The sequence below is a fragment of the Ylistrum balloti genome, unplaced genomic scaffold (genome assembly GCF_031769215.1).
Source record: "Ylistrum balloti isolate Yb309-2 unplaced genomic scaffold, AGI_CSIRO_Ybal_v1 Utg369726, whole genome shotgun sequence".
NCBI lineage: Eukaryota > Metazoa > Mollusca > Bivalvia > Pectinida > Pectinidae > Ylistrum > Ylistrum balloti.
This window is the reverse complement of record NW_026781943.1, coordinates 901002-1045180: the sequence shown is the minus strand read 5'-3', so window position 1 is coordinate 1045180 and position 144179 is coordinate 901002. Positions and strand designations below refer to the sequence as shown.

Sequence of the window (144179 nt, the reverse complement as noted above, 5' to 3'; positions counted from 1 at the left end):
ATATCGGCTGATGAGACACTATATAGTTAAGCATTAAAGTTATGGTTAAAACAATAAAAGTTACGATTATAATGTCCTGTATTGATAATTACATGTAGACCTAGTCAAAATATACTGATATTTCCTACACAAGTGAGCGCCGGTACTTAAGCATTAAAAAGACTGTTTTGGCTAATAAAAACTGAATATCCGGCATTTCCATTAACCTTACAAATTTTTCACACGAAGTTAATAAAAGAAAGTTTGGTAAAATGGCTGTAGCTTCATTAAAAAGATCACTTCTAATTTCATTAAAAACTGGACAGTCACATAGAAAATGTATCTCGTCTTCGACTTGACCACTCTCACAATGTTTACACAGGCGGTCATCTAGAGGAATGTTTGTATATAGACCTGTCTCTATGGAAAGGGGGAGACAACCCAAACGAAGACGCGACAATGCACGACGATAATTTCTTGGAATAATAGACGTCACGTAACTATCGGGTATCATATCTTTCTTAAAACGTCGATACGTTCGCAGTTTGTTGCCATTTATTCCTTTATCTGTCCAGAGTTTTGTGAACCACACAGCTTCATCGTGGATACGAAGGCTTCGCCCGATGTTACACATTTTCCACCTATTACTATTAGCACTGTTTATGATATCTCTAATGTTAAGTTTTGATGCTAGGCGTTTAACTCTAGCTTCCCACGAGTTTCCTCTTCTTATAGACCATTTATGAATTTTGTGAAGAAGACGATCTGCGTCAACATTTTGTAAACGAATGTATTGACGAAAAACCTCCATCCTTTGTTTTGTTACTAATGAAGTCCATCCCATATCTCCTAACGAGCCAAAGTTTGACGCACGTTTACCGACACATAACAAGAGTTTCATGGCACGCGTTTGAATATTGTTCAATTTCCGATGCTCCGTATGTCCCCATACTGCAGTAGTCCATATAATAAGATAGGTTGTACAAGTGATTCAACAAGTTTTGTAAATACCTTATATTCCATACCTCCTACACTCAGGAATTTTGTAGTGAGGGCACCTAAGGCTCTACTTGCTGACTTGGATAATTCCTGGATTGCTACATTGAATGTGAGATGTTCGTCGAACCAGAGACCCAGATATTTATATCTGTCTGAGATAGTAAATGTGGTACCGTCGAGTGTAAAATTACATGTAGTGCGAGGCTGGTTAATAGGACGGGAATGGACCACGTTAGATTTTCCATAATTAACTTTTAAATCCCGCTTTGCACACCAATCACCGACGTGGTTAATTACACGTTGTAAATTCTCAGCAGACGGAGCTAACAACACAATATCATCAGCGTAAAATAACGACGCAATATTTGTATTATCCACATCAATTCCAAGATTCAGCTGTCGAAGCTCCTTGATCAAATCGTTCATGAATATAGAGAATAGTGTAGGGGACGCTAAACACCCCTGTTTTAAACCGACATCTACGTTGAACCATTCCGTACGATGATTTGCACACAACATCTGACGTCATCATATAACGAGCGTAGCGAGTTAAAAATTCTTCCTCGTAGACCTAGGCATTGAAGTTTATGCCAGAGTAGGCCTCGGTTGACGGAATCGAAAGCCTTCCTTAGATCAATAAAACAGGCATAAGTTGATTGTTTCGCTAGTTTTCTGTTGTTAATAATTGTATATAAGGAGTAAATGTGGTCCTGGCAACCTCTGTTTCTATGGAAACCGTTTTGTTCGTCCTCAATAAGACCGTGCTTTTCCAGCCATGACGTAAGGCGTTTATTAAGTACATCACAATAGACTTTGTACGGTACCGTCAACAATGTTATCCCTCGGTATGTTAGCGGTTCCCGTGGATTGGTAGAATTAGGTTTGGTTATAGGATTGATAATTCCTTCCCTCCAGCGTTTTGGGATACATCCTGACTGGAAACATTTGTCAATGAGCGTAAATAAAAGGTTTACACATACATTATTTTTCAGAATTTCCGCCGGAATATCATCTGATCCTGGCGCCTTATTTAATTTGGCCCGTTTAACAGCCTCCTCTACCTCTGAGTAAGCGATAGGACAGTTAAGTTCAGTTACATCGACATCCACACTGTTGTTCGTAGAAATACATGTATCTATAGGGACGTTTCCAGACAGAGTATCACGTGTTGATAAAGATGATGAAAATAAAGACCTGTAGTCATCTCTCCACTTATTTATGACGTTGTTTATATTAGTGTCCACATTACCGTCATCATCAATGATTTCCATTGGGATGTTTGGTTTACTTTCAGATTTTATTCCAATCTTGCCTATTTCGCGCCAAAAATCCTTAGGATTACTGTTACTTTGTAGTTTTTCTGCTAAGGAACGCTGTTTTTCCACTTGGTAGTTACGTTTGTAACGTCGGTGAGCTTTATCGATTTTTTTCCTTACAGAGCAATAATCCACCTTTAGTAAATGTTTGCGATGTCCGCCACCTTTAAAGGATAACCATTTCCGCTCCTTATCACGCACTTCCCTCCATAGTGAACTAAGAACGTCGTCCCAGTATGGTTTTCGGAATGATTTGGTATTAACTGTAGCCTGATTACCAGTAGTAAACATACCACACCGGTCCATTTCACAATATATAAATTGTTCAAATTCAGAGTAGATATCATTTATATCCTTATCTGAGTTTACTTTCTCTTCTATTTTAGAGAAAGTCTTGAGTACTGCTTCCATATGATCGTTACCCGAAAGACAGTTCTGTACATTATTCCGGTTAATATGACGTCTTTGTGGTACATGATATGGCGTAGGACTTGCCACGCTTTTTGTTACAGACACTAGTTTGACGGTGCATTGGAAGTATGAGTGATCCGGTATACTGTCCGGGGCGCTTCCTAAGGCGGCAATAACAGCCATAGTATGAACCTTAAAGTCTGAGAATATGTTCAACTGGTCATGCGGAACAAGTATATAATCCACAACGGACTTTCCTCTTGTAGATACACATGTGAAATGGTTGTTCTCTGACTTATATCGCCCATTCAACATACAAAAGTTTGAATCGACACAGAAGTCGATTAAGTGATCGCCAAAGATATATATAATGATACAGACTATAATTGCTGTCCCTTTGATCTCTGAACCTATTGTTTTAGAAATGTTGGCGTACAGGGAACACACCCCTTAGCCGTGCTATACGGTACGGGACAAAGCAGTGTGTATACTTACCAACATATTTGTTTGTCCGAGGAGATATAAATATCGGGGCCTCGGGTGTGGAAGATTACTTTACTATCATTATGAAGACTGTACTGTTCTTCGGTAGCTCGTATATTTAGAGGACTAGTCGCAAAACACTATTGATATCCAAAACGGCCCTTTTAAGGGCCTCCATATCGTAACCGGTGTCCTAATTATGCTCGAAAAATTACGCTTGCTTTTGATAAGGGAAAAAGGGAGGTTATGGCAATTGCTAAGTATTCACCTATGGGACTCTCCCGTTCTGAAGTTCGGGAGTAATTTCCTGACTAGGGAGGGATATTTAACTGTATCAAAATCTATAAGTTGGATTTATTCTTTCAAAAATGATTTGGACTATCGAAGTAGGTGATAGGGTTGGCAGTAGTCCGAATATTAATTGAGTGTCCTCGGCGACGTCCGTATTTCTTCGATCCTAGGTCGGGACATTTTTTCCCAAAAGAGTTATAAAAAGATTTAAAAAGTTAGAAAAAATAAACAAACCAAAATAAAAAAAAAAAGAAAAAGAAAATTAGAAGGAGTTGTGAAGGTAAGATATGAGAAACCTGTGAGAAAAATGTATTTAGAGAGAGAGTTGGGTCAAGTTGAGGTTTACTTAACATATCTATTGCCTGATGGTAGGTTAAATGAGGTGTCGAACGTTTTGAACGAAAGACTGCAGCGGCATATGTTTTTGCTTGGGTGTTTGTTTGGGCGGGTTGGATTGGTGATTTTTCTGTTGTCTGTTTGATACTGGTTTTTGTTTTTTTGTGGATTCGCGTGCGTGTATATGTATAATTTGTTGGGATTGAACGGTTTATTTGACTGGTGCGAGTTGAAGGGAAGCCCTCCGATGTGATTGGCTTTTAAGGCGCACTCTACTTGCTTGGTTGATTGTATTGCACAGAATTAGTATGAAGGGTATTGTTGAAGTTCCCCTACGATTTTTTAAAATTTATATGTAAGTAAGGTGTGATGTTCCCGTCCCGGGGTTTATGTGTTAGTACGACTACTTTCATATTGTAATGACGAGATCTAACGATTGTTTGATTGTGTTTTGGTGTGGGTTCTACGTGTAGTTTTTTTTTTTTTTTAATATTAATTTTCTTTTCTTTTTTTTTATGAAGAAGAGTAAAAATAGAAGTAAAAAGGTAAATAAAGGGGTTGAGAGGGTAAGGTGGGAGAAACCTTGTGTAATTACTCAATTAGTTGTAATTTGGTTAATATATATTTGTATTATCCGATGTGTGCTTTAAGGGGGTAACGGGTATGATTAAAGTGTAAGTTATATTTTGTGTTGTGTGGTTGTGGTGGTAATCTAATGTGGTGTCTACATAAGTTTGAAGTGATATTTTTGTGTTGGTATCTGTGGGGTGGTGAGATTATGGTCCAGTGTCCAGTGTTGAATACACCTCCCTGTAAAGTCAATTACGGAGGGCTGTGTATCCCTAGTTTCCCTACCTAACTAGGTTACCGTACCACCCGGTGGGCTCATGTAGATACGAATACGCCTACTATTTAGCCAGTCCTCCTTCTACCCCTCTCTACTCTATCTCTACATACTTTTACCCTTCTACTCTCCTTCCTATCTGTTCTCGTCTGCTGTACACTGTTATGTACGGTGATGAAGTAGACGTAAAACCACTCAAAATCAAATCAAAATCAAAGCCAGTTGTAGTAAATAGTGCTTGTACGATCTACCAGTGGTACCTATTAGTGTTTTAGTCTATACTGGACGTGGACTCATAATGTGCGTGTTTGAGTGGATAATAAAATTGTCCTTTTTTCCCCTTCTGCGCATTCACTTCGGGCATCAGTTTGAACATTACTAACGGCATAGTTGTTGTTGTATGTGTGAACTTTGGTGACTTTATATTTCTGATTTCCTTTGATGCGAGCGTGTGTTTGTGTGGTAGTTTTGTCGATGTTTTTGGTGTTATTTGTCGGGCCTTTAAGGAACGATTGGTGTCCTTCCAATGTGATGTTTATAGTTTTTTGTGTTGTTACCCGTTGTTGTGATAGTTTGGCGCATCGTTTGATGTCCCTGTTGTTTTGTTAGGTGGAAGTGTTATTATGAATCCATACTGTGGTGAGAGTGTTTTTGTTGAATGTCTGGTTGGCTTATTGTTGTGATATTCTGTTGTTATTGTAGTGAGGTATGGTTTAATTTGAGTTTAGGTTTTGGGTATAAATATGGGTGGCTACAGTTGTCTGATTATTATCTGTTCAGTATGAAGACTGTCATGTTTTTTGGGTGTTCCTTTGTGAAGAGGCTGGGTTTTTATGTGCAAAGAGATAGGTTTTTTCCAGAGTGGAACGTCGTTTTCAGGGGTTATGAAGGCCTAACTTTTGAGCGGCTGACCGAGACTCGACGAAAGGAGGTCTTAGCTGTTCAAGCGGATGTGGTAGTGATCCACATGGGGGCTAATGATATCGTCCCGGACCGGCATCCCCGAAAAATATTCGACGATCTGGTGAGATTGGTTGAGGACTTTAGAGCTACCGGGGCCCAAGTACACCTGTTATCGTTATTGGAGCGGAGAGATGTGTCCAACGTGGCGGGATTGACTATTGCCAAGTTCCGGAGGAACCGCTCTACACTAAATCGTTGGATGAAGAGGGAACTAGGTCATCATTACTTTGAGTTGAGGAAGTTTGTATACCCGTCAGATTATGCCGCCGATCGGATCCACCTTAGCGAAAAAGGGATGAGAAAATATTACTGGCAAATAGTACGTTTGGTGAGGCGCTACAAGTGAGGGGAGAAGTGGACAAGTCTTAACGGCCCTTTTTAGGGCCCCCAATTTTGAATAAAAATGTCTAGAGATGCTCGGAAAATGCGCAAAAAAATCTTTTTGTCTTTATTGGGTTGGAGTAGTGGTGTTTATGTATTCGTTGTTTGTTATTGTTTGTAGGGGGTGATATGTAGGGTTTGTGGTGATTGTTGTTGGTAAGTATTAGGGAATTGTTGGTATTTGTGGGGTGGTGAAATTATGGTCCTGTGTCAAGTGTTGAATACACCTTCCTGTAAAGTCAATTACAGAGGGCTGAGTAAGTAAGTAAACAGTGCTTGTAAGCTCTACCAGTGGTAACTATTTGTGTTTTGGTCTATACTGGACGTGGACTCATAATATCGTATATTCTGTTCTGTTCTCCCTTGTGTTGCTGTGTCTATATGGACTAAGACCACAATTAATTTCACTATATGTTTCACTGTAACATTAAAATTCATAACTAAGTCCCAAAGTAAGTCACAAAAGACATGTTCAATATGAATGATTTACACACTGACAGTTAGATTATCATCTCTATAACACATATACATCAAATTTATAGGCAAACATTCAATTCAAAGAGGCATAATATTTTTTCCCTAATATACATACATTTTTTAGGGACTTCATTCGTGGGTACTGAACCCGGAAGTATTTAATTGTGGTCTCTGTCCTATTATAGGACACAGTTTTAGATTTAAAAAATATTTTTTCATCAACTGTGAGCTATTTCAAACATTTCGGCGTAAACAGAATCAGCGTAGGTAAAATATCCACTTTGGTGGGAAGCTGATGGTGTTTCTTATTGGTTTAAATGTAAATCTACAATTCGACTTAAAAGGGTTGAAATAACAATCAAAACCCCATTCGTTTCTAATGAAATTCTGGTTTAGTAAAATGTGTGTCCTGCAAACAGAAAATAGAATGTCCCTTAGATTTTAAGTATGAGGAAAAGTCTTTGCTTTTACCTTTTTAGGCTAAACGTCTTCAGTACGCATAGCCTATTGCTACGACCTTTCAGACAAAATTTACCGATCCTGGCCTTCTCATTGGCTGAAATATCGAAAAGAGTTAGAGCCCTCTAGCGGCAATTTTCTGCGTAAATAATGCCGCGATCTTTCAAATCGCTATTTTAAACGCATCCAAAATTAGTTTATTTTTTTAATAACAATACAATTACTATATATTTAAAAAAAGAAGCACAGTGTGCTTGAACTATTGATATATTTTGAACAATATATTTTACGGAATTCTCGACATGACGTAAGCGTACAGAACAATGTGCGTGCGAGTTGATAAGAAGCTAGTCTGGGGGCTTGGTTTGAATTATCAACCAACCGCTCTTATAAACAAACAAAAGTTACAAACAGAACATCAATTTTGTTTTAATCCTTGTCGTTGAGGCAAGATCGTCTTAATACATAACATCACTTTACCTCAGTAGACGTCACCGAATTGGACTGTTCGTCCCACGCGCACACCCGCCGATATGACACTTTTTCAGGTTTTTCACACCCACCGCCATGATACTTTTTCAAGTTCTTGAAGATAAAAAGTTTACGCTTCGAAGGCAAGGTACATTTAGTGCTCGTGGTTTATTGATATATGTTTAATACTGTACTGATCATGATGTTGACTCTGTTATAACTTATATTTTTTGTCTTTTAGTTTTATTTGATGAAGGTTGATTGTGCCGATTTCTCAAGGGTTGTTAATGTGTATTAAAAAATTCAAAATATTCATGTTTATAATTATCAATTAACTAGAAAGAAATATTTCCATAACATATTTATTCATTTAGCGTGTCATGGTAACATTATCTAATGCATTGGAGATCAGAAATAGTAGTAGCTATAGTGAAAATATTGTAAATTTTGTATATATATATGGATGTCTGGTTTCATCTCAAAGAACTATGTCTTTATAGACATACCGGAAGTAAAATCTAACCATGATACTTCAAAGAAGATAGGCATGTAAATACATTTAATGTAATTACTTACACTTTAATCTATCTGAAATGCTGTGTACACCTTATCTACGTTCCTCAACTACAAATATAATTATAATAAGTAAGGACTATTACTTTGCAATGCATTCAAAATAAAGAAGTAGGTATAAATCCTTTCGATTTGTCTAAATCCTCATATTGATAGGATAGTAATTGCAACATCTTGGGTATTTCAAAGGTTCTATTTAGTCAACTTCATCATAGAGCTATTTATCATTTGGCTTGTTGGCGATAAATATATGGTTGTGTGCATTTTGTTTTTGTTTGTTTTTGTTTACGTATTTTGATTTGTTCACATTATTGTCGTCAAATTTGAAATATGAATTAAAAAAAGATATAAAATCGCTTAAAATTAAGAAAAATAGCCACTGGTTCTCTTATTTTAGTAATTTTTGCATTCAAAATTGTTGGAGTATTGGGAAAGTAATATAGCTGTGCGGTTATTTGTGAACATTTTTCAATATCTTATGTAACTGGATTGTGGACCTTTCTCTAAAATCTACGGAAAGTGTCTGGAAATCGTATATTTTGGATCCTTATATTTTCACTGTGAACAATGTCAGAGGAAGGTCATACCGACGGTCACCTTCCGGTGCACGTGCCTATATCATTCCTACAGGTAAGCGATGTAATTACACCTGAACAAGCTCAAACTTTTTCATCGCCAGTTTCCTGTAATTCTAATATTGCCGGATTCAAACGTCAACAGTGTGATTCTTCTCCAGACATGTCTATCGAATCAGTGTCAAAAAAACTTAATAGTGATCATGATTCCAGCCCCACAGTTCCCTCTGGTGTATCGTCACCCCCCGGCCAGACAAACGTTATTCTGAACACTTCTGACCCTGAGGTTTCCAATACCCTGGTTCAAGCTCTAGTTGAACCTGTTAGCAAACTAGCGGCGTCAATTATCACTCAAAGTTTGTCGTCAGAATTCCAGCCCATGGTTGATAAATTTGTATCTGAGTTGATGAGCACTGACCACGTAAACAGCGTCATTGAAAAGTGTGTGAACTCTAGGTCTCTAAATTAGATGATCACTTTTCTTCAATGGAGTCTAAAATCCAAATTCAACAAGCTGAAATTAAAACTCTCTACGAGAAAATTGATTCCCTTGAGAAATCAAAAAACGACCATGCTAACATATTAGATGAACACGAACAGTACTCGAGAAGGACATGTTTGAAATTCTTAAATGTCCCAGTTCCGCATGGTCAGGATGCTAGCTCCTTTGATCCTCTTGAAACTGTCCTACGCATTTGTGAAACCCACCTTCGTCTGAAAGTCCAACCTAGATCTATCGGTAGATGTCACATCCTCGGGCCTATTTCTGATGGGAAAGTCTCCGTGATTGTCCGGTTCCTGCGATATATTGACCGTGAAGAAGTTTTCGCTCGTAAGAAAAAACTTAAAAACAACAAGGACAAAATACTTATAGTCGAGTCCCTTACGAGGAAACGTCAACATATAATGAACGAACTCAACAAGTTGAGACATGCCAGTTTAATCCATTCGTTCTGGACACGTGATGGACGCATTTTTATGAAAAAGTCCGAGGCAGATCGTAAGATGGTGGTAAACTCAATTAATGATCTCACTGACGTTCTTCCTGATTATAGACATGAAACTTTCCAAAAGAACTAGAGCTGTGGTTTCTGAACGAATGTTGGACAGGTGTCAAAGCCTACATATATATTATCCATAAGCATGTTTATTTTTGACTATTACTTTATGATTATGGTATATTTGTTCAAAACTGTCATGGAAACATGAAAAAGATAATAGTCATATTATACACTCATAGTGAATTATCTAGTTATAGATTTTAACCCTGCGATTATTACAATATTGAAATTGTTTGACTGATATGGTAATGACCTCACGCTAGAAAGGATTATATTACTTTAGTGAGGTGATCTTTATCTCCTTATTGCCAACATTTTTCTGTTCAGTTGTTTTTTTTCTATGGATCATACACAATATTCCAACATATATAATATGATGACATGTGGTTTCAGTGTTTAATTACCTAGTAATTGTCAGGGTTTCATCGGTGTACGTGTGTCTCCTAACACGTGATATAACACGTGGGTTTGTTTATAATAGCTGTCACGCGTACGCATACGTAACCAGTTTTCGACCTCTTTGGTCGAGTCCATGTATCACCTCCGGAGTCTGATAATATCTGCTGATTATGTCTTTAATTAATTTGTTTATGAAGCAAAACTGGTATTAGTCTTACCCTTGGGAGCTGGTATCATTTAAAAAGTACTTAATATCATAATATTGTGGTGATGAATATAAAAATCTGAAGTACATCTATATGTATCTAACGAAATGGACTCGCCCAGCCTATGCCCGTGATTCACTTATGAACTTGTCATGTATGTGTTTTATAAGCCCATGCGCGGGTGCATTTTTGTGTGAATTCACTGTACCTGTAATGTCACGGAATTGGTATTTACTTCTTAATCAGTTGCATTTTGTACATCAATTTCAGGCAAGATAAATGCCTGTCTCTGTTTCTATCAGCAACTGATGAAATACTGAGCTTAGAATCCATGCTTATATACTTACTTAGATGTCTTATTGATGATAGGCTTTAGATTTTCTGAGGGAAAATCAGTTCTTTATACGTATATTTCAAATGGTTGTGAAATATACACGTACTATGTTGAGCCTATTCAAATTGTGTTAAAGTATTATTCATTTATCCACGGACTTAAAGTCCATGGTTTATCTATTTACATATTTAATTATCTTCGGATTCGTACGATGCAAATTAGAAGGTCCTAATAAAAGAAAGTTTCGTCTTTCTTTCTTTTTCCCCCCCAAACAACTAGTAGGTGTGTATGGAAGTATGTTGCTTGAACTGGTTATTTTGATTTATCGTTTATATGTTTTTATGTATGATGGTTTTTACCGGAAATAGTTTTTTTTTCTCTGAATTTCCTCTTTCCCCTTGCTCTTTAGTGTTATGTCAACGATGAATGTTTTTTGTTATAAACACAATTTTTTGTCTAGTTTCTCTCTTTCAGTCTATCGTTTTTTCACTCTACTCTTTCATGTTCGCCCTATTCTTTCTGTCTACCTTTCACATTTCTCTCTGCCAATCTTTTTATTCGTAGTCGACTGTATTCCGATTGATGCCCTCTACTTGTATGTTATTATTATCCATGACTGTATATTAGATAATGGGTAATTCCTTAGAGGATTATAGGGCGTCAATCGGAAGGTTCAATGGTAGTACCTACTCGTTTATGTCCTCATTTAAATTACTTTTGAACCCAGCATATTTCTTTTTATTTCTTTTAACATTACTTAAACATATGACCTATATACATTCAATATGGATTTCCCAACATGTTTATCATTGTCTAGATATATGTCTATCCGGTTTTCATAGTGCTGATTTTCCCTTTCTATTTATTATCTTAATTCTAAGTGGTTGAAACAAACCCTGGTCCTACCAATTATGGCGACTTTGACTTGAGTTTACTCCACTTAAATACTAGAAGCATTAGACATAAATATTCTTTTTTCGATTCTTTCATCAGTGATTTTGACATTTTGTGCTTTTCGGAGACATATCTAGACGATTCAGTCGTAATTGATTCTCTTACTATTTCTGGCTATTCCACTTTTATACGTAAAGATAGAAATGCTTTTGGTGGTGGTGTTCTTATATATTTTTCAGATTCCATAAAAGTTTGTCGTAAGCGTGAGTTTGAACCTGCAACTCTAGAATGCATCTGGGCGGAAGTCATGTGCCACAATAGACGCATTATGATTGGTTTATTTTATAGGCCACCAAACTCCACTAACTCTTTCTATCAAAATTTCGAGTGGTGCATTGAGTCTGTCTCTGATTATTGTTCTGATATAGTTATCCTTGGCGATTTTAATATTGATTTGTTACGCAGAAACAATAAGTTAGATACATTAGTAACCAACTATCATCTAGTAAATATTATTACCGAGCCCACTCGCGTAACCACTAACACAGCTACACTTTTAGATCCTATATTTATTTCTTCTGATATTAAATGTCTCGATAGTGGGACATTCAGTGTAGACAATACTGTAAGTGATCATAAAGCGACTTTTATAAATTTATCATTTTCTTAAAATTGTAAATCATCTTACGAAAGATTTGTGTGGAATTATAATAGAGCAGACTACGTTGGCCTTAATGGTTCATTATCAACAGTAGATTGGCATGATTTAATTACTAATGCACCTACTATCGATTGTGCTGTTTCCAACTTCACTAGCAAATTTTTAGATCTGGCTAGAATCTTTATACCAAATTCTACAGTTACTATCCGTCCCTCCGACAAACCCTGGTTCGATTCGGCTTCACGTAAATCCTGTCGTATAAGGGACAGACTCAAACAAAAGGCATTACGTTCTAAACGCCAAGATGACTGGTCTTTATACAGGGGTATGAGAAACAGAGTAAATAATATGAAAAGGAAGGCCAAGGCCGATTTCTTCTGTAATTTGGAATCACATGTCTCTACGGCAAAAGCTGAAAATCCTCGTGCTTTTTGGCAAATTCTTAACAGCTTTTTCTCTTCCTCTCCTCGCTCTATTCCTCCCCTAGAATATAATGTTAATGGTTTTACCAAAATGGCATTTAGTGACCAGGAAAAGGTAGAAATCCTCAATAATTACTTCACTTCTGTTTCCAGTACTGATGATTCTAATACAAATCTGCCAAACTTCGTCAGAAAATGTATTAATTCACTTTCTAGTTTCATGATCGAAGAAAAAGATGTTTATGATACTTTATCTATTCTTGATATAGGGAAAGCTGTTGGTCCTGACAGGATTAGTCACCGCATGTTAAAAGCTACAGCCAGAACTATTTCAAAACCCCTTACATTGTTATTTAATAGGTCTCTAAGGGATGCTGTTTTCCCCTCGGAATGGAAAAAAGCCCATGTTTTACCAGTTTTTAAAAAAGGAGATGCTCATGTTCCTTCAAATTATAGGCCTATTTCGTTGCTAAGTTGTTTGTCAAAAATTATGGGAAAATGTGTTTTTAAACAAATTTTTAACTTCGCTAGAGATAACAATATTTTTTACAAGTATCAGTCTGGTTTCCTTCCCGGCCACTCCACAGTCTATCAGTTAATAGAAATGTATCACAGTATTGTTAGATCACTGGATAGTAACGAATATTCTTGTGTTGTATTTTGCGATTTGTCCAAGGCATTTGACAAAGTCTGGCACAAGGGTCTCTTGTTTAAACTCCGTCAGTATGGAATAGATGGAGTGTTACTATCCTGGTTGGAAAATTACTTAACCAATAGATACCAGTCTGTTGTATATGGAAACAATACTTCTTCTTTTAAGCCGGTCAGGGCTGGGGTACCTCAGGGTTCTGTACTGGGTCCCTTGCTGTTTCTATTTTACATCAATGACCTAGCTGATCCCATGAATACTTTTGTGAGATTATTTGCTGATGATTCTTCTCTTCAAAAATCATCTGCCTCATTAGAGGAAATTGAAGTTGCCCTTAATCAGGATCTAGGTCGTCTTCAAACTTGGTCTGACCAATGGCTTATGAAATTCAATCCTGCTAAGACGGAGGCTGTTATCTTCTCTCCTAGAAATAACCCTGCCAAACCAAACTTGGTATGCAATGGCGAACCCATTGAATTCAAAGATTCGCATCGTCACTTGGGTGTAACCTTTAGCAGTAATTGCAAATGGAGTGACCATGTTAACCTCCTAATTAAAACTTCTTCTCTAAAAGTATGTGCCATGAAAACACTTAAGTACAAGGTAAATAAGTCTACTCTTAATACTATTTATATATCGTTTATTAGACCCATTCTTGAGTACGCCTCTTGTGTTTGGGATGGCTGTTCGGAACACTTGTCCGACTCATTAGAAAAAGTCCAGTTAGAGGCTGCACGGATCGTTACTGGTCTCACATCCGTAGCGTCCCGCGAGTCTTTATATCGTGAAACAGGTTGGATTTCTCTCAAACAAAGAAGAGAGGAATCAAAATTGACTATGTTTTACAAAATACACAATAAGATTGCCCCTTCTTACTTGGTTAATCTACTATCTCCTATCAGACGTGAGTTAAATATTGAATTAAGAAACCCTGAGAATTACCAAATACCCCACAATCGTCTAAATATTATGAAAAAATCTTTTGTGCCGTCGTCTATAAATTTGTGGAATAAAGTAGATAATTCTGTCAAAGCCTCTCCGTCTTTAAATACCTTCAGATCTAAACTTTCTCCCGTTAACTTTTCTGTTCCAGATTATCTATACTCTGGTAACCGTTTCCTTTCTGTTATACATTGTCGAATAAGGAACAACTGTAGTGGATTACGCTCAGATTTATTTAGAGTGGGAATTTGTCAATCTCCAAATTGCTCTTGTGGAGTTGTCGTTGAAGATGCAAGTCACTATTTTCTTTCGTGCCCTTTATTTTCTAATTGTAGACGTATATTGTTTGATACTTTATATGACCTAGACGTGATTTTTAACGTAGAAACCATATTATGGGGTGATATTAACTCTTATTCATATCAAACTAATTGCGAAATAGTAAAATCAGTTCAAACATATATCCAACAGTCCAAACGATTTGATGCTACCTGAATCTTTACTAATGCAGTCGTCCATGAATCTCTCTCTCTCCCTCTCTCTCCTCCCCCCCCCCCCTCTCTCTCTCTCCCTCTCCCCCCCCCCTCTCTCTCTCTCTTCCCCCCTCTCTCTCTCCCTCTCTCTCTCTCTCTCTCTCTCTCTCTCTCTCTCTCTCTCTCTCTCCCCCCCTCTCTCTCCCCCCTCTCTCTCCCTCTCTCTCTCATCAACTCCTGATTTTACAGCATTATGGATCCACAAACTGATTTAAACATGAAATCTATAATTCTGTATTTTTATGTTTATTGTACGAATATATGTCACGTGTTGTAATATATTATCTGTACTGTATTTGTGGAGAAGACTTTATAAGTTGTAAGAACTTGTCTCTTATCCATTTGTCTTTTGTCGACAATAAAATATGTTTAAATCATTTCTGATACTATGTGGCTATCCTACGAATTCGGTGCACTAATCTGTTGGTTTTTCCAGAGACGTATATAACACGTCTGTGGTTTTTCCTTATATTTTCTGGGTCTCCCAGTGTTTTGCAGTACTATTAGACTTTTCTGGATTCTCTGGGCGGGTGGGTTGGTTTCTCAGTGGAGTGTTGTGTCGCTTGGTTGAAAGTCGAATTGGAAGTGAGTGAGAGTGAGAGGAGAGGAGTTGGAGAATTACTCAACATAAACAACACTCCACCTTGGCAATTACATCAGCCAAAAGTCAGCTTAGAAATATTAAATAATACAAATAAAAAAGAAAATCCTATAGGGGCCAAAAATCCAAAGACAAACAGAGTTGGATTAGGTATATACTGTCCTAATGATGAAACAAGGATCGCGGTTCGTATCAATAATAATTGTTCAGTCTACAGCAGTGAATTAATTGCTATAGGCCTAGCCCTTAGAATTATTCACCAGAGCAAACCAATCAACGGAGCCGTTATCCTTACAGATAGCTTATCGTCAGTACAGTCTATACAAACTGGTAATAGCACTGGACCCACTGTCCTCAACTCAATCTATAATACCATTCATCTATTAGAAAATGAAAATATAACAATACATATAGAATATATACCGGCCCATGTAGACATACCGGGTAATGACAAAGCAGGTAAATTGGGTAAAGAATCCTTAACTCTCCCGGTAATACTACTTCCGGTAAACCTATCCAAAACGGAAGTGTTCTCGATCATTAATAAATCCATTAAAAGTAAATGGGAAAACCAATGGAAAAATCTGAATTCTAACAACCATCTTAGAATGATCACAGAAAATCCAAACACTAACTCGACATATTACGGAAAGAATTAAACAGAGGACAAGGTTATCACCAGATTATGGCTAGGGACAACTAGATTAAAAGGAGAAATCCATGATATAATCAAAACTATTTCTCCCTATTTTAACCATTGTAACACCAACGCAATTGAAGATTTATGTAATGTACTATGGGAATGTTCAGCATATTCCAACAAAAGGGATACATTCAAAAGTGCCTTAAATAAAATAAATATTCAAACATTTAGTCCTAGTCATTTGCTTAGAAAATCCGAAAACGAGAGGGCAATACATACTTTTTTAAAGTACTTGCAAAACATTAACAAAATCAACGAAATCTAAAAAGACACGAAATTCTAAAAGATTTACCTCCCCTTAACCATAAATAACATTCCAGTACAAGTGACTATATTCATAAACATCAGCATATAGATAGTCCTATACCCTGCAGGCGGGAATCACCTGTACAATAAAATAAGGATGGGTGTAGGGTCAGAAGTTGAATAGTTTTAGCATCTCCTCTGATATCTATGTTAAACTATTAGATAGAAAATATCAGTACTGGTTCCTCTCTCCTCACGGTAGTGTCCTACAGGGCAAATATGTGTTGGGGCGTTGTCCTACGTGTTTCGGAAATTTTACCAGCTAGGTAGGGCATAAGGGATAATCTGAACACGCTTAATGATAATCATAGACAGGCCAGGTTATCCAACACAGTTCAACAAATTTATCTTAGAGTACAAATTAAAACACAATAGCATAAGTATTTATACACATCACTAGTAAAGGAGTACTACAACGTCTTTGTTCCGACCTCAGGCGGGGAGCCAGCCACCCGACGTGGCTCCTATGGCACTTCCGGTTCCGGTAAAACTAAACACTCAACCCTCCTAGGACTAAAAGAATTAGCTCTCCCCCACACAAGCACAATTAAGAAATAGCAATAAAATACCTAAATAAATAGTTATACAATATACGAGTGCATGTCTAACGACTGTTAGAAACAATCTAAAAGCATTGGTTCTTCTCTCATTACGGTATTGCCCTACAGGGTAAATATGGGTTGGGGCGTTGTCCTACGTGTTTCTGAACCCTTGCCAACTAGGTAAGACTAATGGGTTAATCTGACCACGCTAGACGATAGGTATTTTCGGATTTTCTAACACAGTCAATAGATAGCATAAGTATATGATATTAACAGGTAAAATATACAGTTACAGGTACCCATCCCCTTACCCTGGCATCGGTTACCGGGGTAGCTAGGGCGGATAGATCGATGTCTGGCACGCTGTGACCGGCTCCGGTTCTCATCTTCTAACCACAGGGGGAGAGATACAAACATTTCTTGTCAGTAGGGGCATCGATAACCTGAGTTAGGGCAAGACGGGTTACCCTAAAATGCGGGGATAAGTGACCTAAAGTCACATAACCGGCGGAGTCTCTGGGAGCGGTCGAGTCATGTCGTAGGTAGGCAACTAGGCGGCGTGAAAGGGTTTCCATTGTGAGTATCGAACTTTTTTTTTTTGTTTGAGCTTAAAAAAAAAGACAAAAAGTTCGAACTCTAGCTTACCTAACTATTTATAACGGTAAGAATCACAACTAGCCAATCACCATCGAGCTTTCATATCTATCTCGGTACAGAAAAGAACAAAGAACCCGTATGATCTTACAAGAATGCAATTATTATTCATTTACTTATTCATCTAATTATTTACTAAAGTGGAAGTCAATAACTATCCAAAACACAGTGATTCGGCATAACATCAGAATTCAGGTAGGATCGAAATTTTCTACATGGTACATTCCCGAACCTCGCCCCTCTCAGAAAACACCCCCTATTTTTTCACTCGCCATAATTTTCAATCCTACCTCTGGTTATAACAACAACTCACTAGGTGGGATTGAAATTATTCTATACAATACATACTCGAACTTGGTCTCTCTCAGAAGACACCACCTAATTTTTCTCTTGCGTAAGTTTCAATCCTACTTCATGTATTTAACATCAAATATTAGGCCCTGGTTTTTAATCAACGAAACTAAGGGAATTGATCACTATATAGATAAATAAACCTAAGATAATTTGACTCAATGTTAACCACTTCAATATACTAACAGGCAAGGACCAAGAAAATATTAATTCAATAGAAATTATCAGTTATCTATCTTCGGGTTTATTAAAACTATATTAATATGCGTTTTTCGAACATCTATGAGAGCTTTTTGGGAAGGATGGGGTGGCCCTAAAAAGGGCCGTTTGTTTTGAGTTTTCACACTCTGTCTACTGATGGTATACTACAGCCTGGATACGACTGTCGTATATTTTCATCCCTCGCTGGTTCAGATGTACACCATCGGCGGTAAAGTGCTGCGGGTACTTCAGGCCGTTGAGACGAATGAAGTCTCCTCCCATGGTCTTGGCCATCCAGTTGTTGATGATAGCGCGGGTCCGCCGGTATACTGGTAAGGTTAACCCGGGTACCTTGCGCAATCCATGACGGGGCAACAACTACAATAATACTACTCGGGGTCCGGTGGTCTCCAGGGTTTCAACCAAAGTCATCAATGCGTCGACGATCATCCCGGGGTGACGAGTCGGAGAGATATCATTGGCGCCGAGATGAAGAACATACAAGTCGGCGTGGCGGGACTTCAGGTCGGCCATCATGGATGGGGACACGGACGTGACGCGTAGTCCCCCTTTTCCCACGAACTCAGACGTCCAAGGTTCAGAGTAACGACCCAGTATGTGGTGATCGGCCAGTCGGCGAATAAAAGTACTCCCAAAGGAAACGACTTTCATGATGTATGAATGATACTCAAAAACTGAGTCGGGCATATATACCGAACCTCAACAAAACGTATCTTAATTTGAGCACAAACAACAAGCCATATATGCCACAGAACAAATTGATTAAAGTACAATCTTTTTCTGATCATACCGACACCCAACCATATCTTAATTACTCCGACGCCGACCCTTTTCTTGGCCGCCCATCCAAGCGCGCCGCACCTAGACTATACAAACAATGGGATCTAATCTCCGTTAATTAACAACAAACCAACATAAAGAAAACAACTCACAAATAATTAGTTAAGTACACGTCATCAACCAAATTTAATAGACAACAAATTACTAATAGTAGCGATACAACACACAAATCGTTTACAGGAATTTGATCCCATTATATCCCGGTATACATAGCATATCTGGTCCAATAACAAAAGTTAACAAAGTCAATTATCAGTAAAGTCAAGTCAAAACTTTGTGGGAACACAATAAAATAAACAAAAACACAAAACAATTTCTAACGAGCCATATAGACCACCGGCGGCCGTAGTAGAAAAGGCTGTGATGGCCAATACACAAAATATTTCGATCCTACCCAAATAGCTAGCTCTAAGTAGTGTTCTCAAGGTCGTCAGCGAAAACACCCCCTATTTTTCGGCAACCAAAATAATTGTAACGTAGGCGTTGATTGGTCATAATTCAAAGACCAATATCAGCAATTTCAATCCTACCCTAGTAAGATTTGGTTCAACTTTTTACCTTCACAATTTTAAAGTGTTCCTTATTAATTTCTGCAGTTGGAACAGATTATATATGGGCATACAATAAATATTCAACATATGATTAATAAGATTAATATAAAATATGACCCACTCCACTTTCCCTTCCGGCCCCCCCCCCCTCCCCCCTTTTCCCCCCTCTATCCAGCATGTTAATATATACCGTCCAACCCTTACTAATAAATCACCATATAGCACATATATACTATAAAACGTCGGAATGAGATAACCAGTGAAATATTAAAGTGGTTTATTAAAAAAGAATGAAGACATTGGTGCAGATAGATCAGACTCAACAGGAGAAAGAGGCAGACAAGAAAGAAGAACAAAAATGCACCTGCATGCACACTGATAACTTTTTACTCACATACAGTCCGTCGGATGGGACTTAAAGCTGTGGTGTCCCGTGTGAAGGTTGGTCCACCGTAGCACGAAAAAGATCCCCCTGGACTATTCGAAAAAGAGAAGGCTTATGATTTTTCTACTGATCGGGTCCATTTGAATAAAGAGGGAATGAGCAAATACTACTATCAGCTCAGAGGACTAGTCGCCAAACACTATTGATATCCGAAACGGCCCTTTTTAGGGCCCCCATATCGTAACCGGTGTCCTAATTATACTCGAAAAATTACGCTTGCTTTTGAAAAGGGAAAAGGGAGGTTATGGCAATTGCTAAGTATTCACCTATGAGACGCTCCCGTTCTGAAGTTTGGGAGTAATTTCCTGTCTTGGGAGGGTATTTAACTGTATCAAAATCTATAAGTTGGATTTATTCTTTTAAAAATGATTTGGAGTATCGATGTAGGTGATAGGGTAGGTAGTGGTCCGAATATTAATTGAGTGTCCTCGGCGACGTCCGAGCGATTACCGTATTTCTTCGATCCTAGGTCGAGACATTTTTTCCCCAAAGAGTTATAAAAAAGAGTAAAAAAGTTAGACAAAAAAACCAAACAAACAAACAAACGAAAAAAAAAAAGAAAGCAAAAGGAAACAAGAAGGGGTTGTGAAGGTAAAATATGAGAAACCCGTGAGAAAAATGTATTGAGAGAGAGAGAGTTGGGACAAGTTGAGATTTACTTAATATATATTTTGCCTGATGGTAGGTTAAATGAAGTGTCGAACGTTTTGAACGATTAGACTGCAGCGACATGTTTTTGCTCGGGTGTTTGTTTGGGCGGGTTGGATTGATGATTTTTCTGTTGCCTGTTTGGTACTGAAGGGGGTGACTTTTAGAGATCGGTTTCCGTCTGAGATGTATGTTGGGGGGATATGTGTCACGGATTTGAAAAAAAAAAAAAAATACCGCCGTCGTGAGTTTTCCCTGTCTGTTGATGATTCTTGTTGCTTTGAGAATTATGTCGTTTAGGAATGTGTTTACGTTGATGTGAAATGGGATGTTATATATTACCCCCTGCTATTTTTTTTTGTGGATTCGCGTGCGTGTATATGTAAAATTTGTTGGGATTGAACGGTTTATTTGACTGGTGCGAGTTGAAGGGAAGCCCTCTGATGTATTTGGCTTTTAAGGCCCCCTCTACTTGAGTGATTGTATTGCACAGGATTAGTATGAATCCTGATGTAAGGAAATTGATCTGGGTGACTCCAGCGTATTGTTGAAGTTCCCCTACGACTTTTTTTATTTATATGTAAGGTGTAATGTTCCCGTCCCGGGGTTAAGGTGTGAGTACGACTACTTTCGTATTGTAATGATGAGATCTAACGATTGTTTGATTGTGTTTCGGTGCGGGTCCTACGTGTAGTTTTTGTTGTTTTTTTTATATTATTTTTCTTTTCTTTTTTTTTTAATGAAGAAGAGTGGAAAATAGGAGAAGTAAAAAGGTAAATAAAAGGGGTTGAGAGGGTAAGATGGGAGAAACCTTGTGTAATTATTTAATTTAGAGATAGAGAGGGAGTTGCGACTAGTTTTAATTTGGTTAATATATATTTGTATTATCCGATGTGTGCTTTAAGGGGGTAACGGGTATGACTAAATTGTAAGTTATATTTTGTGTTGTGTGGTTGTGGTGGTAATGTGATGTGGTGTTCACATAAGTTTGAAGTGCTGTTTTTGTGTTGGTTTGTGCGGGGTGTTGATATTATGGTCTAGTGTCCAGTGTTGAATACACCTCCCTGTAAAGTCAATTACAAGGACTGTGTATCCCTATTTTCCCTACCTAACATAGGTTACCGTAACACCCGGTGGGCTCAGGAAGATACGAATACTTCTACTGTTTAGCCAGTAATGGTAAACAGTGCTTGTACGATCTACAAGTGGTACCTATTTGTGTTTTAGTCTATACTGGACGTGGACTCACAATGTGTGTTTGAGTGGATAAAAAAAATTTCCCTTTTTTTCATCTTCTGCGCATTCTCTTCGGGCATCAGTTTGAACATTACTAACGGCATAGTTGTTGTTGTATGTGTGAACTTTGGTGACTTTATATTTCTGATTTCCTTTGATGCGAGCGTGTGTTTGTGTGGTAGTTTTGTCGATGTTTTTGGTGTGATTTGTCGGGCCTTTTAGGAACGATTGGTGTCCTTCCAATGTGATGTTTATAGTTTTGTGTGTTGTTACCTGTTGTTGTGATAGTTTGGCGCATCGTTTGATGTCCTTGTTGTTTCGTTAGGTGGAAGTGTTATTATGAATCCATACTGTGGTGAGAGTGTTTTTGTTGGATGTCTGGTTGGCTTATTGTTGTGATATTCTGTTGTTATTGTAGTGAGGTATGGTTTAATTTGAGTTTAGGTTTTGGGTATAAATATGGGTGACTACAGTTGTCTGATTATTATCTGTTCAGTATGAAGACTGTCATGTTTTTTGGATGTTGCTTTGTGAAGAGGCTGGGTTTTTATGCGCCAAGAAATGGGTTTTTGCCAGGGTGGAACGTCGTTTTCCGGGGTTATGAAGACCTAACTTTTGAGCAGCTGACCGAGACTCGACGAAAGGAGGTCTTAGCTGTTCAGGCGGATGTGGTAGTGATCCACATGGGGGCTAATGATATCGCCCCGGGCCGACATCCCCGAAAAATATTCGACAGTCTGGTGAGATTGGTTGAGGACTTTAGAGCTACCGGGGCCCAAGTACACCTTTTATCCTTATTGGAGCGGGGAGATGTGTCCAAGGTGGCGGGATTGACCATGGCCCAGTTCCGGAGCAACCGCTCCATACTAAATCGTTGGATGAAGAGGGAACTGGGTCATCATTACTTTGAGTTAAGGAAGTTTTCATACCCGAAAGATTATGCCGCTGATCGGGTCTACCTTAGCGAAAAAGGGATGAAAAATATTACTGGCAAATAGTACGTTTGGTGGCAGGCTACAAGTGAGGGGAGAAGTGGACAAGTCTTAACGGCCCTTTTTAGGGCCCCCAATTTTAAATAAAAAATGTCTATAGATGCTCGGAAAATGCGCAAAAAAATTCTTTTTGTCTTCATTGGGTTGGAGTAGTGGTGTTGTGTTTATGTATTTGTTGTTTGTTATTGTTTGTAAGGGGTGGTATGTAGGGTTTGTGGTGATTGTTGTTGGTAAGTATTAGAGGGTATTGTTGGTATGTATAGGGTGGTGAGATTATGGTCCTGTGTCCAGTAATGAATACACCTCTTTCAGTTACGCAGGGCTGTTTATCCCTAATTTCCCTACCTAACATAGGTTACCGAACACCCAGTAGGCCCAGGTAGATACGAATACGCCTACTGTTTATCCAGTTATAGTAAACAGTGCTTGTCCGATCTACCAGTGGTACCTATTTGTGTTTTAGTCTATACTGGACGTGGACTAATAGCGTATATTGTGTTTGGGAGTTATCTCCCTTGTGTTGCTGTGTCTATATGGACTAAGACCACAGTTTATTTCACTATATGTTTCATTGTAACATTAAAATTCATAACTAAGTCACAAAAGACATGTTCAATATGAATGATTTACACACTGACAGTCAGATTATTATCTCTATAACACATATTCATCAAATTTATAGGCAAACATCCAATTCAAAGAGGCATATTATTTTTTTCCCTAATATACATACATTTTTTAGGGACTTCATTCTTGGGTACTGAACCATGAAGTATTTAATTGTGGTCGTAGTCCTATTATAGGGCACTTTTTTTAAATAAAAAAAAATTTCATCAACTGTGAGCTATTTCAAACATTTTGGCGTAAACAGAATCAGCGTAGGTAAAGTAAAACAGGAGTTATGATGAATTGAAAAACCCCTCTCAGACTGAGTTTTAACTCAGGTTTACATACACTTTGCTGTACATATCACAGACACCAAGTGTCAGGAAAAATGAAACAGATTTTGCAATTATTAAGATATTTCAGTTCTGTAAATTGGTATATAAACTTGAATAATTCCTACATATACCTATATAAAAATGTTTTTCAATTTCAAATTACAACTTCATTTTTTTGTGCAATTTTATTTGTTTTAAATTACCAAATTTTAATATTAACTGAACATTTAATCTGCTTTAAAGCATTTTTCAGCTTTGATTTGGACATGAAATAATCAATAGATAACAGTGAAAACTTGCAGTAAACAATCACAGTCAATGACACCCATTGGACTAACTAACAGCCACATGTATACATACACAGACTATCCATGCCAAAGGCAGGGGATGTTCTCTTTGGCCTTTCTGTTTACTTATGGGACTCTCCCTGTTTCTGAAACACATTTGATGTAATATAATCAAACAGGCAATGATGTGTATATCACAATGACCAATCAAATGGTCAGCTTCAGTTTGATTATGCTAAGAGCATTTTCAATGTACATCTTGTACATCAAGAAAACGCTTTGTGTTGTGTATTAATGATAATCAGACATCGAAATTTGTAAATACAATGATAAAGACTCACGTTTATGGTGGTAAATTTTGTGAGGCGAGGCCAATATGGCGGCTTAACTTTCTTTTCCGCGCGATGCATTTTGGGTGTCATATACATTTGTATTACTTTCTTTTTTTTCTTTTTCGAAAATTTACCTCCCGTTTAACACTATTAAAAACTATTAAAATACTGAAATATGTAGTTGAAAATAAAAATGAAACTAAAATAAGAATGATTTAGAGTAGCATAAAATTTTGACGGAAACAGCCGGGGTGCTCAGTGCTGCTGGACCCTGAAAGAAGACGGCGGCTGAAAGAAGACGGCAGGTAATTTATGTAGGTAAGTATCACTATATATATATATGTAAGCTGAATTTTAAAGTCAATATTTATACTGAACTAGCAATTGCAATTTTTGCAACAATTCATTTGAAATGAGCCATCGCATGTATTGAATTTAGGCTCGACGGCAACGCGCAAGCTGGGCACTGCCGCCATGGCACTTTTTTTTTCAAAATATTTTCAAGACTTTTCCTTTGAAGCAGTATGCATTTGAAAAATGTTATGTAAGCATCTAGCACATTTTTATTGCTTCCGTAAAGTATTTCATTATTTTGAAATGGATTTATTTTTGAATGATCGTTTCATAATGGTCTCATCGCAATCACTTCTGTCAGTGGCCCAACAGATCGGAAATTAAAGAGAGAAAAACTTATCCGTAATATTGTACTGTACTACTTACGCTACCGTGAATAGATCTAACTATCTGTGTAATATATCGATTTTACTTTAAAATATCGGTCACTGTCCGTGCTATTGTAGATCTAGCTCTTTCAAATTTCTGATCGGAGATAATTTATAAGTACCCCAAGTCCAGGGTATGAAATCGTACGGGAACTCTACAGCTATGCCAATTGTAAGGTTTACATGTGAAGTTAATATATAAATCAGTTTTAGCTTAAATTTATTTTTTGTCTTTCTGGCATGATGTCTCGTTGATTCTGTTGAAGAGTGATGCATGTGATCGATTACAATATGAAGATTGGGAATAATGAAGATGTCAATTAACATCTGAATCCCGGAAAGTGTTTTAATGAAGATTAGGATAAACCTAGCAAAGTGTTAGGTCCCAGTGTGAACGTGTAAAGTGTAATTGGTACAATTCTTATTATGCCTGAACTTTTAATATATGTAATGTATTTGTTCATCTCAGAAATGTCAGTATTATGTCAACTGCGTCCACTTTCAGTTCAACACTTTTGATTCATCAATTTTACCCAGCCCTAGACTCAATATTTGTCATCAATTTTCGCTTGTTTTTTTTAGCGTTTTAGAGTTTTGTTTCCATGGTGAATGGAATGAAATGGGATAAATTGTCTAACCAATACCCCTCGAGAGCTAATTAAGACATTGCAGTATTATCACTTTGGGCCTTTTCACTTTGGGCCTTATTAAAAGTAAAATTGAAACTTTAATAAACTCAAGTGACCGTAAGTACAACAATAAGATGTCAATAATCAATGAAATTGATTAATTGAGAGGACATTTTCTTAGTACATTTAACCAGGCTCTCTAGTGGTTTGTTCAGAACTGTAGTTCTGGTTAAGTAACCATTAATTATGTCCTTTCAGCTACAATGACATACATTTTTAAAATACCTCTACTGTAGCTAAATGTGGCATTTGTAATAGACAGCCAAAGTTAATTTTGTGATAGACGTAGCCAAAGTTAATTTTAGGATCAGTTAGGACAGCTACTGTTTGTAACAGGCATGGGTTCAATTACATGATGATGTAATTAGTTAAATTACAATTACATTATGAAAATGCCATTACATGACGGTCCAATGTAATTAATTAAATTACACATTACTTTTCAAGTCAAAATGATTTTTGAAATACAAACGTCAAAATAAATTATCATACTGCACAGATTTATCACACAAATTTAACTTTATGATTCAATCTCTGTGTGACCATGGTCAAGATATTGTTATTTTGCTAGCTGTCCATCGCTTAATAATTTGACAGTCCTGAACGTCAAAATAATTAATTACAATATATTTAATATAGACTCCTATTGGGAAGTTCAAGACTATAAGCTTATACAGAAGTGTATATTTCTTGCACATAATCATAGCAATAATGAAATATAGTTATTTATTTCCCTTACTCTCTTTCTGCAGGTGGATGTCCTTGAAGAAATGAAATCGGGAATGGTAGAAGGTATCTCTATTGATTCTTCTAACTTGGAATTAACCATTGTGACCAACAATGGATTTGAGGACCTTATGGTGGAGAAAGCGTCCTTCTTTCCGGCCTCCAATTAGATGTTGAAGATGATTAATCACTTGAGGAGATGCTAACAACCATGTTGCCTTTTAAGGTCACAGTACTCTCTAAAGGCGGCAGTATATTTACCATCACAAAAGAAGAATCAGCAAATGGAGGAAACTAAAAAAATGTGGAAAAGATCATTGTATACTGCATTTGTAGTAAATTTGTATACAATCTTCAATTTACTTGAATAGAAAGATTCACAAGTTATACCAAGTTTGTGTAGAAAGGATCACTGTATACTGAGTTTGTTGTTTACAAATGTGTAGAAAAGATCGCTGTATACTGAGTTTATAGGTTACAATTGTCTAGAAAAATCACTGTATACTGAACATAATATGACTTCTGTTTAAAACCTTCATTTAAACTTAGGCATGTATTTTTTAGGTCATCTGGACCCGAAGGGTCCGATGACCTATAGTCATCATGCTTCGTCCGTCGTCGTCCGCCGTGCGCCGTCCGTAAACTTTTCATTCAAACGACTTCTTCTCAAATACTAGAAGGTCTAGGGGGCTAATACTTGGCACAGAGGATACTGGCATGGAGCTCTACCAAGTTTGTTCAAATGAATGACCTTGACCCACTTTAAAGGTCACAGGGGTCAAATATGTTTAAATCTTTAAACAACTTCTTCTCATTAACCAAAAGGCTCAGAGTGTAGATATTGGGCCTGTGACATGCTGGGATGAAGGACTACCAAGTTTGTTCAAATGAATGACCTTGAACCACTTTAAAGGTCACAGGGGTCAAATATGTTAAAATATTTAAATAACTTCTTCTCAAATACTAGAAGGCCTAGGGGGCTAATACTTGGCCCATAGCATGCTGGCATGGAGCCCTACAAAGTTTGTTCAAATGAATGACCTTGGCCCACTTTCAAGGTCACAGGGGTCAAATATGTTAAAATATACAAAGGACTTCATCTCAATAAGCAAAAGTCTATGAGTGCCGATATTGGGTCTGTAGCATGCTGGGAGGAAAGGCTACCAAGTTTATTTAAATGAATGACCTTGAACAACTTTCAAGGTCGCAGGGGTCAAATATGTCAAAATCTTTAAATAAGTTCTTCTCAAATACTAGAAGGCCTAGGGGGCTAATACTTGGCCCATAGCATGCTGGCATGGAGCCCTACAAAGTTTGTTCAAATGAATGACCTTGGCCCACTTTCAAGGTCACAGGGGTCAAATATGTTAAAATATACAAAGGACTTCATCTCAATAAGCAAAAGTCTATGAGTGCCGATATTGGGTCTGTAGCATGCTGGGAGGAAAGGCTACCAAGTTTATTCAAATGAATAACCTCAACCCACTTTCAAGGTCACAGGGGTCAAATATGTTAAAATCTTTAAACAACTTCTTCTCAATAACCAAAAGGCTCAGATTGCTGATATTGTGCCTGTGGCATGCTGGGATGAAGGGCTATCAAGTTTGTTTAAATGAATGACCTTGAACAACTTTCAAGGTCACAGGGATCAAATATGTCAAAATCTTTAAATAACTTCTTCTCAAATACTAGAAGGCCTAGGGGGCTAATACTTGGCCCATAGCATGCTGGCATGGAGCCCTACAAAGTTTGTTCAAATGAATGACCTTGGCCCACTTTCAAGGTCACAGGGGTCAAATATGTTAAAATATACAAAGGACTTCATCTCAATAAGCAAAAGTCTATGAGTGCCGATATTGGGTCTGTAGCATGCTGGGATGAAGGGCTATCAAGTTTATTTAAATGAATGACTTTGAACAACTTTCAAGGTCGCAGGGGTCAAATATGTCAAAATCTTTAAATAACTTCTTCTCAAATACTAGAAGGCCTAGGGGGCTAATACTTGGCCCATAGCATGCTGGCATGGAGCCCTACAAAGTTTGTTCAAATGAATGACCTTGGCCCACTTTCAAGGTCACAGGGGTCAAATATGTTAAAATATACAAAGGACTTCATCTCAATAAGCAAAAGTCTATGAGTGCCGATATTGGGTCTGTAGCATGCTGGGAGGAAAGGCTACCAAGTTTATTCAAATGAATGACCTCAACCCACTTTCAAGGTCACAGGGGTCAAATATGTTAAAATATACAAACGACTTCTTCTCAACAAGCAAAAGTCCATGAGTGCTGATATTGGGCCTGTAAGATGCTTGGAGGAGAGGCTACCAAGTTTGTTCAAATGAATGACCTCAACCCACTTTTTAGGTTTGGCTTGCTTTTTGTCAGATGACCGTTAAGGCCCATGGGCCTCTTGTTTTATTTATCTTAAAAGTCTACCTACAACAATTTTGTTAATGCAATCTTGTATATTGACTTGACAAGATTACATTGCTGATCAAAGCATGGAAAGAATACTATATCTAAAAACTTAATAAAACAAGATATAAGTATCTTTATCATGTTTTTATTAGTATTATTATCATTATTATTATCATTATTATTTTTCCATGATGTCTGTCCACATAGAATTTGTAAGTACTCTTGTGCATTCTTATACCACCAAAAGGGTGGGTAAATCGAATCAAGTTGTCTATCTGTCCATCCATCTGTTTGTCTGTCTGTAGACACATCTTGTCTGGACAACTCCAATGAAACTTTACAGTAATATTCGGGACAATGTGTAGATGTGCATGCACCATTTTCCCTCAAAATATTGATTGCCATGGCAACTGGTCAATATAGACAGGTTTTGCATGTCGGTCAACTTCTAAACCTGTGGACCAATTTCAACAAAACTTTGCAGGAATGTTAGGGAACATGTGCACATGCCGCTGTGTTTCAGAGGATGTTTCTGTGCAAAAGGTCACCATGGGGAGATAACTAAGGCTGTGGGTGTTGGGGGTATTAGTTATCATTTGGATTACAGTTTCATTTAAATATGTGAAGATATCTTTTCTTTTGAGTCTATCACCTAGACCCTGACAATTTGCACTCAGAATAGTTATATCGTTAGTTTGTTTTAACAATAGCTAATGGGTAGTTACCCTGCACCGAAGCACTCTTGTTCTCATCGATAATGGTAAAAGACACATTTACAACATGAACTTTCTTTCCCACATTAGTGCCATCCCTAGAAATTCTTAATTCTGATGTCTCCATCTGGTGCAAAGTTTTTGTTCATATCTAATATATTACACAACACATTTACCAAGTGTTTTTTCAGAGATTGTTGAACACCAAGACCATCTGGAATAATTTCAATTATGAACTTAGAATTTAATTCAGCCACAATCTTACTGATAGCATAATTTCTTGGAAGTGCTTTAAATTACATACTAAATTCATGGTATGCTTCATTACAAATATTGAAAGTATCCAAGATGTATATGAGGGTATTTATGTCCTCAACCTTTTGATTCAATTCTCGTGATCAAAAAGTTTCAAAACCTCTTCTTTGTTATTTCTCATAACTGTAACTGAAATAGGAGTAACCCCATTTTCTGTCAGAAAACTCAATGCTGTTCTACACTTATCTGTGTCTCATTTCCTATGTTTTGATTGATACCCAAGGCATACATTCTGTGAATGACTTGCACTTCAATGTTTTTTTCATTTCTTGAATTTCTGTTGCCAAACTAAACTTACAGAACATTTTTCATTGTTTTCTTTTTTCCTTTTCTTCTAACTGCCACTGACTGACTGCCTTTATTGTCTCAACCATTAACTGTGTCTCTTCCTTGTCAACCATTACATCCCAACTATATTTTGAAGACCCGAGTCCCTCCTTAAACTTCTTGAAATTTGTTCAACTGTTTATAGATCTGAAGCTTTCTTCCAAAACCGATCTGATGATAAAATCTCGTACAAAATTTCTCTGGCACACTTAACGAAAGTAAACAATAGCTGTGTTCCTCTAAAATTTGAACAAGCTTTCAATTCCAGTTGATCTCTCAGGTTGCTTCTTGATTTCATATTCTCTAAATCTCTGCCACTTTGAAACTATATTTAAGAGTACGAAGTCTTAATATAGCAATTGTCCCCTTCTGCATTCAACACACGGTAGTCCCAAGTTTTCCTGAAAATTTTGGTCAACATAAATCTGGATGAAATAGTGTATGTGGTCCTAGATCTTGTCACTTTGTGGACAATAGCAACATCTCTTAATATTTCAAAATCTTTTTCAACTAATGGAGTCCTTAGGCATAGGGAACTGTCAATCTTGGTACCAACAGTAAGGTGTTCTTTGATAAGGACACCTAGATCCTCCTGAGCCTGAGGGTTGTTTTCAGTTTCAATGAATGGTTCCAATTTATCTTCTATTAGTCAATCATATTTTTTGCTCCAACCTGTAACAGTATACAAAAATATTTGTATGATATAGAACTACAAAAATGTCTCTGCTACCTTATAATCAGCGGATCGCTATATATTGTGACTTGGGACAGAGCACAACGTGGTGGACAGATGGACATAGGTGCAACGCTTGATCCCCCTCCCTCCCCCTACCCCCTATTTAATGGCTAAGGCATCATAAAATCAAAATAAAACTAGCAAATTATAAATATGTACTTATATACTTATATTGTATATACAATTTAGAAGGAAGTTCCAAATTCATTCAAAGTTCTGTCTACAGATCTCGAAAAACACTGTTAAATATTTCATTGATATACACATCATATTTACCGAAAGTTATTCTCGGGGCTTTATATAGATATTGTTAATTCCGATTTAACTCTGATATAAGACAAGAGTTTCAACTGGAATTAATAAATTAATAATTTAATTTGACAGTTACCTATGAAATGGATTTTCACATAGCCATCGTTAGTTTCTGTGTCGTCTAATATCCGGACAGGAGTCCATGTAGACCTATCATCTGCCCCGAGACACTTTCCCCTTGTAGGTCCAATATCAACAGAATTCAGCTCCCTGAAATAATAATAAATTAATTTCAATTCGACACTACCCGGTATATAATGATATATAGGCATAGGCTGGTTAGGGAAGAGATTGGGGTTACGTCGGGGAGATGGGATTGGGATGTCGGTTGTGGTTGGATTTATTAGGCGTAATGTCCTACAATTTACACGCACAAATTTCCCCGACAACGGATTGCAAAACTAATAACTCCTGTATCACTTCAGTCTAAAATCAGAAACTATTATTTTAACGCTCACTTCAACTATAAGTTAACATTGATATCATACTCACTTATAAGAACCTACCGAGTCTACAGTAGCCCCAGCTTTACGATTTGTAATTCTCCGCCTTCGTGCTGTTGCCATTTTTCTTTTCTCCAGGCCTCAGGATAACAAGGGCAGGTAACTCTAATTCGCTGTGCAAAATAAAGTTGATATGTAATCGTAAAGTGGTTGTCCACTGTGAAATTCAGTATACGACAACGGCCATTATCAATGGCATGTATCTACTGTGAGATGACGTCGATAGGTGGTTCGACCACACAGCATGAACCACATTAATTTTTTTTGTGTCATGGTAACATCTAAGAATCGTGTTATATTTTCGCAGTGTTTACTTGTCGAATGATAACTTGTCTTATAACTTAACAAGAATTTTTCACCTTTCGATCATTTTTGCACGTATTATATTTCGTTGTCAAAAACAATACATTTTATTCAATGTTTTACAGTGAAATACCAGGGACGTATTATACAGATTATACGTCCCTGCAATACTATATCATACTTTACACACCGTTCATACATGTTAACTCTAACCACCAGTACGTGTACTCAGCCGTAAGTATATGGTACATTTTGGACGGTACATAATTGTCTGAAGGAACAGCAGTCTATCCGAGTCATTTGGGGAAAAAAATACATTCAATTTTATGTGTACTTACAAGATAAATAAATTTTTTGAGGCGACGTACTGGACCTTCATTTTTCGGCAAAAATCAGTTGGATTTTCAGATGTTTTGTTTTACTGCAAGCATACAAATTTAACAAGATCTTGTTCCAAAAAAAAAAGTCACTTTCTGGAAAGCGTAGGTGATACATAGTTGTCCAAAGAACAGCGGTCCGGATTGTTTGAAAAAGAAGATATGTCTGCTAAGCTATGGACATGGTTGACCCGGCTACAGAGACAAATTTTTTTACATGTACCATACTTATCTATACATACTGTGCCACTGTTACAGTACATGTATATCTGTTCTATATGTCCTTGTTAAAAGTAATAGATACTTGTATACAACATAATGAAGTTTTTCATTTTGTTTATTTGATTTTGTATTCTTTAAAATCACGAAATTCAATCGATTGAAGCTGACAAAATCAGGAGTCTATCCTGGCGTCTACTGCCAATTTTAATAGCACAAAATATCGATAATCAAACGATATTTAAAAATTATTCAGAGCATACCTGAGAAGTTGAAAACCTGTCTGGTCTCGTTCTCATAATCATGACTACATTATCTTTATATAAATTATATTATAGGTGATGGGAGAATGGACAGTCCAGGGCACAGTGCTCAGTGGAAAATGACACTAAGAAAATCATCAATGTCACATTGGGTAAAAGAGAAGCTGACAGAAAAAGTGGAAACATGGAGATACTTGGTTTCCAGAAGACCATGGAAGAGCTGTCAGACAATGGAATAAAGGTGGTGGAAGCTGTGACAGATGCTCGCACACAGATTGGTGCTTTCATGAGTAAGTATCTGTGGCATGTTTTGTCAATTTAGTTTGATTATAGATTGATTAATCAGAAATCGACTTAGGTCTTTATTTTCACAAACTTTTATCTTGAGGTGATATATTGCAGTTATGTTGTAAATATAGGCAGGAATTTGCAAAAAAAATAATAAATGAATAAATAAATAGAAAAGGAAAAAGAGAGATTATATCAGTTTCCAGGGGTTTAATATTTTCTTTCCTAAATTCATGTAGCTACTCACATTTTCTTGTTCTGATATGTAAATTTACAATATTAGTCATGGAAAAGTCGAAGACCAAGCATCCAAATACAGTATTGAATAACCCTGAATTTTTTTTGTTATTGATATAAAGTTGGTTAAGTTGTCAAAATTACATTATTTCACTTGAACACAAATTTACGAACCACAACAAACAGTTCAATTCATAGGAAGTTTTACAATGAATATGACTGCTTTTTCCCTGGTTTTGAGAGATGAACATTGTATGAAGTGGGATGCTATATTTTGACTTGATGATATTTGTTGCAGTAAAAATACATCATGCAGTGGTAGTCTCTCTTTTTTCCATGCAGAAAAGAATTTCCCAAAGGGCCTGTTTCCAGTAATGTTAATTCTCCATAGGAGCCTGCCCCCGTATAATTTCTTATCTAGATCAACTACTGTTTTTTTCTTTTCCGAAAAATTATTTTTCACCTTTCCGACACCCAGATTTCATAATTTCAGTGAAAATGTATTTTTATAAAGTTGTCAATTTCAGCATCAAAGACAGAAGTTCGTAAATAAAAGAATGTTATCTCGAAATTGTAATTCGCAACATAGTATAAATTTCTTTTGATAAATATTTCCAAAACATCGTGTTTATTCATAAAACATAAAAAAAATATATTCTCGGATGAAAATGCACTTGCAGAGACACAATTCTGAAGAAAAATGCCATAAATTTGCAATTTTCTCCCGTTATATAGTTTTGGATGCAAATTTCCATCAGAAAATCGGATAGAGCTTTACTTGTTTCATATGTGTACCAAAAATCAGCTAATTCCATGTGGTGGAACGTTCTCATATCGCCGCCTGAATGTGGTTGTAAATTGAAAGAAAAGGGGAAATGAGTAACAACCTTGTCTGAAACCCTATTATATAGCTTATTATATACAAACTTTTATATTGAATATCAGAGCCGATATTTTCATGACAGTTTTATGATGTGTAACGACTAAATAAATAGTATCGATATAAAGATTTACACTGAGGACACCCTGATACATGAATACTGCTCTATCTCAAGGTGTCCTCTTCTGAATTTTCTGAATTCACTCGACACTAGCTATTCTTGTCTCAATTTCCTTGTTTTATTGTCCCATTTCCAAAGCGTTGTGGCTCTGTCAGGGTTGGGACCCTGACTTGTCTCACTTTCTTTGTGCCTGCCGACCACGCCACATCAAATAGATAGATTATCCATATGAAATACTTTATTTTGTTCTAAGTAATCAATCAATTCTGCGCTTCTTGGAGGTATTGAATGTGATTTATTATATTGTCTTGTTATTTTGTGTAATTAGTTGTTCGTTATTTATCTCACATTTTCACATAATTGTACCGAACTACTAAGTATTAGCTGTTTACAGCAATCATCGGTGGCTTGCTATTTTGTTACTTTATCGACGCTTTATAAACCAATCGTTATTGTTTCAAGATGGAGGGTAAATGTGTTGGAGAAGAGTGTCAAGTATACTTCAAGAAACGTAGTGGCAATAAGAACAGAAGTGCACGCAATGTAAATAGTCCACAATATAAATGGCTCCTAGATACGCTGGTGCAACAAGGATTGATGTCAGCAAAGGAACAAGCATTTATTTGCCAGAAGTGCTACATGAAGTATCTTCGGAACAAAAATCAGCCTGAATCTGAACCCGAGCAGAACCAGGAAATAGAGGAAGAAGACGACTCCCCGTCCCATATCCTGCCGTTGCTGACCCTTCATGATCTTTTGAATTGATCATCTTCACACAAACAATGCTGTCTCTGTCTTGTTACCTTTCCAAAAAATGGAACAAAATCATCAGTCTTACCAAAAACGTGCAAGACATCACCTGATCTATTCACACAAACTGTGGTGTCCCACCTCATCCCGTGTCTGCTCCATTCACCTTATTGGTAACGACTTAGGTCCGTCTACAGAGGTTGTCCTTGATGGTAGAGGTTCCTTGGAATCTCAGTTACCATCAAAATCGTCCGAAATCATTAATGACCTCCTAGAGGTGTCGCACGTCCTTTCACAGAACCAGTCTGCGTTTACAATAAGCTTTTCTTCTCTTGATGACTCGGCATGCATGGCCTGGACAGGTTGGTTCAAAGATCAGTTCCTCGAAATCCACTCGCACTGTTCCCCATATCTTTCATCTGGTATATATACCAAGACTACACATGATGCTCTATTACTGTTCTGGGTAAAACTGAAAACCGACACTTCCTGGAGTCAGTGTTCTTCTCTTTTTGGAATTTCCAAGTCAAGTGTGTCCAAAACTTTCCACTCCATAGTACAGGCATTAGACACATCGATAGTCCCACAATTTCTAGGTCCGGATCACTTGACAAGAGAACAATTGCTCGGGCACAATACTGTCTTTTCAGAAAAGCATTTTTTGGAGATAAAGCCACTGCCATATTAGATGGCACCTATATTTATATCCAGAAAAGCTCCGACCACAAGCTCCAGAGAATGTCCTACTGTGGCCAGAAGAAGAGAAACTATGTCAAATTCATGAGCATCGCCTTACCAGATGGCTACATTCTGGACACCGTAGGACCATTCACTGGCAGCGAAAATGATGCTACAATTACAAAAAAAGTCATGGACAAGCTAGTTACTTGGCTACAAACAGACGACAACGTTGTCGTTGACCGAGGTTTTAGAGATGTCCTACCAGTTCTCGAAGCCTCTGGCCTCAATGCTAGCATGCCGTCATACCTGAAACCCGGTCAAAGTCAACATTCTGACGTCCAAGCAAATCTTGACAGAACTATCACCAAATCGAGGTGGATTGTGGAATCCTATCATGGTCGTCTGAAACACTGGACGTTCTTCCGAACGCAATTGGCGTCTAACAGCTTTATCAATATCATTGAGGCTTTGCTTTGAACCGTCACAGCCTGTCTGAATGGTATTAGAGGACCGATCTACCAGAGATCTCCAGAGAGAGATGCCAAAGATAGGCTAATGGCTGAACGTATGAAGGACCGTTTGACAACACCGAATGGTTTAGCTCAGAGAGTCAAGATAGATCCGGATCTATCTAGACGGGCAAGGTCCGAGTTTGTCAAGATGGATGCATCTTCCGTACTGTTTCCCCGTCTTGATCTTGATTACTTGAGAACCATTACGTGTGGAACGTATCAGATATCTCTGGCTCCTGGTTACATCGCCGAACATTTAAGTGATGACGGAGACTATGAGGTGTGGCTTTACCAGCACTCCCCAGACCTTCTCCGATGTCAAATACATTCTCGACACAAAAGCCAAACAAAATATAACGTTTGGATACGGTTCATCGTTTCACCCGATGTTGAGGCCCCGCTAAAGGACTACTACTGCCAGTGCCCAGTTGGAGAGAGAACGATGGGAATGTGTGCGCACATCTCCAGTATCTTGTACTACCTTGGGTATTACAGGACGCTGGAAAACCCTCGACTATTACAACCACAGGTAAAGAAATTCCGACAAAACTTGAAATAGTTTTCCATGCGACAACAGAGTGCATATGTCGAAAGTATGTTTGGGGCTCAATATTAAAGATCCCCGTTACCATGTGACTAACCAAACTTATAAATATAGGTATTATACAATCGCCTGTAGCTATGAACACTCCCGTAAATGTGAAAACCAACCAAAATCATAAGGAACACTTTTTGTTTGTTGTTCTGTCTATTTGTCAGCCAATTTCTTCAACCACGGGGACTTGTGAAGTAGCCATCTTGGATTTTTTTATGAAAAAGTGTTTCTCTCACTTTTTTTCATATCTGTGTACATATTCTCAACATACCGAGCAAATACTCTGGTTTTTTTGTTAATTATCTAAAGAAAGTCGAAAATCGGCAATTCAACCATAGGCTAATTCAACCCAACATTTGAAAATGTTCCACCACTTACATTTTCATGATTTTTCCTCTCATCAATAGCATATTACATACTATTTAATAGGATAAAAATTGGTTTGCATCCAACGCCCATAAAAGGGTGTATTCTCTTAAATACACAGTTTTTGTGTCTAAAATGTTATCATCGAAAATGGCATTTTTGAGATTGTTTCTTCCATAAAACAGCCAAATGGCGCAATGGAAACATGATTTTTTGTCACAATCATGCCATGAATGTATTCTTTACGGTGACTATCATTTGATTAGATTTTCAATAATATTTTACATAACATGCACTTTTTATCAACACTTAGACAGCTTCTGAAAGGTCCAACTTTGAGGAGCCATGAAAAACAAACCAAGTGACCTAAATCTTTATACTTTATAGATTTGTGACCACAACGGCATGGGCAATGCACCACCAACAGGAAATTTGAATCAGAGAAGGGGCCGTTTTGGAAACCGGCCCTTTAAAGCATTCCCATGACATCTGGCATGCTGCAAAGAATCTAAGAAAGAAGCTTACAGCTGTGAGTGTTGATTATGAGTTAAATAAGTTTTCATTTACCTGTTATTACATCTCCATATGAAAGATACAGGTGCCCTTTTGTAATAACTCTGTCTGTCAGTCAGTCTGTCAACAAAGTTTACAAGTCTATAACTTTGTTATTGATATACAGATTAATATGAAATTCGGTGAAGATGTCCAGTTGGATCTTTGACGATGACTGGCTCTCGATGGGGGTGGTTTTGAAATAAAACCAAAGTAGGAACTGAAGATCGTACAGTATTTGCATTTCTGTAATCCCAGCAAATATGAAGGTGGATGGAAGCAAGAGTCACATCGTAGTAAATTTAAAATGCATATTTTGTTTCCTTGCAATTGATTTAAAACCAAATGTCAAACATCAACCTTAGCTCTATGGACAGATGTCTTCTTGGTGATTATGGGGATAAATTGCTACAAGACGAGGCCATTGCTGACCAGTCAGTGTTGTAGTGATAGTGTTAGTTGTTAGACAAGAGGCCCAGAGGGCCTGTATCGCTAGCCTGGATCTTCATGACCAACAGTACTATATCTGCGCATATGTTCCACAGTAGATGCTTAAAGCAATATGACAAATTACTCCATATGGGTTATGTCCTTTAGTAGTCAACCCCTCACCTGTGCAATGTTGAATTGAGACTTTCTTATGATGTTTCCACTTAAATATAATGATGTTTCCACTTAAATATAATTGATAGCTTTCTTTCAAATCAAGGAAAGTAGATGGTCAAACAATATAGCAGAAGCTTACTTGCCCTTTAAATCATTGTTTACAAACACAGATACAACATATTTGAGAATAGAAGATAAATAATTGGCTTACATGTATTTTTTTCACTGTGTAATATTACTAATCCCAAGCCCTCCAGACCTCCAGTGGGCATGGCCCAATCTATTTTTTTGGGAACAGTGTGACGCCACTGTGAAAGGTCTTTATAATTTTGTCCAAATCATGCCAAGAAAACTCCCAGCCAAATATGTCCTATTCATTAAATCAGGAAGGTTCTATTTGTATATAAGCATTTACTGGCCAAATATGATGGCTTTTTGGTTAATCAGAAGAAGTTGTTTAACTATTTTAACAAATTTAACCCCAATTACCTTAAATATCAGTTTTAGGTCAAGATATTTTCCCACACACTATGTGGGCATCATTAAAGGAACCTTTTGTAGGACACAATAAGAGGAACATAGTAGCCTAATATAATGATTTTAGGCCTTCCGGTATTTGGGGAGAAGTTGATAAATTGAAAAGTTGATGGACGCCGGACAGAGAGACGACGGACGGACAGACGGATGATATGCTATGCCATAAGCTCCCTTGGCCCTTTGGGCCAGGTGAGCTAATAGTGTTTTCTCCCTCATTTGTCTTTAATGAAAATTTCATACAACCCAGTGTTCTTTTCAATGCATATTAAAATAAGTTACTATAACATACTACCTTAGTATATATACAGCAAATACATATTCATGGTAAATGAAGGAAATAAAAAGATATCAATTAATTTTGAAGTGAAAGGGAAACCAAGAAATGTTTGTTATTGATCATCTTTTATTTGTACATTTCTAGGAATGTCAGACAAAGGATTGCAGGTCATTGAAGCAATGGATTCAGGATGTTGTGAACCATTTTTGGCATGTGTGTCAAAATGCCAATGCATATTAAGAGTTCATGGTTGGTATTGTGCTTGTCTGTAACAACATACTATAATGCACAAGATAGGAATTCAAGAAATCATATATCACTTGAAATTTTATATTCCAATAATACAACAAGATTAATTTATTTGTAAATGTATCTTTCAACAAGTACTTTTCTTACTTCAGGGAATGTGGGCAGGTGTCTTACACCATGTTGTTGGTGAGCATTTGTGGGGTGTTCCATACACTGATGATGGAGTTGCTGAATGTTCACATGGCCGCTTGTCTGATGTTGAGGCTGAGGGAAAGTCTCTGGAAAAGGGCAGTACAGCTCACAACACACTGAGGAAGGTTGTGTTGTACAAGCCATTCCTCAACAAAATACATTACTGTCTGAACTTTTGGTAAGGAAACCAAGAGCAGGCAACCAGAATTGTGAATTTATATTGTTTTATGAATCCAGTGTGAATTTTCTAAGAAAAATTCTATGAGATGAGAAAGAGCAATACAGCATTACTGTATGTGAGTTAGATATACCTGGTAATAGTGCATTCCTCAGGAAAAAACACAAAGTTGAAATGTACCATCCCAGTATTTGGTATTGAGAAGGACTCTGATGTTTACATTCATATTCATTTTCGAACAGAAGCTAATACTACATAATATATGTCTTACAGAAGTACAGCAGAAGTGGAAAACTGTCACCAGCTCTTCCTGATGTATGCAGCAAAAAGGTTTTCTTACACTCCACCTGTCTACAAGACTAGCAACATCTTACACTCCACCTGTCTACAAGGCTAGCAACATCTTACACTCCACCTGTCTACAAGGCTAGCAACATCTTGGCAGCCTTAGATTATAATGCCCACATCAGCGGAGAAACAAAGAAAAATGCAGATGGCTCAGTCAGGTAATAATTGTGATATTGCCAGTTCTGGTCGTTTCTGTTATATACATATAATGGCATAATGGCTAAAGACACAATATTGTGAAGATTTTACCTGCATCTCGAATTTGATACTTTGTTCACTTGTTGCCATGAAAATCCATGTTTTAAGGTTTATATACAATATTGCATATATATTTCTATATATTCAAATTTTGTTTGTATATGAACTGATTGCATATCCAGTGTTTTAACCCCTCTGCCTCCACCACCTACTGCCAAATTAGTGAAAGAAAAAAAGTCACGAATGAAGTGATTTTTGTGTGTGAAATAGACAGTGTCACGAGTACGGTGCCACAGGTGTTTTAATTGTCACATGTATTTCATGTTTCATGTGTCACCTGCAGAGCTGGCGGACACTTAGGGATCACTTTGTCCATATGAAAGTTTACTGGACTTTTTTCTGTAATGCTTTGAGTTATCAAAATGAAATTTGACGTATGGCTTATTGTTGCAAGAGTACAGATTAAGTTTGATTCCCGGCTGTCTGTGACCCTTTTTGGCAGAGTTATGCCCCTTTCAACTTAGAAAATTCTCTGGGAATATTGTTTACCGGACTTTTTTGGCTTATGCTTTGAGTTATCGAAATGAAATTTGGTATATGGCTTCTTGTTGCAAGGGTACAGATTAAGTTTGATTTCTGGCTGTCTGTGACCCTTCTTGAAAGTGATATGTCCCTTTGAACTTGGAAAATTTCTCAGGAATATTGCTTTGCACAGTTTTCCCTTTATGCTTGAAGTTATAGAAATGAAATTTGGTATTACAACTTTATGGTTGATCGTTGCACATCCAGTTCAATTTCTGGGTGACCGTGACACTTTATGCAGGCGACACATACAGTTCCGAGGAACTCCTGTATGTGTAAAACCTATTATTTGTGTCTCAGGGACAGTATGTGTTTATGAAAAGTATAGAGTATGTCACTAGTAGGGTTTATGGTGTCACAAATTTGGTGTATGTGTCAATTATGGCATGTGTCACAAGTTTGGAGAGTGTCTATTATGTGGTGTATGTGTGTGAAAATTACATATTCATGTATTTAGTTATTGTCATCTGTACTCTGTCTTGAAATAGATTTGTCTGCAGATGCTGTTGAAATATTTATGCCAACAATTAATAAAACTATTTCAAAGTGTTATTATGAATTTCCTTTTTCTTTTTTATGTATGTTTTACAATTGTAACATTTGCTTGGCTCCATGATGTAGCCATTCAGCCAGCTAACAAAATGAGGGTATGGAATAAAGTTGTTTACAGTACATCTAGGTGCTAACAATAAAAATATGACACAAGTTTTGTGATTTTACTGGTTTATTTGGCTTGTACTGGAATGTTTCTGAAATCATCAAATCATCTAAATCAACGTTTTTTGTTCCAATGCAATTCCCATGCATTATAATCACCTTTCCTGATCCACACACAAATATTTTTGAGTATTTTAAACTCATTTTCATCATGACAAATACATGAGTGATAATACTCTAAAAATCATCATGATCACTTATCTATAGTGACAACAATTTAAAAAAGCATCATCGTCCAAACATATCTCAACAACATCATTACATGCATATTTATCATCAAACACAGTCAACCAATCCTGGATGCCTTGAAGCCAGTATATTGTCCAAAGTCATCAGGAAATCTGTCCCTAATTTTCCAAACTGCACAGCTTGAGATTACCCGTCTGTCACCAGCACCAAGGTGGCCAACTTGCCATAGTAAGTATTGTCTATAGGCAGCATGCCTGTTGGCTTTTTTCCAGTCGTCTTCATCTGGCAAAGCAAACATATCTTGCCTGTAAAGGCGTGCTAGGGCCAAAACCGCTTCATCCAGAATCAGGACTTCAAAATCCTACAGAGAAAAAAAATGTGAAAATGCTGATAAATTTCAAAATTTTACATGGTAAAACTTTATACGTTTCCTTGATTAAGGTGCAATAATTCAACAAAATTCAAAAAGAAAAAAAATCTTGCATTTTATTCGGAAATGTTATGGAGAGGGGCATGTAATAATTCTATACTGTGTGTTATTTTACTTTAAAATGTTCTGCATCTTTTTTCAGTAGTACCCATACTTTGTGCCACACGCGTACCTCCCTTTACACTTTATGTAAAAGGCCAAAGACCATATAGTTCCCCTCTGATAAATGATTACTCAGAAATGCAACTGGTCAGAATCCATCATCCTGGAAGCCTTTCATCCTTGACAGTTTACTGATAACAATTACAATGCATACAAGTTTTGGCTCAACATTATTTCAGGAACCAGTCTTTGGCTCATTAGAATACAAAACAAGAAGAAAAAAAATCAGTCACTCTATTATTTCATTTTTTATGCCACATGTAGCAGAAAGCATCAGTCTTTATAGAATGTGTTCAAAAACAAGAGGTCCATAAGGTCTGTAACACTCTGGATCTGAAAGCCCACCAATGTCATAGGTTGGATATTTTACATATTTCCAAATTAAAGCTCTGTCACTTCAGCTCTTTGATGGGGCAAAACCAATGGGTAAATTCTTATATCATTACTGTCTTTATCTCTTGATGTCCGTTATTGCTATATATTGTTAAATATAAACTTCGTTCTCCCTAGATATTTTTCTGACAACCGTCATTGCATGTATCCCTCATAGATAAATTATTAATCTTCAAATTGAATTTCACAGTTGGCATTCACATTGCTCATGAATGCAGATTAAAGGTAATTTATTGTTCATGTATATAATTTTCGATATTCGGTTTAATATGTTGTAAGATAATACAACTTCTTTGTTAATTTACATGTCGGTGTGGCGAGGAAATGAAACTCGGGACAAAGTTCATAATTATTTTCGTTTTAATGCACCAACGCGAAATCCTACAGAGTCGAGGAAAACAGTCGCATATGCACATACGAAAAATACACAACATCACTACTGCACCATTGTCAACCTAACCAGTTTCTATTTGACAACAGTAAATACGTACACCGCTTGCGCCGACGCCCAGCAACAGAACGAATAGTTGGAGTGACAGAAAGCCAGAAGAGGCGTGACGTAAGCAGGTGTGGTAACGCATGAGAACAAATGTTACAACACAATTTAGAGTTAATGATATTTTGTGTGGAAATGGAGAGAGAGTCACATTCAATCAAAACGCTTATAGAAATTACTATTGAAATATCTGTTGTTGTTGTTGTTGTTGTCGTCGTCGTCGTCGTCGTTGTTGTTGTTGTCGTCGTTGTCGTTGTTGTTGTTGTCGTCGTCGTCGTCGTTGTTGTTGTTTGGGGGAGGGGGTAGCATACGTAAGGAATACACTGAAGTTTTAGTGATTGGAAACCATGTAAGAATTAAGAGATTAATGTTAACATTACCTTTCACATCTCAAACAATCAACAATTTAATTGTTTCGTTTTTTAAAATAATTTCGCACGAAACATAATAGAAAAATATCGTGATAGATTCAATATCGTGTCACGTTAATTTGCATTTTTGGTTGAAATAAAAAAAAAAAAAAAAAAAACCCGATGGCATTTTTTTTTTTTTTTTTTTTAATTTATCTGAAGGGAGAGCTTTAGATATACATTAATAAATAATTAGTAACATTGCGAAAATTCAATTATCTCCATATTATCAAACCCCGCAACCATATTGATGATTTAAACATATTTTATTATCAGTATTAGACAAATGGATTAGAGACAAGTTCTAGCAACTGATGAACTCTTCTCCATTAATTAAATTACAAATAATCAATGTACTGTACGTGACACGTATATTTATAGTATAAATACGAAGATAAATATTTAGTAGACGTGCCATTGTAAGTTTAAATCATTTTGTCAAAAGGAGGAAAAGATGAGCTGATAGGATAGAAAGAAAAGAAGAGAAAAAGATATCTATTTTATATAAATTTTATATCAATTCTGACAAACCCTTTTCTTACACAAGAGAATTCCCGTAATAGTTTACATTACACGAGTCTGATATTTTACAGAGGTATCTATTAGCTAGTATTTTTCTGTAAAGATACGTTAAATCATTAGTTTAAGATGACTCCTTCTGTGTGTGTTTCACATTTTATTTTATGAATTATGTATAATCGTTACAAATCGTCATCTTGGAATAAAACAATGATTACTGGTTAGTCACATACCATTGAATAAAAGATAAACAAAGTTCGCGTTGCGATGATAAAAAGCTTTACTAAAAAGTGAAAATATAATAGGTAAATCTGCATTTATCAATGTTCCAATCACGCGATCGTTTAATAACTAATTTATCTAAATTCCCTAAACAGTCACCTGCACTCCTGAAGCTTAATTGATTGTCCTAACTACCAGCAGATACAAAATGAATGTTTTAGAAAACTTCCTCCTAAATATCACGTTAATACCTTACTTCATTGTAGTCCAGACATGCCAGTTCAGTATAATAAAACTATTTTTGATTGTGTGCAAACCTTTATCAGTCAAATCAAACGTTTTAAATTAAATATCTCTTCTTTAAACTTGAAATAATGTATATTGTTGTGGTATTTACAACAGCTATAACACATTGTTCTACATATAGCGTCAGTGTAAAAACTTATACCTAACGTTGTATCTCTATTGCGTCAATTTATAATTGGACCTGCAGCATTGTTTGCGTAAGATACCACTTTCCATAACATATGCAGTCCAAATGTCATGCAATTAGCGTTTGTTCCAATAGTGCAGAAATACCCCCAGCATCACCTCCCTCTAAACCCTTACACACTTTCGCTCCCTTTCCACGCACAAGTAAGATGCATTATTGTCAATATCGTTCCATAGCTATTCTATAAATATATGGAGATGGATCAGCTTAGTAATGGTAGTTTTGTAACAAAACAAGAAGATATTTTGAATGAAATAAGGTATTTTTATGAAAAACTTTATGACTCAAATAATAATTTAGATGATATAACTCGAAACTTTTCTTGATTTTGAAAACATTCCAAAACTTAATGAAGCTGAGTCTAGAAATTTAGAAGGATTAGTAACTATTAAAGAAGCATATAATATTCTAAAAAATATGAAAAATAACAAAAGTCCTGGTTCAGATGGTTATACAGCTGAATTTTTCAAGTTTTTCTGGAAACAACTTGGTCTTTTTATTGTTAGGTCTTTAAACTATGGATACATTACAGGGGAATTATCAATCACACAACGTTATGGGATTATTACTTGCATTCCAAAGAAAGGTAAGCCACGCCATTTTATTAAAAACTGGAGACCAATAACTCTATTGAACATTGTATATAAAATAGCTTCAGGGGTAATTGCAAAAAGGATAAAATCCGTACTTGATAAACTCATAAATAAGGATCAGACGGGGTTTTTAGCGGGTCGATACATTGGTGAAAACACTAGGCTACTATATGATGTTATGAAATTCACAGAAGATAATGACATTCCTGGTATGATTCTTATGGTAGATTTTGAAAAGGCATTTGACTCAGTGTCCTGGAAATTCATAGAAAAGGTATTGATTTATTTTGGCTTTGGAAATAGTATACGTAACTGGATAAAACTTTTTCATAGAAATGTAGGGGCTTCAGTAAATCAAGGGGGTAATCTGTCATCATTCTTTTCTATTAAAAGAGGCTGTCGTCAGGGCGATCCGGTAGCACCATACACCTTTATTCTCTGTGCAGAAATTCTTGCAATTAGATTCAGAAACAATAAAAATATACATGGCATCCAAGTTGATGATACAGACATTCTAGTTTCTCAGTATGCAGATGATACTTATTTGACTTTAGATGGTACGGAACACTCCCTAAGAGAATCAATAAGTGAATTACAAACATTTGCAGATATCTCAGGCTTAAAAATGAATACCGATAAAACAGAAGTCATTTGGATCGGTAGCAAGAAACACAGTCAAGATAAATTTTTACCAGAATTAGACTTACAATGGGGAAAAGAAACATTTTGTTTATTGGGTATTGATTTCAGTGTTAATCTCCATGAAATGGTCAGAATGAACTTTGATAAGAAAATAGTAAAACTAAAAAGCCTTATAAATACTTGGAGTAGACGCAATTTAACTCCCATAGGAAAAATCCACTTAATTAAATCTTTGATGATTTCACAGTTTAATCATTTATTTATTTCCCTGCCCAATCCAGATGGTAAAACAATCCAGACAATTAACTCTATATTATTTGAATTTCTATGGCACAGTAAAGTTGATAAAGTTAAAAGAGAAACTATAGTTCAGGATTATACAGTTGGTGGGTTAAAAATGCTGCATGTTGCTAATTTTATCGATTCATTGAAATTGAGTTGGATCAAACGGTTATATCAGTCTTCTGGAAAATGGAAATGCATTCTGATAAAATCCGTAAACATTAATAGGCTTTTAGATATTGGAGGCACTTTTATTCAGGTAAGTACAGATATATGTGATAATTTGTTTTGGAAAGATGTATTAAAAGCTTGGGGGAGATTAGAAAATTCAGAAAATATGAAAACAATCAAAGGGAAATCACTCTTGCTAACACCTGTATGGTATAATTGTAATATTACCATTGGAGGTAAAACAATCTTCTACCCACACTGGTATGAAAAAGGTGTTTATCTAATTGGTGATTTTGTTAAGGATTTTAGTAATAACACTTTGTTTTCATATGAGGAATTTATTCAGAAATTTAACATAAACACTGATTTTTTGAAATATTATGCAATAATTTCAGCAATAAGGAAAAGCTTGCAGAATTATAATATTGTTGAGTATAAATTTATACGTCCTACTCTACCAGTCCACATATCTATTTTTTTAGATATCAATAAAGGTTCAAAGAGATTTTATGGAATACTTAACAATATTAAATCACTTGTGTCCAAGGGAAGGGAAAAGTGGGGGGAACATTTTGATTTCACAAATGATGACTGGCTAGCTATATATACATTACCTTTTCAAGTCACTAAAAGTTCCAAATTTCAATGGCTACAGTTTAGAATTTCCCACAACATCTTAACTACAAACTCATTTCTTTTTAAAGTAAGGATATTAGATAGTCCTTTATGTACTCTCTGTAATGCTGAGACAGAAACAATTGTACACCTGTTTTGGGAATGTGATGAAGTCCAGAATCTTTTGCAAAGTCTAGATAGATTACTAGATGCTTTATATATTCCTTTTACTGTTAACAAACAAACAATACTTTTTGGCAAGATAGATAATGGGACCAACCTAATATATAGTGTTGATAACCAAATTATTTTACTCATAAAACAATATATTTACAGAACTAGATGTTTACATAAGTCCCTCAGCATTAATGCTCTAACCTGTGCCATCCATGATTATTATAAGGTTCAAAAATATATCACGTATACTAAAGGGGAAAGGGTTAAAGACAAATTTGCACTAGGGTGGAAAAAATGGGAGAAATTTATAAAAATCATGAACGACTAATATTACTACCACTCTGTTACTATATCGATATATGATTTTTTTACTCAAACATAATTAAGATACTCAATACTTAATTTTGAATATGAATCAATAAACCTGATATGGTTACCAGTCCCTGACAATGGCCATCATCTGTACCAACAAATTTTCAGTTTGGTAAATTATTTAAAATCACCATCTGCCTTATATAGTTTTATTTAAGTCTTGAATTCCTTCCTGTTTCCTTCCCTATCTGCTTTCTTTCTCTCTTCCTCTCTCTAGCCATCTGCCTTCTTTCTCTCCTCTATATAACCATTTTCTATCATAATCTGTCTCTTCTCTCCTTTTTTCTTATATGTATGTATGTATGTATGTATGTGTGTAAGGGCGTGTGTGTGTGAACTTCTTTGTGTACATACAATGAAAAAATGCAAAAAATAAAATAAATATAAAAAAAGTTGATTATTTATGCTGTACATTAGATATATGATGAACACTCACAATTTGACAAATCCGTAGATGATGATGATGATGATGATGATGATGATGCATGTTAGTGATGATGTGTATGATGATGCATGCTAATGATGATATATATGTGTATTAGGATGATGTGTATGATAATACATGTAAGTGATGATGTGTATGATAATACATGTTTAATGATGATGTGTATGATAATACATGTTTAATGATGATGTGTATGAGGATGATGTTTAATGATGATGTATGAATAATGATGATGTGTATGAGGATGATATGTATGATACATGTTAATGGTGATGTGTGATGATACACATGCATGTTTAATGATGATGTGTATGATGATGTGTATGCATATGATGATGTGTATGATAATACATGTTTAATGATGATGTGTATGAGTGATGATGTGTATAATAATACATGTGTTTAATGATGATGTGTTGTATGGTGATGATGTGTATAATAATACATGCATGTTTAATGATGATGTGTATGATAATACATGTTTAATGATGATGTGTATGATGATGTTAATGATGATGTGTATGATGATGATGTTATATGTTTATGGTGATGTGTTGATGGTACATATGATGATGATGTGTATGATGATACACGTTTAATGATGATGTGTAATGTGTATGTGTTTAATGATGATGTGTATGTTTAATGATGATGTGTATGATGATACATGTTAATGGTGATGTGTTGTATGATGATGTGATGAATGATGATGTATAATTGATGATGTGTATGATGATACATGTTTAATGATGATGTGTATGTGTACATGTATGATGATGATGATGTGATGATGATACATGTTTAATGATGATGATGTGTATGTTTAATGATGATGTGTATGATGATGATGATGATGATATATGTTTATGATGATGATGTGTATGATGTTTAATGATGACATGTTTAATGATGATGTGTATGATGATGATGTGTATGATACATGTTTAATGATGATGTGTGTGATGATGTGATGATACATGTTGGATGTGTATGTATGTATGTAAGGGCGTGTGTGTGTGAACTTCTTTGTGTACATACAATGAAAAAATGCAAAAAATAAAATAAATATAAAAAAATATGGAGATGGATATACATAAGTACTTGTTCCTGAATTCTTTCATAGATACATCAACCGAATAAAGTTTGAACTATGATGAAAATGACACAATGTAATTAAATGATGATGTGTATGATGTAAAATAGTTTGTGTTCCATCCTAATATATACATGTTTTGATTTGATGTGTGTGATGATAATGTTTATGTTTTATATATACATGTTGGACCAAAGCAACACATGAAAATGACAATATTAAATGTATGTGTGTGTGTGAACTTCTATACATACAGAGTGAGGAGAAAAAAATGTCAACTTGGGCAAAAAATAAAATAAATTTAAAACATGCCATAGGGTCGACATGAAGAAAATTGATGAATATTGATATCTTGGATCGCCCAAAAGTGCGAGATGTACTCAAAGGGACGAAAAATCGGTATAAACATTGCAGGAAAGTTGAAGAAAAAACTGGGGGATACGGACGAAAAAGAGCAGGTACAATATGCGGTATTAAACATGTACTAGATTCTTCTTTGTGCATTATATTGCAGTAAGTAACGACATTATTACTATATGATGTACTGCATGGTAAGATTTGAAGTGTGTCCTGTTTGAACGGATACCGACATGAACCGATTCTGAAATATGTACTAGTAGGCCCTATATTCTTGAAAACGTGAGAAAGAAGTAAGACTTATTGTTTAATCTTAAGGTTCAACCGTTCACTTGACTTCTTCTTGGATCAATTAATATCTTATCTCATTTTCAAATAAAAAATCTTGCCAAGATATATCTTGGTCTGTAATAAACACATCAAGATTAGTTATTTCCTTTTATCCACATTAATTCTGATTTTCAAAATGTTTTTGCACGAATTTGTCAGAGAGCTTAGAAAGCAAAACAAATCAAACTAACAATTAGACTGCAAGAAATGTTGTCATGCCCCTTTCATTAACCCACTCTGATATATCATTGTCTCAATTAATAGATGTTTGATCAATGTGTATTTGGTTGTACAAACAACTATAATCAGGATAAGTGAGATACCAATATCCCAGTGCCAGTGTTTAGAGTAACTCTTGAGGTGGTTCAAAGCAAGTCATCTTGAAAGAAAAAATGCAGGTTATTTGAAAAACTGATGAGTCAAAACATGTTACTCTTATTTGTTACTTTGAAAATGAAATAGTGGCAACTAATGCCAGAATGGCTAACCGAATATCTAGTTCACATATTGGTTGGTACATCCTGACGGCACTATCTGGTTATATAATTAGCATTTTAGATACCTGATAATTACTGTCAGTGTCCTGTACAGCAGATTTTGAAAAATTGTTCAAATTTCCAAATTCACACCTCATCTTGATGACTATAAGTTTACATATGTACTTAAAACTTCATGTGTACCCAATGGTTTTGTTTCTTTTTTACGAACATTATAGTAGTCAAGAATATATTACGCACTATGTCAACAAAGTTCACATTTTCATAATCTGACAATTCACATCGATTGAAAACTAGGTCATCATACAAGTGCTGGTTTTATACTTTGGTTACTCTATCTGTTGAAGCATATGGGATGTGTATCCCAACTTCTTAAAGGAAAGTTACTTTGTCGTTACATTTGTGACACTTGTTGACATTTTTCTATTAGCTTTCCTGGAAGTATGTGATGCTTGTGCATCAAATTGAATACCAGGTGTATCTGTCTCAATGTGTTGCTTTGTACAGTACAGTACAAGATATTTGACATTCTAGACCAAAGGCTGGTTATCAGCTTACAGTTTAGGCAGTTATCATTTTTTACTGACCATAACATAACTAAACACTTGTTGAATAGATGTTCTTAAAGAAAAAACTTAGATGTGACATTTCCATGACTACTCTGTCACCATCACACGAAAGCTTTCCTGGTTTTGTTTCCTGTTTTGTGATACTGTTTAAGAACATCTATTGTCTTACAAATGACACGAGTGAGTGTATTTGTACTAAGGTGTAAAGTGTAATGAGATGATAAGGAAACATTTTGCTGGTGTTGAGTGAATGAATTGCATGAGTTTGCTGTTTAGGCTGTGGGTCAAAAGTTACGTTATCTGGTGATAAGAAGATATAATTACAGTTCACCAAATTTCTTTGCAAAAACTTCTGCTGTTATGGGCAAAGACTAAGAACATTGTTGTAGGAGGTTTGTTTCATAGGAACCAAACTGAGGTTTCTGATTGGTTGAAATATTGCATTGTTGCTTACTAATAGAGAAATCTTTCATGTGACTGACAATTACAATAGCTGATCTCATCAAGATCTCAATGCATTTATTGTGTTTTATTTATCAGATATACATGTGTTTCAGTTCATTTGCTTTTCCAGTTTGCAAAGCATTCATGAGGGCAGTGCAAAAACTTTCAAAAGCATATGTCCATCAGTCTAGTGGACAAGTAAAAAGTACTTGTTCAGAAAAAGAATTCACCTGTCCAGAAAATTGACTGATTTTCCAAAAAATGTCACCAGCATCTTGTAAATTGATATTATTTCAGCAAAAATAGTTCATATTTGTAATAACACATAGTGTAATTTATAAAATAAATCAATACAATCAAAAGGAAATCGGTACCATAGAAGATATCAATGTAGTGGAGGATTTAATGTTCACTTGTTGTGATTGATTTAGTATCACTTTAAGCCAAATCTTATTGACATCTTTCAATATTTTATTATCAAACATTTGATTACAGGGCTTTCACACCCCACTTTGGGACTCGGGCCTGGGGCCCTTAGAATTGGGGAAAATAGCGACGTTTTCTTCAGAATTGGGAAAACTTGGGGTCTAAATTGGGAAAAAAGATATTATTTTGTATTGGGAATGGGCCGAATATCGGCTCAAAATCTGGCAGATCGAGAGCCCTGGATTATTAAGATGAACAGGAGTTTTCCCTTATCCTAGAAGAGTCGGATGTTACCCAAGCATTGCGTAAGGAGCATGATCCTGGTTAATGAAACACTTACTCATTTGACAGGAGTCTGTATCTACTGATATGTTACAGCTTTTTATCAAAGAATGCAGAAAAAAAGTCATAAAGGTACATAGGGTGACTTCAGGTGTCCATAGCAGAAATTTTGTGTCTAGGACAGTCCTGGGCAAAGGTCAAGGTCACTTTGCTCTTGTAGCAATGTGACTTTTTGACCCTGTACTTCTCCTTACTTCACAAAATAGTTGAGGTTATATTTATGGCTCCCGTTAACAAAGGAGATGGAAATCATTCAATGAGAAAATATGTCTAATTTTGTGTGTGACATTTTTACTATCTTGTTGGTTTTTGTGGTAAAATTCACAGAATTGCGATGGAGCTTTACTTAGAAAAAATACAATTTTGTACATGATCATGGTTGATCATTAACTGAAATAACAGAAAAATGAATTGTAGGTACAGGTATTGAATTATAACACAGTACTGTTATTGATGTTATTTGCTACTTTATTGAACTAAGTCCAAGATCATACACACACATTTTCTTCACATAGTTAACATAATACTGATGCAAAATCTATACATTTTTCAGGAGTTTGTAGTAGATATTACTACATGGAGATCATGCAAGGTCATTTGGTAAGGTCACAAAGTCATATGCAATATATTAGAGGCCTAGGGGAACAATAATTAAAAAAAACCAACATTGTAGTTAAAGTATGATAATATCCAGATGCTGAGTAGCTTTTTATGATTGTCGAGTTGATTGATGTCACATGTACATTTAATAATTTCCTAGTAGCCTAGTAGCAGAGTTTCTATCCAGGCCTGAAAGCAACAATGTAGGGTAAATATGTATATGTTGACCCCTATTCTCCATTGATGCAGGTGAAAAGACAAGTCCTGTTCATAAGAGCAAATCTCCAGATAAACAAAGATCTATGATTCTTCTGTGATGTATCCATGTATATGTGTCATCCCAGGGCTGGTGTCCTCAAACAGGTCTCAAGAACAAGATTCACTTACAAACACTTGATAGCAAATTCATCATGTTTGATAACACATGAACAAATTAATTGGTAGGAACATTTTCTTGTCAGTATTAATTTTTGTCTTTTAACTACTCATTTAAGTGAGAGAAATATCATATACAAAAATCACTTGTTGTATCACCTCTATATACATATAAATTTGTGAACTTATATTCAAAAGTTCTTTGATAATTGGAATTTAATGTCCTGTGGTGATTTTTTTTAATTTATCGCGAGATTTTTAAAGGAGAAATTGATGTAATTTTAGGTTGATTGAACTACATAAAAACGTGATGTATAAGTTTACAGTATTGAGTAGAAGTGCTCCAACTAGTTGACCTAGCACTTGTTATGAGTGCATACTGCATGCATGCACATAAAAATGCACAAGGAAGTTGTAGACTTTGCCAGGTGATGAGGTGTACTGCGTCAGGCTGATGAGGTAGCATCTCCATTAACCCCTCTACATCACAATTTGTACAGGGAGCACTTAATGGATGTGGGCCTTTTGAAGAGAGCTATCAATGCATTAAGATCAATTAGCAATGATTACTGTGATTGGCTCCAGTGGCTGGTTACTATAGGGGCAGTAGGCCGTGGTGAGACACAAGACATATATCACTTTAGTTGTTGTAAGTTGTCAGAAGTGTAACATACATATACTTTATTGGTGATGTTTACATATCCTGGTACACAGATGCATTGTTAAGCTAATATTTCCCAGTATCAGACAGATCATTTATGTTGCATTCCATGTATCGGTTTGGCGTAAAGTGAGGCTTGATAATTATTGAAAGAAGTTTGATACATGTAATATCTTTGTGTTGCATGTTGGGTGATCTTAAAATATTCAGATATCTGGTAAAGCATTTTGCTGAAATGCATCTCAGTATTATGATAATTGGATATTTTGATGCATCCATGTTTGACTTAAACTTCTACACTATCATATTGCCTTAAATATCCAATCCTATGGAAATCAGTACATTTGAAGATTCTTCCCTGTGAACTGACTTATAAAGAATATTGTTTGATTCTGTACAAGTATTGAACTTTCATATCTACTGTAAATATTCTATCAAATATTTTAAGGTCTTAGTTATCAAAAGAATATTTCAAATTTGTGTTGTATCATTTGATTCTATACAATTATTGAACTTTCAGATCTACTGTAAATATTCTATCAAATATTTTAAGGTCTTAGTTATTAAAAGAATATTTCAAATTTGTGTTGTATCATTCAGATCTACTGTAAATATTCTATCAAATATTTTAAGGTCTTAGTTATTAAAAGAATATTTCAAATTTGTGTTGTATCATTTGATTCTATACAATTATTGAACTTTCAGATCTACTGTAAATATTCTATCAAATATTTTAAGGTCTTAGTTATTAAAAGAATATTTCAAATTTGTGTTGTATCATTTGATTCTATACAATTATTGAACTTTCAGATCTACTGTAAATATTCTATCAAATATTTTAAGGTCTTGGTTATTAAAAGAATATTTCAAATTGTGTTGTATTGTCATGTTAATTTGGACAAAGAATATCAGTTTGAACTTCAATTGATATAAAGGGTGGTTTATCCTCTTATCACATACAACTTAAGGGATGGGTGATTGTAATGGCCATGAATACAGATCTCTCATTATGTTGTTGTTGATGGGCTGGCTAGAGGCTATGGGACAGATCACCCTACAAATATACTTTCACAAGAATGTTTACCTGAAATTGATTTCCTGTTTACAGGTGAGACTCCCCTTGTCTTTCAAACTTTACTGGCTTGATAGTGATATTTCATGGCTTTACGGCCAGTGTGGGTCTTAAAGTGGTATAGTGGGGCTGGTGTTGTGTACATGTATACTGATAACTCTCTGTGTGCTGGTAAATCTGTTCAACTTTCTGCTGAAGGGATTTGTATACGATACTTGTTACTTCAATATGGATACTCTGGTGGAAGAATCGGAGGTTGATGAGGATTTTGTGTTTGATTATGTTGTCAAGGTATGTATATTACGTTTTGTAGAAATCTGGGATGCTGTATGGTTTTAGAAAGAATTTGAATATTTTATCATTTTCAGAGTGAAACCTGAGTCACATATAAATGGAGATTTCATGAATCTCTAAAGTGTGCCAATGTTATCATATGGCTGTTCCTGGCTGTAAGAAAACCCTACAATCATCAAAGATTTAGGCAAATCTCGCCATCTGTTATGAACACACCTAGAATTCACAAGAATGCCTGTACATGCTGATATAAACTTTCATTGCCAATGGAGTGAATCACTCTAGAGAACTGGTATGGGTTCATAAGTTATCAGCTGTTACCATACATTCATATTTCCTGTAACCAGACCATACTTTTAAGGATATTAGAATGTACACTCAATATGTACTTACTGAAAGTATGAAAAGCCCAGTATAGTCATAACAATGCTGGAACACTTCATGTCTGTATATCTGAGTTTATAATATAGCGTGCTGGTGTAACACTGCCATCTGTACTGCTGTGTTTACATTATAGGAGAGATGGGGCAAAGTGCCATTTTTCACACACATACCTGTATGTTATTGCTGCATACCTATACAGACACTAGGATCATTTATGTCTACAAAATAATTAATTATACTTGTTTTGTGTATACTACTGTGCAGTTGTACATTTATAATTTCATAAAACTAACGTAGATATATATATACTTATCTTACTACAGCGTCAGATTTTACACATTGTAGGAGTATGAGAAATACATGAAATCACTAATACTGATATTATACATATTTATGTTTTACATGATATAGTGGTAGATATATTTACAAGTATATTCAGTGGGTAATTTACTGTAAGTGGATTTATACTGGTAGAATTGTGTGTGAATATATATAGATACATTCAGACTCACAAGTGTGTGCACAGGCATGTTAGTTGTAAAATCTGAAGAGTTTTGGCATGAGATCTTTAAATGCTCTTAGGAAAAATGTGTGTGGTAAAGTTGTTTTTGTGATGTAATATATGTAAAAAAATGTATTATCAATGTGTGGTAAAGTTATTTTTTGTGATATGAAATATGTAAATATTCTAATGATCATTGTGTGTGGTAAGGTTAAACAAAATTCTGTGACATAAATTATGTTATATTCAAGTGATCAATGTGTGTGGTGTAGTTGGTTTACATGGTAAAATGTAAATACTCCAATAGTAAATGTTTATAGTGGAGTTTGTGCGATATTTAAGAATAAACTTTCTGTTTTGTTGATGTTATCAAGGCATAACTACAGTTGAATTCAAGTAAATTGAATCCTTATATTTACAGTTTTCCTTCATTAAAGTTCAGTTACATTTTTTCAATTTTAAAGTTTACAGATATAAAAATGATAAAAGCAATTGTTTTCTGGCCTAAAATGAACCATTATGGAACAGCTTACATTATTTTAGTCTTTCTGATACCATAGCAACAGAATGAACATTTTTTCATTATTTGACATATATTCTTATATCACTTGTTAAATATAAAATTCAAATGTTCTTTCTGTTCGGATTTCATTAAAGAAAATTTCAAAAGTTTTACAAAGATTGACAAACAGACCATATTTCAAACTGACTTCACTTCTCGGAGGCATTTTAAACACATGAAATTCAAGCCAAGTGTGTGGTATGATGACTTTAAGCAGGAGTCCTTCTTTTATAATGTTGTGTCATTACTATTGGTGTATGATGACGATGATAATTACAAATTGGTGTGATCACTATGATGTTTGGTGTAGGTAGTCTAGTGGAACCAAATGCATAGGGCACAAGAACAACTTTAAACCACAGAATATATCAAATTTTTGTAGAAAGTATGTAATGTTTAAATCGGTGGTAGGTGTGGAAGGTTGAGAATTTACTGACATATTTCTTTAAAGACCTAGCAGTTCAAGTCCCAACAGTCCAAGGGTTTAGTGGGTGAGACTTTACTGATACCCAACACTCTTGTTTGTACCAAATTCCTAGGGGCCTAGTCCCAGGGTGTGGTGGAAGAGACTTACGAGATACCTGACACATTGGTTTGTGAAAATAACCTTTGGGACCTAGTTTCTGGACGAAGTAGGTGAGACTTTATCGATACCTTTGTTTGATATAGGCCTAGGGGGCCTTGTCCCAGGGTGTGGTGGATGAGACTTCTGTGATACCTGACACATTGGTTTGTAAAAATGACCTTTGGGACCTAGTTTCTGGATGAAGTAGGTGAGACTTTACCGATACCTTTGTTTGATATAGGCCTAGGGGGCCTTGTCCCAGGGTGTGGTGGATAAGACTTCTGTGATACCTGACACATTGGTTTGTATTTATTTCTGTTATAAGGATATAGGCCTTTGTCCCAGGGTGTGGTGGATGTGACTTCTGTGACACCTGACTTATTTATCTGTTATAAGGACCTTTGGAGCCTAATTTCAAGATGTGGTAGGTGAGACTTTACTGACACCCAACACCCTTGTTTATGGTAAAGGCCTATGGGGCCTTGTCTAACAATGTATAGTGTGAGACATTATTGACACCTGACACCTTTGTTTATGGAAAAGGCTTAGTGGGCCCAGTCCCAGGGTGTGATGGGTGAAACTTCCATGATACCTAACACCTTTATTTGTGACAAAGGCTAATGCAGCTTAGTCTCAGTGTATGGTGTATGAGACTTTACCGACACCTGACATATATGTTTATGGTAGAGCTTAGTGGGCCCAGTCCCAGGGTGTGATGGGTGAGACTTTCCTGCCACCTACCACTTTTGTTGATTGTGAAGGCCTATTAGGCCTAAACTCAGATGGAGGTAGGTAAGGCTTTATTGAAACCTTTGATAAAGGCTTAATGAGCCCAGTCCCAGGGTGTGGTAGGTGAGACTTCAATGATACCTAATACCTTTATTTACAAATAAAGGCCAGTGCAGCTTAGTCTCAATGAATGGTGGATGAGACTTTATTGACACATTTGTTTATGGTAAAGGTCTCTGGAGCCTAGTCCCAGGGTGTGGTGGGTGAGACTTGAGAATTGAATTGACACCTGAAATCAATGTTAATGATTTAGAGGACCCATTCCAAGAGAGTGGTGGGTGAGACATTTTTGCGATTTAGGAGCCAAATCTTAATTTCAATGATGTAGCCCAAATTTGTTTGTGTTGAGGTCAGGTATGCTTTACTGACACTATTATTTGTGTTATGGGTCAGTGGGACTTATCAGGCTTTCCAAGTTGTGATTGGTGAGACTTAGACACCTGGCTTTCCAGGATGATGAGGGCTTGACACCCCTGTTTGTGATGTACATGTAGGTGGTCATCCTAGGGTGTGAAGGGTGAGACTTAGCTGAATTCTATTAGTTATTGCTAAATAGGTTTCAGTTGTGGTTGATGAAACTTTGCTGATAGCTATGTAATAGAGGGGCCCTATAATCTATAGCCGAATGAGTTTGTTAAGACTTAACTTACAACTTTATTTTGTGTTGCAGGTGACCCCATCCCAAGGTGTGGTGAGTGAGTCTGCTGCACCTGGAATGAAGGCCAGTGGTCCAACCCAACAACTTAACAAAAGTACATCTCTTGGTAGCATCCACAATGACTCATCTGATGGTGCCATTGTTGACCATGATGACATCATCAACCTCACGCATAATGTCAAGCGGTTCTCAGATGGACTTGCTAGACTTAAAGGAGTCTTTGGAGAGTGCTCAGGTAAGCCTTTCGCTTATCATGCCCTCAGGAAGAAAGTAAATAATTGAGGGTATGTAGGGATCTGCCTGTACATATGTACATGTGTTTGTTTGTATGTATCCCAAACGAAATCACCACTCTACAGGCTGCGATTTAGAAATTAGAAATAGAAATTGACAGATTTTTTTTGTGTCACTTTTACTCAAAGTTTCAACATGCTCTTTCACAATATAAAGTAATAATTTAGATTTTTAACACATATTTCTCATGCACAGATTGCCTTATGAAACAGGCCAAATAACTCTGCATTTTTATTTTACACTTAAAATTTCATACAAGTTTTGGGAGCGAGGGTATTCACATTGTCTGTGATGTCTTGTTATTTATGATATTGTAAGTGGTAGATCCTAATGATAGAATCCATTAAAGAAACTGTTCTAGATTGTTTGCCATATCAAATTCATTCAAACCTCATTGTTTTGAAATCAGCGGGACTATAACTTCCAGTTATCTGAGTATTCGATTTAAGTTAGTTTGAATGTTTAGTAAGAAATTTGGCCGGGACCGAAAGAATACCTTAAAACTATACAAGGTTTTGGAGTTATATGAATGAGAGATAACAAGGTTTGACTGTATTGTTAGTTATATAGCCTTAGGACATCTTTCTCACACACACATATATATGTAGAGAGAGAGAGAATACATGGTCAGTGTCGTAAAATATAAGCTGTAGTTTAGCAAGGGTGGTGAAAGTCAAAAGTGATGAGCCACTTTTGTCTTTCTGTTCTGAGCCAAAATGCAACTTATATTTCAAGACAATGTCCAAGTATTCTATTTGTTCTGCAACATTGGTTGCAAATCAGACAATGAAAACTTCACACAGTTTTGTTGTTCAATCTTTGTTTACCGGACGTTGACGTTTGCTTGATAACATCTACCAAAATGGTTGCTCTGCATAGAAATATAGTTCCAAATTTCGACGAATATGAATTGCTGTAAATAACCTTGTTCATTAAAACATATACGATCACTTATTTTTTTAACATTTTTGCTATTGTTAAACATAATTTTTGAGTAATCACAAAAAGTTATTCTATACAAACAGCAAAAATATATGTTACAGGTGAATTCCAACAATGTCAGCACCAGTTGCAGGATAAATGTATATATTATAAAAAAAATAGAATCAAAGGCTTGCAGGTCACTATTTGTAATATTTACTTTTTTATATCAACTTATATTAACTTTTCTTGTTCGGCAATTATTCGTTTACTTAATTTGACCAGTTGCAGGATAAATGTATATATTATAAAAAAAATAGAATCAAAGGCTTGCAGGTCACTATTTGTAATATTTACTTTTTTATATCAACTTATATTAACTTTTCTTGTTTGGCAATTATTCGTTTACTTAATTTGACTTATGTAACCGCAATGCAATGAAGTTTTCAAGTCCAGTTAGCCTTGATGGAAACATGAATGGGGTCTTACTGTGTGAAAGGATTCCAGAGTACTCGGGGAAAATCTTATATAGTCAGGCAGGTGACCTCAAACGTTTTCACATTCATGTTGGGGGACTGAACCCTGGTAGACTAGGTGAAAGACAAATGTGATAAAACTGGACCACCCTAACACCACTGGTTTGCTATTTGATTTGTTACAGACAAGGAAACCTGACTTATCATAGCTAGTCTATTGTCTGTCTGAGGGCATTGTATACATATACATCCAAATGAATGTGGTTAAAATTAAATGAATGAACAACATTCAAGGTCACAGAGGTCGAGTACTATCATTTAGCAACTTCTGAAGGAAACATGTGAGATAATTGTATATACCAGTATAATGTAATTTAAGCTGCAACCTGCTGAATTAAAGAGCCATATGAATTACCTTGACCAATATTCAAGGTCATGAGTCAAACTTCTACAGGCATGTAATCTTTCTTTTTGGTCTGTAGTTTACATGAATTACAATACATGATGAAAGATGTCGGTTTCCTGCATTAAAATCCTTAAATTATTGAAACATTTGTTCAAGTGTATTGTAACATTTAGTTACTTTTTAGGTCTTCAGAATCGTTCGGATTTAATGTCTGTAATAAATTTCAAAGTGGATAAGTACGCATATGAATTTTCCTACAGAATCTGGAGAGGACTTGAGACACAGAACGCATGAGCGACTTGGTGAAGTGCTATATACCTTGAAGAATATCTTGCAAAGCTACCCAGTCCTTCAGTCCACTGAGCTGTTTGCTGCATCAGGAGCTCTCATCTCCAAGGTCAAAAGTGGGTTCATGGTCTAGTATAATATCTCTTATGGTCGAAATTACTTGCTATTCCATCATTATTTTTCCACTGATCTCATTTTCAAAGCCTAATGTGTTACAAACATGTGGTTTGTACTCTTCTGAATTTGAACAATTTCTTCTGTTGTGATATGAATGGTAACAAATAATTAACCTAACTCTGACATGAAGAGAATTTCATTTTAGTATGATGTGTTACATTTTCAAACAAATCTACAGTTTAAATTATACGTTTCTGACATACGCTCACAAATACCATTTTTAAAATCAATATACTATGCTTCTTTACCATTTCTTTTAGGTTTTGATTATGTTGGAACGTCAACTACATCTGCAGAAATACATTTTTCTGAAGCAATAGACCAGTTAGCCTTGGTGTTCAGCAGTAGGTATGTATACCAAAATGTACCTGTGTCAAGGCTTACCTGTCTGTGGCACTATATATCCATCTGATGATGATAGTGAACTGCACAATTCTTACTCCTTGTTTGTTGTTGGGCATTAAATGGGGTACACAGGAACTGGAAACCCACTAGTAGCATATTATGATTAGTTTGGATGGTGTGCTATCTTTTGTGGATGATGACATGACCAACATGCACCTCTAAGATTCAACATTTCAAAGATTATCATTCAAAAGTGCTACAACAGACCTATTCTCTCATTCCATTCTTGTGTAAACATTTACCAGTATTTGGCTTTGAAACTGATATAAAGAATTAAAACTACAGACTGTAAGTTGATAAGACAAATGATACAATATAAGATATCGAGGAATGAAGTAAAAAGATACATTTTACATAGTTCTTATGAAGGTCATTCTAGAAAACTTTTGCTGTCTTAGCCTAAGATTTGTCAAGCTCAAGAATGAATCCCAGGAAGAGAGAAGTGCCTGGATATATAAACCTTATGCTCTTAGTCCACAAGATCCCATTTGTCCTCTATATTATCAATAGCCCCTGTGTCAGAAGATATATGTAGAAAATAAGGAGACTACAGAAGATATATGTAGACACTAAGGAGACTACAGAAGATATATGAAGACACTAAAAAGACAACAGAATATATATGTAGACACTAAGAAGACAACAGAAGAATATATATGTAGACACTAAGAAGACAACAGAAGAATATATATGTAGACACTAAGAAGACTACAGAAGAAGATATATGTAGACACTAAGAAGACTACAGAAGGAGATATATGTAGACACTAAAAAGACAACAGAAGAAGATATATGTAGACACTAAAAAGACAACAGAAGAAGATATATGTAGATACTAAGGAAACTACAGAAATGTTTAGGCTCTTGATTTCCCTTATTGTTACAGTCAGGCTTCAATAATGTGATTGATATTATTTCTGATATGTTCAGTAATTCTGAATTTGTTTTATTTCCGACAGTGTCTCTGAGTACTTAATGGGTGACCAGGATACCTCTTTCCAAGAGAAGACGGTGAAGGCAATGGTAAGGAATAATAGCTTTATGACTATACAGATCAAATTGATTAAGTATTCAAATTCATTCATTCAAATTTAGTTTTATCTTTTGTCTCAAAAAAGTCTTAGTCTTTTGTATTACTCATTATTATTATTCCGTAAATGAAACATGGATGGTACTTAATTCTATGCTAACTGCAGTTGACATTTTGTGTGTGTAATGAAACTGACGGAAATTTTATATCTTGGCTTAAAGTATGATTTGGCTATATTTTCAGTCATATGATGGCTTGTCCTCTACGCAGGATAGAACGGAAGAAGTACCAGAGGCTGACGATAGTAACAAAGGTAAGCCCATAGGACTAAACTGAAAATTTGCTTTGAACAATTACAGCTGGATAGAAACTAGGTTAAGGGATAGAAACTAGGTCAAAGGGTCAATAAGGAATAGAAATTAGGTCAAATAGTAAACTAGGGAAATTAAAAGGCAGAGACTAGGTCAAGGAGTAAACTGAAACTGACAGACTACTGTGCCTTGATAATGGAAACTAATAGACTTCTTTTGCCTCGTTAAGTAAGTAAATTGTCATAGATTTTTATCCTCATCAACTTTGTTAGTGAGTCAGTTACATTTCTTGCTCAATGCATTCTATACCTGTAAAGTGCTTCTTATTTTCCCACCTGTTTGATTTCACAGTTATAGTTACCCTTTTTGAGAGTCAGATTAACTTTTTGACATAGCAGACACTTATATTCATATAACATATATTTGTAGAGGTTAGCTGGCATAGATTGCTGAGAGAAATTTGTTCATTGATAAGTTGGTACCATTTGGAAAATTAAGTATGATTTTCAACAGTTAACTTCATATATATCTATGAACTAAAAGACCGTGTACCCTTTGTAATTTCTATTTGCTATATTTTAAGCTGTTGCAGTGCTGACCACAGAGGGGGTGGACAGTGTTCTATGCCAACTACAGGCAGGGGTGGACGTAGCACTACAACGTGCCAAGGTCTGGTCCAAGTATATGAAGGATGTCACCTCCTACATAGAACGCAAGGCTCAACTTGGTAAAGTCACATCATATATATGCAGGTTTTGAAAGATAAGCATTTGTATTACGCCATGTATGTGAGTTCATTATGCATTGACTGTAATTCATCGAAATGACTGCTGGTCAAGAATGGCACTGGGCTTTTTTTAACTAAATTTGGCAGGCAGCATCTTGTGGTCAAAATGTCACCTATGTGTAAATGTAGATAAAATGTTCAGTTCTTTTTTAGGACATAAAACATACAAAAATTCAAATGAATGCACCGTGATATTTTCATGTACAATGGGGATTGGTCTCTATGGACAAATAGGTTGGACCTTATTAAAAAATATATAAATCTTTACATTATTATGATATAAGCACTCCATTAATTTTTCATAATTGGAGATCATTTGATATAAATCATAGCTGATCAGTGGAAAGTCAAATTTTGTGTAAGCAGCATTGATACCAATGTATATCATATTGCCCTGTCAAGTGCAAAGAAATCATACATACAAGAGATTCAGGATATGTTCATTCATAAAATGGAATGAAGATAGTGAACAAAATGAAAATGCTTATATTCTGTATTTGGTATTTTATAGAGACGGATTACTCAAAGAATCTTGGTCGCCTTGCTCAGACTATGAAGCCTATTTTAACAGAGGAGGTTTGTAGAGTTATCAAGCTGTACTTTATTGAAAAATGTCATTATAATTTATGCTTTATGTCAGTTATAATTTGTTTATCTGAGACCCCACTGTCTCAACTGAGGATACTATTATTTAACAGAGAAATCAAAATTTCTACAAACAATGTTGTCATTGTTGTATAGTGTTGAAAAAATAATATGTTTTGGAGAGGCTCTATTTTCGTAGTTTTTCAAAAATTTGGCTTTTTCATGAGCATTTAATTTCATAGAAAAAGATGACTTGGTAAATGTTCTTATTGCCTATATTTTATCAGTTTGTGAACATATGAATTCGTAGATTTATAGTAACAACAAGATCAACAAACAAACACAGTTCCCCCATGAAAGCTAGTGACTTTACTGTATGTAAGAATACATATTCATGTTTTAGCCGTGGATAATTCCACCTTGATGTATGACTACTATAAATTTTCAAATTTTGTTTTTGATATTGTTGTGAAAAGCTCAAATTTCCAAATCCCCTGATTATGTCATTTAGATTGTGAAAGGACTAGAAAGATCGATTCTATCTGAATTATTGTGTTTCAGGCCTTCCTACCTCTACAGTCAGTCTATTGTACAGTTCTACAACAGGTAAGATGTGCTTTATCATTTGGTTTTCTTCTAGAGAATACAAGTTATAGGATATTTGCCTTGAATGCTGTCTTCAGCCTTCAGATTTAGAATGCTGTATACCTCGTTATTTTAGTTTATCAGTTCCAGGACTTTGTTGTTATTTACTTAATATGTCTTAAATGACTTATCTGTTGTTTACGATTTGAAGGACAAAGATTATGCGAGTACTTGCCAAGCTACACAAATGTTACTACAGGCATCCAAGTTTGTGGAGGTAAGAACTTGTTAATCAATACATTACCAATATTTGTCTACCTAAAATAGCATGAGGTTACTTCAACAACCATTTGAAAACGGGGAAGTTCCCAAAAGCCTTGTACCCTATAAATATTCACACAAATGCTTCTTTAAAGATACCAAGGAAAAGAAGATTAAAAGATTGTTCCTATCCTACATATGTGCTGGAAAAATGAACTCTGTTTTCTATTCTTAGCCATTAACTGCCAGACGGTTAGAACACGACAAAGAACGGAAAACCATCAAAGACTCTTGGCTAAAGGAAGTAAAGAGAATGGTATGATCAAAGGAAAATATTGTTTTTCAGATATTCAATAGGTTGTAAAATCGTATTATGTCACATTCAGTGTATATGCATATTTTATTTTTGTTTGTTGGCCAAATATATATGATAGTAATTGTATAAATATTTCATTATGAAATCTCCACAAAAGATATCATTTTGAAATTAATGTAACTTCTAGCAGTGTAATATTAGAAAGCCATGTATAATTAACATGTACATGGATATACAGGGATTTAATAGACTTTCTGCTTTAACTGACAGCAAGATGCAGTTCACAGTTTACGGAAGGCACAGACACTGTATGTTACACGACAGCAGGAGTATGAGAAGGTACGGGAGCAAGCCAACAAGCTGGAGGCGGACATGTTGTCCCAAAGTAGCACTGGTACTAGTGCTTTGAGTAAGGTGGACAAACGACGAAAGTTAGAAGAGGAGGCCATGCACAAGGTTTGTGTCTGAAGACTGCCAGGCGCTGGCACGAATTCAGAAATTATGGTAAAACTTATCAAGTTTACACTGGCATTAAGGTGTAATGTATAAAGTCTTCTCTTGCAACTCCAGATGAACATGGATTTTATAGCTGATCAGTATTTGTAGTAATATGTATGCAAAAGAAATGATTTTAGCTGAAGATTTGATTAAGCAGAATTTAGGCTTCAGCTTTTTGGCTTATTTTTTTTTTTTTTGTTTTTGTCATAGTGCCTTTACATGTATCTTCATTATTACAGGCTCATTTAAGAGGTCTGATTAATTTTGACATATTCTAACATAGTCCTTCATTTAACAGGCTGCGGAGGCTGAGACGACATACAAGGCATGCGTAGCTGAGGCAAATTGTAGGCAGCAAGAGCTGGAAAAGACAAAGGTACTTGTGTGGTGAAAAAGTGTGCTGGTTACATAACAGATGTTACTGGAGACTAGTGTGTTATCTAATTTTCAAAATTGGACAAGTAATGATAGACAATATTACCAAGTAAATAACACATGTCTGTCATGCCAAACTTGCATTGTGTATTTACTTTTACATTAGTACTTTGTATGTTTTTTAGGCTGACCTTATAGCCGGAATATGAGATCTGATTTACCATTGTGATCAGGTTACAATGGATGATGTATTTACATTAGTATTTTGTATATGTTTTTTAGGCAGACCTTATAGCCAGAATACGAGATCAGATTTACCAGTGTGATCAAGTTATAAAACTGGTAAGTTGACACTTTCAATTAGTGCTATTTTGAAAACTCCTCAACAAAGTTAGATATTTTGAAAATGAATTATTTAAATAACTGAGAAATAAAATGTTGATGTTTTACACAAGTTGTTTTTGATGTTTGTTTGGGTTGTTCAAAACTCTCTGCCACACTTTCTCATTTTTATTTCAGGCTACTATAGAATACTTCCATCTCCTACACACAGTTTCAACACCCATACCTATACAGGTAAGGTCAACATGGCATTGAAACTATTAGCTGTGAATCAAACATAATTTCTACCTAGAAACTCTCATGCTTCACCTTGATTTGTTGAATATTTACAACTGTAAAAGCAATACATTTTATAAATGAATTTCAGTCAAAACAAATTTTGGCAAAATCATTTATATTTTAGATATTAAGAATTTGTGAATTTACTTTTTAGGCAATGAGAATTTATGTTGTATGTTTACAGTATCACACTTTGTCAGAGACAACAAAGCAGTATGAAAGTGGGGTCCAGTTCCAGGAGTATGTCAAACGCTTGCCTGTCAACTCTAGCAATACAACAAACACAGAACCGTTTGCATTTGAACCTTTTTATACAACAAGGTGAGACAAATAGGACCTAATGTGTTTATGTGTATGAAAGCTTCACTGTATTATTCACAGTTGGATGCCTTTGTTACTTAAGGTTTTCTTGGTTGTCGACTGAACCAGGAATAAAATCATATATTCGGATTAATTTCGGATAAAACACAGCTTTTGATAGGTTGATGAAATTATGCAGCAGTATAACCAAGATGTACTCTGACCATATTTCTCATTTGCATATTTAGGTGGGATAGCAATTGTTTATGATGCCAGTGACCCTGACTGTCTCCAAAATATCAATAAAAATTAACTGTCTTAAAATTGTAATTTTGAGCATAGTAATTCAGATCTCTGCATTTATTCAAGACAATGATTTATACTTAAGCTTGATTAAAACTACATAAATTAGAATAAGGATTGTCCTACAGTGTTTTGAAAGCCGCATCTGTTTAGCATGTTTATACTGTCATAAATATCTGTTTTACTGTTTCTGCTACACATTTCCAGTAAAATTTCATATGCAACAGTAAATCACAGTATGACTGCACATTTTAAATATAGCAGATTTATCTCCTAATTGAAAAAGTCCCTTTGTATATATACTATATCGAGGTATTTCACACTGTCTATTGTGATAAAATTAGATAACACTTTGTCTATGAGATCATTTTGTTTCTTACATAGTTCATTATCCCACATGGAGACTAATGGGTAGTATGATATAGACAGAGTGTATGCTGAAGATAAATGTTATATAAACAGGTCAGATGATGTAGGAAGGATGGGAGGATTTTTTTACCAGACATGCAAACTTTGTTATGTAATCATAATGTCATATCTAGGAAAGTGAATCTTCGATAATGATATGCTAGAATGTCTCTTACCCCACATTAAGATAACATTAAATAATTTTGACAAATGTAAACTGGTATCAAATATTGATATTACAGAGAAATTGAGAACAGAAAAACAAGTACACAATCTACAGGATCTGCATCCTCAGGGCCTCAGTCACAAGAGGGCTCACCTCAGCTTACCTCCCCTCGCAAAGGTAGGTCAAAAACCAATCCATAAGCCTTCTTCCCTATCGGTTTCACCTCAGCTTGCCTCCCCTAGCAAAGGTAGGTTAATATCCAACCTGTAAGCCTTCTTCCCAGGGTGGTTCACCTCAGCTTTCCTCCCCACTTCAGGGTAGGTTAACCTTTTCAAGCATTATATAGAGCCGGGCTCATCTGGGCTTGCCTGCCCTGCGAAATATCACTTTTAAGTCTTATTCAAAGGCAAGGAATCTTCTGATTACCTACCATCCCAAAGATAGGTTAAGGATTCCCTTCTCTGACACAGCTTATTAAAGGCTTACCATCCTTACAACATTAGATAAAGACTTACCTTCCCTTACAAAGGTAAGTAAAGCCTTAACTTTCCTCACAAAGGTAGGTGAAGACTTACCATCCCTTATAAACGGAGATAAAGACTTACCTTCCCTCACTAAGATAGCTAAGAAAGCCTATATTCTTCAATTACAAAAGGGCTGACCTCAACATACCTACCCTGGGATAGCTCAGGTTTTTGAATTCCATGTCATAAGTTCTTTTTAAAGTACCTCCTGTGGAAAAGAAGGTTGGTTCTATCACAGGATTGATTGTGCATAGTTGTGATAGGGTATTAAAGCAAATCTGATTTTCAAATTCTTCTTTAGGCTTACTACTTAATATTTAAAGAAAAAATCACTCTTGATAGGTATTCATCAATGGTGTTTTTTTTTCTTTAAAGTGATACTATGTGAATGTTGTTTACCAGAGATACATACTATTTCAGACCGGTACCGTGCTCCTGTGAAGGCATGGAGTCCTGGCCTTGTGATGGGAAGTGACACTGACAGTGCCAGTGGTAGCAGTAAGTCTGTTGACTCCTCCCCCAGCAGTAGTCCCCACCCTACCAGTCACAGGAAACTTGTGACTGCAGGATCACTGGATGGACTGGATGAGAGGGATGATGCTGATCAACACAGTAAGGATTCTTTTTACCAGTTTATACAAATTTGATGTTTGTATGTCAGTGAATACCTGTTATTGAATCCTCATTAAGGAGATTTGATGGAAACTTTATTTAGTAATATTAAAAGTTACCAAAAATGTGATGCCTTTTCAGTTCTTCAGTGTTTTTGAAATGATAAAAATCAGTTTGAATAATGCTTCTGTTTATCTTTGCAGGGGACTTACTGTCACTACCTGGAGCTGATGGTGGGGATCTTCGCGGTATTCTGAAGGTATGTACAGATTATAAGATAAAGATGAAAATTGTGCAAGACATTCTATCACTAGCTTATTCAGAGAGGCAGACTCAGTGACATGCTTTTGAGAAAGATAAGGGAGTTGAATTTTTTCATTTAGCCATGCTTCTATGTAAATATGTGTCTCATCTCTTCAGCCTAGTGGTCGGCGGAGGAACACAACGTTTGGGGTAGACTTCCAGGAACAAGTGGAACATTGTAAATCTGCTGTGCCTCCTATCATCACCAAGTGCTTGAAGGAAATTGAAAAAAGAGGTCTTAATCAAGAGGTAGGATTAACACTCTCAAATCTCAAAATAACTGACATCACTTAATTCATTTAATAATGTATAATGTAATAGACATTGTATATGGGTGTCCTCTTTGTTATTTGTCTGTCCTTCCATTGATCAATATTGATCGAGTAAAACCAGCCAAATTCCATGGAGCTTCATTCACATTGTCCTCATATAATCTTTGGATCTCAGAAAGAGTTCAAAGTCTTATGTACAGGTCAATATCACTGTTCAGAATTGTGCATAGTGTTGCCCTTGTTTGTAGGTTACACATAAAGTGTATCAACACTTATTTTATTGGTAGTATTTTCGTTTTTACACAAATGTCGTGTTCACTTTTGTGTTTCAGGAATTCAGATCAAAGTCATTATTACTATATAAAAAGGATTTGTGATTTTTTAATGGGACAAAATGTATCAATTAATATTTAGTATCTGAACATCACTTTAAATGATTTTTTTTCAGAGGTATGAAGCAGATTTGCTTTGCTTGTATTAATGATGTGTATTTTATTAAACAGGGTATTTATCGGAAATCAGGGGTAAAAAGTAAAGTGGAAGGTCTATGCCAGCGTTTTGAGAAAGATCCTGACTCTGTTGATCTCACCGAGGAAAATCATAATGTTATCTCTAATGTATTAAAGCTTTATCTCCGACAGGTGAGTTTCTTTTCCTAGTACAAGTCATTGTTTTCGTTCTATATATTACCCAATCAAATGTGGCATTATAATGACATTGATTATACTATTCTCACATAACTTTGAACTGAATTATCTTTGTTTAATAAAAATAATCCTGTTGAAGAAATCATATATTTTAGATTACTAGATGAAACACTTGCAAATAATGCTGATCATCTGTAAATCAAATTTTGCTACTTAGAAAATACAAAGAATGTTTAATTGAGTTTTAAGCATTTTATAACTTTTGCATTTCATTTTCAGTTGCCAGAGCCATTGTTAACATTTAAAAGCTATCAAAGTTTTATAAGAATTGCCAAGGTAAGATTTGATATAATTGGGCTTCAATTAGTACTTATGAAGGGGTAAGCATGCTCGGTTGCTTTCTTTAAAAGTAGTATAGTAACATTACGAGATGTTAAATGCTGTATGACCAAGTCTAAAGCAATTATTGAATAATGATGATTATTCCTGTAGGCTGTGAATTGATAAAAAAACAAATCTTAAGTATGTGTGAATTTCAACCATCAAGTTTTGGAAATTTCAATTCTTCAATAAAATTCTGTATATTGCATAAACATCAAGATCACATAACAGTTTTTACATTGGTGAATTACACTTTTGGCTTTGTAGGACTCTGGACTTAATTCCAAGTAACACATGATTTTGTTTGATATTAACACCTGGTTACTTGGTCACTTTATTTGACATGTTACCTATTTACACCTGTAATTTGATTTGTCTTTTAAAGGAACAGATGGCAGGAATGTTTGACCTCGAGGAAACAGTCAATCAGCTTGCAGATGTTGTATCAAAATTGCCATACTCAAATTTTAAAACCTCAGCAATTATTATGCACCACTTACACAGGTGAGTTTATTTGTTAAGAAAAAAAATACTTTGATTAAATAAAAGTTTGGTATATTTTTTTTTTATTTTGTTTTATTTTATTTATATTAGAATTTGTTTGAATTTAATACAAGTTATCTTTAGAAATACTTTTTGTCAAAATTGGATTAAAGATGCTTTCAACATGTTTTGCTATTTATGATATTTAACGCTGGAACGAAACATGAGAGAATATGTAATGACAGTATTCTTTTTGATATTTCCAGAATTGCTGATAACTACAGTTCAAATCAGATGACAGCAAGTAACCTGGGTATTGTGTTTGGTCCAACGTTACTCAGACCTTTGTAAGTCATCTCACTCTTGTCGAGGATATCAATGCCAGTGCTCCTGATATAATACTGTGTAATGGGCTCCTCTAAAAACCGTTTAGAGAATATCATATTCTGATGTAATGCTGTATAATGTAGAATGTATACACTTGTTAAGCATGAGATAAAGGCTGGATGGGATAGTATAACACTTTGGTGGTCCTCGTCTGAATCAGTCCATGACCATTTCCTCTTGTCCAGAACTACAATTACAGTTGGTTGCAATTACCATTTTAGTGACTTCATTCTAGTAAAGATTTGAATCAAACTTTGTGCAAAAGTCAAACAATATTAAGAGGATGCTGTAATCAGTTTACAAGATTTTTCTCCAGCAAGTTTACTTCTATGTAAGGGAATGAGGACATACTTATTTTACAAACATTTTTAGTTTGAAAAGATATAAATTGTGGGGAGCTTGATTTGAATTTTGGCTTACATGATACACTTGTACACTTGGATTGAAAAAAATCATAAAAAATTCAAATTTTGCATACATTTATTTTAATGTGTACAATTCCCTATTTGTGTCCCATGCCAATACTTTCATCATGGTTATGATTATATTTATGAATGTACTTTTTAGAGATATACTAGATCCCACTGTAATATGTTTTACCATATGACTTGTAAGAATACTCTTGTCTGAATTATGTAGAAGACAGTTATGGTCAGTTAGATATTGACTTACCTGATCAGTAGATAATGATCCATATTATATTACAGGGAAGGAGCGTCTTCTCTAGCTTACCTAGTAGACATGCCTCATCAGACTAGAGCAGTGGAACTCCTTATCGCTAATGTCAAGGTTTGTATAGCTTCAATTGTAAATAAAATATGTATGTAAGCCTTAATGGAGGGACTATGTGTTTGCTTTAAGTTGTTATGTCTGGAACTTCAATTTATCCATGACATCAGTACATTCAAAAGTATATGGATTTTAATATCATGATTAGTGATGATCGGTTGTTAGTGAAGAACTCTTCATTGTTGCAGGATATATTTGGACCAGAAACAGAGTATGAATTAATACCTGGTGAAACACCTGTTGAGAAGATTGGTGATGGTAAAGGTCCAAAGAAACCTACCCCTAGTCCTCAGAGTACCCCCACACCATCAATACAGTTAGACAAACAAGATTCTACAGGTAAACTGCAATACCCAAGACCAAAAATACTATGACACAATCAGATGATTTCTCACAAAGATTTGGCCCCACTTAACTTGTTTCCTTGGAAACACATCTTTCTCAAAAAATATAAATTATGTTGCAGTGTAACTTGTTAATGGTTCTAGACTCAATACAAGGATAACTATGTTTATAGATTGTTGCCATCATCATTTTTACTTTGAATGAATTACCTTTTTCAAATTAGGCTCTTGTAATTCTCTGTAAACTCTGCTGATAACACGACTCCTTATTAATTTATTGTTTCACCATTGTCATCATTTCTCTATACATTCCTAACTCACTAGATTTTGCTGATTGTTTTACTAACCAACATCCCTGTCCACATGCCATAAAAACTGCTTTTTCTTTTTTTGCATTCTTTGCTCCATCTCAATTTTATATCTAATTTGAAAGCATTATTCAGTATGAATTAATATTGATTTTAAACTGCAAGAGAGGCTGATATGGTTTATTTTTTCATTTAGAAAAGAAAGATAAAGGCACGGAGAAGCAACCAATCAAGTCTGAAAGGTTTGTTTTTATGTATAAATGTTAACAAATATTGACCAAGTACAACTACCTTCTGAAAAAATGTGATTTTTTACTTTGTTTATTATATCTGGATGGGAAGAAGAGGTCACAGTACAACTACTTTCTAAAAAAATGTGATTTTTTAATTTTATTTATTTATTTTTTTTAATTGAGAGAGTTGAAAGTGAAATATATTTTGAATATGCAATAGTGATTGTATCAGGTAACCTGTCACGGCACATTGACAACCATTGAATGACATTTAATCACAGTCAGTAGGTTTGATGAGATATAACAATAAGTTAGTGTAGTTTGTATATACTAATGAGGTAAAGAGTAGATTGGTTTGAATATCCTTTTTTTGTTGTTTAGTTCTTCAGTCCCAGAGAAGCCAGTAGAACAGCTGATACAAGCAGTACCAGAAAACAAAGATCCAGACCAGAAGGTTGTATACACATCTGTTTTATCAATTGTCTATGTTCCCTCCTCAAGTTGACCTCACCAATCATGACCCATAGTAGCATTCTTTACAAGTGTAAACCTCTTTTTCAGATGAATTAGCTGTGAACTTTTTCACGTAAATGGATCAGCTGTGTGAAGTTTTTCATTGTGTGTTGTGTTTGTTGAGCATGAGTAAATGTTTACAGGTAGAGGAGACGACAGGCTCATTAATCAACCGTAAAGTTACAAAACCTGTATGGACTATTGTGTGTAACATTTTAAATTAGTAAAATGTGTTGTTTTACTGTCATTTTTAATTAGTAAAATGTGTTGTTTTACTGTACATATTTTTTGTGTTCCTCAGTATTGTGAATAAACCCTGATGTTTTTTTGTATTTGTAATTATTTCTGTTAAGTAATTATATATCTTGTATTGTCAAAAGGGTGTTGGACTTTTATTACTGAGACATTGTTATAAATAATTTTTTAAAACTTGTCTGCTGTCAGATGTTACCTAATATACATAGACTGCTGCAAGGTATACAAGAGCCTTTGGTAACTAACATGCAGCATTATTAACCTTTATTAAGATTGTCATGCTTGTAACAATACATTACCATCAGTATGATAACCTAAATATGCTGAACAGTAAATATAATATGTTTCTATTATGAAAGGTTTATGAATGTCATATCAGTTTTCTTAGTAACTGACAAAACTATGGTGAAGTGTTGTGAGATATTTTGGACGTTTAATGATTAAGTGGTCTCCCATATGTCTAATCTCCCAGTTGTTAGTTTTCATGGGATTGAGGTGGTAGATTATGTTGCCATGGTGATTGGAAGGCATGGGATTGTATGACCCAGTTTCTCTGTTTCAGAGTTCAGATGCAGACTTTTTACTGCCAGGGACTGCCCACTGTGACAAAAAGGCATCCCCTTCTGTCACTATCTCTGACGGTAATGCCTCTCTTCCTCCGCCTGCCCACACTAATTATACCACCCCAGTGTGATACATATATAGGGTTGGAATCTTGTCACATCTAGCACATTTTGGATGGTGTAGACTTAGTGTATTTTGACTGAACTATCAAGCTAACAGAAGTAACATTGAGAATAATCACTGCTAATTGTGCAAGATGCACCTTCTTTGATTCTACTAAGTCATTACGTGATTGCTTGATAGGATAAAGGACATAAGAACATGTCTGACCGAAGCTTTTTGAAACAAAAGCAATGTTTATGTTTTAAAACTCAAGTGAGAAAGCATGTGAAATCCTAATACATTACTAATTTCTATAAAGTCATCTTTAATGTTCATTGTCATAATTCTAGTATTTTTTTTTTTATTAAACATGCATCTTCCCTGAATGTGTAACATTCAATTAAAGCAGATTATGAAAATGATAAAATCTTTTCGGAATTTGATTTAAATATATTTATAAAATTCTGACTAGATGTTGAAATATCTAGATGGATAAAATTTGTTTGGATGTGATATGCAGTCAATGTATTGTAATCATTTGTGTTTTATTTTTTGCAATGGAATTTTTGTTTTTGGTATTACCAAAGGTTGAAATGCTATTCAACAGCGAATTTATAAAAGTCTATTAATTACTCATCAAGGTCTTTTGCATTCCTAGTAACTTTGTAAAAATATAGGGAAACTCCTGACAGTGTTCAAAGTTTCAGTATGAAAAACTTACGCTTAAAACATCTTTCAGATAAGTTAACTTTTACAGAAATATGGAAAATGCCAGTGAGATTTTTATTTTAACCTATAAACTAATACTTACAAAGCTCTGCTTACATATTAATTCTCCAGCATATCTTAAAATGAATTTCATATACAGTATTCCATATAATACATCTGAAGGACTAACATTTTGAAAGATAATTTGATTACTGACAAGTGAAAACTGCATGAATTAAAAACTTATGTAAACAATTATTGACGTAATGCCTCTCGGTCTGATTTCCACTAAAACAGTACCTTAATAATGGAAACAGTATTTTAAATTTCCTGGGTTCATGTAAAGGACAAACGAATGCTGAATGTTTTAAGGTACTGATTTGGTGGTTAACAAGAATCATACATGTTATTTCATTAGGTAATTGCTAATGTTGTAATTTTATAGGTGAACTACTTGATTTTCATTATAAAGCACCTTGAATGGTGTTAATGTTTAACAATAACTGCATTGTGAGATCGTCATGCATCTGCTATTACTAGTTGGTTGAATAGTAATGATATCTTACCAGTACATTTTATCATAGATTTGTTCTACTCTTTAGTGGTGTCATTACAGTCCTCTAGAATTTACCCAAAATCTGTCAATTGCTTGCCTTTCATTGGGAGAAAAACAGAAAGGAAATGTACATTTAAATATTAGACTTAAAGATCACATCATTTGACTATTTTGTAATTTGCATAGAAAACATATGGTGCAGATCATTTTAGTGTGAACTCAGATTAATAGATAACAGATAACTTACAGTTAGTTGGCTGTAGGTATTGGGGCGATGTTCTGTGTTGACACCACTTTGATAGGGACATCTCTGCATGATGCTTGGTAGTAACAGAATTTTAACATCTTGTACGGATGTGGCACACTTTTCAGACGAAGACGAGGGAGATGTAGATATACAATCTGATGATGAATTACCTGACACTCTGCTTCCTGATGACTCCCATCCCCCAAATACAAAACAAGCCATACCTACTGTGTCCTGTCAGCAAGGTAGGACCAACCTGCCCAAGGAAGGACAGGGCATGATATTATAGCCCCAAATTTTCCAGAAGTAATATCCTGTGTATATGAGAGGTGGTTCTGGGCATTTAATCATTGTATATTACTTGTTACCATGTACAAATCTTGGTGTAGGTTTTGATATCTAAAGAACAAGCTGTACTGCTTCAAATTATTTATTGTGGAATGGGTTATGGGTCTTCATCATAGTCATTATCAGTATCAACACTTTGTCTCCATTAATACTGAATTCAAAATTGTGAAGTTTTTGCTGTGGAAAGCTTTCCTCAGTTAGTTAATGTGTTAAGTAAAAAACAATATGATCAAAAACAAGGATTTTTCTTTAAGTTTTGTACCATGTGATGGAAAATTTTTTATGATCCTAAAAAGTTTGATTACCACAATGGTGTGTGTAACTACCTGGGAAGTCAATTGCATGGCAGCCATTGGCTGTCTGTTTGCTTGTGTGTGTTACTTTACGATTGTTTTGGAATGTTCTGTAGGTGAGCCTGTTGTAGCAGAGGACCAGGACACGCATGCTCCCATTGTCTGTACCATAGTCTCCAGTATATAGAAAAGGTAGTCAGCTTACCTTTGTGTAGAGAGTAATCTTCACGTTTCATTTAATCTTCACCTGTGTGCTGTTTTGTTAAAGTAACCATGATTATAGTGTTGCTAGGCTACAAGTAACCACCATTATAGTGTTGCCAGGTTACAAGTAACCACTATAGTGTTGTTAGGTTACAAGTAACCACCATTATAGTGTTGCTAGGTTACAAGTAAATGTTATAATTTCTATTTTTACACAATGGGCAACCTTCACCTTTGCTAGCTGAATTGTGAGCACTGCACCGTGGTAATCCTGTTTTGTACAATGTGTTTGGGTTTTGGTTTTGACTGATGTTCATTTTGAATTGTGTTGAGTGATGGATAATCTCGGGATAGTAACTGACTGTCTTTTTACTCTTTCCTTCATGTTCTCTGTATTAACCTGATTGTGGAAAACGTCCCTTGTGGCTAGCATTAGTAGAAATACTTGGTACTTTTTGTGATTTTTTTCCCCTATTTAATGACTAATTTTAAATGTACAATATATTAACTAAACAATTTCATACATTTGATACACAAATACTTACATAAGTGAATTGTTTATGACCTGTGTATGTTAGGAAGGTGATGGTATGTGTAGACTTTATTCGTATATTAGAAGGTGATGGTACATGTATAACTGGGTCGGAGTTGTGCTGCATGTATGACTATATCATTATCCTTGGAAGATATTTAAGTTAACACACACTTTTATACCAATGGTGTCTGATTGTATGTGGAGTATCAGCATTGTTCATAAGCTTACATTTACAAATGCTGGTGACTTAATCGAGATAATTTCGACTCACTTAAAGTGGATAATTCTAAAATTTATTGAAGGTAGTAAAACCTAATGGAAGTGAATGAGTTAAATTCTTTTATATTCCTAACATATGTTTTTTGGCTCTTTTGAATGGGATAATCAATGATAAAATCTAGGCAAAATAGAATCAGATGAAAATGATTTAATACAAGCCATTTATACATCTGTGAAATTTTCACTTGAATACTGAAGTATGACATCTGTACCAATGTCATAAACTGCTGTGTTCTTCCTCTTTGACATTTTTAGTACTTTATACAAATGTATTTTCTAGAGACATCCTCTTTAAGTTTCTGAGCAATTTGAAAATTCTTCCAATAACATGTAGGTTTTTTAAAGAGCCATGTTGATTTAAGATTTCTTGTCATATTTTATATTTCCATGCATTTTCTGAAAAAGAACAGCAAGGAACATACATGTATTGTTCATTACCAGTGTAAAGATTTAAGTCACATGTAGGCAGTTATATTGATATAAAGAAATATATTTGATGGTCTCCGATGTATTTGAACAAGTCAGGGACATGGCCATGTCTTGTCTGTTACTCAAATACAAGGCTCAAATAAACAATTGGTATTATTTTGGTACTTCATCAATCTTTAACACTAGATCTAGTCTTCATATTTGTTATTAAGAATGAAGTTTTAATCATAGAACAGTGATAGTAAGCTCTGGGAATTTGATACAAGCTCAGATGTTTATGTCATCAAGCATACAGGTTTGCTGCAACTAAGAAATATTGCTAAATCTATATATATATATATATTTTAAACTTGTTTGAAGTAATGTATACCATAGATTATTGTTCAGCCTGTAATGTTTGTTTTGCCTGTAATGTGATATACATTGTATTACAATGTATTAGTTGTCAAGCCTGTAATGTTTTGCCTGTTATATGATGTACATTGTATGACAATGTATTAGTTGTTAAGCCTGTAATGTTTTGCCTGTTATATGATGTACATTGTATGACAGTGTATTAGTTGCTAAGCCTGTAATGTTTTGTTTTGCCTGTAATTTACATTGTATTTTTCATTGTTTTGCCTGTTTTGTGTTACATTGTATTCTTTGATTGTTTGGCTTTTAATTTTTTAATGTGCATGTTGTTTTTGTTATTTTCCTTCCAGTCCAGCTTGAGTGCTATGGTCTTTTGTAGTAGACAGTAAGTTAACATTATTCTTAATTATGTATTTATCAAATCCGTATATCCCTTATAATATAACTGTCCAGACTGTAGCAAATGTCTGTTGGGACAGAGACAGACCACGGGACAAATCATTCTCAGACACAAGATGGGGAAATCTCCATGGATTTTTCTGTCTCATCCAATATTTCTGATGCCTTTATGTGACATCTGGCACCGAGTGATGTCATATTTTTGAAAATAGTTGAAAAAAATTTGTGTAATTTTAAAGATTACATACTTGAAATAGAATCCATTCCTTGTTTGTGTTTAAGATTGATTTATCTTGGCCACAGACTGAAATTTTGTAACCTCTTATTCGAATGCCAGCCCTCTACTGAGATAAATCAATTTTAAACGCACATGTGTGACAGATTCTGATATTTCATTAAACAACAACTGGATAGCTCACTATCACTAATCTGATCAGTAAGAGTCACTTACTACTGAATGATGATATCAAGAGAAATGAGGATATTTGTATGTCCATTTGAGAATGATTTGTCCTGTTGTCTAAACATAAGCATGGTGGAGGAACGGATGTCACATCTATTAACCTTGATGTACACATCACTATACATGTACATCAAATGTCAACATTTACATTGAACTCAGGACTGAATATCCTTTTGTATCATAACTATGGGTCACAATGATAGTTCACATGTAAGGTGTTGGTGATCAGTGAATTAGCGGAAAATTCCGGGATACACAAAAGATGGTGGGTGATATTTCATTTTGACACCAAAAGTGATGTACATATTTACTACCAAAAAGTGAATTATTTCAAACTGATGATAAAGATTTCTTTAATTAATTTACCCAACTTCTTTTCTTGTGTTTAAAAATTGACTTCTCTACCTGTTTGATGTAGGAAAAAAATTTGATACTTGCATTAACCATATGGTGTTTTAATGATGTGCACAATCACAAGTTTATTTTTATGGAGGCCAATGTCACTGCCATAGAAAAGTGAAAGAGGTTGGTGTTAGATGTATGTGCAGGTGTGTGAGAAGCAGTTTACCATTTTTGTGTTGTTATTTACATTTCCCATTACCTAATCACAAACTCATTTTTCTGTGTAATTTCTTTGGGGGGGGGGGGGGGGGGGGTGTTGACTACATATACATATTATTTAATGGGTACAAGGTCTGATTTCAGTCCCGACCAGCGCACACTGTGATCCACTACATAACACCTCAGGCTTTAGCCATTTCTATGATACTTGAAAAACACTTGAGAGGAAAATATTTTCATCTCTAACTATTTGATGTTTTAGTTTACTAGTTTGTCCTAAATGTTGTTCTTTTTGCAGAAATACTTGTCCTTAAATAGTTACAAGAAATACTTCCGCTGTGTTTGAAGCTTTCCACATTGTATTGTGTCACAAAATTTAATTTCACAATGAAGAATCATACCTTATGGGAAAAAATTGTACTTATCAAAATAATAGAAAGAATTGACCTCTGGTGGTAATACTGTAATTTGTGATTTCAATTTTAATGGAATTATTTCCTGACCTAAACAACGGGGTGGATTACGCACAATAAAGAGTTATACATTCAGCTGACTATTATTGATGCATGTCCATTCTAGATCATTCACACAGATTAAATCAGAAGTTCAGATAATTGAAAATATAACTTTTCAACAATCATTCATGGTTCTGTTACTAGACAGTGTCTATTTTGTGTCACCATCTTTTCGCAATATAAACATGTATGACCTCCAGGTGAAAAGCTTTAGTCTGGTGAGGCAATAATACAGAGTTGTGAAATGTTTGGTGTGGTATTTAACAGTGTATGTATGTCCCACACCTATTATCTGTGTACTCAGTAGAAATATATTACTGCATGTTTATATACAGATATCCCTGTAGTTTACACATTACATACATGTTTTGTTGATTATTAAGTATGATACTTTAACAGTGTTTATTTACTGGTGTGTTTTCTGTTGGAATTTTCTTTGCGTCTTGAAATGAATGACTTGTGCCTAAACTTACATAGTTTTTAGGAAATCTTTACTACATAAGTCAATAACCCATGTTTAATTTGTTATAAAAAATCATGAGATATTATGAAAATTTCACTGCTTTGTTTATAAGATAGTTTCTGTTTGAAGATACTAGTTGCAGCTGCTGAAAATTGTATCAGACAAACTTGGATTTAAATCTTAATGCCTCCTTCATGACAGATCTAAAGCCTTACTGTTAAACCCCATGGTTTTTTGTGTGTGTATTTCATTTTAACAAACTCTATCCAATGCTCAAAAATGAAAATTGTAAAATTTGCCTTTATTGATAGTCTGTACAAGCTACAGATATTTTACATGTTTTTGCATTAATTTTTTAGGCATTGTGTACTGTTAAATCATACTCTCGCCTACTACCCACAGCTTGAGACAATATACAATTTATACGGTACATTCAGTATGGGATATTGACACAAACAACTTTTATCACATAACTGTCCTGTTGTGTCATGCCATGGAACCTTTTCATATTTCACGTATAACACTATTGTGATGTCATCAATAAGTCGCACCTTGATGACATCACATGATTGTCTCAGTACTGAAGAATGTACCTTCCATGTCGAAACAAGTCAATCTGATAAGGAAATCAATTTGAGAGTTTCTGTTTATTTTTCAGGTATATGGGTAATATGATAAATAGAATCTTACACTTGTGCAATTGTACATTGACATTTATGCAATATCCTTAATATAATAACTGTACAAGTTGATAACATAATAATGCCTTAGTAATTTCTCTTTGATGTACTCTTCTGTTCATGTTCATTGATTTCCGTTTACATCATTGATGGAGAAGGGAAGTGTTGTAAGATGTTTCCAAACAGGGCAAAATTTAGGCCACTCTGTGTTAGATGATTCATGTAGATGTGATATGTAGTAGTGTTGTCACATATATATTGATACATCGCCATTGCTACTGAACCATGGTATGATTTATACATAAGCATCGATGCCAGCCTAGTTCTGTGTGCATTACATACCACAATATGGTACATATGTATGTTTATCATATGCCTGTGTAAATCTATAATACAAATAAAAACCGGAATAATATCGTAGTTTATTCTGCCCGGGCTCTGGTGAGATATATAGTATGTTTGATACAGGATGAGGCATACAAAAAGCACATCATTTATGGTAGACAGAAGTAGTTAGTTTTGCCATTTTAGGTTTGTGAATGTGACATGAGAAGGGAATGTAACATTGTACACATGGTCATTGTAGGTAAAAAAGTGTACACCCTTAGCCATCGGTCATCTTAGACCAGTGCTGGTAAGCCACATTGACCACCGACTGACTATAGCTGCTGGCCAAAGCATGTGGAATGACCACTTGGTTGATTTTGTATGATGTCCTGCATGCCTGCTAGATATTACCCAAAACTATTATACATACTTTGATAAGTGAGAAGTGTCAGTAACAGACAAATTGATGGAGATTCTGCTTCCTTTTATTCTATGTATATCTTCTTTCATAATTTGTTTGTCTTATATATTTTGTCTGGGTACTTTTATTCATGATATGTTTATATAATATATTAGGGATTTTAAAACACTGCTTTCTTTTCATAAAAAGAAGTTCAAAATCATGACAGTGAAGAAATATTAATGATACCATGATCTATTTTAAATAATTAAATTGGATTTCTTATATAATAAAATGGAAAAAGAAATCAAAGATGATTTAGTTTATCAAGAAATGATAGTCGTGTGTTTGCTAATCTAGATGGCATGGCAGAGGATACAACTTCTCCAGGATGTGGCCTTTAATCCTTTTAACAGATCTTGTGGCGGCAATGTTCCCATATTTATATATTATGCCTTCTATATTTATGTTAGCAGTATAGCTTCATGTACTTAAACTTTGTTATCCAAATTAGGGAAGAACAGGTATTCATACACAAGTTCTGTCCTTTATTTATCAATTGACGAGTTATCAATGAAAACATATATTGTTTTAAATGACATTCCATGGGTAACTGGTTATGTTGTTAAATATTTAGGGTGATTTAGCTACTACAGAGAGTATTCAACAGTATACTAATATGCTGTGGCATGCTGCCACACAACCAATCGGAAGATTTTACTAAGCTGGATGCTAACATCTCAGTTTATTTTTTTTTTCTTTTGAGTGATAGAGTCAGCTATGGGTGTAAGTCATTCTAATTCTGTAAGGTAAAATTGAATTAAAATTTTCTGAAGTGCTCTCTCAAAGTTAGAACCTAATAGACTATTTTGTATTCTGTATGATCGTATTTAAGCCAGTCAGTGTAAGATATTATTAAGCTCTGGGGTGTATGTACTGTTTGTGACCTCTGTGTTGAGATTTGTGTGCTGCTTTTTCTGGTTTACCAAGCACCTGATAGTACACTGGCACCGTATTGTCCCCCAACAAACTCGCAAATAACAAACTTGGGAAAGCTTTAGTTATCCTATTGTGTTTTTGTACTTAATCATACTTTCTATCAATTCTTGTTAACTAGTTATGTACTTTGTTTTTTTTTAAACTGTTCATTCATTCATTTGTTCTACTTTCCATCTCAGTCTCAATTTACATCTTTATTGAGAATATTGTCTGTGTTTTTGGTAATGAACAATTTTCGGTTTAAGTCAGTTTGATTTCAGATATGTCATAAAATGGTTGTTTTCAATAAGTGTAAGTGAAAACCTTAAAGTGCCTAAATAACAATTAACAAGAATTTAAAACTAAAATTTGTGGTATTCTATTCCAGATAAAGGAAAAGCAGCAGGTGGTCCGACAGAGCTAGTTACAAGTTCATCAAAACCGTCAGTAAAGAGTGGGAAACCATCTCCTCCTCAGCTGTTAAAACTGGCTTCCCAGCTGCTATCTCCAGGTAGTTCCAGGAAGATGGCAGTTCCAACTATCAATATCATTGACAGCAGTCCAGTGGGAGAGATCAGTGTGCACTCAAGATTCCCTGCTGATTCTGATAAAGCCAAAAAGCAGGGAGCTCTGCAGCCGAAGAGTTCAAGTAGCAATGCCCAAAGTTTGCTGAAATCTGTGGGGCCTTCTATCCAGTCATCAATACAATCATTCATGTTAGCAACAGCTAAGAGTTTTGGTAGTAATGGAAGTGGCAGTAAGTCAAGTAAGGTTGATGTCAATAGTTCTAGTCAAGATTTAAAGACTTCTGACTCCCCTGGGGTTCTGTCAAGGCAGAGTTCAAGTTCTCCTTCTAGCTCACCTAGTGTATCCAGACAGAATTCCTCTTCCCCCTCCATAAGCCCTACCCCTCAGTCTCCTTCCCTGCCTCGATTTGAAAAGTCCTCTTCCTCACCACCTTTGCCTGTTGTTGGAAATCCTACAACACCACCTCCAAACAAACCTCCGCCTCCTTCTCCGACTTTCTCAAGGTCACCAGAAAAGACCCCTCCTTCACCCCCAGTCTTCGTCAGGCGCACAACAGCACCAGCAACCAAACCCATGCCACCTTCACCAGTATTTTCAAGGCACTCAAAATCTGAGTCAGTTTTGTCAAAATCCCTTCCAAGCTCATCATTGTCTTCATTTTCAAAACCACCAACTCCTCCCTCCCCTACCCTCTCAAATAAATCAGCATCATCCTCTAAACCTACGCCTCCCTCCCCTACCCTCGCCAATAAATCAGCATCATCCTGTAAACCTACTCCTCCCTCCCCTACCCTCTCCAATAAATCAGCATCATCTATTAAACCAACTCCTCCCTCCCCAACTCTCTCGCAAAAGTCAGCAGCACCCTCTAAACCCAATCCTCCTTCCCCTACCATTGCAAGAAATACAATATCCGAGAAACTTATCCCAGCATCACCATCTTTAGCCAGAGGGGTAGCCTCTATGCGATCAATTCCTTCCCCTACTTTATCTCGACATGCTGTGTCAGAATCTGCAATCAAATCCAAGCCAGGATCCCCATGCTTAACGAGGCAATCTGCAGTAAATAAGCCTGTTCCTTCATTATCTTCATCTTGGTCTGCACGCACCTTTACTTCTGATCCTTGCCAATCAAAGACTACTGTGTCTGACCAGCCTCCTGTCCAGAGTTCAAATAGATCCTTGGACCCAAAACAGAAACAAACTGAGACTTCAAATAGATCCTCGGATTCCAAACATAAACAAACAGAGACAGACACATTGTCAGTGTCAGCCAACACGTTAAAGACACGTGCATCACCTACCTTGTCTAGACAGCAGGCAGTGCAGTCAGATGAGGGTGATCTGAAAGTTCCCTTTACACCCACTCCTCCTCGCTTCTCCCCAGCCTTACTACGCCACTCAATGTCTATTCAGTCATCCTTGCCCACTTCCTATGGATTACGGAAAACCAGCCCGTCCCCAACTTTGTCCAGAAAGTCTCTCTCTTTATCTGATCACACAACAGGCAAGACTGGTAGGATATCGCCACGCCCCCTGTCTTCTCCACTACTGTTACGACAGACAGCTATCACACCGCCTTTGGCTTCCTTTCAGAGTCTGAGAGACACAGCTATGATAGGTGACAAGTCTTTCAGTAGTCGATCAGACCATTTGAAAGGTCTCACCATTAAAGAAAAGCCTGAGCCCAACAACCATTGTGATGGTAATATGTCATCAGAGGTTAAGAACAGCTTTGGAGAGTATGATCAGAAAGCTAGAATGAGCCTTAGTCCTGATAAACGGGCTGTATCTGACCCTAGCTTGGGCAGAGCATCCTTGTCTGAAGAATTTATGTCAAATACACCTTCTTGTGATTATGAAAGTTGTCAGACCCTGTCTTTTGAGGCTGATGATACCAGTGGAAATGTCTCCATAGAAAGACAAGAACCATCCAACAGATCTATGGAGTCCTCCAAAAGTGACCAGTCTTCCTGGTCTTTTTCTAGTCACTCCTCAGCTTCTGATTCTGATATTTCTTCCGCTGCAAATTCAGATATGTCCCCAGAATTCAGAAAGAAATTGATATCGCTACCCCGACCTCAGCGAGTCCATTTAATGTCTGGAACTGGATTTCCTGACTTCTCGCCAATCCTTCCACGCCAAAAAGAATATAACATAAAAAAAGCTGATTCCACTCCTAGCTTACCTTGTGCAGCATATCCACTGAGTGGAAATTTGTCAGCCATGCTGAGCACTCCCAGAGGAACCTGCCCTGGAAGTCAGGCTGAGGATAGGTATAACTCCGTTCCTAGGAAATCCAAGTCATTTGAGTTTCAGTCTATCACTGATTCTTTATGTGCCTCCAGTAAGGATTCAGAGTCTGGGCTTTCATCTGGTGTGTCCAGTCCACAGCTCTCTGGAGCTGGTCAGGGCTGCAGACCAGCACACACCAGTCCATCAGTTATGCCACCTGGGCCTAGAGCAACACATTCACAGGAGGATTCATCTTCACCCAGTAAATATTGTCAATCTGAAGCACTGTCCAGACCTGGTATAGTCTCAGCTTCTAGTCAATCCCATGTTCTGCCTTCTGATGCCCCAGCCTTGCAGGTCAAGGCCATGCCACCAAAGAAAGAAGGGCTGCTGCCCCCTGCTGATATGACTATGATACAGGCCAGCACCGCCCTGAAGGTGTGCTCAACTCCCTCTCTCCTGTCGTCACCATTGAAGGCCAAAGTTCTTCCTACTGCACTATCTCCATCTGCTACGTCACAAACAGATCCTACTTGTCACGTGCCTTCTCCCTCACCAATAGCCTCAACAACTCCTGCACCACCTATTTCCCAAGCTATGACACAGAGACTTGCAGGATCTATAAATGAGGATCAGCCCACACTCCCAGATACTTCAACTGCCAATAGCAGTATAGGAATGGAAACAAAACAGTCCCTTGTCATAGATACTGAACCATGTAAAACAGTAGAAACAGAAGTATCATTATCACCTAAATTATCTCATCTCCCAATGCCTAAAACTCCTCCAAAATCTCCCCCTTCACCACGGGATACTTGCATACCAGTCCCAAAGACTCCACCAACTTCTGGCAGAGTTACTCCTACACCGCCACCTAAAACCCCATCATCCCCTAAAACACCTCCACCTTGTAAGGCACCTTCTATTCCTAAATCCCCACCACCTTTGAAGACTCCTATATCTCCTAAAGCTCTTCCATTTTCAAAGAGCCCACCACCTGTTTCTCCAAAACCTCCTCCTTCTAACAAAATCCAAAGTTGTTCAGATGCTCTGCTAGTTTCTGAAAAAGCAGCCAAGTCTGACCATGTTATGCCAGCTTCTCGGTCTGTAGGTATAACACAAACCCCACCACCTAAACCTTCTCAGACCCTGCCTGCTGCCCCACCCATGAAGGCAGTCCTTCCAGACACCCCACCAGCTGTCAGTGTGCCAAGTCTGCCCTTGGTACCAGCAGTCAAAGATGTGAAGACAAGGACTGCTAGAACCACTGTGAAGACCACAAAGTCTGCCTCCAGGGACCCTGTCAAAGTTGTCAAAGGCCCAAGTGGCATTGTTATGGGTAAGGCAGCCATTATGCCTGGAGGTAGGGGCGCTATGCACAGATCTATGTCAGCTGGTGGAGTGCCTGGTACAGCTAATGGTAAACGTTCACCTGTACCTCCCACTACCAAACATCCAGTGAAGCCTGGTACTGGTACAGGGGAGTCAGGCTCAGGGTGTACTAGTCCTACTCCACAAACCTCAGGCAGAAAGACGCCTACCACTGCCGACAAGAAGCCTCCTGCTGGCACTACATCTGGTATTACCTCTGGAAGGAAAACTCCCACTGGTAATGTGGCTGCTTGTGGCAGGAAGACACCAACAGGGTCTTCATCCTCTGGTTCCAGCTCTGGACGTAAGACCCCTATTACCACAGTTACTGGCAGTAATTCTAAATCAGAGAAGGTTTCCTGCTCTACATGTGGGAGACGGAAAAACTCATCAACAAAGTCTGTATCTGACGCATCTCAGCCAGTAACCCTAACAGCCTACAGACGTGCCTCCACAGGTACCAGTGGGGTTATCTCCTTAGGTGAGCCAGTTACCGAGGAGTCTCCAAAACAAACCAAATCTCCTGAACCAAAGGAGAGTCCTAAAAAAGAAAGTAAAAGTGCAGGGCGCAAAGTGGCTGGAAAAACGGTTGGTTCTGGTACAAAGAAGGACAGACTGCCTCATTTTGTATGATATGCCAGGACATTATATACCTGCTTAGAGGTGCATAACCAACTTCTAACTTTGAAATACTGACAAAACATCAGTAGATTTATATTTCAAAATGAGATTTACATGTGTGAACTGAATGTTTCACATTCTGTTATTGCCACTTCCATGTGTTAATGGCCTGCTTGTTCACACCCCCTGCTAGGCATGACGTGTTACTCACCCTATACTAGACGGGTGTGAACAGCTGCTGGCCATGGATCACCACTGTTTTTGTTACTCAGCTGTTCTACATGTTGATACTTTTTCCTCTACTTTATCTTCCTTTTTTCTAATTTTGAATCTTTTTAGTGTGAGTGTATGTATTACTAAATTTCATTCCGTATTCTTAAGAGTTTATTTTTGTTTGCTTTTCATTTTTTTAATAAAATATGACTGATGAATTAGGGTGAAGCTGACGAACTTTTGACCTAGATATGTTGGTGCTGCCTCGTCGCAGTCATATGTAGGTCGTGGTGCATAATTTTCTGAATTACTGATTTGTGCGTATTTTGCATAATACCGGTAAGCTCTCCACAAATGATATAGTAATGGAGTCAGAAAGATATCTGTTCGAACTTTGTCATATGTCTTAAATTTAGAAAGTTTTTATTTTCAGTTATCTGCAATTTTCTATCCATTCCAAAATTGAATGTTGTCATGATTTGAGAGTTGGACATACATGTACTAGTATAGGTTTCAGCTGATCTTTGGTATGATGGGCTCTTCCATTCATTTAATCAATCAGCTGTTAATTCCCTATGCTCAAGGCATGATAGGTCACAGATATAAGATTTTTTGTCTGTGGACAGAAAGTTGATGCAACAAATCATGATGAATTGCTTTTGCAGATACAGTGGTACCTATAGACAATACAATTTATTAAATTAATGCTTTCATTTATATAATTTCAAAAAGCAATAAGAAACCAGTGGTGATATTAGAATTGTAAGTATATAAATCGGAAGGTGAATTTACAAAACATTGTTTTTCTTTTGTTGCAAGTCAGTTAACGATCAGCGATATTGATTAATATGTACATCTTGTCTAAGCATGATAGTGTGATATTTGTGATGTGTGGTAAGAGAGGACAAGTTCACTACAGACGTCAGTACTTAGCATGATAGTGTGATATTTGTGATGTGTGGTAAGAGAGGACAAGTTCACTACAGACGTCAGTACTTAGCATGATAGTGTGATATTTGTGATGTGTGGTAAGAGAGGACAAGTTGACTACAGACGTCAGTACTTCGCATGATAGTGTGATATTTGTGATGTGTGGTAAGAGAGGACAAGTTGACTACAGACGTCAGTACTTAGCATGATAGTGTGGTATTTGTGATGTGTGGTAAGAGAGGACAAGTTCACTACAGACGTCAGTACTTAGCATGATAGTGTGATATTTGTGATGTGTGGTAAGAGAGGACAAGTTCACTACAGACGTCAGTACTTAGCATGATAGTGTGATATTTGTGATGTGTGGTAAGAGAGGACAAGTTGACTACAGACGTCAGTACTTCGCATGATAGTGTGATATTTGTGATGTGTGGTAAGAGAGGACAAGTTGACTACAGACGTCAGTACTTAGCATGATAGTGTGGTATTTGTGATGTGTGGTAAGAGAGGACAAGTTCACTACAGACGTCAGTACTTAGCATGATAGTGTGATATTTGTGATGTGTGGTAAGAGAGGACAAGTTCACTACAGACGTCAGTACTTAGCATGATAGTGTGATATTTGTGATGTGTGGTAAGAGAGGACAAGTTGACTACAGACGTCAGTACTTCGCATGATAGTGTGATATTTGTGATGTGTGGTAAGAGAGGACAAGTTGACTACAGACGTCAGTACTTAGCATGATAGTGTGGTATTTGTGATGTGTGGTAAGAGAGGACAAGTTCACTACAGACGTCAGTACTTAGCATGATAGTGTGATATTTGTGATGTGTGGTAAGAGAGGACAAGTTCACTACAGACGTCAGTACTTAGCATGATAGTGTGATATTTGTGATGTGTGGTAAGAGAGGACAAGTTCACTACAGACGTCAGTACTTAGCATGATAGTGTGGTATTTGTGATGTGTGGTAAGAGAGGACAAGTTCACTGCAGATGTCAGTACTTAGTTACCAGTGTGAGATTTTGTAGTAAGAGAGTGTTCTACACTAGTTGACTACAAAGGTTAGTACTTAATTAGTATGAAAGTGTGAGATTTGTAAGGTGTTGCAAGAGGGAACAAATTGACTGCAGATAAAAGAACTTTGTTAGCATGACAGTGTAGAATTTGTAATTTAAGAAATTGAAACTGACTGCAGACTCTACTGCTCATGTATATATGTACACATGGTGCTAAACTACATACTTTTTGTATGTTGTACTAGACTGTTATGGGATAATTGAGAACAAAGTTAATTGATTGTTCAGACTCCCTCTCTTGGAATCCTTGTGTAAGGGAAATATTTAGTTATATTTCTTGGAATGATTCAGAAGAGGAAAAAGTTGTCCTGTGTAGGGATAGATGTTAAACCTCATACTGTTGTAGCATATCTTTATGACTGTACTTTTGGAGTAACAACATAGCTTGTGTGTAATGAGAACATGTGAGACTTGTATGTGAATGAAAGATGAGAGTAAGTGAAAATGAAAATTGTGTCAGTAATGTAGTTTTTTTATATATATTGTGGCATTTACAATAAGTTTCTGACCGTGTGTAGAGTCAGACTTACACACTTGTAGATCATGGAATAGCCCATCAGACTACAAACTTTTATTTGTAAGTTCTTGTAAACCCTGCCGAGGTCAAACAATAGAAGGTGTTATATACTTTAGAATTATACTTACCTGATAGATATACTCCTAATGTAGGAATTCAGGGACAACAATTGGGTTTGTGCACATAGATCCAAACTTGCAAGTTTCATGACAACTTGAAACACTCACAATTCGCATCAACATTTTGATAATTATGTTGTAAAAATTATTCTTGCTGTAAACAAATAACTTGTGTGCATTTATTGACCATGAAAGGTAGTAACTTTTCATTTGAATTCTGAAGACAAACTGAGCAGTACTTTTACTGAAGCTAAGACAGAACCCACACACGTGTAGTCCCTATGTATATTGGTTACATATGCCGTACAAGTTGGTCCAAGCACTATTCAATTTTGTATGTGCATTTTATTACATTGTAGGATACAGATAAAAAAAAGTTGCCATAATTTGACTTCAATTACTGAGAATTAATATGGTAATTTTGTCTTCTTATTTTATAAAATTTGTTGCAATGCAATGCGTGCAATATTGTTATGTAATGACTGTAGGTTTGTTGTGTATGACTCGCTGTATTTTCTATATTGACTCGCTGTATATCATATATTGACTCGCTGTATGCTATATATTTACTTGCTATGTGTTATATATTGACTCGCTGTGAATTGCTGTATGTTATTATAAAACCTTGTAAATACAGCCTATTTATCATATATTTTACAAATAGTCCTAGATGTGTAACGTTTTGTACACAGTATTCATAGAATATGATCTGATATATATTTTGTAAGTTATTATATTGATTTATCATATTTTTTAAGTTGTTTCTTTTAAAAGTTTGTATGGTGTGTGAATGATTTTCTAATTTAACTTTCTCTTTTATCATGCATTGTGCAAACATGACCAGTGATTTGTCCTTAACATCGTAGTCAGCTGCGAACTTACCACTGATTGGTTACTGTACTGCTTTATCTCATGTCTAGCTCTGCACTGTTGTTTTGATCTTTAAGGAATATCCGCATCAGAATGCCTTACCAAGGTAGCTTGAATTCATGGCTTATTAAACCCAATTAGAAGAAAAAAGTAAATACTTGTACATATACTTAATCCATATTCTAAATTGTACACTTGGTTAGTATTGCACATAGATCAAAATTTAAAGAATCTTATAAAATTGATTATCCAGCAATTGTTAAAGTGATAGGAATTTATTATCATAATAAAGACACATCTAATTGAAAAAAAATGATAATAAATTGCTCAATTTAGATTTTTACTAACGTCCATCACATATTTTTTAAATCCTGTCAGCTGACATTAAAGATTTTCATATTTTTAAATCAGATCTTTTAATTATGCGGATTTCAAGTCTAATTAATCTTACTGAATCAACATGTTATCTATATAATCCATAAATCATAATCCGTTACTACAATATCTCAAATATATGCTCAATACACAAATGCTCAAACTATTTAGTGTGGATTTCTATTTCATTGTTCTTTTCTTCTAACAACATGTTACTGTCTTGCATAAGATTTTTGGGAAAAGTTGGCATAATATGAAATCATGGTAGATTGCTGCTAGTTTTGATGAAACCTGTTTTATTGACTTAGTTTGTAGTCTTAATTGTACCAGATAGATATAACGATTAGCCAATCAGAGTCTTGGAACTTTGGTACAGGTCAGAAACGGGTTGTATATATAGGGATCTGATAACTTCTAGTCATACGTTGGTCAGTTTTACCTGGATAGTCCAGTTTTATCATATATTCTGTTTCTTACATTGAACCCAATGAAGGATACCTTATGTGTAATTTTATTCAGTTCGTGGAATTTTGGCCTTGCTGTGCCTTCCTCCCTTGTTGCATGTCAGGGAGAGATGATCTGAAAATGTGCCTTTTCGGTGACCAGAACTGTCTAGTGCTACATGTCATCAGGTTACAGATGTTAGATGATACTGTTGTAGAAAGTTTTATCAATGTAAATTGGACCTCAATTACTTGTCTAAATTAGTTAGATTTAGTGTGTATCCAATGCTCCAGATTGAAGGAGTATGGACTCTACTGTGTAAGTGAGTAGATGCTAGTGCTGTGATATATGTATATATACATTTGTATAGCTAAAGTTAGTGGATCAAATCTCATGAGACATCTCGTTTTTTTTCCACCATCAAGAATACCCATACACAATTCTCTTCTAACAGGGAAATAGTGTATGGCTTTCCTGTCTAAAATTTAAGCATATTTGTGAATGTCCATTGCATGCATTTCTGTGCTGTGTAACTCTTGCATTACATTTTTATTTTTAACTAATTGAAAGATTAAAAAAAAATGACAAACTATACTACTGGCAAATCACTTTTACAACTGCTTAAATTCATGACCTTAAGTTAATAACAAGCCGCATTTAAATTAAATGTTTCTAAAACAGAAATCAACATTCATCCTATTTCAGTGATCATGCTTTTTTCAGAAATGCCCATGATAAATCTAAAACATGTATATATTTCATAAATGCAAATAGTAAATTAATTAATTTGTGAAATTATCAGTATCGAGTTTGTCTGATACACTTGTTTTTATAATGATGAAAAATTTGAACAATTTATGTCTCCACAGTAAATATTCAAAATCCGTTTCAACATTCTTAACAATGAAACTAAATGATTATGGCAAATTGTTGAATATCAAGTAGAAGTATTTAGAAGTTAGAAATTGTTTGACAAGTTTGTGTCAGTAACGTTTGGTAAATGTACATGTATACTGTTGAATTATGACACCAGGATATTCAGTGTTTTTAGGTCTACTTACACTTTAAAGGTTGAGTTATTTAACTGTTGGTCTGATGTATATGTGAAGGGTTACAACCAGTACTCGTGCTAAAACTGCACCATTGTTATATATGCTACAGATTGTGAAATCATCACATTTTTCTCAAATTGATAAAACGCTATTCAGAACAAATACCTTTAAAACATATAATTTTATACCTATCAACAAAAGTGTGAAATAACAGTGGATTTATTTACTAATCTTTAACTTACCAGTAGTTAATAAAATTTTTATTTAAAAAAAATCAGCTAACTAAAATTATAAAATTTTATGTTTGGTAAAAAGACATAAGATACTGAGTAAAATGATACATAAACTGATGCTTGTTTTTGTGTGACCTACAAACATAACAGAAAAAACTGTTTAATTTGTACAGTTATGATACCTAATATTAAAAGTAATAAGTTAGTATTATTGTATACAGATAAAACAAGGTGTTCAGTAACAGATGTGTGGAATATTAATGGCTGGTGAGTATTCTTCATCTATTGATACAGTGTAACATATAGTTGAACATAATAATAATGTAGTTTTGAAGTATCTGATCAGTATCACTTTTACACAACTAGTGTCAGTCTATTGGTAGTGTCAGATAAATCATTAACAAATTCTTGTAAACTGAAGTATCAGATACCCATATAGAAGTATCATTAGATACTCATATAGAGGTATCCGATACTCGCATAAAAGTAACAGATAATCAGGTAGAAGTATCATTAGATACTCATATAGAGGTATCCGATACTCGCATAAAAGTAACAGATAATCAGATAGAAGTATCATTAGATACTCATATAGAGGTATCCGATACTCGCATAAAAGTAACAGATAATCAGATAGAAGTATCATTAGATACTCATATAGAGGTATCCGATACTCGCATAAAAGTAAGATAAACAAAAGTAACAGATAAACAGAAAATCATATAGATATGCAAAAAGTGTTATGTAGAGGAAGTCAATGTTATGTACAGATAACAAACATCATGTATCAGATAAATATCAATTAAGTGTAGTATGTGTTAAATGTAGATGCAAGAGTTAAACTTCAGTATGTGTGTATTACCGGTAAATGTCTGATCAAGTCAAATATGTATGTGTAAGCTTCAGATATGTGTAAGTGTTAGATACACAAGTTTTATAGTCGCATATATCCTCTGTATCAGAAATTTAATGTAGATATTTTGTAATGGGGATTGAATCACCATATCTTTGTATTGCCAAACATAGCTGTGAGTAGTGTACAGATTGTGGTAACTGCTGGAGGTCAGAATCATAATCTGTGTAGCTGTAAAATGTAGTAACTGTACAAGTCATTAATCAACATTGTTCTATTATTATGTAGTATGTGTTTTACCATCTAACACTCATTTATGAATAAATTTATGATTATTATGATTATGATGTTATTGTTTACTTTCCACAAACAAGTTACACAAAGGTTAAGTGGCTACTTTATAAACTTTCAGGGAGATTCCCACAGGCATATTGTTTAAATTTATTTAATCTCCCACTGGGAACTAGAGTTTGATAAGAAGGGAGTTCAACCCAGATTAGAACAGTGTGGGATAGGAGGGGAGTTCAACCCAGACTAGAACAGTGTGGGATGTTCAGCCTGGAGCAGAGTAGGTATACAGGTATACAGAGAAAGACATGCCTCAACAGTCGTCTGACTACAAAAGACTTGCAGCAGGGAGAATGGTCCGCTTTTTTGCATTCACACCACTTTTTAAGAATTTCATAAATTTCACAACAATTGCGAATCAGGTAACTTCAACTTATATCAAACGCTCTTGGATGGAAGCACATGAGGGATCTTTCTGTGGGAGGAAAACCTTTGGAGTTACTGGAGGAAATCTACAAAATCCTGTTTTCCAAGACGGCCATTGTGATCAGTAGTGGGTCAGTATAGCAGTAACATAGTGGTCATATTTCAGCAACCATTTAAGAAGAGTTTTCTATTATGATTCCATTTATACAAAACATTTATGTTCTCGGTAATGATGTTTAGAATCCATGCAATCATTCAGCAGGATAACTAGAATTTACAACAGAATTTCCAGGAACACTCCCAAATCAACATTTATTTTAACCAATATTTTAACCAATTTGCTCTCTCCACTAATGCTTCACACAAATTTTGTTGAAACATTGTTTAGGCATATGGGCCCCACCCCTTTGTAACTAGGGTTTGCAGCATCTTCATTACAAACAATAATTGCCTTCTACTGTTATTCCAGAAGAAATTGTGAAAATGTATCTAGGCATATAAAAGAAGAATTTATTTTAAGCCAAATTTCCTCCAAATTTTCCGTAGGGTTCTCAATACCTTCAGAAGTAAAAATAATAATTGCCATTCCCAAATGAGTTTCACGCAAGATTTGGTTGAAGTCTTTTCAGGCATATGGGAGGAGGATTTTAAAGCAAACGTTTCTTGCAACCAACAAAAGACTTAGTATTGGTAATAATTAAATAATAATATGAAGGCAAAGTGTAGTTATTGCACAAAAATTTTTAATGGAAAAAAAAAGTGGCATTTGTAGACAAAAGATTACCATATCATTTCTGTATAATATGTATGCACGAATAAACCACAACATTTTTATAAACTATGTAAACAGGTAACTACACAGGTTCAAAATCACACGGAAAAAATATAACCAAAACCTTTGTCACAGATAAAATTTACAACACAAGAGACTGTGAGAACAGGAAACTAGTAAATAGATCTACTATCTTTGAAGTAAACACTATTGTTGGATCTTTAATGAGAAAGTGAAGTCTGCAAATATCTCGTTCCAGGATCCAACTTGATCATCAAAAGCTTCTGGCAAATACAACAATTTTTGTGGTCATTTCACAAAAAAAAAAAAAAAAAGAAAAACAAATTTGTCAATAACTCAAGACAGTAATTTACAAGTATATTACAAAAGTAATAAATCTTTCAGTAGATTATAAGGACAGCAATGTACAGTAATGTACCAAAAGGTATAAAACATGTGATTTAGTCCTGTGACAGCATTTCCTGTCCTCATAAAGATTTTCAATTTGTATGAACTCAACATCAGCTTTCTTGTATCTAAAATTCATCCGGACAAAATTAATTAACTTGCAAATAACAATACAGAACATTTATTTTTCCACAAAGTACACAACACCAACAAGTTAAAGCTGAACTGTAAAATGTTTAAGCTAGTTAACAATTTCAGCATCTCATTTATCTAAATTATCCAATACACATGTATCACTTCCAACTTAAAAATGTCATTCTCATGTACAACTAAACAATCATGTACAAAAATGTTCAAGAGAACTTGTCCACAAACTTTTTTATGGACGGACAGACAGGATTACTTATACCATGACATACACTTTCTATCTACTGCATAAAGCTTTAGTTTGACCCCATTTACAGTACTGACCATGCATATGGAAACTATACAAAAAACAGGACATTGAACCCAGAGTCCAAGTTATTTCTTTCATTTCAATTCATGGTGTTATAAAATTCAATTTTGTGAAAAGATTGAACTTGTTATTTGGGAATAGCCTTTAATCCAGAACATGACATAAACCTATTTCATGACATTAATCCAGAACATGACATAAACCTATTTCATGACATTACCGTATTCCAGAACATGACATAAACCTATTTCATGACATACATCCATAAATACATTTCTATACATTTTAAATATACATTTTATAATATTACATATCAAATATATGATATATATACATGTAATCAAAAAATGCCTTTATGTAGTTGTTGGATCAATAAGGAACGGACATGTGTGAACACAATTTTGGCTTTTGCATAGAGTGTGTATACATGTATATGTATCTGCATTTTAATTGGGAATATGAACCTGACAATGACATACAGTGATGAGATAATATGCAAAGATTCGGCATTTGGATGCTATTTTAAGTAAAGTTATCCACACCATATGAAATATACAAAAAACACCCAAACACTACGGCATTGATCTGCACTACCAAGCATTTTGAAAAGTTCAGCAATAAAAATATTAACATTTGAATTAATGAGGGCAGGCAATATAAGATAAGAAAAGAAATTTATCTTCTCAGTTACATCAAAATAGCGTCTTTAGAAAATCCTAACTACCATAGAATTAGACAACAGAGCAGCATCATCATCAAATTGTATCATTACAAGTTAAAGAAACAAGATCTTTTTTTTAAATCTGTTGTTAACATCAGCTCTTTGGTGAAATTGTAATAATCATACATGAATGAAGATCTATGAAAAAGTGGTAAAACTGCATATTTTCAAGGTTGATTGGAATTCAGTGATAAACACCAAGTACATATGTATCATGTAAAAACTGTATAAGTATGAACACAGTATCTGTATAACAGGTCGCCACTGTTAGCACCACTCAACAACCGTATACTATAATGACTCCTGGGACCTCTAATTTGACTAGCTTCACACAGCAATACACTGTGTGAGTAATATGCTCATTTAAAGGGACTTAAAATATCAAAAAGTTAAAATAAAAAAATTTAAGTGAACATGTATACATTTATATATATTTGACAGCAAAAAACAACACCATGGCAAAGATTAATTTTCTCGAAATCATCAAGTACATATTAATTCTGAAGATTAAGTGTTATCAGATGAATGTTGTAGATAGATAATAAAAAATACACTTTACCAATGTATGGTTTTAATCATTCATTGCGGCTGATTTTTTTCTTTATAAAACAGTTAGGCAGACATGATTAGAAACCATTTCAACTCCATTAACAAACTGTAACCAACTCGTTGTATATTGTTTTCAATGCTCAGTGTGTGTGACTCCTTGTATTGTTTTAAAGGTAAAGAAGTTTGTGTTTAATATGGCACACAAGTACATGAGACATAACATAGTTTTCTGAGTAATGGTATATATAAACAAGTATACAATAATACCTATTATTAAGGTACACATCATAAGATTCTATATTGACTCCATAAACAAATTGTATTTCGATTCCTTGTATGCAGTTTTACATACAAAGTTTAGGTAAGGCACTCCATTATGTGATTAAGCTTTCAAGTTTTTGAAGTCTGTGACATGAAGTGGTTTGGACAAGGCTTTGACAGGTTTTGACAGGTTTTAAAAGATTGTGTCAATGAACTAGTACTGATAGAATGGGATGATGGCTTCACTGAACAGGTCAGAGGTCACTGTCCCCATAGTGGAAGCAGCTTGGAGCATTTCCTCATGGTCATTCATCGTTCCTGCATTAGACATGGAGTAAGCTGAAAAACACAGTAAAGAGTAAATAAAACATTAGACATATAAACTGTTGTATACAGAACAATCTGATATTGAGGTTTGGCTCTACATTGCTCTACATCTAAAACCAGACACATCAAATATAGAGGCTTCAAATTTACCATAAATTGCTGCAGATAAGAACAATTTCAATATGTTGTAGTCATGCTGCGATACAAAAAGTAAATATATCCAGGTATGTTTGTCACTCAAGATCACACGTCAAATTTTTTGTTGAAATGAACAGTTAAACCTGCCACCAAAGATGAACACATCTGACTGGGTCACGGATTCCAATAAAGTTACTTCAACTTTACATTTTTTAACAAACTGAATATAAAATTATACCATTGGTCACAAATGATTGCATGTAAAATTGGTTATCAAGATCTATTAGTATGGTAAATACTTGAGAAATAGTGAAAATCTGCATACCCGAGTATGAGAGATTACTGGGAAATATTTTATCCACCATCTGCATCTGGTCCACATCATCCTCCTCCATGTAAGCTCTGCTGTTGGCGAAGGAGGGGAGAGTGAAGTGAGAGGGACTAACATCCAGGTTGTCAAGACTGTCAAAGCCTGTTCGCTCACGTCTGTCGATGTAGCTGGGTGCTCCTTCAGATGCTCGCGGAGTGAAGTGGCTCTCACCTGGAGACAGGTCTTGGCGGAAACGTGATGAATATTCATAGGTGAAAGGAGAGGCAACGCTGGTTGTCTGGGGACTAAGGGATGGTGAGGTACTGTCATGTCTAGATGACAGACTGTTACTGTGAGATGAAGTGTTATAGCTTTGAGGGGAAGGCTGATAGCTGTGAGGGGATGGGTTATAGGTGTCACTCTCAGGGGGCGAGTTATAGCGATGAGAGGAATACAGAACACTCGCTTCCTCCCTTGTTGCATTGCGGCTGTCTACAAGTGGACGAGAAATTCTGCTATCATTGTAGCTGGGACTTGGTACATTGCTTGTCTGTAGTCCGTAAGTATTCTCAAGTGATGACAAGGGCTTTTCCTACAAACACAAAGACACTGCTGCACAAACAAGATATTGACCACAAGTACAACTTAAAATTCATCATAACAGTATCAACTGTTGAGATACTGGTTTCATTATTAGAGAATTTCAGTTTACGTCAGCGATAAATTCCAGAGGGATCTTAGCACCATTACCGTTTGATCTTCATTTGGTTTTCCAAGATAGATCTTATTTGTTTTTCATCTTTAATTTTTGTTCTTTACTAAATCAAATTGAAAGTTCCTCTTAACAAGTTACTAATCTTAAAACTGCTAAATAAAAGATGGAGTCTTGTCAGCCATTAAAATTAAAAAAAGAAAAATTTGAGGTTGATCAAAACCACGGAACACATTTTCAACACAACAATCTTTTAATATTTAGACATAGTGTTTGGGTGTAACTGTTTCCAGACCTACCTTCACAATAGTAAGGCCACTACTGTGTCTGCGGTTCTTGTCCAGTGCAGATTTCACTTTGAACTTTGTCTTCTTTGCTGGGTTCTCTCCCCCAGACATATTACTCTCTGTGTCAGAGGACTCACGAACGTCTTTAAGTTCACGATGAAGTTGTCTACAACAGGTGAACAATTAAAGTAAAAATTTGTAAGGTTTTCTATACATGACTTATAATTGTTTTGTAGAGATGACTGGTATTTGTTGAGTTTTTTTTTACACCTGACTCGTACTTGTTGATTTAATTTTTACAAATAACTAGTACTTGTTGTGTGTAATATTATAAATGACAGATATTTGGATTTTCTACTGATAAGTAAAAGTTGTATTCTTTCATTTGGTATTAAATGATTGGTAGTCGAGTGCTATCAAAACGAATGTCACAAACAATTGAAATTTGATAAGCACCATGTAACAAAGCATCAAAACCACTGTGGTACAGCCATGTCTGTGGTCTTATTAGGATATTGAAACTTGCTCTCCTGACTGTCTATTTTTTATGTTGTAATATACATATACAGTTAACACTTCTAATTGTTCCATGTCACTAAATGCCATGTAATATATGATTTTAATTAGATGGACTGGAAATGTAAATTAACTATTGTTTTAATTAGATTGACCAGCCAGACATGTAAATTAACTATTGTTTTAATTAGATTGACCAGCCAGACATGTAAATTAACTATTGGTTTAATTAGATGGACCGGAAATGCAAATTAACTATTGTTTTAATTAGATGGACCAGCCAGACATGTAAATTACCAAGTTTGTAGGTCATAAATGCATATCATTTTGTCATCTACCACCAAATTTAAGTCCAATAGCTCAGAACCCTGATCAGCTAAGACATATTTTTCATACCTGTTCTCCTCTTCCAGCTCTTTGATTACCCTTTCTAACTCGTCCCTTTGTCTCTTCAAATCATCCACCTCAATTACATTTTCCTGCAAGCAGACACTTCAATTAATTAAGTACAAGGTGCCCTACAATGTTATCAGATGTTTTACTGAAGTGTTTGACAATCATGCCCCTATATGGCATCCTCCCTTGTTGTAAGATGTTTTACTGAAGATAGGGACTCCCTGACAATGTTTGACAATTATGCCCCAATATGGCACCCTCCCTTGTTGTAAGATGTTTTACTGAAAATAGGGACTCCCCTGACAGTGTTTGACAATTATGCCCCTACATGGTGCCCTACCTTGTTGTCAGATGAATTGCTGGTGTTGGAAACTCCCTTTACTGGGGACCTGGACTGGTCTGAGTTGTGTATTTCCAGGTCCGATAGTCTCTGCGCATTTTCTATCAGGTTCCTGTGCACATCAGGGATTGGTGGCTCTGCTCGGACACTCCTAAAATGCAATTGAAAATAGTGAATTGATTATATTTCACAAACATTAAAGTCATGTTTGTTATCAACAGAACTGAAGAACACATGATTATTTTTTTAATTGAATATATTGCAAATTATACATTCAGGATCTTTTTTTTTTTTTCTAAAAGGTTATTCACGTTGTAATGTTATCTGTCTTTTATTTCAGACCATGAAATCTTCCTGAATCTATCAGAATTCACTAGCTCTGTGACAAAGCAAAACAGGTTAACCTGCAGCTAACTGCTTAACAAACCATTCTGACAGTACTGGTGTCTATCATTTAACTGAGGAGACAGGCACCCTCAAGCCCTAAATTACTGCTCATTTTGTGTTTTTTATTTTTCTACTTACCAATCATTCTGACAATACTTGTTTCTATCATTTAATTGATGAAACAGGTACTGTCCAGGCCTGAATCGTCGTTCAGTTTGTGTAATAAGGAGGTTTCTACTTACCAGTTATTCTGACAGTACTGGTGTCTATCATTTAACTGAGGAGGTTTCTACTTACCAGTTATTCTGACAGTACTGGTTTTCAGACATGAGTTATACTTACCAGTTATTCTGACAGTACTGGTTTTCAGACATGAGTTATACTTACCAGTTATTCTGACAGTACTGGTTTTCAGACATCAGTGGAAGATACTTCTGCTTGGCTTTCTGTCGATGCTTCTTGCTCACTTTGTTTCTCATGGTCTTAAAAAAGGCTTTGGTGTCTTCCTTGGAGGAGGTCTACCAAAGAAAATTCACAGAGAAATAAATACAACTGTATATCAATAACAGACACCATTTCTACATAAAACCTGATCAGAGACTTTATCCTTAGAGAAACTGAGATACAAGGTAAATACCTTATCAATAACCACATGGAATAATATGTCTCACATACCTGTCACTTCTCCTTATCATCAGGATAAAGCAAATATGTTTGAGAAATGAAGCTCAACAGTGACCTAATTGCAAATATTAAACACTGTTTATTTAATCAAACAAGCACCCTGAGTATTGCTGAGGTGATACATAACCCCTACTGGCCACTGCAGGCTATTACACTATAATAATTTGTAAATTTTCCAAAAATGGCAATATCACCTTGACATTGATCCAACAATCCTGAAACTTGTCCCAGATAGTTTGATGCTTAATATATGTGTGAAGTGAAGTATGATGAGAATCCCTCAAGGAATGGAGCTGTTTGAGTGCTGACAATCATTTACTAAACAAACTTCATTGTTATCACTTAAAACCCTCATTTAATTTCGGATATAAACCATGGTTATGACACCTAAGTACATCTGATGTGTCAACCCTACAGTTAACTTCACTATAACACACAATGATGGCCTCTTTACCGATGGCTTTCAAGTTTTGGTAAAGTAGCGACCTCAAATCTCACCCAAATAAAGCTTTTGATACAGTATGTTGCCAAAAAGGCTTCCTATACACTTACCGTCTAAACTCTGAAAAAATTATGAAAAAAATAAGCCTATTGATCAGTACAGAAAGAAACATAACTCTACACAGCATCAGACATTATGACATTGATACCCATGTTGTTTAGAAATGTGAACAAACTGAACTTGTGATATTTACAATGGCTGTGAGGAGCAATGAAAGATAAGACATTGGAGCTGGTTTACCTTTATGCAGTACTCTTGTATAGGATGTTTCAACTTGTGGTTTTTCTTTGTCCTTCCCGTGAAGAAGCAATTCTGACACATGTCAAAGTTGAAGCACAGCAAACATTTGTACCTGTGTACAAGAATACAAGATAAGAATTTCTTTAAAAAAAAAAAGGAAAAGAATAAGAGGCATATTTCAAAGCATCGTGTATTGTAAGATAAATGCTTGGTCCCCAGGGCTGACAGAAAACAGTAGGATCACCCTGCTTTTCCCAACAATACAAACAAACAATGGAGATAATTTCATAACTGGTGATAAACAATTAATTAAGCTGATGATTGATACCGAAAAAATTCACCTTCAGTAATTTGTTTTACTAGAGGTTAATATCAATCAGTGTTTCTATGTAATCAACTAAATGTTTATACAATTTTACTCCAATACTGGACACCTGTAAATCTTAACATAATCCCAATTGGTCAAGTACCATTTACCTGAATCAAAACATTGGGCTAATGAAAAAATATAAACTTGATCCACTTACCTGAACCCCACAATTGGGCAGCTTTTACAGATGTTGCACTTTGATTCATGTTTCACTGTTGAAATAAAAATTATGGGTGTCAAAGTATTTGAAGCTGAATTGCCAAGGACAAACAATATTAATCAAATAGATAATATGCTATATGAAAAGTGATTGCAGAATTGATTGAAGTCCAGTCATTCAATACTACATATTTGGCTTTATATGAGAATTTGGTGAAGGAATTTTGAAGTCCACACTTTCCTTGTAATTTCCTCTTCTTTTCTGATTTCTTTTTACAAATACAACATAAAGGAGACTGAGTTATGTAGTTGTAATTGTATAGTACAGTGAAACTATTGTGACTTTAGACAAGATATCATGAGAAATTTCAGCTGCTCCATCTAAAAAGCAATGAACTAATATACTGCAGCTATTACCTGATTCAGATGCTGCTGTTCTGTGAAATGTTGGAAGCCAAACAAGCGTCTGTGGCTCACGAAGCAACCAGCTGTAGAACATATCATCAGATATCCCCACTCCACCATTACTCTGTACAGAAACAAACTAATATTAGAACACATCATCAGATATCCCCACTCCACCATTACTCTGTACAGAAACAAACTAATATTAGAACATATCATCAGATATCCCCTCTCCACCATTACTCTGTTCAGAAAAAACATGGTGACAAATAAAAGTATAAAATGTAATAGATTCTGTATATGCTTTAATTATTAAGTGAGAGAACCTTCAGGGCTCTCAATCTGCCAGATTTGGGGCCGATATTCGTCCCCATTCCCAATGCAAAATAGTATCTCTTTTCCCAATTTAGACCCCAGGTTTTCCCAATTCTAAGGAAAACACTGCTATTTTTCCCAATTCTAAGGGCCCCGGGCCCCAGTCCCAAAATGGGGTGTGAGATCCCTGACCTTCATTAATCTCACGGATATTAACAATAATTCAACATTTGACCTATGTGTATTTAGTTCCTTTTTGTACACCATAAAAGTCATTGCCCACTAAAGGGTAAGGGTAAACTGACGAGCTTGTCCTCACCATCTGGATACAACTTGCCACTGCAGGTGCCACATCTTGACCAAAGAGTCCACTCTCCTGGAGCAGGTCTGGTAACTAAGGATGGAAAAAAGAGTCCACATTCTTATATCAAGGTTAATTAAAACCTTTACCAAAACAACAAGGTTAAGAAATATTCATGCTCATCACACTGTAATTTCTCCACAAAAATCCAACTCACATTTCATGGGACATTGATGATGGCCTAATGAATTGATTCACAACTTACAATTTGTTTTTGTTTTTCCAAGTATCTGAGTAAAAAACTTTCAAACATGGGTCTGTTCCTTGGAAGAATATCTCAACCCTCGTCAGTCATGTCAGTGTTTGACTGGTCAGCACGAGGCTTTGCACCAACTCACAGTTAGGGCTGAGATATCCATAGAACAGAACCATGTAAGACCTATCTATCACAGTGCCTTTTGAAGATATTAACAGTGCAGTGAACCAAACCTTCACAGGTGTGTTAAAACCATTACTGTAAGATTTATAGATAGAGTTCATAATATCAAAGTTCAAATTTATTTTTAACAGTTATTACATAACACTGTCCCTATTCTAGTCTCAATGACAAACTATGTATATCCTTCATAAGTATTTTTTCTGTGTGACCGACATACATTTAACAATCATTAAAATGTTCACGTACAAGTAACATTGAACACTGATCATCAAGATTATTTAACTAACCTGAATCATATCCTCCAAAAAACAGGTGAAGCTTTTACTGCTGATGTAGGTACTAGGATCATGGAGCTCATGGTAGTATGCTGGATGTCAAAACAAAATGTGGAAAGTTTGTAGTTATGAAATATATACACAGTATACTGTACAAAAAAGGATGGAGTTGTACAGAGAGTAAATGATTACAACATATAGACAATGGCTGCATACCTGTTATAAAATATATACAGAATCTTACATGTATTAACATTTGTTAAAGGAATATATGAAATGAGTGGAAGTATTTTTTTATTGAAGAAAGACTTTGGTGAGCAAAAATGAAAAAAATTATAAGTTTTCAAATGGAAACTGATTAAGTACCTTTTATCACATGATCAATTTTTTAAGTAAATATGTTAGAAACAGACATCTCTACATCAAACTTGAAGTTATGTCCACTCTATATCTCTTCATTTTTATGTCATTATGCAATATAATGAATAAGTGACATTTAATTGTCTAAAGTCACGTCACAAAAAGCTATATTACACATGTGTAATATGCAAAAATATGACATGGGTATATTTACTGAATTACAAGAAATCATATGTTAAAACCAGTAAGGATTATTTATATAGGTCACAGAGTCAACATTTACAAAACCTGTCACTGGACACATATATGGTTGGCTGGTTGACAGGTTTTCCGTCTCTGTGACTCCACCTGTGTCCGGGTATCATCTCACCAACGATCATCAGTGTTCTGGGGATGTGACTGAACATACACAACTAAGGTGTTGCTTGTATACCACTAGGAGTAAACATTTACAACACAAAGACAACAGTTACCTACCTTTGTATTTCTCTGCTAACTTGGCAGCACACAGAGTGATAAGCAGTAGCTTCAGGGAGGTGACCTTCACACGTCCTATCCTGTTTCTGTAAACATGTACAAATTAAAATAATTGCTATCAGTTTACAAATACACTGACTGATATAAGTTACCAGCCTAATACTATACTTTAACTGTTCCAGTCTTTTATGATGGTAAAAACAGGCAGATAGAGACAGTGAAACCATTTTTCTGCATTTCTAAGTTTGCTCATATTAACAACTTGATGATAAACCAGCCAATGAGCATTCTTTAAACAGAACATATTTGTGAGATGTATGCCCCCACTCCTGCTTGGAACTGGAACTCAATACAAAGTCTGAAACTTCAGCATTTATCTAAAATTTTGTTCACAAAGGTTTATTTCAAAAATTGTCAGAATCTCCTCTTCTTTTGCAATTTTGCAATATTACCAAAGGAAAACAAGCAAATGTAAACAAGACATGAATTCCCTAGCTCCCATAAAATTCAGAATCAGATCAGGTGTGAACTCGATGTTATGACACTATAGGGTAAATATGAAACAAATCTGTTGAGAGTTTCTTCATACCTGACATTGATTTGAAACGAGATGTCAGGACATGGGTAACATTATATGTCCCTCTCTTTTTCTCCCTTTAAAATGCTATGGACAATAACAGTATCGCCATAACAATAGATCAGAATGCTAAAATATGTGTTAAGTGAGAAAATAATCTAAAGGTAAAGTTTTATTAATGAATGACAGGTTACTTTCTGTATGTCCCAGACCATTACAAAGCCAGATATAAAAAACATGAAATATACAGGCAGTCAACTACAGAATATATCAAACAAGTATAATAAAGAAATACGTTAAACGCCAAAGTCACTAAAACTGTGAATAATCTCCTTTTTTGAATGTTGCTTTTTGGTCATGAAAAAATCATGTAAAAGAAATTGGCCTTCATTTAGTTTTAAAGTAGAGATTAGCTACATCTATCAATTAAATTGACCCACGTCAGATAACTGAAGACAAGGTGTTTGTGAAATTCTCATTCAGGATAAAACATTAAACACAAATCACACTGAAATGTTCTGGGCAAACATTGGAAGTAAAATCAGAATACATTTTTTCTGTTTGACGAACTGTTGTTTACTGGTTTGTAACCATTTGATATACATGTAATAACATGATTGGATTAGATATTCTTACACATCATATAAATTCAGCATCAAGTTCTGTAGCAGCTCTGCGTGAATTTCAGCATCCTCCATTTCTATCACAATTCCATGGTCGGCACGACTGTACAGCTCAGTCAAAAGGTCATGAATCTCCTGGCAGCCAATGACGTTCAAGCATCCCTCTGCATAGCCATACTGCTCAAACACATCTTTCACAGTCGATATACTGATCTGGTGCACTGAAAACATGTCAGTATGATTAACATTTTTCTACTTGGGCCTAATCATCTTAATTCAATAACGATGATCTCCTCTACATTCAGAGAGATGCATTGTTTTGTTTTCTAGTTTTCTTTTGATCTCTGCACTTCACCATTCTAATTCTATTTAATTTTATCACTAAGAAGAAATCTGATTAAGGCAAAATTGTTACCATTAATCTTTTTTTCAGAACACCAATATACCAGTACACAATATGTATGAAACATATACTTACATCGAAGTCTCTTCTGAAGATGTCTAATCTTGAATGCTGTTCGGTAAGCTGCGTATTTGATTGCACTGTACTCCCCTGATACCAAAGAGATAATTATAAAGAGTGTTGATTACTTGCAAAAAAAAGTATTTATCATTGCTCTAACTGAAGGCAAGTTCCACTAGTAAAGCACAACCATAACATTTATAAATAAAATTACCTGTCCATGGGGAAGAGGTGGGGTATTGCCAAAATAAGTGCCTTGTGACTATGATATTAAACATCAATTCAAAAAAATTTTGGTTAAGCGAAAAAATGTACATATTTACATGGTATCCTTATCTCATTGCTTTTCACTGTGAAAGTATTAAAGCATGATTGTGCCAATGCAGTTTCTATATATTATTGATATAGCAATTAACTTGGATGTGCAAATGCACTGATTTGCCAAAAGATGATAATTCACTTAACTTTGAGAGCACCAAATCAAGCGCATTTACGGTATCTAATTTGATCAAGACTATTGCACCAAGGAAATTTTACTGTTTAAAAACCGCCATCAAAAGTACTTAACTGAACCCAACTATATACAAAGAGGACTAGATACATCAATAACCTTGATAAAATTACCAAATCTTAGACACGTGAATATGTATCAAAGTATGTACATACCAACATATACTGAAGGATTATTACAATGTGCATTAATATAGACTGAAAGAAAGCTTACCAATAGTTATTACAACTGATCAAACATCCCTTGATTACAATGGTATAATCTACTTACCTAGTTCTTCCATTATCTTCAGTAAGTATGGGTGGTCCCATGTTGTTCTCTGTAGGGTGTGGCTAAAATTATAAGGGTAAAAAAATTTTAAGGCATTTTCATTTCCATGCCAACTGAATTGCAGAAGATTTTTCATAATTTTACCCAGAAATAATGGTGGAGAACAACTGATTTATATCCATTCAGAAAATACATAAAGGTTTTGCCAAATCATAAGTTTCAATCAATTATATCCTTATCTGAAAAATTTTGTAATATATAAAAACCAAAATGATTTTATGTTAAAATAGGTATACATGTATGTCAACTTAAATCAAAAGACATCAAGTGATATAAACGTAGCTCATGACAAAATAATGACCAGTACTTAAAAACAGTATTAATAGTTGGTCTGCTATTAATTCTATTCTTACCTAATATAATACGGAACACCACTGTTAGTTTCTGCCCTTTCCCAACCGTCAACGATTCTATCTGAAAATTAAAAATAAGATACAGCTATACCATATTATCTGTTATGCAACAGATTCAAGCAATACTAACCATTTAATGATTAAAATTACTGAAAATCTGACAATGAAATTTGATCAAGCAACCAGTGATCCCAAGAATATGTTATAACGCCACACATCGTAATCCCAAGTACATAACTTTATAATGCCACATGTTGTAATCCCAAGAACATAACTGTATAATGCCACATGTTGTAATCATGCCACACATCGTAATCCCAAGAACATAACTTTATAATGCCACATGTTGTAATCTCAAGAACATAACTGTATAATGCCACATGTTGTAATCCCAAGAACATAACTGTATAATGCCACATGTTGTAATCATGCCACACATCGTAATCCCAAGAACATAACTTTATATGCCACATGTTTCAACTATGAGATATCCATGTATTTGACCATTGTGATATTCTCCATTGACCCAGACCATGAATTTAGAAATGCCCTTGCAATATGATTTCAGAATTATATTTGTCCTTCTTAACTATGAAGGTATCAAACTTTAGTCAACTGCAAGTTGACCTTACAGACATGAAAGTGCATCACTGAATTTCATTTTTATTTCAAAAGGAAGACTCTGGCTTCTGTTACTTTAAGTAGATACTAATACTTAAAAGTAATAACATAAAGAGAAATGCCGAGTGTAAAAAATGGCTCAACATTCATACATCAAAAACACAAAACTTTAATGCAAAAATACAATTTCTGCAACAATACTAATAATAAAATGCAAGCATTTGTGTAGTCAGTTTGAATAATTATGAAAACTTGGGCAAGAAAAATAAAAAAGTGGAATTTTTTTTTGGCATTTCGAAAAGGCAGAATGATTGACTTTGAAGAATGAAACATTGGCAGGGCTGTTTTTGAGGCTTTTTAGAGCCAATAATGGGCCTCATTACCTTTTATTGAAATTATTTTGTATCTGAGCAAAATTCCAAAAATTTGTGATTTACTCCTGAAAATTTGCTTCCCAATTCACTAATTTCTTCTCATAATGAGGCAAAAATGCCTTATCCCAAATCAGTTTGGGAAAAATGCAATAAATGGCATGAAGTGCATAATCAATTTCAGCTCCATCTGTAATTTTGCATACAATTTTTTCTGAAACATAAGGCATATGTAATTGGATATGAGAAAAATGAATAAAATTATATTGTAAAATAATGACATTTGACACCAGAAAGTTGTCAATAAACTTAAGTTTAAGGTAAGTAAAGACTATTTTCATGTGGTTTTTTTATACCATGCATGACTAAGGTCTGATCACTTACACAAGGAAATAAAAACATTTACAAAATTCATAATCCATTTACCAAAATTATAATCAAATGTTTTTTACCAATTTATATTAATCATAAGTCATCAACTACATTAACTAGTTTACAATATTACAAACTTTTACTGTTAATACACTTAGTTATAGAAATGACTTGCTCGTAAATAATTTAAAATTAGCATCAGAATATTCCCTGTATTTTGCCTCCTTTGTGTAAATCACTGGTGAAGTTTTACATTTATTGATTACTTTAAATGTGTTCCTTTACTTTCAATGTTTTTTCGTCAGTTCCCAATCTATTCCAAAGTTTGTAATACATTAGTATGTCACTATCTGCTGCAAAAAGCAAAAATGAAGACAAACGAGATGAATAATATACTAAAATATAAGACGGCAGCTTTTTGCCCTCAGATAGCTAATCTAACCCTACATAATTTAGTGGTCAGGCAGCACAGCGATAAAACACTTGCTTTTGCCTTTCCCTGGAGATTTATGTTCCCTCTAACTGAGACACCTCAATGCAAGCTTGTACAATTCAATATGTGCCAACAAAAGCAAAAAATGTAAGGTAGGTTTGTTCCTGAAAAGTGTTTCAAAACTCTTCATGTAGTTTTATTCATACATACAAAGAAATAAGTTTAATCATGTCTACCGGCAAGTTATACTTCCTATCGTATTATTGAAAATTCTTCTCCATGGAATAAATCCACTTCGTCAACATAACAATTACATGGGTAAGGGGTAAGAAGGGTTGATCGTGCTTAGAGGAATACAGGAGATTAAACGAGAGCATCAACATTTTGTGAATTTTGTGCAGAGGGTGACAAAAGATAAAAAAAAAAGATGGGTGTTCCACTTATGTTTTTATGTTAGGGTTACCATGAATCCCTCAAGTGTTGTGCCCTGCACTTGGGGAAAATATTTGAAGGTGTCCTTTGTACCCATTACAGGTTTGTATGTGAAGAGGTGGGTGTGTGTTGTTCTGGAGTCTTCTGGAATAAGTATACAGTGCAACTTCCCCAAACCAATCCCTCTCAAAACCGATCACCTCTTGAGATTGGACAAAATGATGATGCACAGATTGACTTCTTATTTACTATAGTAATGAAAACTTTCCCAATATGGATTCCTCTCAATTCTAAATATTGAATCAATTTTGTGTCTGAAATGATTGAAATATTACTCTATAATACTTTTTTTTCTTTGTATGCAGTTGGAAATATGATGAATAGTTAATGTGATGTACAGAACAGGATCAGTTCAATTTTATCAGAGTATGGACCAATCCATTTGCTTCACTTCTGCACATCAAACTTTTCTGAAACCGACCAAATATTAATGTCCCATGCATAGTCAGTTTGGTAAATTATCACTGTATTCTAGTCATAACTGTCTGTAAACTATTTTGTAGAAGAGGAGGTGATATGATGCGCAAGTGTAGCTACCTGATTTGCAATGCTGGCCATTGTAGTGTATAACATGTCAGTGTTTTAGCTAATATTATGGTATCTCTTTTGGACATATTGTACTGATCAGCATTTCATTTTCTCAGTCTGCTGTTTGTTGGTGCAGGGGTCCCATAAGGTTTCCAGCTTGTGTCTGACAAGTGCTTGAATGTTCTTTAATTTGTGTTAATTGATTTTGAGGTAACTCGCATAACAATTTCTACTTCAACCAATTACTGACAAACTTTATTTAATTGAAACTTGTGTCAGAATTTTGTGTAAAAGGATTTGGATGTTGGGTGGGGGTGGTTAGATAGACAATATAATGAGATTGCATTTTTTGATGATAGAAAAGAAGCTTCGGAGGAGTCATATCAATTGATTAACAGTTAATTGATGCGAGTACCTTTTCTCTTTGACAAATTTCCTGATGATCAACATATTATGAATGTTACTAAAATTTAGATGAAGTGTTCACATATAAAGAATGTGTCTTCTGTATCTTAAGTTTTCTGTAGATAAGTCGATAATTTGTCTTATAAATAAATATATATTACGTTGGAACTGGTCATGCAGCGGAAATGTGGCATGCTATTTCGCCTTGCAACAAATATTATTTCTAAAGGTTACAGTCCAGTGGCCAATTTCAAAACCATAAATCTCGCCTTCCTCATTTAAAACTGGCACAGATTCCATTAATGGAGAATAAATGTAAAGGAAATCAAACATATGTCAAAAAACATGCTGACTGTTTACCATAAGTTTCAGTTATATCCATTGTAGCAGTGTTTCAAGGTAGGATTTTTTGTACATATCTCCTTTACTCATTCATTTTTAAACATTGCCGCTTCCGCTTTGGGGTCTGAACGTCACTGACACGTTTGAGTGAATGTTGTCTATCGGGTTAAGCGTCTAGGAGACATGCGAATCTGGGAAATCTCATTGATTTTGCGCAAAATATTTACTTCCGGTACTTTCCTTGACTTGAAGTTGATGATAGAATCTTTACTGTTCACGATGGATCTAAGAAGAGAAGATTTAGTTTGGATGAGGAAACAGTAAGTTAAACACAAATGACGAAAATCGTTTTTATATCTAATTCTGTGCTTTAGAATTGCTGCATCAGAGAAGGTTAAAATGATTGTCACATTAGGAGTAACGTTATGTGATGTGACCGTTCGACCGAAACGGCACCGAATACCACACATAGCATTATATGTTGTTTCCAGATGTTTTTCTGTAATTGTTTCTCATACTTACTTGTTATACAATTTCTCTATCTTAATTTTCATTCGTCGCTGAGTTTTTTCTTGTATTAATACAGACATGTTAGACTTCATGGTGCGTATGAGATGACATGACATTTATGACAGCAAGTTGAAGTTGTGAGCCAAACAGGAATATAATAAAAACCTAAATCTCTCCATTATTCGAACTTTATTCGAAGTTATATATTAAATACATGACTTATTCTCATTTAAAAAGACATTGACTTGCATTGTTCCCAAATATGTAGATATATTTTTGTAATCTATCTACTGTTCCTTACAAGCAGCATCAAAGAAAGTGAGTTCAGACTCGTATATAGCTATCTGGATGCAAACTATATTTCATTCATTGATATGAATAGCCTTTTAGTCCAAAATTTATCAGAAATCCTGTTGACTTTTTAATCCACCATCATAAATCCTTTAATCCACAATCTGTCAGGGATTTTTCCAACCTATTTGGGAATGGGCCTTTTTTATTTCATTTTAGGGGAAAATGATCCATTGGGAAGGAAAATTTTGGGAGTAAAATATATGTTTTTGGAATTTGGCCATATGATGTAAATCCAATTGGGATTGGGTATGTATTCGACCCCACAGAGCCCCTGGAAAAAGCCTGTCTTTTGTTGATTGTTATTCAATAGTACTTGTTGTCACTGTATCATGAAAAGTACTGGATCAATAATTCTCAAAGTTCAGATGTATGCTCCCCATCCACAAATGCTGGTTGCTGTATGTGTATGTTCAAAGTTGAAACTAACATAATCAGAAAAAAACAAAATGACTGACAGTTCAAAGTTAAATTTTTATCGCTATTTGTTGAGGAGTATAGGATGGATCAATTTCATATTTCAGATATATGTTTCCCCATGGTCCCTTGTTCAAAATCATTTTGAGGACTGATCTAAAAAATGAAATGGTCATCAGACAAGAATAATTTTGGTTTGTTATGGGAGGATTTCAGGTTTTTGTGAAAGTGAATGTGATTTTCATTATAATGCATATTCTGAGAATTTCTATGATACTTTCAGGAAAAACATAGATGAAAATATCTAAATATCACCCAAAAGTAACAGCCATTGTGGGTTTTGACAGTTCAAGTTTGTTATTACTTCTATAGAAATACCAAATGGATCTTTCTCATATTTCATTTGAAGACTGCCCATGGTCCTTACAAGTGCATTATTAATGTGGACTTGCCATTGTCTATCTATGTAAATAATGAATATTGGGACCCAAAGAACGAAATGGCTGACCATCTTGGATTTTGAAGGAAGTTCATCATTTGTTGAGAAGCACTGGATTGATCATTCTCAAATTTTACGTGAATATAGCATGTTCTCCATGGTCCCTGAATGTGCATAATTTAATTTGGGGATGGATTTAAAAGAAGAGGAGAAAATCGATAAATAACGAATAAAGGTCATACAATGGTGGTTGCCAAAATCTTTCTGCGATATTGTTTAATATCAGTCTGGCATCTTGATTATGATAAAGTCAAAAACAACATTTATTAGCAATTTTTATTTTATTAAAGTATTTCTCAAATCTCTGGCCTCTTGCATCTGAAAAACAGAATGACTTGTGTATTCGATTAGTGCCTTGTACGTATCTGGAATTGTTGGATATCGAAATTCAAATAACAGATTACTTCAGTCTATGTTAAAGGTAACTAGAAAATTAACTGGTCATGATCACAATTTCTGTTGAAAAGTTCTAAGGTTAATGCTAGAGCTTAAGCTTTCTGAACAAGTTAGTGAAAATTGTAAAAAAATGAATGAGGTCTATATCATTATAGTCTCTTGCTTGTAATGTTTTGCAGTATCTGCATAATTGTTTTTAATCAAGCATGATTTTCAATTACTGAAATTTATTTCATTAGGAAAGTAAAAAAAAATGGTTTTAATTATACCTTTTTAATAATTGACATCACTGTAGTCATAACATGCATAATATTTGCATTATTTGCATGAAAATTACTGCAGGTGTATTGAAATTCTAAAGAAATTTGCACGATAGGCTGTCATGAATTTTCTGAAGCAGATCTAGAGTCACATAAAAGTCATTCGATATATATATATATAATTATATATTGTACAGGTCCATATTTTATTATCCATAGTAAATGAATTGTTGTATATATTGGATAATACTAGCACGGGCTTGATTTACATGTGCTGTTTACTTCTATTTATCTTGCAACATTATTGAGGTGACAGATTTGGCAAATTTGCATGATATTCAGGATGGACCCATATTCACTGCAGCAGATTGTTTAGTCCAGGAACTTATAAAGCATGAATAGAGTTGTGCTGTGGGAGTTAGAATCCAAACACAAGCACTACAGAAATACAAATGTTTTGTGTTACTGTATCTTATTGAAAGGAAACATAATAAAGGCATAGCACTTCTGCATTAAATCAAGATATTACATGTTTTAGAACAATAAGTGGAATAAAATGACTTTAATTATAAGAGAGAAATAATCTTCATATTTCAAACAAGTTGAAAATCTCTATTTCATTTCCTATTGTTTAATGCTAGTGATTTTTTTTAAAAAATGAAGACTGCATAAGTATTCTTTACATAAATTTGAATGTTTTAACTCCTGGGCTAGATTTATAAAGTCAGAATAGAATCAGTTATATATTAATTAACATTTGCATTGACAAGTCCATCTGTTGGCCACAAGAATTAGTGAGTGATAACACTCTATAGCACGGTCCTCATCTGAATATGGCTGAAATGAAAGACTAGTACATATATTCTCAGGGTTTTCCATAATTTTGTCAGTAGTAGGCTGTGTAGTGAAAGTAGGAGGCTGTCCTGCCATGTACGTGTAGTTGTGTACAGAACATTATTACGGAACTGGATTGGTGTAGGCGGCCAAATGATCAAAGTAGCCGATCAAATTGGGCGGCGACCGGCTCTTATGGAAAACCCTGTATTCTGTAATGAATTTTAACAGCCTAATTTAGATCAGATCATCATAATCTTAGATAATCTATGTTTATCCTTTTCTGGTTAAGTCAATGTAATATTAGAGAAGAATATTGATCCTGCTCACACTTTAAATGTTTCCAAATATGAAGGTTGTTAACTTGTGGCCATTATCACAGCAATTGTTATGAATGTCTGTCCATGACTCATATACCTAAAATTTTTTGCTGTGAAATAAATTGTTATGAGCAACAGGTTCTATCATCTAGGTAATATATATGTATTCGGACTAAAGGATCACATTCAGGACATTTCCTCTCTGCCATTATAATGTTATATACTGTTAAATTTGTCCGTCATAATGATATCATATTCTGATACTGTTGTCCGTCATACTTATGTCATATTCTGATACTGTTGTCAGTCATACTGATGTCATATTCTGATATTGTTGTCAATCATAATGATGTCTTGTTCTGATAGTTGTTTGTCATACTGATGTCATATTCTGATACTGTTGTCTGTCATACTGATGTCATATTCTGATACTGTTGTCTGTCATACTGATGTCTTGTTCTGATAGTTGTTTGTCATACTGATGTCACATTCTGATACTGTTGTCTGTCATAGTGATATCATATTCTGATACTGTTGTCAGTCACACTGATGTCTTGTTCTGATAGTTGTTTGTCATACTGATGTCATATTCTGATACTGTTGTCTGTCATAGTGATATCATATTCTGATACTGTTGTCAGTCATACTGATGTCTTGTTCTGAAAGTTGTTTGTCATACTGATGTCATATTCTGATACTGTTGTCTGTCATAGTGATATCATGTTCTGATACTATTGTCTGTCATAATGATGCCTTGTTCTGATACTGTTGTCGGTCATACTGATGTCATGTTCTGATAATATTGTCCGTCGTACTGATGTCTTGTTCTGATACTGTTGTCAATCATAATGATGTCTTGTTCTGATACTGTTGTTTGTCATACTGATGTCATATTCTGATACTGTTGTCTGTCATACTGATGTCATATTCTGATACTGTTGTCAGTCATAATGATGTCTTGTTCTGATAGTTGTTTGTCATACTGATGTCATATTCTGATACTGTTGTCAGTCATAATGATGTCTTGTTCTGATAGTTGTTTGTCATACTGATGTCATATTCTGATACTGTTGTCTGTCATACTGATGTCATGTTCTGATACTATTGTCTGTCATACTGATGTTTTGTTCTGATACTCTTGTCTGTCTTGCTGATGTCTTGTTTTGATATTGTTGTCTGTCATACTGATGTCATATTCTGATACTGTTGTCTGTCATACTGATGTCATATTCTGATACTGTTGTCAGTCATAATGATGTCTTGTTCTGATAGTTGTTTGTCATACTGATGTCATATTCTGATACTATTGTCTGTCATACTGATGTCATGTTCTGATACTATTGTCTGTCATACTGATGTTTTGTTCTGATACTCTTGTCTGTCTTGCTGATGTCTTGTTTTGATATTGTTGTCTGTCATACTGATGTCATATTCTGATACTGTTGTCTGTCATACTGATGTCATATTCTGATACTGTTGTCAGTCATAATGATGTCTTGTTCTGATAGTTGTTTGTCATACTGATGTCATATTCTGATACTGTTGTTTGTCATACTGATGTCATATTCTGATACTGTTGTCTGTCATACTGATGTCATATTCTGATACTGTTGTCAGTCATAATGATGTCTTGTTCTGATAGTTGTTTGTCATACTGATGTCATATTCTGATACTATTGTCTGTCATACTGATGTCATGTTCTGATACTATTGTCTGTCATACTGATGTTTTGTTCTGATACTCTTGTCTGTCTTGCTGATGTCTTGTTTTGATATTGTTGTCTGTCATACTGATGTCATATTCTGATACTGTTGTCTGTCATACTGATGTCATGTTCTTTTACTGTTGTCCGTCATACTGATGTCATGTTCTTTTACTGTTGTCCATCATACTGATGTCATATTCTGATACTATTGTCTGTCATAGTGGTATCATATTCTGATACTATTGTCAGTCATACTGATGTCTTGTTCTGATGCTGTTGTCATTCATAATGATGTGATGTTCTGATCCTGTTGTCAGTCATAATGATGTCATGTTCTTTTACTGTTGTCCGTCATACTGATGTCATGCTCTGATACTGTTGTCCGTCATACTGATTTCATATTCTGATACTGTTGTCCGTCATACTGATGTCATGCTCTGACACTGTTGTCCGTCATACTGATGTCATATTCTGATACTGTTGTCCATCATACTAATGTCAGGTTTTCTTACTGTTGTCTGTCATACTGAAGTCATGTTCTAATACTGTTGTCTGTCATACAGACATCATGTTCTGATAGTGTTGTCTTTGTGGTCATGGTTTTATTTATTCAGTTTGAAAATTGCTCAATGACCTATATTGCTTGTAAAGTATGATGATTACCATGCATGTCAAATTTAAAAGTAATCATCTAATTTATTTCATAAATTATTGCCCGGTAATGAAGGCAATTTTATCTGAATGAACAATGTAATAACAACATTTACTGTTATCTTGTAAAGCTCAGTCACGGGAATATAATAAGGAAATGCGTCTGTTACATCAAAATGTACATTAATTTAGAAGATAGAAACGTCATTACAGGTCTTTTGTTTCGCAGAAATTTTGCTTCGTCATTGCCATGTATAGCCTTACTGTAACACAAATATTTGTGTTAATGACTTCAGCGACGTTATCTGTTTTGAGATAAAGGTATCTGTTTTGTCAGCAATCTCAGATCATACGCTATTGTTAGAATGTAACAAAGGGGAAAATTTACTTGCAAGCATGCAATATTTCGTGATGTGCCATTGACTGAAAATTCTCATACTAATAGCATTTTCTTATAGTGAAGCAAATATGAATGTATTCTTAGTGTTTTTTTTTCTATTGTCTGTTATAGTATGAGATTCTTTGCTAAAAGGGTTAATTATAGTAATATTTTAAGATATTTCATTATGTTTTAGGCTTTCTCTATCTAGAAAATAACTAAGTAAAGCTATGAGATAAAGCAGTTGTTTCTATTTTGAGCTCCTTAGGTACAGGTAGAGAGTGGAGAATGTGAACGTGATTGTGGAATCAAACTGCTGTGTCATACAGCCAGCCTGCCTAAAGTACTTCACAAGATCAATGAATATTTGCATATAGGGGATATCTAGCTACACTAGTCATATTGTGGTACCACTTCACGATTGTTAGTCGATATTTGTCCACCGATGCTATACCAACGCTTTTCTGACTCTTGTTCAAGACTTGTCTCATTTTAGCTGACATAACATATACTACATTCACTGGTATACAGTGTTACAGAAAGGAGGTCACATCGGCAGCACAGGTAATCATCTCCACTGTTTACTCTATTTAAATCTAATTGTACACATGTAGAACTTGTATATATTCTGCTAAAATTTTTCATTTTGAACTGTTTACTTTTAAAATTTTATACACATTGGAAATATTTAATATATTATTAAATGAGATATGAACTAATGTTATCTGATGGTGTAAAAATACATTGACTAGTATTGATTGTATAACCTGTGTATGATGCTGTGTTGATGTAGGGAGTTTTGTTCTATCGACTGAGGATCAGGATAATTAAGTATGTATTGGTGTACACTTTATATTTAGAATATTGTTAACACTTAACATGTAATACCCACTGTAGTTCAAATGAATGGGAGATCGCTCAAAATAGCCTACTTTCATTTTAAAAGGTTGACCTAAATAGGATTCTTTAAGTAATGAAAATTTGAGCCAGTGATATATTTTGATCTGTACGCTCTCATTATAGCTGAGTAGTTAAAATGCTATACTGGTTTGAAAATAGAAAATTGTTATTTTGTGATATTTTTTCTATTGTAGGGATAAAATAAAATCAAATATATTGAGATTTGTATCAATTGGTTTAGACTTTTAAAACAATTTTTTTTAGTACTAGATATCAAATGATAATCATGAAAATGTGAAAGAAAATACTTTGTGAATTACTGTCGATAATCTAGCCCATACTTTAGAGGAATCAAGATTTATAATATTTAATAGGACTTTAGACAAATTATTAGATTTTATTTTATGTTATTTCGTTAAACCCAATAATTAAATAAAAAAGAACTAAACATCTGAATCTTCAAAACAAGCAAAAGTTTACAATTTTTTCTCTTTATAGTTGTTAAACTTTGAACATGACCCGAGGTTTTTGTGGAAAGTCAAAATTGGCAAGGATCTTATTTATATTGGAGTTGCCATTTAAATGACTGCAGACATCATAGAAGTCAAATACATGCATGTTTCTTCTTGCCAAATACCTTAGCTATAACTTATAATAAGCTAGATTTTAGGGTGTAAATTTGACAAATTTGTATTAAAATCCCCAGCAGGCTTATCCATGGATAGATACTCAGGCAAGTTAAGATATTTGTTAAAAGGGGAAAAAAAACTTCTTAACCTTTAAGTTAATGAATTACATTGGTCAAAAAGTTCTACTTTCCATGGTAAACAGATGTTTTCATTGATACATTATGTTTTGTACATCTCAGTAACTGTATATGTCGAAGAAGTTTCTCCCGTGCCATTGACAGACAAGGTCACTTTGACAGTTATCTACTAGTCTAGATATGGGTGATAAGGGTTTTATCTTAAAACACAACGTACCCTTCCTTATTACAGGTAATATTTCTTCAGACATGTAGTATTGATACCGCCCTGTTAAATTATGGCAAATAATCTTGTACACTTCAGCATGTAGTTGAGTAATAATCTTAAATTTAAGATATATAAGAGAATTAATTTCTAAGAATAGTTCGTGTCACAAATAAAATTTGTGATTTGATTATACTTTGCTGTTATTGATTTAGCACAAGCCTGTCTCTTGTGATATCATAACTACTGTTATTTCACACTATTTCATAAGTAGTGTCAGTCAATGAGTGTTTGTGTGTTATTTGGCTCATTTAACTGCTTAATTTCATATGAAAGATACCAAAGGTCCGTTTTAATATGGAAATCATATTTATGAACTCTCCTTATTACATTTACTATTTCTTAAGCATTTGTGTCCTCTGTGTGGCGCTCTGCACATTTTATGTGTAAAAATAAGAACTATTTAAACACCAGATTCCATTTTTTCATTTTTTTTTTTTTTTTTGTAATACAGGTAATATGTATTTTAAGCAAAATTAATCTTGGAGCTCTTGAAATGGAGTGTTCATTCAAAATTTGGAGTGTTATTGCTTGTAATCGGTGGTATAAGATTTATAGTTAAATGGGGCAATTGTTGAATCTTACAAAGAAGCACTGTTTTTTATTGGCAAATAAACAGTAGTTTTTGGAAGCTTCCAAACCATACGCTATGTATTGCAGCTAAGTTTGGACTGAAATGTTGTAATATATACATACTATATATACAGGTGTTTTAAATAGCACTTTATCAATAAAATCCATAATAAGCACTAATTCTAAATTAGGAATCATGATGAATCGTACTAACCAGAACGACAACACATTACATGGTAAATCCGGCTTCAGTGCAGTTTTGAAATGGGAGAAGTCTTAAGCATTACAATACTAGTATCACAGAGGATAATGTTCTGAAAAAAGGACATTTGATATCATATAGATTGATCTGAAGCAAATCAGCTTGAACCTTGAAAAATGTTAATGTTTCACCTGATTTTCAAGGTATTTTTTTTGCTATGTTGACGTGTTCATCACTGTGTTCTTACAAACTATAGAGAATCTTACACAAGTGTTATGAATGAGGATCAGAGTTGGAATACTAGGTCAGACAAGAGCTCTGGGCCAGGACTAATAGTTATCTACTCCCATGTACACATTTTGACTGTACATGTTAAGTATAATGTCATGAATCTGTGTTACATTACTGTGGATTCAAAAATTATATACGCAGGTAGTTGACAATTTGAAAAATAATTACAATATTTTAAATGAAAGATATCAGACAATTCAGTAGTCAGCTAATTCAGAAAGTTTAAAAAAAAAATAGCATTGAATGCTCTCTAGCTAGTATAATGAGAATTTTTAGTTATTTGAGCCAAGCGTTGCACATTACCATTGTAAGTGGTGGCAGGTAGTCTGTGTACAAATTGTGTCTGAGTAATAGGACAAAAATACACCTGTATTACATAAGTTATTTTAATAACTCAAACATTCTTCAGAAGAAGTGTGAACTGACCAGTACCTATAGGTAGTACAATGTACAAAAAAATGGCAAGCTCTCCGGTGTACTAAGGTCACTACCATGACAAGTAGAAACGTGAACTGACCAGTGTCCATTCTAATATAATGTACCACTAATAAGATGAACTGTCCATAAGTTTTATTACAATCAGCAACTGCCACTGTATTATTAGGAATAAGGTGGGCTGTACATGTTCAGTATGCTAAGGACAGGTAGGAGTGTGATCTGACCAGTGTCCACTGTAATACCAGAAATTAGTTTGGCTGTCTAATGTACTAAGGTGAAAACCTGGACAGGTAGAAGTGTGATCTGACCAGTGTCCATTGTATTACCAGAAATTAGTTTGGCTGTCCAGTGTACTAAGGTGAAAACCTGGACAGGTAGAAGTGTGATCTGACCAGTGTCCACTGTAATACCAGAAATTAGTTTGGCTGTCCAGTGTACTAAGGTGAAAACCTGGACAGGTAGAAGTGTGATCTGACCAGTGTCCACTGTAATACCAGAAATTAGTTTGGCTGTCCAGTGTACTAAGGTGAAAACCTGGACAGGTAGAAGTGTGATCTGACCAGTGTCCACTGTAATACCAGAAATTAGTTTGGCTGTCCAGTGTACTAAGGTGAAAACCTGGACAGGTAGAAGTGTGAACGTGACTGATGTCCACACTTGGCTGGCTATGATAGTTGTATGATCATTATCCATTCATTCATAGTTGAAAATTTTCCTTTGTCATCCTCAAGGAAGATAGTGAAGTCATGATTGCGAACGTGAGTTGAGCTCTCACTGGAATGTAGAATTGTTATTATGCATACAGATTAGTTGATGTTTAATAGAGTAATCCACCAGTAATCTACTGTTCAAGTTCTCTTCTAGGGCCTGGAACTTTATTGACTAATGTGTACATAAGTTTTTATGTGTTTGTGGTGTGTTTCATTTTATGTGTACACAAAATTGTGTTTCATTTTATTTGGGTACAAAATGACCTGGGAAGTTTAAACAGTTTAAAAATGAGTATCTTATGAGATATCTTAAACTGTCATTACCTGTGTGATTTAAAAATCTACATATACTACTATCATCTTCTTGTTACCTGAGATTTACCTAGGCTTCGCTACTCCGTGATCGGAGAAATGCGAACGTGATCGCGGCGGTCGAAGGAATGTGTACCTGACTCAAGCCTTTTGATGAGGTGTAATTATACCATACCGTCACCTGGCATACCGGGCTAATAATTCATATAAAGAAAAGATCTCTTTGCCCTGAATTAAAAATAAGAAAAAGTAATTTGTTGTTGTAGTATGTCCATGCTTGATTTACAGTACTGATATTGTGGCTGTTACACCATATATGTGGTGTGTGTATACAGGTAACCTGGTCCCATTGATCAAAAAGTGTCTTGACTGTGTGAAGGTTAGATTTACTCAAGCGTAGACCAGCCCTCACGTTTCCCTTTCACAGAGCATGCCCAGAGAAATACGCTTACTAATTGTAGGTGAAGTATATAGCGCTTGTGTGTATACTTCCAGGTTTGTTAAAGGGTCACTACTCGGTGCCTAGGTCCATTGTTCTCACTGGCGTATTGACAATTTTACGGCTCACAATTTTGCTGTATCATGTATTGAAGAATCAATCCCAACGTAAAAGAAATAAAAGTGATTAGTCAGTAAGTTTCACCCAGTTCTATGGACCATTGAAATGAATTCACGTTGCTTTCCTCAGAATCACGTTCGCACTTTTCCACTTTTGAAAATATCACAGTTGATAGAAATTGAACAACTTCTTCTGACTTATTGATACTGCAGACAACAGTGGTATAATGTCTGATATTGTCTCTACTTCGGTGTTTAGTAGAGGTAAAGAAAAATAAATGTTTAGTAAGTAGAGGAACGTTCTTAGGTGACAGAACCATGATGCATTAGAAATTTGTTTACACATCAAGGTATAAATTATCTCCTGTATGATACAGGTGGACACTGCACCATTGAATAAATTTATGGAAATGTTTTCATGTCCTGAAGGCCTGAAAAATTAGCATACTCTCTACTATATCAAGTTTAGTGGTGTATCTATTTTATTTATTTTTTCGTACTCATTAAAACATTTATCTCAATCTATTATTGGATATTTATTTTTCCTTTAAGTCATCTTTTAGACATTTTCGTCTTTACATTTCTCCCTTAATAGAGAGAATAAGATAAGGCGTTCCCCATATCATAGACTTGGTTCCTCCTGGTTTAACTCTGATTATTTTGCAGACCTCATATCCTGGTTATTGTGAACTATAAATCTATCATAAAGAGACGACCCTCATCCCAGGGTGTGCATGTCTCGGCCTGACAGCTTTACCTGATTATAAGTCTGATATCATTGTTTACTAGAGTATAACCTGTTAAAAGTGTCGAGTCACTGCTGGCTCAGTATGTATACAGGTTTGTGATTAACTCCTGCAGTTGTAGGTCATGTCCAGCAATATATATATGGTCACTGGATAAAATGGATTAGAAAACCAGCCCAGATTTTTCTTGGTCAATTGTTGTTCAGAAAACCAGCCCTGATTTTTCTTGGTCGGCTGTTGTTCAGCAGTAATACTGTGTGATTTTGAATTCACTCCAAAATTTTACTTTCATGTTTTTTTATCAAAAATTAAAACTGACAAAGAGAGGTCGACAGAGAATTTGTATAAAGGTGACATACACAGAGGGTACTACTATAATAGGGTTGGTAAGAATACAAGAAAAATGGAATTTTGTCAGTCAGCACATTTGATATTCTATGGTATAATTCAGAAATAACAATTTTTCTCATGATCAGGTTCAAGCTAATGTATTATGGTTTTGATATGTCACTTTAAAATTTCACTCTCGAAATATACCATTGTCCCACAATTAAAGTTTATGATGAGGACATCCAGGTACATGATACACTTTCAGTATAGGTCATTTGTCTACTAGTGAAATGACATGGACAGGTACCGAAGGAGTTTCATTGCTGTATTAATTTCCAATGAATATTAATCATGGTGTTATGTGTACTCTTTCACTTGGCCATGAATAATAAGTTAAGGACTGTGTAAAAAGTTCAGTGTAGAACAAGACTTAACCAGATACAGTGGAATAAAGATAAAAAATAAATTACATACTTATTCTAATTCAAGCTACATTTGTGATTTTCTATTATGGAAGTCAATGTGTGCATTCAGTAATGTGGAAAAGTTAGAATACAGTCATGAAACTCGAGGTTTCAGTATTTTTTCTTCATTGCTAATGAAACTATATTAAGCAATTGTGAAAAGTCCCCTTATAGAAATTTAACGAGTTGTAGGAAGACATATCCTGCTTCCTGAGGAAAATGCGGTGAAACTAACTGTAATGATAATAGTACAAGGAACAGTTCCACTCCTTGTCTACAGGTGAATGATAAAGCAGACATTGAGCCACTGCTTTGCGTCTGAAGCATGAACAGGTGTGTTATAAACCTGTATGTGAGATAGTGACTCAGCATTCTCTACCTGAGTCGTTTGTGTATACACATAGGTACATGACGTAGGTATATTGAAAAATACCAACCCACTCTCCCTCAACAGTTCTATACAGCAACACGCATATGTTACATGGCACTTGTTCTAGCCAAGAGAATGGCACTGAGTCTTATGGAATTCTAATACTAGACGTTTTACAGGAGATAATTTTCACCTGGATAATGTGTGTTACCTTTATTCTTTGTTTATTAACGGTTTAAGAGGACAAGTTAAAATAGATGACAAGTGCAGTTTTTTGCTGGACTAATTTCTAATGGACTGTCACTTGGATTTACAAATAAACCAGAAATAGTTATAAATACATATATGTTTATATGGAATACATAGCCAGATTTCTGTATATTCCTGCTTTGGAGAGATGAAGTGGACGAGTGATTGATTTTTTTTCCCTGTTCCATGTGATGGACTAGATGTCGCTGACATGAAGTGAGATCACAGATTAATACAGAATTTGTGTTCATTTGTAATAATCGATAGACACAGTGTTTGATTCAAAGCAAAGTAAATTATGAATTCAATCAAAATGGTTTTGCTCCTGAAAATTCATTCAGATACACCCTGGACCATTATGTACTGGGTAAGTGGTTTTTTTGTTGCAGGGAAAATTTTGTATTAAATTTTTGTTTAGTATATGTTGTTTGCTGAGAAGAGAGATACTTCCTTCACATAGCTGTAGGAAATTTATGTAAGGTAATTGATAAATTGTTATTTGTTGTGGTCAGGGAGGAGAGGGGTTATCTTTGTAAGTGTGGTCAGAGTGATCCTGGTATATTTAAATGCTATTTGAAGAAAGACATACTTTATTTAGTAGATGGTTTTGTGGGAGAGACACTTGCTTTTGGTAAATTATATTGGTGAAGGATTATTAATGGTATTTAAGGTAAGGGAGGGGGGACACTTCTGATAAGTGTTGAGAAGACAGTTAATTTACCTTGAATCTTTCACCAAATGATTTCCTAACATCACTACTTTACTAGACAGTATTGGCTTGAAGATGATGGATGGTATTTATTCAAGTAACAGAAACCTGTCAAAATCAGTGAAAATAAAGAGAGGGTGGGGAAGTGGGGGGGGGGGGGAGTGTTGTTTAAGGCATGATAAAGCAAATTGTCCTATGTAGTAAGTGATTTGGAGATATAGTTATTAGTACAGACTGAGATTCTGTCTTAGTTGATATTTTGACAACATTATGACAGAATCACACAACCAGGTTAGATCTGACATAATGAGATCACTGAACTCGAATGTGAATCCTTGTGTTACCACTATAGTTTGGGGAGAGGTCGACTCATATTCAGGTCCTAGTTCCCCAACATTGTTGCGAAACTTTGGCACCCTCAGTCCTTCGTCACCGCTGAGTTGATTCGTCGTAAGATATACACATGACAATTTATTACACATATTATAGAGCGGAACAAACAAAGCATTTTAAATAAACTACAATTTTTGTATCATATTTTTTTTTTGTTTTTCAAATTAAACTAAATCTGCAGACTCATTCGTACACAATATGTATTGCTGTTGAGCAGGTCACCTGACCATTTAAAACTTGAGGGTAGATTTATAGTCTATTGTGTTGTACAACCAAGGGAAATCCAGTCTTACACAAGGTATTACAGTGTTCTGTCTAATGCTGCCATCATGCAAGTAACTGTTGGAATCACGGAATTACTGATAACTCACTGTATACCCAGGTAATTGATAACAACACATCCAGATAGTTGCCTCTCTTAAAATTGTTTACAGAAAAAACCTAACCAAAATATAAAATGGGATTGAAAATTGTTGACGAGACTATGGTTTTCCTCGTTAGTGAATTCTGTTATATATACTAGAACTTAAAATGTTAGCTTACTGTATATGGAAAAGATCTACAGTAGATAAAAATAGTGTTTCTGAATGTCCTAGTCTTGAGAAAGATATATTGTTTTTAAAAATATTTCACTTACTAAATTGATCTGTTATCATGTTATTATTTTACTATAAATTGACCCATAATTCAACATTTAGTTCTAAAATTCACTTGGAGATAATCTAGCTTCTTTTGTTGATGTTAAAGATAAGTCAGTATTGCAGGAGTTTTCATCCATTTCCAGTGCAAACATTTGCGACATGCCCTAATATCATTGTGTCTCATGCGTCCTCTCTTTCTGTGATTGACTGAAATGAAAAAGCTGTTCATTCAAAACTTCCTGCTTTTTAAATGTTTTTGTCTGGATTTGATCAATACTTGTACCATCCGTTATCAATTATTAGAGCTATGGATTTGAATGGAAGAGACAATAAATTCATCCTCGAAGATGAAAGACTGATTGATTTAAACCTATCATCTGTCATAGTGATTCCTTTTTACTTTCATTATGAGATTAATCTGTGTTGGGTAAAACACCAAAAAAGAAAAATATTTAAGTAACCAGGCTACTTTGATTTTGATAGCCATCCTTGGAGATCTTTTATCCAGATTTATAGGAAATCAATATTTGTATGCTTAAGACAGTGTGAAATCTTCACTCAAAAAATGAATGTAATCTGTGGTCTCAGTATCATTATATCACACTTAACAATTACATAATGTTTTAGCCTTGTAAACATATTCAAATTTGCGTCATTCGTCATTTAAAGTCAGTGACGTCAAGATTCCATTTTTTACAAACATTTAATTCAGATTTATTATGTTAGAAATTTAACCTAAATAACTGACATACTAATATCATGAGTTCATTTTTATCAAAATAAGAAATAAAACTTTCTTAAAAACAGATTTCAGTGACATTGCAATTCATTTAACTTAAATATTAAAATCTCTTTAAATGAATTGAATATTTGATAACAACTTCTTCATGATTTGATCCTGATACAAATTAAAGATTTCAAAATCAAGAACAGAAAAAAGAAAACACACTCGAATATTCAGTAATCCAGTACAGTAGTATTTGAATTTTATTTATTGTAAATGTTGTATGTAAATATACATAAAACTCTTTATAAAAATCTTACAATCTTTCATATATATTTATTAGTGATCCAGTATTGTGGATAAATAACCCTATAAAAGTTTTATTCTGTTGTGATAAATCAAATGTTTGGTGAATTTATATCATATTTACAATAATTTGCAAATATGATGTAATACTAAAATGAATATTAGTATGGGTAGATTACTAAATTTCAGTCTAGTAGACAAATAAAGAATATTACTTTCCTAAGAAATAAATAATAAAAAACATAGGACTGTTTGTAGTAAGAGTCTGAAGAAAGTGGAAAAGCTTTACAAATAGTCTTGTATGTCTTAATATTACTGTTATATTTTATATCTCTAACGTATTAATAGTTACAAGATTCTTGATATCATTAAATTCAACCAGGTGACATATGTTTATATTATGATGGCAGTTATATTTGATATCTACATTTAATAAATAGAAGTTAGAAAAATCTGTAATATTTAAATTCATCAAGGTATGAAGAAGATATTTATAAAAAAAAATCTTTGATATTTAAATTCATTAAGGTACAAATGCAATAATTAGAAAACTCTTGGCAACATCTTGTTTTAATGGGTCTGGTACATATTCAATTAGGAGCTATATTGCAGTACTCCAGCAAATGGCACCATATTTCATATCACTTCAAAAGTTTTTTTAAAAGTTTTCAGATATATATTCATAGTGGTTTTAACTTTGAAGATATATATCTGTTCAGCACATACAATCACTAAGGAGCTATGAGACATAATTGAAAATTTATTTTGCGAATTTCGTAGTTTCAGTTTTACTATTTTTTAAATTGATTCCAACTATATACCTGATGATATCTTAAAATGTACATTAATTTTGCATTTAGATTTCCTATCATAGAGTAAATATTTATTTTCATTGTAGAGTTTTTAACAATTTGAATGTGTTTTTTTATGCACATGGCTAACGAAAATTGCAATTAATTCAGAGATGAATTCCATTAACACTACCTTTGTTAAGATTGTATTGGTGAGCTGCTCAACAAAGTGGTTCAACACTTGATGAACTCATCAGTGTTACATGAATTGTGTTGTGAAATTTTGTTTGTAGATATATATATATATTAATATACACAGCTTTTTTTACACGGAATTCAGAAGGAATCCGTGACTTCTGCATTAATATCAATCCTTGCATTTGTCGTCTATTTTATTTGTACTTGGAAATGAGATAAATGCTCTTAAACCATACAAAATTCCTTAAGACTTGTTTATGGGTACTTTTTGGTAGCTTTACAAGGACAAGTCTAGAGAATTCTGTACTGGCACTCATTGCAAGAATGCAAAAAAATTGAAGTTGTTAGGGAAAAATGAGGGAAAGTACTTAGTTTACAATGTGTAATTTACATCAAATACTTAGTTCAAAACCTTTAATTTTTGCCAATGTATGATTTATAACTACCAGGGTATGTTGTAAATTATATAAAACTTAGCTTGAATGCCGATCCATGCAAGGGTTGCAAAATTAGCATTTTCCTATAGGAAGGAGTTGTAACATGGACAGGTAGTCAGAATATTTTAGTCTAGCATGTCCTGGACCCTGTCTGGTAAACTTATTACTTTGTTAACTAGAGTCTACATAGTTACCTAGTAAAACGTGTATCAGGTTTGTAATACGAAGTAGGTAATACTTAATTTTGTTTTCTCTTTCCCCAGGTACAACAGTACATATGTCTTTCAACACTCAAATATCAGAACTGATGTTCCTAGGTAAGACTTTTACCTGTGACACACCAAGCAACCAACATGTCTGCCCAGGAAGTGTTTGAGAAGAAGGTCGAAAAGGGGATGAGTTCTTGTTATCGTCCTCGGCCTGTTACTACCGAGAAACCAACTGATGGTAGTATGCACTTTACTATCATGAAGCATCCAAAAGAAGCTTTGGATGTGATGAGTACTTTACGTCGTCTGACAAAATTGTGCGATGTGACGTTACTTGTTGGCGAGGAAAAGATCCTTGCGCACAAAATTGTACTTGCAGCGGCTAGTCCGTATTTCCGTGCAATGTTTACTGGTGGCATGCGGGAAGAAGAGATGTCCACTATCCCACTGCATGGAATATCACATCATACACTTAGTGTTCTTATAGACTTCGCTTATACAGCTGAAGTTCGAGTTAACGAAATGAATGTATGTTACTTATTACCTGCAGCCACCATGTTCCAGATGAATCATATAGTTGAAGCTTGTAGTGTGTTCCTTGAGCACCAACTTGACTGTAGTAACTGTATCGGTATCTCTGACTTTGCCAGTGAACATGGCTGTCTTGAATTGGAAACCAAAGCTAGAGAATTCATATACAGAAACTTTTCTGAAGTGATAAAATGTGATGAGTTTCTTATGCTAAATCCAGGTCAGCTTATTAACCTCATCAAGCATGATGAGCTGAACATTAATTGTGAGTCTGAGATTTTCAATGCTGTGATACGTTGGGTGCAACATGATGCAGAGAAGAGGTTGTGTAAGCTAGAAGGACTATTGTATGCTGTTAGGTGCCATTTTCTGTCCCCTCATTTCCTTGAAAAACAATTAACATCATGTAACATTTTAAAGAAAATGCCCCAGTGCCAGGAATATTTGTCAAAGATCTTCCAGGGTCTGAAGCTTCACCAGACTTGTCCAGAGAAACCAAGAAAACCTTGTTCTCCTTTGGTAGTGTTTACAGCAGGGGGGTACCTCAGACAATCTCTTAGTAATTTTGAATGTTATAATCCCTGTACAAAACAATGGACTCGTTTGCCAGACCTCCCCACACCACGGAGTGGGTTATGTGCTTGTCTTGTGAAAGGGTCTTTTTATGCAGTGGGGGGAAGGAACAATTCACCCGATGGAAACATGGACTCCAATTCAATGGATGTGTTTGATCCGATCCGAAACATGTGGTTTTCTAAGTGTCCGATGGCTGTACCAAGGAACCGTGTGGGTGTAGGTGTGATTGACAACATGATTTATGCAGTTGGCGGATCACAAGGACAGCAGCATCACAGTACTGTGGAAAGGTAGGTACTGATTGGTGTAACGGGGTAAATTTTGTAGGCAATGGGTAACACAGAAACAGCATCATAGCACTGTAGAAAGATAAGTTACTGATTGGTGTAACTGGATACATATTATAGGTTAAATGTCACACAGGAAATAGCATTATAAAACTGGACTGTAGGTAATTTACAGGAGAAACTAGGTACATATTGTAGGCTACAGGTCATAGGGAAATCAGTGTCATAACTGCACAATGGAATTGTAGCACTGAGAAAAAAAGTCTGTAGCAGGAGACAGGTCACATGGGCAACCAAATGTAGCGGGAGACAGGTCACATGGGCAACCAAATGTAGCGGGAGACAGGTCACATGGGCAACCAAATGTAGCGGGAGACAGGTCACATAGGCAACCAAATGTAGCGGGAGACAGGTCACATGGGCAACCACATGTAGCGGGAGACAGGTCACATGGGCAACCAAATGTAGCGGGAGACAGGTCACATGGGCAACCAAATGTAGCGGGAGACAGGTCACATGGGCAACCAAATGTAGCGGGAGACAGGTCACATGGGCAACCAAATGTAGCGGGAGACAGGTCACATGGGCAACCAAATGTAGCGGGAGACAGGTCACATGGGCAACCACATGTAGCGGGAGACAGGTCACATGGGCAACCAAATGTAGCAGGAGACAGGTCACTTGGGCAACTAAATGTAGCGGGAGACAGGTCACATGGGCAACCAAAGCATAGTCATATCACAAAGTGAGACACTTGTGCTTTGGTTGTATGGATGGAAAACATTGCAATTTTTTATCAAGGCACCATTGACATGAAGGTTCTGATAAAAGAGAATTTAAAAATGCAGTGAGAATTAGAAAAAACATTGTCAATATCATAATACATGTGCATGTAGTTAGGCTTTCTACATCAAGTTTTGGAGATTGTTTACCTAGCTTGGTCTCTAAATCAAGTTTTCAACAGCTGCTTAAATGCATGTTGTAGATAATAAAAAGTCCATACAAGTGCAAACCATTTTAGAAAAAATAAATTAAAAATTTTCTATCACGTTCTCTTATCACTGATAAACAAGATAGGAGGAAATGTTCCCTACAGCCATGCATTACAGGTATGTGTTACAAATAGGGAGTGACTGCAATCCAATGTTGTTCTAACGCTTGTGTCACTTGTCAAAAATTTGCACCTAATCAGTTGGATTTAAACATTTGAGCCTTATAGCGAAAGATTTTTAAACCTTGACCCGAGAAGAAAGAGAGCTGGTAGTTTGGTGAGCGAACATACCCTTGTGAGAGATAATACTTGTCCTTGCTAAAGGACATTAGGTAGAGAAAGGAGAGACATGAGTTACATTGTACTTGTGTTACTTCAACAAAAACCAGTAGTAGGGGTAGAATATCTTGGATTTCATTTTACTCTTTCATTTGATGTGAAAATCTATGTAGAAGTATTGAGCCTTTGAAGATGAATTTCTAGGAAAGCAGATTTATACACACGAAACAAGAGATGCTGGTCGGGATTATATTAAGCGTAGTTGGGGAGACAGTTTCAGGTGGATTAAAAAGGGAGATGTAGGCATCAGGTTAAAACAGTCAGATGGACACAAAAGATATCAGCAAGTAGAGTTATTTCTAGGTTTGATACAAACTACAAAGAGTATAGGCTTTCTGTCAAAACTTTTAACTGTAAGCTCATCTGCTGATATTGATAACATAAATGTGTATAGTCAGCACATAAAAGTAGGTACTGCTTTCTTTAAAAAACTATGATTTACAAAAATGTATTTAAATTTAGAAACCTTTTTTTTTAATATCTTTTTATATTATGATGACCATCCTTGTAAATAATTTTACAAAACTGTTTTTTTTTAAATCTCTCTAAATGATTATAAATGTCCATGTAAATAATAAAACAAAACTCTCTTAAAATCTTTATATATTATTATGATCAACGCAATAAACAATCAAACATACAAGATTTTTTTTTAATTTTATGTATCTAACAAATCTCTTTAGAATCTCTATATCATGTTGATCACTGTGTTAAATAATCAAACAAATTTCTTTTTTAAGTCTATATATATTTTGATAATCATCCTAGTGTATAATCCTTACAATATTATGATATCCTACCAATACAAATACTGGCCCAGATCATTCAAGTGAAACAGACTTTCAGTTCTCAGACTGACCCAAATCAATCAAGTGAAACATTGTAGTGAAAGGATTATGTGTCAACAGATATCTATTTTATATTGCCCACAGATTGATTAAGAATCACATGTCTCCTGTCTTAGTCAAATGTTCCTAGTTCTTTGTGACATTATAAATTTTATAGCATTTAGTGGTTAAACTAACGCCCATATTTTAACTGAAGTTTTATTTGATATAGTGATCTTATTGGATTCTGAACTGTGTCACAAACTTGGTTAATGTCGGTTAAACGTAGATTTTCATAACTGCGTCACAAACTTGGTTAATGTTGGTTAAACATAGATTTTCAGAACTGTGTCACAAACTTGGTTAATGTCAGTTAAACGTAGATTTTCAGAACTGTGTCACAAACTTGGTTAATGTCGGTTAAGCGTAGATTTTCATAACTGTGTCACAAACTTGGTTAATGTTGGTTAAGTGTAGATTTTCATAACTGTGTGACAAACTTGGTTAATGTCTGTTAAGGGTAGATTTTCAGAATTGTGTCGAACACTTGGTTTATATAGTTGAGTGTCGACTTCTCAGATATTGTATAACAATCTAAACAGCAAAAATAGATGGAAATTTTTGTTAGAATGACATGATACATTACTCCAACCAGTTTATATCATATAACTTGGCAGGGATGGAAAAATTAAATAATTTATACATTATGGTTAGTGCAGCATATGAAAATATTGCTGACTAATAAAAACTTGGGTTTTTGAATGGAAATTTGTATAGATCTCTTTCAAGCTCATGTATATACATCTACTAGGGAATTAAATTCTTTTTTTTTTTTACTTCAAAATTGCCATGTACATAATACACCGTGTATATATCCTATATTGTGTATTCATCATAGCCACATGTAAATTTGCTGTATCATGTCCATAATTAATGTTGTCAGAACATTCGGTTGATTTTAAAATTTAAAAAAATGAATTAACAACCCAGGAAACACTTTAATTAGATTAAACAGTCTTACCATATCACAGTTTAATTACTGATTATGATGAGAGGATTTGTTTGTTTTATGGAAATATTACAAGAAACAATGTGTTAAATTCTAATATCAGATGCATAAATAAATGGAATCTGCAGTACTTAATTAGTCATTATACTACCAAAATCTTCAATTCTGAAATTAAAAAAAAAAGACAAAAATCATAATGGTTAAGACTATAATCTAAAACTGATGCTGATTTGAAAAAAAGGACACTCTCACAGCTCACAGTGTATGAAATCTAATATTTATTTTATATTTATAAAAATTTGAAGATTATCGCTCAAAATTATGGAAATTTATTTTCAATAATTTGCCTTTAATTATAACAGATTAAATAGCCTGTATGACAACTTTGGTATGGAGTTGTTGTGAATATCTCAAATGAAGGGTGGATAGGATTTATTATTGTGTTGATATACTAGAGGGGGTGAACAGAATCTGCAGAGTCATACTGAACTTATGAAAAGACTTAATCTGCATGTCTAATATAAATTTACGGTAGCTGATAGTCAGTACTTCATACATTAGTCATGAATGCCACCCATTGAACACACCAGGCAGATAGTATCAATGGATATTGACAATTTACCTGTATTAGTTATTGTTTTATTACCTACCTTTAACAAGCCGTTGTCCATCTGGACAAAGGACAATATCTTACTAGACCGGTGTTCTGTTAGCCATGATCAGGCTGTATGTGTGTGGATTGGTTGGTCAGACAGATAACACATTGTGGTTCGGTATCGGGTATGCCTACAATGACAAAGGCATTTCCATTCTCAGCTTTATTTATTATTAATTAACTTAAATTCAACATGGTAATTATTTTTGGTATCAGCATTCAGGATCTCAAATTGAATATTTTGTTTTTTTATTACAAAATATAGTGTAAATTATTAGGATTAACCATTGATGACTACACATATATATTAAAACACTGCAGGTACCCCCCAATAAATCTGAAATTGTCCTGTATCTGCAATAAAACTGGTGCTTTTATCATTACATTATAAAAAATGATAAAAGAGAAAATTTTATATATTACTGGGATAACCATTGTATTAATTTAGTATAGTAGCATTAGTTTAGGAGATGTGATTGCTTGTGACTAATATTAACCAAAGATATTACATTTATTTTCAGGTATGATCCTGACCATGATCGCTGGACGATGGTGGCTTCCATGGGGTCTAAGAGGATCGGTGTGGGAGTGGCTGTTGTAAACAGACTCATGTATGCAGTCGGAGGCTATGATGGTTCAAATCGGCTACGGAGCATGGAATGTTATGACCCTGAAAAGGATGAATGGAAATTTAAGGCTCCTATGAACACAACACGCAGTGGTGCTGGTAAGTTGTATGGAAGTAGCAGAAATTTTGTTTACCATATTTATCCAGTGATAAACCTTTGTATGGAAGTAAACCCACCCATATACAGCATTACTGCCAAAGTTAATGAGTGATTATAGATACAGAGGGACAAGGTTAATGCATTGCTAGTAAAATTTAATGGATAACGCTGTTTTTAAAGTTGCATACTATCTCCTTTTCAAATATTGTTATAACAATTTCTAAAGTCTGCAATTAAAGATATGCTTGTACGTTGTGCTGTAGGTATTATTGGAATGGACTGCCATGTATATGCTGTTGGAGGTTATGACAGCAATTGCCAGCTTAGGACAGTGGAGCGGTACTGTACTATGTCCAATAAGTGGGAGTTTGTGGCCAATATGAGGAGTCCTCGGAGTGCCCTCAGTGTGGCCGTCCTCGGGGGCAAACTGTATGCTTTAGGTAAGACATATCAACTGCAAAATGGTTTCGGAAATTAAGTATTATAAATATTTTGAAAGAGATATTTTAACTAGATGAATTACTGTGGTTAATGAAATTGACGCAGAAAAGACAGATTTAGCAAATTTTAATTAAACTGTATATATATATATCTTGGATAGAGAATATCATCTGCTTACTAGCAAACTCTTCTTAGTAACTTAGTTCCTGTTATTGTTAGTAATGCATTTAGAAAGTGAAAGTATGAAAATACCTACATTGTAATTCAGTGGATTTGGATATAGGGGAAAAGAGCCGCCACTTAAAATCTTTTATGTTCTTTTCTTATAGGTGGATATGATGGTAATGATTTCCTCTCATCAGTGGAGTGTTATGATCCAGACAAGAATGAGTGGGTAGAAGTTACGAACATGACTTGTGGCCGAAGTGGTCACGGCGTTGCAGTTGGTGCAGAACCTTGTCGCAGCTGACATCAGTAATATTCTTGCATCTGATTGGACAGTTTGAATACAGATGTAAAGCTGTGTAGGACTACATTGTGAAGGATTTAAATCTCTGATATTTCTGAAAAGAAGGTCTGCTGTGATAGTAACTGGACCGGCAAGCTGACTGATGTACTGGTTCAGGTTTGGGAAACGCTGTCACTTGGAAATCTTATTGTTGTCTTCTAGTTCCCATTAAATTCACAATCAAAAACATACCCACATGGATTGCCATCTACAATCAAATTGTTCAGAAACAAAATGAGAATCTCCTTCTAATTTACTGTGTTACCAAATATAGACTGATGAGTTACAGAAATGCCCTTTCGCTGATGAGACATTCCATTTTCAGATTTAATTTTTTATTTTGGAGAGGGTGGGGAATTCTGAATATTCCTGTATTTATTTGCTTCATTAAATAAGGAATTTAATTTCATACAGATGAGACTTGTTCAAAATGATGTTTATCCATTTCTTGCCTGATAGAGTAACAAACAAACTCTATAAATTAATCGCTATAGATAATGGAACCATGTGTTACACGAGTATTTCTGTAGGTAGTATGACAGCTAAATATTTAAACATAATCTTCATGTTTTGATATGACATGATTACTGGTAAAAATGTCACCAAAACAACCCAGTTACTTTCTGAAACATCTGATTAAGAAAAAAATTTCATTTTAGAATTTGTTTAAAATTACAAGTAATGTGAAAATGAAGAAAGTTTTAATCAATTTTAAAAAAATTGTGAAAATTTTTATTAATTTTCTTTCTGTTTGATTACATTACTTTAAGTTTATTTTAAAAACAATACTATTATCCGTCTACTGGAGAAGGTCAGAGGTGACTTCCTGTTGTTATATTAAAAAAACTAACAATCTCGCTCAAATATAAAACAACTTAGCTAGCCAAGCGAACTTACAAAAGGCCAGAGAGACCTCCCGGACAATGGGTGATATATTTGTTGTGCAAGGAAGAACAGATGGAGAAATTTTGCTCATCTCAAATGAATTTTGAGAAAACTATGAACTGTTCAATATGATATACAATTATTTGATTACATAAGTCTTTCAGTTTCAGTGTACATATGCCATTGATCAATACCTCTTATTTATTGTTGTGTTGTCCTCTGTATTGTCGCAGTCATATATGTATACTGACTGTTACCATACTTATCGCTGTGCGTTACTCTCATGTAATCCCGCGTTGTAATCTGTATGGCTCCAGTCATACATGTATACTGACTGTTTCTATACTGATTGCTGTGCATTACTTTAATGTAATCCCACATTTATCAAAAATGTTGTGTACTATGCATATCACAAATACAGATGTACATCTTATGTTTGTAGAAGAAAATACATTCTTGTTTTATAAATTCATACCCCGAGCATCTTTTTTAATTTGGTGAAAAATACCCTACTGAATCAGGTGAAAGTTTTGTGTTATGTCCAAGTTGTGTGTTGATTTAAACCCATTAAGAGAGATAGGAAATCCAATTACAGCCACATTCATATAATATGCTTTTATTAAGCAATTATTCTGTATATATAATATAATAAAATGCTTGTATTCAAAGTACTTTTTCGTGATGACATAGACTTGTACAAGTTCTTAAATCTGTAATGATGATTCCTAAAATATGAAATAAATTTTTTGATTTTTTACTACTAATGACTAATGAAATTTATCTAATTCTTTGTAGCTGATTTAGATAAAATCTTAAATAAAAATTTTTTTTAATAAAATGCAGAAGAAAAAAGCATAAATATCTGAATTTGGTGATAATTCTTTTAAAACAAATTTGAGAACTTGAGCAAGTCTATAGTCGCAATTCCAGTGCAAAATTTGTACTGTAAAGAAAAAAATGTGATGTCAAGAAAGGGTGAAATTATAACATTTAAAGAAATATGAAAATATCAAAGAAAAAAAATAACATTTAACAAACAATTAGGCCTTAGAATCATATACCTAATTTGAATTCAATTACTGCACGATTTGACTGTTCTGTCCAACCTACTTACCGGTACTTGGAATTGTCCTCATAGCTGAAGAGAAGAAATTGTTCAGAAAATATATTAAATCATTCCATAAATATTGTACTAGATATATGTTATGGATATATCTGATTTGATAGGCATGTGATTTGGTTGATAATAGGTGAACAGATGCGTTGTTATAGTGTATTGTGGTTTTGTATCGGTTGTGTATGTTGTGTGTTGAAGCCCGTACTTAGTACAGGCGCTATTCAGGTGCTTATTTCTCGTTACTTGTCCCGGTGATAACTTAGAAGTACAACGTTGGAGACTGGGCAGTCCCACTCAGTATTGAACTTGTAGTACAAGTCAAGTGTTATGATTTTACCATGTACAACTTAATGTAAAATTAAAAATAATCAAAAGAATTTACATCTTGTTTGTTTCTTGAATCTTGTACTTATCACTACTCAATCTGACAAGGACTGACCTGTATAACATGAAATGTTTGTAGGTAATTTCCTTATCTAATTTATATTAGGACATCATTTCTTTGATAAAAATACTTGTGGTACTACTTAGTTAAATGTAAGTATACCTCTGCCAGTTGTTTTATCACTGGTCCTATTGTAGTGAAATTTTCTTCACAAACATTTTATGTTATACAGTAAGAGACAGATCATTCAGAACACAACCTTGGCTCATGAAGTTTTGAAATCGAGAAAGCAACAAGATTTTCATATGATTTAGAAGTAACTGTTGCTGAATAAAAGGTGTCTATGCAGCAGTTCTGACTTAAATAAATATGACTGTTATTTATTGATGCAAAATATTTAAATTTCGATCCCATTCTTTATCAAACCTTAACCAAAACATGTTTACCAGATAAACATTTGACAAGATATTCATCTCCAATTACAAATTGTACATCAATGCTAATTTTAAAAGGGTTTTCTGGCCTGAAAAAATAACATTCACTAATTTGGTGAGCTTCAACAAGAACAAATGTACAATATACTTAATTCAATTCATTATTTCTTGGTCATTTGTACAATTTTTGAGATTCCAAGTGATAGACAGAGAGTGCTAGTTGACATTTTAGTCCCCAATGTTTGCTGAAACATTCATGCCTGGTTTTAATTTATACACTTGTTCTTCACGTTCTTCTGAAATTATTAAATATAGGAAAAGAAATAAATTTATTCAGTTATGGGGTTAGTGTGCCCCCCTACTTAGGTTTTGACACTGGATTTCCCCCAGTCGCCCCATCCGCAACATTGAGAGCCTTAGAAGGACAGAACAGCTGTATGATGAGCTTACTTCATTATCTGACTCTACTCTACCTAATTCTAAATTTTAAAAGTCCGTGATTGTATTAAGATGTGCTATGAACGTTTGCGTATTGTGGACAATCTTTTTAATTTGGACAATGACCATATACTGGACATATGATAAGCATACATGGCTTATGATGGTCTTTCTTGCTGGGTGGAGAATGAAGGATTCTCGCGCAACGTCATCGTACCATACACTGGCTTCAATTTGGCGCGTTTTAAAATGCCCCTGCAAAATAAAGTCCGTTAAAAGCACGATCCTTATCCTGTTTTTCCAATTTTTAGCAGACGATATATGAATATATGTGAAATACTAAACGTTCGTTGTTTGTTTTGTTGCTGTGATATCAGAAAGACTGAAAAAATGAGCTGTTCTAAGATAATATTTTTTAGACGACAAACTGAATGTTTTAGTTGCTATTGTGTCTGTAAATTTCGGAATGAATTAACTTTTTTTTAATGAAGAAAAAACTGTTAATATAAGAATTGACACTCATTTTTTAATGTTATCGGTGGATTACTACAGAATTGAATAGTTAAAGTTCTAACTGTAATATCTTCCAGCGCCCAGCAGCCATTAATGATATGTGACAATGTGACGATATAGAACGCCAAAGAATTTCCTTACCATATAGCCATTTAAATGAGGTTTTATTTAATGGAAAATGGCGATTTTGCAATCTTTGAAAGAAATTTTCATCTTTGACTACAACACCAAATTTAAAACATTCTGACATCGTATCGTGCGTGAAGAAACCTCACACTCAAAACATTGTAATAGTTGACCAAACAAATGACACCAGGATGAAATCAACGTTTAATTTGATATTATAGAATTAATTGTTAAATCTACTTGTGCTCAGTAATATGTAATAGCTAGAATGTTGGTCAAACTGCTAACTGACGGAAGAACTTGCATGACGTAATCTGACGTCATCGACGGCTAATTCGCACATTTTTTACAGCTATTCATCTATTCAATCCAACTGGATTAACTGGATTATAAGCGACAATGATTTGTGATAGTTTTGAGATGATGAAGAAGAGCATCCTATATGATACAACAAATGTGTATCAGATATTTGCTGGATTCTCATCTAAGTTACCGCCATCACTATCGGCAACAAATCTAAAGACACCACAAATATTGAAATCCATCCTGAAATCGTGACTTGGACCCAACATTTATAAACAGTTTTTTTTTAAAATAATATTGCATTCAGCCCGGAATTTAAAATGCGTCAAAATATATATAAAAAATAACAATTCATCTTATTGTCCTGACAAATTCATTATTCATTTATTGTTTATTTTTTTGTACACTGTAACGTATTAAAATATTTACATAATTGAATGACAGCGATCAAGTAAACAGAAATTCCATTCGTAAAAAAGGAATTCCGACAGATCCACCACAAGGGGGAGTATTGTCATTGGAAAAATAATTGTAACGGATTAAGTAAAAAAAAAAACAACAACAGCCAAACAAACAAATAAAATCGCAGAATGAATCAGAAAATGGTAGTTAAGTCATTGGCGTGGCCAGCTTCTACTATTCGTTACGTTCTCAATAGGAGAACCACGGTAATTCATTTGTAAAGTTTAAACAATTGAATGTAGATGAAAAATTGCAATGAATTTATCCTGCAGCTGCGGTTGAGTTATCAGAATACACCAATCACATATGTTTTTTTACTGTATTCGGCAGTGATGTATATCAGCAGTATCGTCCTTCACACGTGCATAAATTCTGCAAAAATCCTTTCTAATTTACTTTAAAAATATAAATAAACGATTTTATTTGTTGTAACAAACAGGTATACTTACGAACATTTATAAAATTGCTATTCATATCCACTGAAGTGTGGAACTATATGGAGCAATTGTTTTAACGTGCGTCATTAGGCACAATTCGGCGTAACGTCAGCATCATGTAAACACAGATTGAGTAGACATAACGAACTGTTTATATATATTCACAGTTTCGATATTGTGAATGAAATAGAATATATGGTCAATGCCATTTCTGACTTTCCCAACCCTTGTCAAAACACAGCTTATATCTTAAGACACTACTGACCACGAATTCTTTACACCTGCCACACATATTTTGCTGAATTTTAGCGCGTGCGTCATTTGTACCGATTTACTTTCTGAATTAAAGAAAGATACATTTGTCTTTCTTCACCCTCTCAAAATACAATGTTTTAATACCATGCATTATCTATATCTAATTTATGTTATGATTAAAATTTATTTTCTGTATTTGAACAGTATAGATAAATAAATGAAATAACTATTACGTTATCTGCCTTTGTAGGCAATGAAAACAGGATATCTATTATCTTATCAATTATGAACGTGTAGTTTGACATCAGTAAAAGATTCAATTGGTATACTTTTGAAATAGCTGAGATCTCGGTAACTTTCCCAAAACCCCTACCCACCCTACCTACAGTAGCTTTCCCAGATGCCCACCCACTCACATTAGGTTCCTCAGACGCCCCACTCAAAAAT

General features: G+C 35.0%; 3 protein-coding genes across 4 annotated transcripts; 2 read left to right on the top strand and 1 right to left on the bottom strand.

Moving 5' to 3' along the window:
* The first annotated feature begins 49876 nt into the window (after positions 1–49876).
* LOC132565585 (mucin-2-like) lies at positions 49877–94894 on the top strand. The gene is made up of 30 exons (XM_060230229.1): positions 49877–49960; positions 58942–59164; positions 61287–61430; positions 61752–61839; positions 62856–62919; positions 63170–63239; positions 63821–63964; positions 64536–64600; positions 65171–65215; positions 65406–65471; positions 65691–65771; positions 66042–66227; positions 66568–66645; positions 66927–66986; positions 67164–67220; positions 67450–67586; positions 68519–68619; positions 69387–69578; positions 69782–69837; positions 69999–70130; positions 70657–70794; positions 71080–71136; positions 71567–71685; positions 71931–72011; positions 72759–72840; positions 73029–73179; positions 73689–73734; positions 74107–74179; positions 75056–75134; positions 84287–94894. Exons 1-30 carry the CDS (start codon positions 49877–49879, stop codon positions 88663–88665), a joined length of 7278 nt encoding a protein of 2425 aa, XP_060086212.1. The 3' UTR covers positions 88666–94894.
* A 1903-nt stretch (positions 94895–96797) lies between these two features.
* LOC132565591 (dystrophin-like) lies at positions 96798–113678 on the bottom strand. Its single transcript, XM_060230235.1, has 18 exons — positions 113599–113678; positions 110017–110077; positions 109604–109665; positions 108838–108912; positions 108373–108580; positions 107160–107245; positions 106335–106414; positions 105627–105701; positions 105005–105116; positions 104586–104640; positions 104059–104170; positions 103020–103150; positions 102246–102396; positions 101906–101988; positions 101006–101159; positions 100010–100586; positions 97933–99558; positions 96798–97891 (listed from the first exon to the last, which is right to left on the bottom strand). Exons 1-17 carry the CDS (start codon positions 113618–113620, stop codon positions 99434–99436), a joined length of 2169 nt encoding a protein of 722 aa, XP_060086218.1. The 5' UTR covers positions 113621–113678; the 3' UTR covers positions 96798–97891; positions 97933–99433.
* A 142-nt stretch (positions 113679–113820) lies between these two features.
* On the top strand, positions 113821–139047 carry LOC132565589 (kelch-like ECH-associated protein 1). 2 transcript variants are annotated; one of them, XM_060230233.1, is made up of 5 exons: positions 113821–113900; positions 131540–132882; positions 137222–137427; positions 137692–137868; positions 138199–139047. In XM_060230233.1, exons 2-5 carry the CDS (start codon positions 131630–131632, stop codon positions 138336–138338), a joined length of 1776 nt encoding a protein of 591 aa, XP_060086216.1. In that variant the 5' UTR covers positions 113821–113900; positions 131540–131629; the 3' UTR covers positions 138339–139047. The 2 variants fall into 2 exon arrangements, with proteins under 2 accessions (XP_060086216.1, XP_060086217.1); XM_060230234.1 differs by lacking the exon at positions 113821–113900 and adding an exon at positions 127370–127444.
* Positions 139048–144179: the final 5132 nt, after the last annotated feature.

Coding starts and splice junctions, on each gene's coding strand:
- LOC132565589 (XM_060230233.1), top strand. CDS start 131,630: ATGTCTGCCCAGGAAGTGTTTGAGAAGAAGGTCGAAAAGGGGATGAGT. Junction 137,428..137,691: donor CACAACACGCAGTGGTGCTG/GTAAGTTGTATG, acceptor GTTGTGCTGTAG/GTATTATTGGAATGGACTGC. Junction 137,869..138,198: donor GGGCAAACTGTATGCTTTAG/GTAAGACATATC, acceptor CTTTTCTTATAG/GTGGATATGATGGTAATGAT.
- LOC132565585 (XM_060230229.1), top strand. CDS start 49,877: ATGTACTCAAAGGGACGAAAAATCGGTATAAACATTGCAGGAAAGTTG. Junction 67,221..67,449: donor CAACACCCATACCTATACAG/GTAAGGTCAACA, acceptor GTATGTTTACAG/TATCACACTTTGTCAGAGAC. Junction 70,795..71,079: donor TAAAGCTTTATCTCCGACAG/GTGAGTTTCTTT, acceptor TTTCATTTTCAG/TTGCCAGAGCCATTGTTAAC.
- LOC132565591 (XM_060230235.1), bottom strand. CDS start 113,620: ATGGATATAACTGAAACTTATG. Junction 109,666..110,016: donor GGTGTTCCGTATTATATTAG/GTAAGAATAGAA, acceptor TTATAATTTTAG/CCACACCCTACAGAGAACAA. Junction 103,151..104,058: donor TACAAGAGTACTGCATAAAG/GTAAACCAGCTC, acceptor TTTCTTTGGTAG/ACCTCCTCCAAGGAAGACAC.